Source organism: Sparus aurata, chromosome 6 (assembly GCF_900880675.1).
Source record: "Sparus aurata chromosome 6, fSpaAur1.1, whole genome shotgun sequence".
Taxonomy (NCBI): domain Eukaryota; kingdom Metazoa; phylum Chordata; class Actinopteri; order Spariformes; family Sparidae; genus Sparus; species Sparus aurata.
Window position 1 is genome coordinate 34,481,825 of NC_044192.1, and position 144,179 is coordinate 34,626,003.

Sequence of the window (144,179 nt, forward strand, 5' to 3'; positions counted from 1 at the left end):
TTACCTTGTATTATCATTTTCTATCAGTTCAACTTACTAGTGTGGGTCAACTTAAGATGTTTGATTTTAATTTGAGAGAGGTTTTCATGACTCTAGCCTGTTTTCCTTTTAAAATTTAACAGATTGTTGCATCTTTATGGATCACTCAAAAGGGTTAGGAATCTATCCATCGTAGTTTGACAAAATAGGGGCCCCCAAACAGCATCTTGCATAGGGCCCCCAAAAAGACAGAAACGGCCCTGACTACCATAACCGCCACAACTTCTGCTGGGCTTGTTGAGGGCCTGGACAATGTGAGAATGCCCAGTATGCCAGTCCAGCAATGGAGATCAACCTCTGTGTATTAACACTAATATTTTATTTATTTTATTTTCAATAAGAAATAGAATATGTTAAACTTCCTCACTTGCACAACTATAAACAAACATTGAACAGCTACGCCTCTGTTTTTTTGAGTTACAGTTGACTTAAATTATGCCAAATGTTTCCTACGATGGTCAAACCCAGAGAAATCTACAAGTTTTATCAAGGTAATGTTGTGCTGTGTTGGTCCTGTGTGTGACTTCCTGCCTGGCACAATCTGCTCTGTGCAACCTCACTGCGGCCGTTCAATCCTCGTGTTCCCACCAGCTGCGCCATAGAACAGCTCAGTAGCATCCCAGAAGGGGCACTCGGCTCTCCTCCGTAGAGAATATGGAGAATTCATGGTCCCTGTGGAATCTAGGGGTAAGAGCAAAACACAATTCCATGTGACTCCAAGGGCCAAACATATACACCAAGCGTACACATGACAAATGTACTTACACCACTTCCCAAGCATATTCCAAATGCATGTGTAGTATGTGCGGTTTGTTTTCACAAAGTTGTGCTAGGATGGAGGGGGGATTCCCTCTCCTCCTACAGTAGCCCTCCATAAACGGAAATCCCGGGGGGGGGACAGGGGGGACGTGTCCCTCCCTCCAGTAAATCTGTCCCCCCAGAATAATTTGAGACACAATTAATATTTTTGAACAATGCATTTAAGCAGTGCTCAATATAGTCGCGCAATGATGTGCTATTTACATCTTTAAAGATTTCGTCCCCCCCCCATTCTTAGAAATGGTTGAGTCCACCCCACACTCTTTCCAACGGCTGGAGCTAACAGCTGCAGCAGCATGTGGACGGAGGGTTAGGGTTGCTTATGCTGGAAATATTGTGCTACTGGTGGCCAGCTAAGTATGTGAACGTCATTAAGCTGTCCTAATTGTCTGTTGTATCATTAGCTTCATTAGGTTTTCACCAAACATCAGAACAAAACTCACATCTGTGTAATCCTGCTGAGACAACAAAGATGTCCATTTATAGATACAGGCAGATGCTCTGTGTTTTAGTGTCCCACAGCTAAGGACCTCCAATATGGCTGCCTGGGGTTGCATTGTGTCATCTAAAAGCCCTTTTTTTTATCATGACTGGATTTCCTAGAGGAAATACATCACATAAAGATGGTTTGAATTCTCATTTACCACTAATAGGCCTGTTTTGGTGCTGGTATCTAACAGCCACTTTGTCTAAGGCACTTACCTGGGATGACATGAGAAAGCTTTGCACATCATTAACCCAAACGCAGATCGGGGATGGCCTGTGGAACTGGCCAAGCAGAACGGATCTGTCTTATTGGGTTTCATTTTCATATTGTAAGATTATAAACTTTACACCATGTTTCCCAAAACAGTTTGACAAAAGGGACATGCAGAATATCAAGTGAAATGCTTTAGGGAGACTTTGGTGAAAAAAGGGAGGCAACATGGTCATCACATGCTGTTGTAATAATACAACTCTCAGTGAGAACAACGGCAGCTTTACTAGGATATTTGTTGTTTCTCACTCTAGTTCCTGCTGGATTGTCTTAGGATGACCACAGTGTCCAGGCTGACTCATGCTGATCTGCTGACCATATGTGTTTATTGTCTATTGGGTCTACTTTATGCACTATCACTACTTTTTCAAATGTCATTAAGGCCTGCTGAAAACAATGGGTTACTGTCAACACCAAGCCTGACTGTTGATCATAGTTCAAGGGCTACTCATTTGAGTTTTAGGAAATCATATCATTACTCAATACTATTGATGTTTATAATATGCATTATCTGTAAAGAATAGGTTACATTTTTGGATGAGGATCTTGAAAACTGTGGGGATGCATTTTCCAAAGCATACGGGATAATATCTGACATTTGCAGAGCTCCTCCAACAGCAATAGCTTGACTTGTCTTTTTGTTATTTCAAGGTTACGGTCAGACAAGGATTAAGAAATGAACTGTGGTTTTGTTTTATTGCAGCCAGCAACCTAGATGAAAGAAGGAACAGCTGACTCTACTTCAGGTGTTTTATTTTTTATGTCGGGCTGACTTTGTCCACTGGCTTAGAGTTAGCTTCCATCACCACAAAGGAAGATGACAGCGTAGGATGTGGATGTTCACTTACCTGAGGGTCCATTCATCAGCTTGCGACAGGAATGCATCTTCCTGTCAAAACGTGCAGTTCTAGATTCCAGAGTTCCACGGCCTGAAACTTTTCAGCTGTGTTCGTGACAGTTTTTTGCTGCACTGTAGAACACTGAAAACACAGGGAGCCAATTTGGAGCAATGCATAATTGGATGCCTCTAACGTCCCCTTGAAACCAAAGCTCCCTGCTGAGCACCTGCTGTTAGCCCATGAATATTTCATGAAATCAGAAGCTGATTAACTGAATGGGTGTGAAAAGTTGCATTAAAAAAAACAATGAGTTATATAAAGAAAAGTCCTTTTTTTAGTAAATAATAATAAATCCAGGTGGAACAAAGTTTTAGACAGCAAATGGCCACACACTCGATGACCTTTTGCTTTTGAGACATACAGGAAACCTTAAACTTGTTTTATAACATCCCACAGCAACAAAATAAATTCACTCGGACATGTCAGCTGCTTGAGAAATTGCTGTGTGCAATCTAGGGAAAATAAATGCGTCTTAAAAACAGTACAATACGGTTGCCCTAAGGGTCAAGTGAGAAACGTATGTTTTCTGGTGATCCAGTTTCTACGTCTGATCTAACTTGTTTACTCTCCTGTGTTTATGACTTGAGAACTGGTCGAAAAACAGGTTTTGCCAGGATAATCTTTCTAAATTCCTTGGAATTTTTCTTAGGATTACTTTTGCAGTCAGGGAGTATCCCGCAATACTTTTGCTCTCCTTGCAATACTTTTTTCCTTCTGTTCTTTCTGATATGCGTTACGAGGGCTGAAACACGTTAAACTCTTCTGCCTCTTCCCCAGTCTTCTGCTGCTGAAATCAATAAAAAGGGAAATAAATTAATGGGGGAGAATACTTTTTACTGTATATGAGCCTTATCATGTTACATCATAGTTTGTGCTCATAATGGTTACTGTCAGTTGCTGCAGTTAGAGTGCAGTTCTTTTGTGTTTTCTCATGTTTTATGTTCAAAATTCCATTACAACAGCAACAGTGGTAGTAAGCAGGGTGCTCCAGCAGGGGGAGCATTCAACTGCTGTGTGACAGCTTCATTTCAGAAAAACATGAATTTATCCTTTCAATCATTGATCCTGTCCATGTGAGTTCCTCATGTTTAGGGTTAATGCTCAATGCTCAAATATGCTGGGATGTTTCGGGTCTTATAACACCCCTTGTACACACAGCTGATTAGGTTAGAGTTTCTCCCCAACAGTGTGTCAACTCTGTGTAACAAGACAGCACCTTTAGGAGCCATAGCTGCTGTTGTTCAAGCTTTCTTTATGTTCTTGAACTTTAAATAACTGTGTAACGGATAAGGAGGGAAAGGAGGCACGAATTACAGACCAATAGACATTTGTCATCTTATTCTGCAGTTTCTTTCAGTTCCACAGGGCAGGACTAACCCACAGTGTGGTTCTGGCAAAACATTGTAATTAATCAAATTACCACAAAGTACTTGCGTAGTAACAGTAACAGTAATCTCCTGCACATCTTAAACTACAGTGGATAAACAGTTTACTGTGTTCTGGAGGAAATAAGAATTTGCAGTTGAACTGCTGCCAGACGTTAATTGAAACATGCTGCACATATCATAGTTGTTCAGAGGGACACAGTTATTTCCAAAACGTTTCATCTCCAAGTCAGTCAGTGACGGGATAATGTTCCCCTAATGTTCTATTTCTACTTTCAACACACAAAACCGTCTGAATATGTTAGTCTGGAAGTGATTTCATGCATTTATTCACCAAAAAGTTTCAGCCAGCAACATACTGACTGAATCAAAAACATTCCAGAAATCAAGTATTTCCATTGTGTTTCACTGTATTTTATTTCCCCTCATAATTATATAGTGCCATTCAAGGACAAACTTCAGTTCATAAGCAGAGCTACACTTTGCATTGGGACACATCAACTGAGCACTGCAATAGTCTGTGTCCTGTTTTTAAAAAGCACAGTTGTTGTACATACATGTAAAAGACAGGATTGGCAGATTATTTGCATGATGATCACTTGACTTGCAGCCTGACAGGATAATGGTGACCTGTGTGTGAACTGCTCAGCAGATGGAGATGGTATGTTATATGTGACTGGCCCTGTGCAATGAGGCGCCTGTATCATTAGGTGGTTAATGTGCCACATACTTCCTATTGTGTGGTGCTCTGGTAAAAAGTTCTGCATTTACTATAAAAAACTAAAAACAAAACGAGGATATAACATATCATGAGTAGCCAATTGCTAGTTAGTGCCCTAACCATAGCACACACACACAAACACATGACAACACAGGAAAGAGATGTTGTGTGTTGCAATTATAGCTTCAGTGTGCTTCAAACTAAGTGCTTGTTGGATGCTGTGTGACCCCTGCACCTTTCGTGCATGAATCACTGTATACGTAAAAAAACAAGAATTAACTTTCGCAAAAAGAAACACACAAACTGGAGGCACTTCATCAGATTACATGCAGTTTTCCTGGAACCACAAAAGGGTTTTCTACTACTTTTCTCACAAAAGCAGTAGAACTCTCCAAGACCTGTAAGCATACCTTTAAATTAGTCACCCTTTAAGAATCATTATGATGAGAAGGAGTTGAGTCTGACCTTAAAATCTATGTCCTGATGCCTTTAGTTCATCTAAACATTTCTCTGACAACCAAATCTTTTAAGGTGCAATGTGTAAGTACAACCTCCTGTCCAGTACTTACAACAAATAAGGGGCATCCTATCACTAGAGTAACTGCTAACTGTAGTTAATGTTATCTAGTCAGCTAGTGGTCCAGACTGGGACCTCAGAGCACCGGGTAACTGTTGGGGTTTACACTGCTAGCTCAGGAGCTTTGGAGCAGGATGGGCTGCATAGTAAGATAACTTCACCAACACCATACATAAACATTCTAATGTGAAAACGTTATTTCTTCACATTTTGTTGCCAATTTTAGTGGACTTTATTTTTTTAATTCTTGTTTCTGGGACGTATCGTTGAGTAAAACTTACACATGTATAAAATGATCTCACTTTCCTTGCCCCAGCTGTTCCAGGAGAAGAGTGATAGTCATCTAAATTTCAAGCCAAACGTGGAAGTTATCTGAAGACTGTTCCATTTCCTGGAGACTTCAATTTTCCTATGTACTAATGACCTAATCTGATACCTACCTGGTGACATCCATAGGTTCAGTATGTGTTGTTCATATGTTACACAGTATACAATATTGATTATTTATTATTATATATATATTATTATTTTGCAGCCAAATTCCAAATAGTACTCAAAGAAGGCCACAGACATGGTGTCAAAGCCATTTGTGAGGCCCTTGCTCAGCCTATCTTCAATAAACCATACCAGAAAGAGTGTTTAGCCACATGCTCCCCGCTGACCCTATACATGAAGCCATGACTCCCTGAGGCCTTCTCGGCTTTTTCAAAGCCTTGTCTGCGTCTGACGGCTTTCCCCAGAGATCACACTTGGATTTCACAAATCTCACCCATGTGTTGCTGAGTCCCACTCAGAGTTTTATAGCAGGGCTGAGCCTGATCCTGTTACGCGCATGCCAAATCGAAGTTTGTTCACTACACCACTGTAACCCCTCTCTGATCTTGTTATCCTACACTGTGGCATCTGTGTGACTGCACACAAAACTGCATTCAACTCCAGTGAGCCGTGCTGTCATAGCCAAGTCTATTTTTATATGTGAAAAATAAGGCGGCTGGCCCACAGTACAGTAGATTAAATAAAAACACATTGGCTTACAAGCAGGTTTTGGCATGTCCTTCAACCGACCCAGCGTTGAACACTCTGATTGTGAGCACTCTCTATTGTTTTACCCCATCTCTCATCTCTAGCTAAAAAGCCAACCCACTCCGTAGACAGTAGTCTTATCTGTGATCAGAGCTGATCCGTTTATCACAGCACTGACCATCCAAGGCACCAATAGATCCTCATTAGGGCCTTTTTATATGGGCTTCTGGGGGGTTGGCCAGACTGGTGATAAGGTCACCATGCTCCAACATGATGAGTGAGTCCATTCAAACGCCAAGCCAATCACATATTATTCCTAACAACATTCACACTCCCTACGCTCTTTGAACTCACTGACATCCGCTGTGAGGCCAAATTTACGATGCTCTCCCATGGGGCTGCTTCAAATAAAGGAAGGGATGTCGAGGAAGTGAGGAAGAAGACTGGTCTCAAGTTATAAAGTTATTTAGTCTTCTGCCATTTGCTGTTCTAGGGTCATGCTTCCTCCAGAAGGCCAAAGTATATGAAAATAACTGCAGATGAATTATTTCGGCAACACAAGTGAATTCAAAGACATGCTCACTTGACCGGCATACATCTTTATCCCTCCAGGGAGTCGGGCCCTGTGGGAGATCAGACAAGTCAGTATTTGAAGTAGATCTGCTCCTTTGTGACTAGTTCAGATACAAGCCCTTTTCACACAGAGATTCATCAATATTGCCCTAATGAAGGCTTGCTTTTACGCAAGCCACTCCAGTGTGTCAATTCATACAGCATGCCAGCGTTGCATAACCAAAAGAGGCCTGTGGGTACACATCATAATGTTGAGATCTCTGTGTTTTTTTTTAACATGATTACCCCAATTTCCACCTGTAAATCTAAAAATGTAACCGCGACTCTTTAGAATCATATGGATGCTATGTTGTGACTGAGATCCTGACCCACCATGCATCGTGGAAAGTGACAAAGATACATATTTTGCTCTAAGTTACATCACATAATCACCATCAATAAATAGCGGTCCCTGTCAGGCTCTCACCTCCAATTGATAGAAGTTGCCAGAGACAGTAGTTAAAACGTTTTGCCCTAAATGACATCGCATAATCACCTCCATTCAACTGCAGGAGCTGCCGGGCCCTGTTTATAGGGCTGACATTTTATTACTCACATAAGATGCTAAAGACACCGCCTGCTATCACATTACTGTTGTTTGGTCTTGTCTCATTGCTTTGTGGGATGAAGTGTGGGACATGTCTCTTCTATTTGATGAGTGAAAGCAGTGTTGCCAACTTAGCGACTTTGTCGCTATATTTAGCGAATTTTCAGACCCCACTAGCGACTCCTTTTCAATAAAGCAACTAGCAACAAATCTAGTGACTTTTTCTGGTGTTATTGGAGACTTTTGGAGACTCTAACGTGAAAGCGTGTATCGTTCTTGCACTTCTCAATACAGCCAATAGAGTCTTTCTTTACTGAGGAGATGGCAACAGTGAGGGAAGGATCTGTTTAGTCATCAGACTGTGAATGCCATCAGACCGACACACCCCTGCCTCACCCTGCTGGCTTACCCTTACACACAGATGTCGACATACTTTTGTTGCAGCTCTTTCACTACCTTCTCTTTTGGATCAGAGGTGGAATGAAACTGTACCCCCATTCCGCCTCTGTAACATTCACACAGATGGCAAGGCAGAATATTGGTGCAGAGTTGCCGCCTTGAAAAGACAGCGTGAATGGGGCTACAGTAGCCTATGGCTTGTGTGATTCATGGACTGCAACTGGCAGGGCACTGACAGACAGCTACATGAGTAATGATGTGAGCACAAGGGCCTTGTTTTAGCCAAGGTTACAGCCTTCGGTTTAAGAGGTACATGCAAGATCCTTGAACACAGCAGCAGACAGCAGCTTAAGTTTACCCTGGGGCCTAACAACACAGCTCTAACAGAAATATAAGAGTGCAACAGTAATCTGGTTAGATAGTGCAACGATACAATGAGATAAACAAGGGAGCCAAAGACAGGATTAATAACTTCAGTGCAGTTTTACTTATTTTATAGGCTCAAACAAACCTCATGCGAGTCCAAAGGAGTTCACCAGTGTTGTGTCTGTAGATTTTTAAGAAGCTTAAAATCTTGTTTGTTCAATCTATTAACAAACCGAAATACAAAGCACCTCTAATGACCAGATTCGTGAATGGTCAATTGTGTTCGGATAAAAAAAAAAAAGCAGAAAGTTCATCAACTTAAAAGTGAGCATGCTTGGGAAACGCATGTGTCAGTGTTTGAGACCCACTTGACAATTGTCTATTAAGTCTTGGAGCTCTCTTTTGGGTTAGCAGGCAAGATATTGCTGGGCAACCAGCCGTGGCACTGATGAGCTCCAACACATACATCTGCTTGTTAACCACTACTAGACAGCTGAGATGCAACAATCAATTAATGAGCTTTAATGCTGAAGGTAGGCATTGTTTTATAACTTTGGACTAAGCCAAGCTAGCTGTTTCCTTTTGCTTCCCATCTTGATGCAATGCTAAGATAATCTTCCTGGTGAGCACACAGCATGTGTAGGCTAATCTCTGCTATCAAGAGGTCCCTAAATTAAAAAAAAAAAAAAAAAAGACTTAGCGTGGGATCAATCTCTGTTTGAACATGGTTGGAAACATTTGGATAATTTAAGTAGGCCTACACAACTCAACAATTCAACCAAGGTCTAGTCGATTTCAGACATTTTAACTGAACTTTAATAGACAAGAATTGTGTCCATCTTTTTGTCTCAGTCTCAGAAAGAGAACTGATTATTCATCAAGCTACTTGTGTAGCATACATAAAAAAAATCAAGTGGGTAACAACAGCATTTTTAATAGAGATGCCCCAATCCATGCTGTTGCTAAATTGTTGTGAATGACACTGCATTGTTTTCTCATCATTTTATTAAGCCTACATACTTCTATCTTCATGGTTTGTGTGTTAGACTGTTTTGTGTTTTGTCAGCAAATTGTATTATTGTCTTGCAGTGACTTTACCAAAAGAGCTTATTTTCTTTACATTTGACGTGTAGTTTTTAGTACTGTACTTTTTTCTTTGTACTTGAATATTTCCATGTTCTGCTACTTCCACTCCACTACACTTTCTAGGCAATTATCATACTTTTTGCTCACTACATTAATTTGATATCTTTAGTTACTAGTTACTTTTCGAATTGTATACTGCATCTGAGTGAAATCTTTGATTGTATTGACAATTAGATAAACAATAATAATAATAACAATAATGATTTTTTTGTTTTTGTTTTTTTTTAAACCCACACTGCAACTTCTGTTCACGATCTAAGGCATCCGAGTCAAATAAAACTTTTTCAGCCTACCTGTTGCACTCTGTGGGCGCTGCCAACAGATGGGATGTCCTCCGCCGTCTCCAGCAGGGGAAAGTCTTCGTACCTTCCCGTCCCTCTGCCTGCAGCCTGCTGCTTGATGACTGGTCCCAGCAGAGCGGCGGTGGTGAAAGGTTGCGGTGCTCAGAGGACCGGCAGCCGGCGACTCACAGCGCATCAGTCGGTACCGGACTACGTAACACCAACTTGTGTCTACTAACTCGTTAACTAAAGTGTCTGCAGCGTTTTTATACTTTTCTTTTCTTTTCTTTTACGCTTTGCCCGGCCGCTTCAAATAGAGTGTTATCTACGGATGTTGGGGTAAGAACTTTTGAGTCGCTCAACACAGATTACTTTTGTAAAATAATGCCTTCGCTCGACTTTACGACCTTGACTGCAGCCCTCCACTCCGGGGTTCAGTGTAATAAGACTTTCTCCGGTTACCAGGTGGAAAGAGTGACAGGTTGCGATGCAGTTTGTGCGCAAGCCTGACCGAACAACACAGTCTGGTTAATGTTTGCGTCTAATCTGCTGTGAACTGTTCCATTCAGCCAGGCCTGCTAGAACAGTGTTTTCATGTTGATAACATGAACATAACAGCATGGACAAGTTTCTGCAACATTCGCGGTGTTACAGATTGTATACATTATGCAAGAAATGTTGAGTTTAAAGCGATTTTCATGTAGTAAGTTGTATGTCTAAGTCTCACTTCACTGTATAACGTTATCCCCGTATGTATTCCAGAGAACGTTACAGGATATATGGTATCTTGCTACGATGCAAAAGTGCTGAGAAACTTTTGAGTAGTTTGGTCACAGTTTTTTTTATTTTTTTTTTTATTTGAGTGTCCATGTTGGCAGAGCTGCATGACACCAGCGACTGGTTTGAGATCAGGGGTCTCATTTATAAAGCTTGCTTGAAATGTGCGTTCGTCACCTTCTAAGCATACGTTTTGATTTGCACAGAAATGGCCTGGAAGTGGAAACGTGTGTACATTTATAGAAACTTTGACCGATGCCTGTGTGCATTTCGGGGTCAGGGGGAATTTGCGACACCGATGGTGATGTGGTGAATAGAAGGCAGCTAGTACTGTACAGATGAAATGTGAGATGTTCTACACTTGATTTCACATGATATCAAATGTTAATGAAAGTGTCACTTCAATCATCAAACCAGCATTGTTGTTTGGACTTTTAGTGAAGGATAACTATTTCATGAAAAACAATACCTTTCAGTTGTAAGAGATACAAGCCAACTCACGTCGTCTTCTGTGCTCCAGCACGGCGCAGCAGACAGGACTGGATAGTATAGTAACATCAATATTTCAAACTATACTAGTCTATAATATCTCTGCTTTAATTTCAACTTCTCAAATTTTAGTGCAGATTCTCTGCAGTTTAATTAATGAGGCCCCAGGACCCTAATATATTTCATTGAAGTCGTCCTCCAGCAGTGGGAGGACAGTAAAATATTGTGCGTTCCCATCATGCAGCATTATGGACAAGTGGCACCACAGTATTTATATGTTTACAGCAATGACTGCTCCACTTACCAAAATGATTGTGGTGATCAGTATTCTCCCTGACCCTCAAAATATCAATTGAAAATGGAAATGTGATACTTGAACACTATTTGTGTATTTAAGGTCTGTTCCGGTGAACTCAGCCTGATTTATGATTAGGGCTCATTATGACGTGTAACAATTGTGTGGGAGCTGTTCATGGCTTTATTTCCAGGCTTTGATAATTAATACAATCAAACAACAGTGATGTTCTGGAGAAGACAGTGTCTTTAGTGCGCTCTGTGCACATTTGTGCTCATTGCACGGACTTTGCGCACAACACTTATTTGAAAATAAATTTGTACAATCTGGAATTAATTTGTCACCTCACCATCACCTTCACCTATTCCCCTTGCCATAAAAATGCACATTTGCATCCGTGAATTTACCCGTATTTCCATTTTTCCAATTTTTTTTTTCTATATCCAAATGAATGCTTAGAAAGTAGCATACACACATTTCATGCCCTTTCTTGTATGTAAGCAAGCTTAATAAATGAGGCTCCTGGTTTCATAATCCACTCAAGTTGCATTCTTTTGCAGCCTTGCCAACTTTTATTATGTCCAGTACAGTAACGGTGTATGTCATGTCAAGTGGCAGAACTGTGTGTACTTCTCAGGCTAGAAGTACTGTGAGTTCAGTTATGGGTGAGGGTCTCAGGGTGGGCTTGGGCTAGTTATCCCCCAGGGAGGCTGTCACAGAAACTTCAACTCTGAAAGTTTAGAACACGAAATGGCAATTATTCGGCTCCTCTTCTTTTTCTCTGCTTCATACAAGGACATTTTAATTTGCTGTTCAAACTGCTTGACTTGGAAAGCCTGCTTTTTTATTGAGAGTGGTCTGGCATGGTTCCAAACAAAAAACTTTATAATATTAGTGAATGAAGTAAACAAAAGGTTAATTACAGCAGATGATATGTGATATACTACAGCACATATGTGATAATGGGTCAGAGAGTGCTTAAGCTCTACAGGGAGATTTTGTGATCGAATCCCCCCCACGGAGTCGAGACACTGGTGGTAGTTGGATGACTCTTCTGAGACATAAAGGCTGGTGAAATGATGAAGCTTATGAATCTGTGAAGACTGGGTGATGATAAGGAAGTAGGAGGGCTTGTGCAAAACAGAAGCATGATTGAACTAAAGGCAGCAGACAGTCATATTTAAAAAGACAGCAGCAAGATGATAGGCCAACAGTGAGGGTGCGTTGCTGTGCTACTGGATAGATTTGCCCTGCTGATGTGAGCAGCTGGTATCAATTGATGGCCTCAGATAATGACAGGCAATTATAAGTTTGCATGTGAAATTGAAAGGATGGTGTGACAAATAAACTAAAAACTGGCCCTGTGAAAGAGTGGTCTCCCTGTCTGAACTTTAGTTATGGCTTGATTTACTTGGTTTCCAGTTGAAATGCTTTAAAATAGATGGCAAGCTATGATTCAATAAATCAAACAATTTAGCTACGCTTTCAGTGTCACAGTGTTCCTAAAGGGCAAGTTGTCAAGTTGCTGATGTGTTTGTGTGCCTTTCTGGACTCTATGTTTTTAACATTTGCAATGTAATGTATTGGTGTTCCTTAATTAAGGCTCTATAGTGCTGTTCTTTTTGAGTGTTGGGATACCTGTAACATTCAATCCAGGGTTACTGTTTGAAATTATATCTCACTGATATGAGCCTCCCTGTTCACGTTTCACTCTCTTATCAGAGCTGTATTTAGTATTTAGTGCTTATGCAAATCTAACAACTTCTGCTGCTGATTCACATTGGAAACATAGGTTGGCTTTAATTGTAAAGCAATCACAGGAAATGCCATATTTCTCTGTAATTTATTTGTCTGTAATGTAAAACCGTGATTTCCCAGCTTTGGATCAATAAAGTCTATCTATCTATCTATCTATCTATCTATCTATCTATCTATCTATCTATCTATCTATCTAAATACACTCTATAAATTATGGTTATGGCTGAGCTTTCATGCAAACCTACCTATCATTTAGCAGAAAGTATAGTGTTTTTTTGTGCTTTTGGATACATCCAAATACATTTCTGTGAGTTTGAGCCTGCTTTGGCTGGGGGGGTTCAATGTAAAGCTCACAACTGAGATTGCGAATGAATAACTATGTGACTTTTATAATCATTTTGTGTATTAATGATGAGCTGTGTAAAATCAGTTACTTTTGAGCCTGAAACTGCAACTCCAACCAAACACAGGTTAGAACAAAAATCAGTAGTCATAGAAGACTGTGCAGTTTAGTCTCTAGCTAAGTAATTACTTCAGAAAAAGTGCTTCCCATAAAGTGTAATCAATTGCTCTCAACTGCTAAAGCATAATGAATTCCATGTTCAGCATTTAGACTTTAGGGTTGATTGCAACACAGTACTGTTACAGCAGCTTTTCCCATGGAGAAAATCAGGGATGGTGCAAAAATTGAAGACTTGGGCAGGTTCCAAGTTCCATCATAACAGCCTGCATAATGACTCAAAACAGTGTTCTGCAGCTGGTGTTGATGAGGAGCACGTAGCCTTAAAGTTATGACACAGGGCTGTTTAAAATTGGAATTTGAGCATTTGCATTTTGAGAAATAAGCATCTTTCTTTTTCTTCTTCTCCTCTCTCTTGCAGAGTAGAGTTGGATAACATGTGAAGGATTTGCCAGAATCTTTGAAGACACACTGAGGGCTGAGGACGATAACTGATCTCCTTTGATGTTGTACATACACCTTGTGCCATGGCTGGTCTTGTGATGTCTGAAGTAACACTGCTCAGGTGTACATTTCTCTTCCTCTACTTGAGTGTGTGCATGTGCCAGCGTGACTGCACTGGTGTGGACTGTCCCCAGCTGGACAACTGTATCGAAGAAGTGCTGGAGAGTGGCGCCTGTTGCGCTTCGTGCCTACAAAAAGGGTGCACGTGTGAGGGCTACCAATATTACGATTGCATCAATGCTGGATTCAAGAATGGTAAAGTGCCTGAGGGAGACTCTTACTTTGTTGACTATGGCAGCACAGAGTGCTCCTGTCCTGCAGGAGGGGGCCGGATCAGCTGCAGCTTCATCAGCTGTCCTGATATGCCACCAAACTGTATCCAGGTTTTAGAGCCTGCGGACGGTTGCATGCAGTGCGAGCGTGTAGGATGTGTTCATGATGGGCAGACGTATGAGGCCGGACACTCCTTCCACATTGACTCTTGCCGAGTCTGCCACTGCCCCAAAGAAGGGGGGAAGCTGATGTGCTATCCTGTGCCAGACTGTGATTTGCAAAAGGTCCAGAAACCAATGTTAGTTGCACCAACGGGGGAGGACAGCAGGGGCAGCAGTTACCCCGACAGGTTTGTTCAACAAGGGCACAGGGATCAGTCCACACCATATGGCCATCTTCTAGATAACCCTAATGGGAACCTTCCTCTTTTCAAATTGGACGAGGAGGAACCAGAAGAATACGATTACAGCCCTACAGACTTTCCAGAGACCTACCCTCAATCTCCAGTCTTCCCCACCCAGTCCTCCTCCTCCAAGAAGATTATCTCTGTGTCCCAAGGCTCTGACAGACCTGACACAACCTCGGCTCTTTCAAGCTTTGGCGGACCAAACAAGCTGGAGCTGAGAGAGCGATATGGAGTTCACGACCATCCTATAGACGGAGAGGAAGTGACAGAAACTCCCCTGAAAGCAGAGCAGAGTACTGTCAGGACACATATACACAAAGGCGCTACTACTTCTTGGCAGCCCTCACAGGGGCTAACAAGCATCTCATTCAGTGATCTTACTGCACAAACAGATTTTGAGAATCCATTGTATGCAGTCAAAAGTTCAGATAGTGTCATATTTCCACTAAACCAAGAATTTGGGCCTGAACAACACCCAGAGTATTCACATATGATTTCAGAGAGTACAGTTTATCATCAAACAGACTTTAAATCTAAAACACATCACCAAAATGCAACAGATAGTGTCACACCCACAGGCTCAGTGAGTCAGATCGACATTAATCCTCCCAAGAGAGGTACAGACAGTCAGCAGAGACGATTGGATAGAATAAACTTTTCACTGAACATGTTGAGAAGCCCAGAGAGCCTAGTCCATCTGCAGGCAAGTTCAGATGATCAGAAAGAATTACAAGGGACAGTCACACCAGACCATGTGGAAGGGAGGGATGGAGAAGAAACTGAAGGGGATGAGAAGAAGGAGGAAATAGTATTTCATCACTTCACTGGGCCTGAAGGAGGGGACATGCCCTTCAAGGTAAAGACAGCACAACAAGAGAGAAGCCATGAGGAGTCAGAGAGCAGCAACTACAAAAAGACCACAGCTGAACCAAGCACCAGCTCTCCCAGGAAGCCTGAGTTCCTGACAACCCCCATGGTCCATTTCATTACCACCACTACCCAGCTGCCAGTAGGGTTCACACTGGACACTGAGCCCAGCAGAAAACCAGGCCAGATGCTGTTTAACCTTCACAGTGAGGACAAAGAAGAGGTGACAGAGAAAGAGGAGGACAGGAAAAATCCTCCTAATGTGTTTGTCAAAGCTGATGGAGGTAAGATCCATTCTACAATAGGTCCTTGCATTTTAAACTAGAAACATCATCATCAATTTTTTTACAGTTTTACACAGTAAAATGGTCAATATATATATGTTTCCTGGACACAATAATTTTTTATATCCACATTATTGTTCATTTAGAGCTTCTATATGATAATATATTAGCACAAATTATGAAGATTGGTCTTAAAAATCCAGTATTGCTCGGGCTTTACTTTTTTAAAAGTAGTATTTCATCTTAAAGCATCTACAAGGAACTTTAATTTCATTGTTGATTATGGCAGCCCATACGTCAGCAATAAAAGAAAGTAAACTTTGTTTTAGTGCCGTACCACCCGACTACAGAGCAGTTTCTTTCCTCTGGCTCTGAGATTCTTCAGTTCATCCTCAGAACTCCACCATAAAACACATTTTTAATTACATGATATTTCGTTTTCTTTGTTTCGTTTCGTTTTCTTTTCCGCTTTTTCCGTGAGGGTCGCGGGATGTTGCCGCTTTTTATCCCCCTGAGGGGTTGCGGGGCTTACTGGGGCCAAATCCAGTTTTACTCATGGGTGAAGGCCAGGGTACACCCTGAATGAGTTGCCAGCTCAATACAGGACCCTTACTGATGGCAGTGGCTGCCTAACAAGGTGCCAACTGCACATCAGGAGCAAATTCTGGGGTTGGGGCTGGACATGTAGATCAGTCCCGTCCCCTGGGGAGCCGGGGATTCGAACCAGCGACCATTCGATCACTGGCCGCTGTAGCTCAGTGGGTAGAGCTGGTGGACCAGTGTTTGGAAGGTTGCTAGTTCGAATCCCTGGCTCCCCTGGGGGTGGGACTGAGCTACATTACATGATGTTTCTGACCTTGATAAGTTAGAATCAGACTTTGTCAAAGACTTTATAATTAATACTATATGACTAAACAGAGGTAGCCAATCTTCTATGGAAGGTCATATAGAGGCATCAGAATTAAATCGAGACTGTTTCATAGCCAAGACTGGAGGCCCACCTCTCTATTACCACAGTGGCATCGTCATTATTGATGTCAACCAGCAGTAAAACATTATGATGTGACATGGTGTTTACTGGAGTTATTGCTACTTTATTAAGTCTATCATTTTTTCACTTCCTCTTGGATACACTCAGATAAGCCAAAACATTAAAACCACTGGTGGTTAAATGAATGATATTGATCACCTGGTTACTTTTCACTTCTTAAGTGGCAACAGAGTGGCAGCCCGACGCAGCAGCTCCCTTCTACCCTTTTCCTATAAGAAATTTTTTTGGTCTTTTAAAACATTTTTTTTTACTCTTTTTAACTCTGTAGCACTTTACGTTTAGTGCATTTAACTTTAGTGAATTAAGCTTTAGTAATTTTAGCTGCTTCCGAACCCAAGCCGGAGCGATGGCATGGAACAAGAGGTTGGAGAGGAGGTGGAGATACAATCCCAGTCTTCTCTCTGTGCTCATGGGAAATGTGTGCTCACTAATTGACCAGATGAATGAACTCTCTGACCTGGTCAGTGGACAGCAAAAGTACTGGATAAGAAGCTGGGTGGAGGGCTTGCTGACTTTGTTAACTCCAAATTGTATCATGAAGGCAACATTCTACACGCCTGATGTTGAGGTGTTAGCTGTTGAACACAGGCCATACCATCTGGAGTTCTCAGCCACCATTGTTGTCACTGTTAACACTCCACTGTCTGCAGTGGTGGCATGTGCTTATGACATCATTCACTCTAGCAGCGTGGACCAACAGACACTGCTCTCCTCATAATAAAGATATTTCAACAATGTGGATATCCAACTTCACCAAGCTTGTTACCTGCAACACCAGAGGGGATGAGACCTTGAACCTACTGTATGCCAACATTAAGAAAGCTAGATGCAGATCCACAGCCCCCCTTCGTAAAAATCAGCGCAGTGCCTGATAAAGTTCACTCCTACATACAGGCCTGCTGTTAGGAGACAGCCTTTTACAGGCAGGACTGTGCAGACTGTGTCTGTGGAGGCGGTGGAGTTGACGACATTTAGAGTTTCACTCAATGTGTCTCCGCAGCCGCCATTCTCACATGAGCGCACAAAACAAGCAACACAGTGCATGCATTCAGGGTCAAATAGTGAACTCATTTACCACAAAGTATAGAGTAGAGGGAAAATACATGTTAACAGTAGTAACAGAGCCGCAACAGAGCTGAGATAAGTCTATTTTGCTATTGACACTTAGCAACTGCAATGGTTTTGAAAATGTGACAAGCAATAAGTTGACATAAGTTGCCTACATTAATAAGTTAAAATAACTCGCCGTTGACTTTTGCTTTCACACTTGACATGAACACATTCATTTCACATTAATAAAAATAACTTAATCCATAATGAAAATTATATTTTCTTTGCAGCTCTATACATGTAGGATATTATATAATCTAAGACTGCACCTTATACTGTATCTCTAACACTTACAAGCCCTATACATTTAGGTTTTACTACAGGATTGCTGTATCTGAATAGATTGCACAAGTGTTGCTTTACTGTATGAAGCTCGCCACTAAAATAACAGAAGGATATTCTGTATACAACCAACACATTTCATCAAAGTCCTCTTTAAATAGAGCATGCAGAAGATAAAATGAAGTTCAAGCTCTTTATCTATTAGTAGGCTGGGCATAATCAATTAATCTTTTGATGATATAATGTAATTACATACACACTGCGTGCCACTTTTGATTTATTCTCAGGCCATTTGCACATTGATTCATGTTAATGTGGGCTGTGGAATGGCTCCTAGATCATGGTCTGATCACAGAGTTACTCCCTTAAAGTGACACATTGCTGTGTCCTCTGTAACATATGCAGGTGGATAAGCTTAGGAGGAGTAGTAGATCTGTTGGGGTGGCAGGGTGCTCTTATTGTAGATAAAATGCTTCCTCCTGATAGAAACGCCCCGGCCCAAAGAAATGTGTATGCTCAAATTGTTTGATTGGAAATACAGGGCAGGGCCAGGCATGGTCTCTCCCCAGGCTGCTGATAATGAAGTTCATCATCTCAGGTTGGCCCCAGCAAAGCAAACAGGATTTGGCACCTCTGTGACATCTGTCACAAGATGCCTGATATATTTATAAAATTGTCTTCATGGTTATCTTTTTGAAAATGAAAGGCAAAGTTTGTACTACATGTTATCAACTAGAAATAGACCTGGTTATGCATTTGAAGTTTTCTAAAAACGTTGCACTAAAATGAAAGAAGGCCTTTTTGCTTTTATACCTGTGCATAATATCCTACTTCTTTTTTTTCTTGACAATGAGTATGTTGTTATTTTAATATACTGAAAAATAGAAAAATCATTACTGGTGACAGATGCACCAGTAGTTGTAGTTCTCTTCCATTGCTTGAATAATGTACTACTTTGAATAATTTTTAGACAGTACAACTTATCTTTGTTGCAGTACATATAGTCTGTAGAATTAAAAAAAACACTGGACAAAAAGCCCAGTAACACCCACCAACATTTGGCGTTGTCTCTAATGTGATTGTCTACAATGTTGATGAAGCTTCTCAGTCATCCAGGTCATGGTAATTGTAAGTGCTGTATTATAGGCAACTGGACGTGTTTCAGTGTCTTGAAGACTTTTCACTAGAGATGTCCCAATCCGACCATGTGAACGGAAATCGGGGGCCGATCACGGGGTTTCAGACTTGATCGGAAACAGACGTTACATCCCGATAAGGGATTAGATATATATATATATATATATATATATATATATATATATATATATATATATATATATATATATATATATATATATATATATAAATAAATATAGAGAGAGAGAGAGAGAGAGAGAGAGATGAGAGAGGAGAGAGAGAGAGATAGAGATAGAGATAGAGATAGAGATAGAGATAGATAGATAGATAGAATTACTTTAATGATCCCAGACTGGGAAATTTTGTTACAGCAGTAGTGGGTCCGCAAATAAAACACTTAAAACACATAAATAGAATCCAATATATACATAGTGTATATATACAGTGCACAGTGTGCTATAAACAATAATAGTATATACAACAAAACAAAATATGCAAAATATACTATAACAATAATAATATATACAACAGAACATTAGAGAGACCAGAGTTCTCTGTCAGGCAGAGGTGAGAGAGTTATTGTATAAAGTAATGGCTTGTGGCAGGAAAGATTTCCTGTATCTATTGCTACGACAGCGAAGCTGAAGCAGCCTTCCGGAGAAGGTGCTCCGCTGTCTGACCAGTGTGAGTTGGAGAGGGTGGAGAGGATTATCCATGATGGATAACAGTTTTTTCAGTGTCCTCCTCTCCACCACAGCCTCCAGAGTGTCCTGTTTGCAGCCAATCACAGAGCCAGCCTTCCTGATCAGTTTGTTGAGTCTGTTGGTGTCGCTGGCTCCGATGCTGCTTCCCCAACAAACCACAGCGAAGAAAAGTACACTGGCCACCACAGACTGATAAAAGATCTCCAACATCTTGCTGCACACGTTGAAGGATCTCAGCTTCCTCAGGAAGTAAAGTCTGCTCATCCCCTTCTTGTACACAGCTTCAGTGTTAGATCTCCAGTCCAGTCTGTGGTTGATGGTAACACCAAGGTACTTATAATCCTCCACCGCCTCCACATCCTTTCCCAGAATGCACAGAGGTTGGAAAGCTGTCTTCCTCTTCTTCCTGAAATCTATCACCATCTCTCTGGTCTTGCTGATGTCCAGCCACAGGTGATTCTGTCCAGTCCACTCCACAAAGTTGTCTACCAGTGCCCTGTACTCCTCCTCCTGTCCCTCACTTATACACCCAACAACAGCCGGGTCGTCAGAAAACTTTTGCAGGTGACACGACCCGGTGTTGTACTGAAAGTCAGTGGTGTATAAGGTGAACAGGAAAGGAGACAGTACAGTCCCCCTGTGGAGCTCCTGTATCACTAACCACCGCATCAGACAGAACACTGCCCATACTGACAAACTGTGGCCTGCCTGTCAGGTAGTCAGTAATCCAGGAGATCATTGTGTGGTCTACACCCATCACCCGAAAGCTTCTCCCCCAGTAGCAGTGGCTGAATAGTGTTAAAAGCACTAGAGAAATCAAAGAATGTGATTCTCACAGTGCCTCCTCCACCATCCAGGTGCGAATGGGCTCGTTGCAGCAGGTAGATGACAGCGTCATCAACTCCCAAGTGGGGCTGGTAAGCAAATTGCAGAGGGTCTAGCAGGGCTCTCACCTGCGGCCTCAGGTTGGCCAAAACCAGTCTCTCCAGCACCTTCATGACGTAAGATGTGAGGACCACTGGTCGATAGTCATTGAGGTCTGATGGTGTTGACTTCTTTGGAATAGGAACCAGGCAGGAAGTCTTCCAAAGCACCGGTATTCTTTCCTGACCCAGGCTCAGGTTGTAGAGGTGTTTTAAGACAGGAGACAGCTGGCTGGCACATGTCTTCAGGATCCGGGGCTGATACCATCAGGGCCTGCAGCCTTCTGCTGGTGGAGTCTCTCCAGCTGTCTCCTAACCTGGCCTGCAGTCACAGTCATGCGGGGGAGGCAGCTGGTGTCTTCAGTGGAGGACGAGGAGGTGGAGGAGGAGGTGAAGGTGGAGGAGGAGGAGGCAGAGGAGGAGGAGGTGGAGGAGGAAGAGAGGTGCTGCACAGGAGAGCTCACAGCAGGGGAGTGAGGGAGGAGGGGAGGAAGCATTAGGGGCAGTGAGGGTGTGTGGGGGTCTGGAGGTGTCATGGAGACGACAGAAGGCTGTGAGCTGAACCTATTGAAGAATCTGTTCAGCTCGTTTGCCCTCTCCAGGCTGCCCGATGACTGTCTGCCGCTCACCTTACACCCAGTGATCTGCTTCATACCAGTCCACACATCCCTCACATTGTTCTGCTGGAGTTTGGCCTCCAGCTTCCTCCTGTAGGCGTCTTTACAGGCCCTCAGCATATCCCTGAGTTCATGCTGCACTCTCCTCAGTTCTTCCCTGTCTCCAGACCTGAACGCCCTCTTCTTCTTGTTAAGAAGGGCTTTCAGGTCATTGGTGATCCACGGCTTATTATTAGGGAAGCAGCATACAGTCCGGGTTGGCATGGTGGTGTGTTCACAGAACCTGATGTATTCTGTGATGCAGTTGGTCATGCTGTCCAGATCCTCTCCATGTGGCTCAACAAGTGCATCCCAGTCTGTCGACTCAAAGCAGTCCTGTAGTGCGTCAGCAGCCTCCTGAGTCCACCTCCTCACGCTCCTAGTGTGGACAGGCTGCCGCTGAACAAGGGGGATATACTTAGGGGTCAGCAGAACCAGGTTGTGGTCAGATCTTCCAAGAGGGGGGAGGGCTGTGGGACTGTATGCATCCTTAGCATTTGCATACAACAGATCCAGTGTGTTACAGTCTCTGGTGGGGCAGTCAACATACTGGTGAAATGTTGGGAGGGTTTTGTCTCTGAGCCTTTATCAGCGCGGCGAGCTCGTCCGTCTTGCTCCCCAGAGACCTCACGTTTCCCATGACGATCGCCGGTACAGCCGGTCTGTGTCTCCTCTTCTTCACCCTCCATTTCACTTACATATATACATATAAATATATATCTCCATCTATAGATCTATAACATTTTAAAACAAATGGGAAAAATGTGTGTGCGCAAGGCACGGGTCAGGTATTGGTAAACATAATGGCCGGCCACCGCTGTCAAGGCTTTTTGTGCCTCTGATTCATGTCTTCATGTCACTCCGCAAGTAGTCCATTAATTTGTCACGACGGAACTTCATTCAAAGCAGAACTTCTACACTGTTTAAGTTGAGTGACTGAAATCATCGTCATCCTATTCAAAGGCTGCAACAGGCGACTCATCGAACTGGGGTGAAGTTAGTTTTAGGTTTGATATTTGGTGGGTCCAGCCGCGACTTGAGGTTTGCCCAGTGTTAGCAGCAGGAGGACGGTTAGCTTACCTCCCAGAGCCTCGTGCTGAACCGCTCGAAACTGATTTAGGGACCATCATTAAATTGCTTAGCATAAATATATTAATATCAATATAATATCAAATCCAGCAGCAGATTGTATTAGTAAACTGGTGAAATGAGACACAGCTCTTTTATTGTATTTTAGTGCTTCCTCTATTTTATATGAATATTAATATGCAGAAATTGTCATTTTTTTTTCTCAATAGCTTCCATGTCATGTGGCCCACTGACTTCTGAAACAGATTCTGTTTCCTTTAAAAAAATCTATAATAATATAGAAAATATTGGTAAAAAAGTTCTCAAGAGGTTGAACATGTGGGGTAGACTATTGATTTCTTAGCTGAAGCCAACAACGGGATAAAATAAATGTAAAGAGAGACATAGTGGAGCCGTATATTTTTTCTGCTTTTTTGTCCTTTGCCAATCACACCTATGATATGTGTTAAATGATAAAATCAGGTGAATAAAATAAAAAATAAGCGACATACTGGATCTGTTTCTTCGCTTTTCTTCATTTTTATAATGTATTATAGAAGTATTGGATTGGGACTCGGTATCGGCAGATACTCAAAATCAAATGACTCAGAGGCAAAAAAAACCTTATCGTGACTACTTTTCACCTCTCATCCAAGAGGCTTCTTCAGTTTTAACTAACTGGAGGGGAGTTTGCAGGCTTTTACATTCTGTGTGGTAGTGTCCTTACAGAGTCGTTAAGGAAATGTTAAAGATCTTGAGTTTCAGAGTTTTTAGGGCCACTTCATGTGGGCTGCTAGGGCTAGGTGAGCCCAGGTGTGAATGGCTGGAGATAACTCAGTAAAGCATTGTAGGTGGGTGATAAGTAATGTCTTAGGCCACCTACTCTGTTCAAAGACGGTCGTTCCAGTTTGACATAGATTGATTCTTTTACTCCTTTCAAACCATCTGTCTTCTCTGGTCAAGATGTTCACATTATTGTCCTCAAAGGAATGATTGTTCTCCTTCAGATGTTAGTGGACAGCAGAGTCTTGACCTGAGGAGTTGGCCCTGCTGTGTTGGTCCATTCGTTTATGGAGAGGTTGTTTTGTCTCATCAATGTACAAATCTGTGCAGCCCTGCTGCATTGAACAGAATAAACTACATTGCTCTGTTTATGCCTGGGTGTTTTGTCCTTAGGATGCTCAAGTTTCTGCCTCAGTGTGATCATAGGTTTGAAGTGAACCGGGATATGATGTTTATTAAAGATCCTCCCGAGTTTCTCAGATGTTCCTATGACATAAGGAATGACAATGTTACATTTCCCCATCCCCTCCTCTCTGTTTGCTGTGGATCAATTAAAGGTTTTGACAAAGATCCAGTTTGGGTAGCCACAGGTTTTAAGTTCTCCCCTGATGTGCATCTGTCTCTCTCACAACTTGTGCTCCAGTGGGTGATGAGAGTCGAACAGTAAGTATCTGTGTGTGTAGCTGTTGAGGCAGCTGTCTTCTTCAATGTGACCTGCACAGTCTGAGAAGGGCAAAGTGTCTCCCCTGACATCTTTATGCATGAATTTGATGTTTTGTACACTGAATAAATGTGTTCTGTGAAGGCTTCCACTCCCTTTGTTTATGTTGACCCAGGTGTCGTCCACATATCAACCAATGGCATGGAGCAGGTCCTGTAAAAGTAAACAAGGCTCTGCTCTCAACTTCTTCCATAATGGTTGGCCACTATTGGGGACACCGGTGAGCCCAAGGCACAGAGTGTAGTCTGTAGTAACCTTCACTGTCTTGGAAGTAGATGGTTGTTAGACAGAGGTCAAGTATGGCACAAACGTGGTATGGGGTGAAGTTGGTTCTGCTGGACAGAGTGCTGTTTTATAGCAGGCATTTCTTCACCATGTTAATAGCTTCTAGAGAAGGAATTCATGTAAAAAGTGATGTGGCATCTTAAGAAACCAGCATTTTGTCTGAGTCCAGCGTTATTTCTCTGACTATGTCAGCGAAATCCTGTGAATTTTTGATATGGTGTTCAGTGTAACAGACCATAGATACATGTGATGGCTTTCCCATGTATAGTCAATATAATGGCCTGTCAAAGTTATGGTTGCCAAGCCTGACTGGACAAAAGGGGGAGGGATTAGGAAACAGTCACCCGCAGCTTAGATTTTAAAAGGTTGTGTTTATGTCAACATAATGAATAATGGAATAATACCATGGCTAGAAAAATTTCCTTTTTTCCATCCTTTCAGAAATGTTTTGCAGCATTGGTACTGCTGAGAGCATCTGACACGCTAATTGCTGGTGACTATTTGTTCCAGTACATAATACAGCCTGTGAAGTGTGTTAAAAAGCCTGAAATCTTAGCTTCTAATTAAGTAATTGCAGAGTCACTTCCATCGATAAACAACCCTACCCAGATTCATAGTGATTATTTAAACATTAGTTATAACATCATCAAAAACAAGACGTTGAAAAAAGTCTCCATAGCGGAAAACACTTTTTTTCCAGACAAGTCCCCACTGGAGCCTGTGTGCCTCTGCAGCCACTCTGTGTTATCCTGATTTAATCCTTAGACAGTCCCTTTAGAAAAACTGCAATTAAAATGCCAGTCACACTCCCGGGCCCTGACAGATAGGATGGTCATGGAATATGGCTCACACAATATGGACTGCTCATGGCTGCCCACGCGGCTACACTGCAGAGAGACAAAGAGTTTTTACACCATCATTTCCATAGAAACTTGTTAAACTCTTTGAGCAGAGCTTATTCAGCCGACTCTCTCAGACCTGCATCGAGGTAGTCTGCATGTGTTCAGTGAATACCAGACTAAAGTTTCCATCTGTTCACCTATACACTGCTTCCTCTGGGATAAACGATAGCAAATACTGAGCTTGTGGACTTAGGACAAATGTGACTTTGATCTAAAATCTTGATTGTGTTGATGCAGTGGAGTGTATACACAAAGCTTATACTTATGCTACTATGTATATGTCTGGATTAGTGACCGAAATGATTTACCTCTTCAAAGTAATTACCGTACAAACATTTCAAACTGAGCAATGTGTAACATATGATGAGAAAATCTATGAGACACTGTATTAAATGTGGCAGCTGAAATGACTGTGACGGGATTTCCTGGCTGCGTGGACATTTATCTGAAATCACATGTCATATTGGAGCACTTGTCTCATACATTAAGGGATTCAAGACATATGGAAAGTGTGGACTCACTGGGGTAGGCCCTAAAAGCAGCACTTACACTATTCGCAGAAATTCAAGGGCCTACTTGTGTGATGTATTACCAGAAAATGTCACTAAGTCTGTAAAACTTCTCGTTTAGTTTGTGGAGGACGGTTTTGCCAAGTTTCTTGCTTGATTTGGTGAATTTTATGACTGCTTGCTAGAAAAAGTAATTAGCGACCTTTTGGGCAGACCTTAACTCCTCTCCCTTTAAGAGAGTTAGCTGTAGTTCTCAAGGAATGTGCTCTCATTTGGCAGAACTGGTGTTCAGAGAGAGAGAGAACAGCAGCAAGTTCAGTTGACCAATCAGCAGCCAGACAGAAATGTATGTGTACCTGACAACAAATCAAAGATTCCTGTTATTTGCCCAAGTAACTCGTACTATTTTAACCTCAAATTTAAATTTGACTTGAGCTTTAAGTTAAGTATGTTAAAAGGTCCCATATTGTACTCAATTTCATGTTTATACTTTTCATACTCAGTGTATATAATATGTAATATGTAATTTGTGACGAAGTAATCTGTTAGAATACTATATTACTTTTTTGTTGTCGAGAGTAACAATGCGTTAGTTCTGCACTTGAGGTAATCCGTTATTTAATTTTTTTTATAAAAGTAATCCTTAAATGGAAAAAAATGTTGTTTTTTCCTTTTGTTGCCACAAAAATGTTGTAATATACTGGAAGCATTTGACTGTTTTTTTACTGTCCCACTTCTTACCAGGTCTCTGCGTGCCAGCAGAGAGTAATCCTACAGTTGTGTCAGTGTGAATGCGTAGCAGACAGCATTATCTTCATGGAAATATTCCCATTATTTAAAGGACGAGAACATCATAGTGAAATGGAAGTTGTGCAGATTTTTGGTAACTCTAAAGTACTCTAATGTGTTACTTTTCTCACTAGGTAACACAGTAACGTACCAAGTTACTTTTTAATGGCAGCACATTTTTTAATGTAATGAGTTGCCCAACAGTGACTATAAAATGCATATTGCAGCACCTGTATTGGTCCTCTGTCTGAAGGGTCTGTTTTAGGTTCCCCCCGAAAGGCTTTTTTCTACAGCACTTCCCTTTTGTAGATTAAACAAGAAAGTCAACTGGCTCTTGCTTCATCATAGTTGAAACCATATTAATAGCAGGGTAGTATTAATTCCTCTACTATTGTGAGTAAAGCAACAGTAAAGCAACAGTTGAGTAGATTGTTTCTGAAGAAATCCATGGGCTTCTCTTTGTGTTCGGGATGTAAAGTCTCCTAGTAGCATCCTAACTTGTTCGGCTTCACATTGTCAGAAGCTAATATTTTGAGACACAACACACTGTGGTTCCTCCTCATTACGCACCGCTGTACTGGTGAAGCTGAGGGTGAGATATGCTTCATCATACTTTCTTGGTTTTCTTTTGCTTAGTTGTAACATTTGGAATAGATTCATCCTTAGCTTCATGTTTACCTGGCAGCCCTTTCACAAACGTGTCCATCATTTGCTGGCTAGCAGTGCAGAAGACCAGATCAGAACTGGCTGTACTTTACATTGAAGGTGCAGGTTTTTCAAAGCACTCTGGGGGCACTCGGCACAAAGTTGCGCACATTGCAAATGTCATTGCTAGTTTCAGACTGGTGCAGTCGTCACTTTCAGATCCAGCGCCAACACTGTGCAAATGGCAAATGTTTAAACATTCCATGAAGGCAGTGATGTAAAAAACATGCAAAAGATTGTTTTTACATCATGGAGGTTTTGAATAAAGCCATTTGCGGTTTGTCTTTGGATATGCAGCCTGTAATTTAAGCCATGGCTGGTTTTATCACCCTAATATTTTCTCCGACACCAGTGTTGATTAGAGGCATTTGCATTGCATTATATTTATAATCACTACCTCAAAATGACAAATTAATCAGTGTTGGAGGTTTAGAGAGTGAAGGGTAATTTTGGGACAGGCACAATATTTGAATGGTTTTCATTCAAAGGCAATTAAAGTAGTAGACTGTGAAATGTTTCTACAACTGGGTGACAACTTTTTCTCACAATGTTTTCTGTTTTTCACACTGTGTCACTCTGTCCTTTGTTTCTCAGCAGGATAGCTTTTCAACTTTAAATTATACTTCTGCAGTGTATTTAGTTCATCATTCAAGGGTTGCTGAGGATTGCAGTTAGATTAAATATATAACATATATATTCTAATGCCTTAGAGCAACTAGTCCTTTGTTGTATATTTTGTTGAGTTGTGCACTTACATTATCCCAAATTTTTCCAACAAGGTTTAAATGCTGTAATCTGAATTCCCTAACCCATGATTTTGTCTAAGGTACTCATTGGGTCTCATTTGGTCATTTGGTGAGAGAATAAACATAAGTGAACTAAAGCTGGGGTTGAAAAAGACTGTACAAACCAGCAAAAGCAAGCAAAACCTTGAAAGTATCCAACAGAAAAAATAACTCTACCTCCTTCAACCCTCCCTTCAGACCCACTCCTCCAAAACACATGTGCACTGCCTACACAGTGCCCTGTAGCTCCACCTGGTAGATGTATTAGTGGCTAGTTCCCTATGTTCAACACTCTCTCAGCTTTTTAGACTAATACAAAAAAACTCAACTCTGTTAAATGCCGGATGCCACAATCATGTAAACACAAGCAAACTAGCTGTGGCAAGTGTATCTCAGTCAGATGAAGCTACCCTGTGCAACAGTAACTGCGATTGTGTCCTTTATGCCAACATTAGCCGCTGCAGCATCATTATGGTTCCCCCTACCTGCCCTACTATGAGTCTGATTGGTTGGCTGTGTTGGTTGCGCTCTCTATGTCGGAGACAAAATGCTAACTCACACAGTCAGCGGTGTTATTGGACTGAGCAAGGCACTATGTTTTGAATTAGTTTTGATGAGGAAGTATATGACCTATGTGTCATAGGTAAAAAATATATCTTGATTATTGGACTACAATCTCTGATAGCTTCTTAAGATAGGGTGTATTTGAATGTCAGGCTTCATGAACTTATGGATGGAAACTAAGTCATTGTAATGAGGAATTTTAAAAACCCAGGTTTGTCAAGCATCAATTTGACTTATTTCTATTGGTTAATTGTTGTGGAGACAGCACTATTTTAGAGATAATCAGATGTACAGGAAATGTCCTGGAAGTTTGATGAAATGCTGGCAATACAACTGAAATGTGAAGTGTGAAAGATGTATACAGTAGTATATGCAATTTACAGTGGTAGGGATATTAATTTATAATTCTGGTCGATGACATGCCTTGTCGTTCCACCTCTCAAATCATATAAGAGTGTGATTCCAAAGACATTTCAACCTGGGCTAAAGCAACACTGTCTGACACAACTGCAATCCTACAATTGCTGCTCTTTTTTTGTAAACGACGGTTAAATTGATGAACATCTCATATAATTATATCTTTTATTAATTTTAGATTCCTTTATTCCACTGAACTCCTAGACTTCTTGTATTGTATTTTATTTCTATTTTATTTCTTACATATTTTGTGTCTACTTGTTTTAATATGTGTGTAAGGCAAGCTTGACTATGGTGCGATTAATAAAGTTGTTTTAATCAGAATCTGGATCAATATGAAAAAGCAGGCCTATTGTCATTGTCAAGTGAATTAAATTGTCCGTCTTGTGAACACAAAAATCAGACCAATTTTGCCCATCTTCTTTATCTATCTATAAATGCACGGAATCTCTGTCTGTCTGTGTGTGTGTGTGTGTGTGTGTGTGTGTGTGTGTGTGTGTGTGTGTGTGTGTGTGTGTGTGTTGGTCAAATATCTCTGCGGATAAGGATCACACTGACTCGAGACTTTCAATATGGCTGCTGCGTGGTTCAGTGGTGTGCATCTAAGCATTTGTTTGGACTGCAATGATACCGTGAATAAATTATTTCATAAATGCTTCACAAATTCCGCCGAGCATAGTCCACCAGAGCCACCACCACACCACTGAGGAGATCCGGAGACGCGCGGACAACAAAGTGGAATCGGAATCTGTGGATGTTCATGTGTAGCTAGCCGCTAGCTAGCTGCTAGCGGCTAGCTACACGGCCCACCACCCGAGGTGACGGACCGGCCGCATCGGCATGTCCAAAACCGGACCTAGGGTAAATAATGTCCGCCACGCTTTTTCGCAGACATTGCCGTCACGTTTGCTTTGTGTCTGGTGCAGGAAGAAATGGTAAAAACGGGCTTTTGTCACGAAAGTGTCCAAGCAGCAAGTTTGGTTGTTGAGGAACAGGAAGTTGTGGGAGGGACCTAGGCGGATGATTGACAGGCAACGACGGTCGGACAGCGATATTGAGAGTTGAGAGATTTGTTACATTTAGCGTGTTTGGAGTGTGTAGTTAGTGTGTTGTGTAGTGTTTGGTGTAGTGTGTTTAGTGTGCAGTGGAGTCGGTTTTTCGTTTAATGAGTCAGAACAATGAGAAGATGCTGAATGTGGAGCAGGCAGTGCAGCTTTCAAGGAGCACAGGCAGACCTGAGCATTGCCTGCATTTAAATGTAAATAGTTACATATAACTTTGTAAAGTTTTTAAATGTATGCACAAATTTAGCAAACAATTTATATTTGCATTATAAGTAAAACAAAAAAATGGTTTGTTGTAAATATGTTTATTTGTGGTTTTCACAGTAAAAAAATCTAACTTTTTCTACTCGGATTTTATGGGTTTTTTGTGATTTTAGGTCCATTGTGTTAATACAGTTTGTCAAAATAAAAAAAATAACTGTACAGTCACACATGTGAGGTTGTGCTAAAAATAATGACACCAAGTAAATAGTTTTTAAGGTGAAATATAATGGCAAAATCAAAAATAGTCAAAAACAGCCAATTATACCCTGGAATATCAGATTTCACAACAAACCTAAATATCCCTGACGTCCCACCTTCAAACACAGCCTCATTTGGCCATCCATGAATAGGAATACACTTTTGTTACGGGCACTGCACTAGTTTATAAAAAGAAAAAAAAAACTTTGTAATTTGATCGTTAATTTTTTTTTTACTTAAAATGTAATTCAGATAACCAACCATCAAATAAAAAACTAAATAACAGACAAGTAACAAATGATAATTTTTATTTCTTAATATCTATTTCTGAAAGAGAAAATCGAATGACCAAAAGATAGACCAGGCCATACATTTTTTACCTGTTATCTACATTGCTGGAGGTTCCAAATCCATTCTCACAAGTGTTCCTGCTCAGGAATTTCAAGCCATTTTCCTTGCAATGGTCTTGGGTTTATGAGACACGGTGTCTGTTAAAGGCTGCTAAAAACAGAAATATAATGTTTGTTTTTTTGACATTGAACAGTTATTTGTGATCAAGTTTTTTCAAGGAATTTGCATTTTTGAAAATATAAATGAAATATTATGACATTTATGATTTTTGGAATGACACCAGGAAGTTTTGGTGGGTTTTGCCTCATGCCGCATGACAGCTGTAGAAAGAGGCATTAGGTTAAATGGATGTCTGTCCATCTGTACGCCCAGATCGATTTGTTCCATCTTTGTGAAGGCGATATGATCAGAATCGTCATGAAAAATTGATGAGATCTTGGTTGTTAAAAGTCACTGTGACCCCTCAACGCATGTTTTTTCGGCCTTAACTGAAGAATTTATAAAAAAATTCACACACATGTCTAACTGTTAAATTGATAAAGTGATGACATTTTAGATGCAAAAGGTGAACTTTCAAAGTTCAACTTCACTGTGACATCATAATGTTCTGGCCATCATTCAATACCATAATTCAGGAACAGAAAGTGGGATGTTGGATGACCATGTTTTACAGTTGGGTGTCCACCTTGAAACTCTGTGCTGCTGGGTTGAACATGCGTGTGAAGTTTCCATGTTTTAGATATTTTAGCTTCTTTGCAGCAGGAAAAAGACTGTCCATTTCACTTTCAATTTACACCCATATTTGAAGCACTGACATCACATTGCTCATTGTTTTTGCTGATATTGATCCTCCCTCTCCTGATATATGTTGCAGCATGTGATGAAGCTCTCCATTAGTCCTCTGTAACAATATTCTCTTAGTGAAGACAGCATGTTTGTCACTGGATATTTTTCACTGGAATCATGTATCAAAGTAAAGTGAGAACTTTAATTTCTGTTATTAATGTTGTGAAAACAGTTGCGGTTTGATTAGGTTTAGGCACCAGAACTACTTGGTTAGGTTTAGGAAAGATTATGCTTTGGGTTAAAATAACTATTTCACACATCGCTTAGTAACTTGTGTTACATAATTTACTTATGTTAACTGACTTACATAGAATAACTTAAACATGTACTTGGACTGTTCTTGATCTTGATTGCAAATAACTGTTCAATGTCGAAATTAAGTTACAAAAAACAACAAAAAAACATTATATTTCTTTGGCAGCCTTTAACAGACACCATGTCTCACAAACCCAATACTACTCTTTTCTTTGTGCTATACAACTGCACTTCAGAAGTAATGCTACAGGAGTAAGTGTAGTGGCTGTGGCTTAGGGGGTAGAGTGGGTCATCTGGTTCGAATTCTGGCTCCCTCCAGCTGCATGTTGAAGTGTCCTTGAGTAAGATACTGAGCCCGGAATTGCTCCAGATGAGCAGTTGGCGCCTTGCATGCCCCCGCCATCAGTGTCTGTCGGTATGTATGAATGTGTGTGAGAATGGATGAATGTTGCAAGTATTGTAAAGCACCATTTAACTAAAGTTAAAAGTTACAAATAGGTCTACTGACAAGCATTGGTCAATAATCAAATTCCTTTACATGCTTCTCAAGAAATATTTTAAGTCTGGACAGGCATGGGTGTAAACTGCAAGACATGTTTGAGGCATACATACAAGACAAGAAGGTAAATCGAGCTTCTGGTTTATTTTTGTAGTTGCCACTTATAAGTTGCAGTAAGCTATTTTCCTTTAGATAAGCAGAGTCTACTATTGATAATTCGACCTTTGCCAGATAAATCTATTACGATCAAAATGTCAAGAAGAAACCTTGATTTGAAGTTAGGCAGGCTCACCAGCAGGCACAAATTATCAGACATTCAAATAGTGTCGTCGACAGTATTGACTTGGCAGAGGCAGGATGTCAGTTACTCGAAGGCAAATAAAGGTCAATGTCAGTGGAAGCTTTGACTAGATAGGAAGTCCTCAAATGTCCTCTATCTGTGATTTGTCCAATCCCCACAATATCATCCTGATTTAATATTGTTGGTGAAGTCTGGGTGTGAAAGCAGTGACAGTGTTACATGTGATAGATGGTACAGTTCTGTCTTTGCCTTGGTCCCAAAGGTAAGTCAGTACAACCCCCTGGAGCCTCAGAAGTCCCTGCCGTTCCTTGTATAATACCATTGTTATGAAGGTCTGCTCCTCTTCACACTCATGCCTGCTGTTGGCTGACCTGCTGCATGACCCCAATCACCAAAACAATACTCCATTCACTGCAGCCAGCACATAGACTGCACAGATGACTACCTTGACATACCCACACATTTCACATTGCCAGGTCCTGTTATTGATTTGCACAGTGCACAAACCAGAAGCCTGTGTTTATATAGTTGCCCAAAAGTCGGACTGATCCCATTTGTGTAACTGTGTCGTACCGTCTAAACAGAATGTGAAACTCACAAAAGAATACGTACCGCCTTTACTTCCCCTCCCTGTAGTGTTTTTCTTCAGCTCTGAATGGAATAAAACTCAGTTCTTTGTCGACTGTATGGGTAAAAAATCACAGACAGCTTATTCTTTGTTATTCCCAACAATGGAGAGAGCGTCTCTTAAGATGTCCGCATGAAAAGCAACTGGTACAGATATGGTGAATAATGGATGATATTGATTCTCATCTCCTGTTTTATTTTTTTGCATATAACTCCGTTTGATGGCTTTCTTTTACATATCTTAAGTGGATCTGTGAAAGCTTTCGACTCTCAGCCTGCTATCTCCAGCTTTGTTCTCAGTTGATGTCAGACCCATTTTGCTGCTGGGGCTCGGTGGCAGAAAGAAAAATGTCCAAATAAAGAGGGATGATGATGTAGAGTGGGTCCCTCATCTGTCACTGAGGTCTTCTTATCTCTGAATGTGAAGCTATAGCTGAGTCATGCACATTGGATGACTACTTTTGATATAACCCCAGACATGCCGACCAACAGTAAAGTGCAGCATCAAGCAGGCAGTTTAGCAAAAACTGCATTAGGTTCTGTGTTTTTAGAACAAAGTCAACAACCACTTGGGTCTGCTGTTGAGTTCAAAGAAAATCTTTCTGTCTTATTCAGGGTGAATGGAAGTAAATTGGGAAACAGAAAATTGTTATTTTTGCAACAAATCAAGGCAACAAGCTTGTAATAAGATAGTTTTGATGCTTAAGAACTAGAGCATTGCATTTTGCCGCCAAAACAGTCAGACCTAAAAAGGGCAAGCAAAAAATTTAGACATCTTGTTGTTGACAACTCTAAAGGGTTCTATTTACCTGAAATCCCTCTGTAGATTTTCCCGTGCTACAGTGGGTTATCTGGGCGTTTGTTCCACACACACAGTTCTGGATTGAATCCTCTTTTATTAAGCTCAAACCACTAGGACAAAGTAATGCAGGGAACGATCACAGCTCGTGCGTTTTGTCTGTAGCTTTCACCGTCTGCTCTCCCATGCATTTCTCCTGGTGCAAATTTTCTTAATCTAGTTCCTCTGTTGTACAGGCGCTGTTGACACTCCTGTTCCTTGAGCAAATTCTCCTGTGATAGCTGCCCCATTGTGTGGAGTTTTGCTCTAAAGTCCAGGATGGACCTTTGGATATTCGCTCGGGCTCGGCCCTTCCCCCAAGCTTTCCTTAACCTAGAATCAGAGACCCTTGCGGTGTCCTGCCGAAAAACAGTTAAAAGGGAGAAAATCCCGTGGAGGACTGGGGTACCTCCCACACTGCAAACAACAGAGGATCTAGTCACCTATTCCAATTGCGGCCGTCCTCGAGTACAAACTTACGGATCATAGACTTCAAAGTTTAATTCAGACACTCAACAATGTCTGTTAGTCTGCGGGTGATACACGCTTGACTGAATTGACTCGATGCTCAATAACACATAAAGTTCCCGTAGTGTACGTGACATAAATGAGGTGCCCTGGTCATTTAGGATCTCTTTCGGGATCCCGGTTGGAAACAGTTTCCCGGTAGAAAACAGTTTATTGGTGGCTTTTTGGTACCAGCAACTGGATAAATTCCGTTCCTGTCTGAGTGTCGCGACTCACTCTATACAATCTATCCCCAATCAACGAGAAGTGCCGGCACAGCATCAGGGCGCACCAAATGACCATCAATTTTGGTCCTAGGCAAAGTGTAGAGCAGGGGTCACCAACCTTTTTGAAACTAAGAGCTATTTCATGGGTACTGAGACATACGAAGGGCTACCAGTTTGATACACTCCTCTGAAATAACAAATTTGCTCAGTTTGCCTTTAGTTATATATGATTAATGATACTCATCTATGTGAAGACACTGATCACATTAATGATTTGTCACAATAATTATAAACAATGACTTAACAAGGTGGGAAACAGATAATATCAATATTCAATTTTCTTTTTTAGAACAGGCCTGAGGGATACTCATGTGTTCCTTGGGGGCTACCTGGTGCCCGCGGGCACCGTGTTGGTGACCCCTGGCGTAGAGTATCACCACAAGATTGCTTGAGTGGATAATCTTCCATGGAGTGTAACATGGGAATCTACGGCGCCTCCTGCAAAGGCCCAGCCAGATCCCCCTCCCCGTCTGCAGCGAGCACCACTGAGCACAGCACACATATCCCATGTCACTAACAGTCGTGAATGCATCCCCACAAATTGCCCCACTAACATATTTAACCCAGGCCAATCCATGCCCAAAATTAGGTGGTGCACCAGGTGGGAGCTAACCGCAGCTTTAACGCTATGCTTTTTCCCTTATGTATAATTTACACTGGCACTACAGGGTAGCTGTGAATATCCCCATGCACACACCTAATATCCACCGAGGATGCCACCATCAAAGCCCCGGGTTGAACCAGGTTCCGGTAGATGATTGACTGAGTACAGCCTGAATCCAGCATCGCCTGATGTATACTCCCTTGAATCCTTACCTGAACACTGTATGTCCCCTCTGGACTGGGGGAGGGTGTAGGAGGGCCAGCAACCCATATCATGTTGTTGACCTCCATGAGTGGGCACTCCTGGCAGAAGTGTCTGAGTCACCCACCCCTCCAGCACTCCTGCCCCAGCTCTTGGACTCCAACTGCTGTAACAGCTGAAGGGACGTCCAGCAGACCCCAGCTGGATGGTCCGGAACCAACAATCGTGATCCCCAGGGGAGCAGCCCATCCGGTTGAGGACAGCTTTCTTGACGACCTGGAAGCTCCCCCAGGTGGGGCTGCAGTCAACAGCTGAAGCTGCTGCAGCTCTGTTACAATGTGCATTGACCCGCTGAGTTCAGTTGGGCGCCAATGTAGCCTTTCCCGTGCTACCCTGGGTTATCTCGGCAATCACCAAGCACACAGTTCTGGATTTATGCCTCTTTTAGTAATCTCAAACCACTAGGACAAAGTAATGCACTCATGCGTTTCGTCTGCAGCTTTAACCATCTGCTCTCCCCTGCATCTCTCATCTGAGGTCCAGCCCACTACTGGATTTAAAAGAAGATCTTGATTAGCAAACAGGTGCCAGTTTTGCAGTGACTCACCTGGAGCTGCTCTCCTGAGCCCTCTCCACATCTCTCTCTCACTTCGACACCCTCCAAAAATATTTTCACTTACATAGTAGTTAGTATAGCAGATATAAATTTAGTTGAAGCATGAGTTGTTATATGTCTGCCTCCATCCAATGCAATGGAGGGAAATTTGGTAGTGATGTTCACAGCAAAAACCCCAATAGCAACATGTGAAACTGTGTTCTTATCTCATAGAAGACATGAACAGTCATAGTGTGACTATATATTCAGTGTAGAGATTTTCAAAAGGCCCTTCAGTCACCTCCATTATATTGAAGTGGTGTCAGAAATCATGGTGGCTTCTATAGCCATTACCTTGTGCAGTCCCAGTCCTGGGATTGAAATGGCTAAATTGCTCACATGGCAAGAAACATATTATAAATGCACCCCTTCAACACACGATTTATATGATGATTGATATGATCTTTATTAATCTCTGTCTCGCAAGGAAGTGCATATGTGTCTTGAACCCATGGTTACCTTCTTTTACTGCTAACCTCTATAAAGGTCCTTTGACAAACAGTAGGCACTCTTACCTGTTACATAATATAAAATTTGGAGCTTGAAATCTGTATTTTTTCCAGGTGTATTACCATCGATTGCTGGATCTTTTCTTTTTCTCTTGGAAAATGGATTGATTTTACATATTTAACATGGGATCAAAACAGATGTCTGGCAGATCTGAGAGGTCGATTTGACTGGATTTCTATGGGAATGACCTTGCCCAATATTGGCAGCATTGAGCATAGGAAGAGTCTGGCTTGAGAGGGTCCGAGAATATATCCTGTTCATGTTGCATGCTATGCATGTTGGCAAGGTAGCATTTTATGTTTTTTTGTTGTGTTTTTATAGCTAAAGATGTAGACCTTATTAGCATTGCATGCCAAATTTGGAACATAGGCTGGGATTTTGTGCCTGACCCTTATATTTAGACAACAGCAGCATATTTTTACACAGGGCAGCTGGGGCTGGACCCAGTGTGCTGCTGCTGTTGATGGGTGTCTAGGGCTGATAGATTACCAGACATGAAAAGGGCTGACTGATGGTGGGAGGCCGGTAGGGCACGCTGGGCACTGAGGGAGATTAGCATTTCTAAGCAAAGAGGAATGATTGTTGAGAGCAACTACAGGCCAGCAGCTCTGTTGTTTCATAAACAAGGGGCACAGGGTGAGTGGAAAATACTGTATCTGACTTTGCTCCTGGGGAAGGCAGAGTTTGAGACAAAGAAAGTACTGTACTGTACATGCCACCCTTTCTTCTATTTCAGTGAAACCATACATTTCGGGGGCAGGACTGACTATGTGTAAGGACAAGCCTACAGTCCATTATATTCCCATCTGCTTTGCAGATGACAACCTGGTGGGATGAGTTAGAAGAAAGGCAGTGGAGAAATGGAGATGATAGATGTTTATAGCTGTGGTCAGGTTAAACGGCATATGGATTTGGGGAATTCAACAATCCTTGGTCTGACCTAAAACAACATTTGACCAAAACAGGGCTGTTGCTCTACAAATGAGATTATAGAGATAAAGAAATTCTACCTAGGAATTGAGTGCAGATGTTGGGTATTTTTTAAAGCAACATTAGAGGATTTTTTTATGTTGAAATAAGCCTGTCCTATCATCCCAATTTAAAAAGTGTCTGCCAGATGTGAATTATTGCAACGGGTGTGATCCTTTGCTAGAAATTTTTCACTCACGCAGGAAACAGCAAATTAAAACATTGAATGATTGTGAGCATATAGAGACAGTTCAACTCAACAGCTTTTTTTCTTCTTATAGTCCTTGGAATGATGACACACAAGCATACAAGCATGATTTGTACAGTTTATAGATACTGCTTGGAGTGGTAACACTTAACCATCGATAATAAAAGGAACATTTCTATAATATATGTGACACTTACAAAAACGAACGAAAAAAGGAAGAACTGATCCGGGGTTTCATTTAGAAACATTGTGTACATACAAAATTGGGCCTTACCATGCAATAGTTGTGATCTATAAAAACGAACTTAACGGAATAGTGTCCGCGCCTGTAAGCAAACTCTCACCCATGTGGGACAAATGGAATTGTCGACACAAACGGTGATGTGGTGAATTGAAGATTATAGAAAGTAAACATAAGGCATTATTCTGTGCATAATGATACATCTCAAATTGATTTCACTTCATATCAAATGTTTTTATACACTGAACAAAAATATAAACGCAACACTTTTGTTTTTGCTCCCAGTTTTAAGGAGCTGAACTCAAAGATCTAAAACATTTTCTATAGACACAAAATAACCATTTCTCTCAAATATTGTTCACAAATCTGTCTAAATCTGTGTTAGTGAGCACTTCTCCTTTGCCAAGATAATTCATCCCACGTCACAGGTGTGGCATATCAAGATGCTGATTAGACGGCTTGTTATTTCACAGGTGTGCCTTAGGCTGGCCACAACAAAAGGCCACTCTGAAATGTGCAGTTTTGCGTTATCGGGGGGTCTGGGGGGGTCAGAAAACCAGTCAGGATCTGGTGTGACCACCATTTGCCTCACGCAGTGCAACACATCTCCTTTGCATAGAGTTGATCAGGTTGTTGATTGTGGCCTGTGGAATGTTGGTCCACTCCTCTTCAATGGCTGTGCGAAGTTGCTGGATATTGGCGGGAACTGGAACACGCTGTCGTATACACCGATTCAGAGTATACCTAACATGCTCAATGGGTGACATGTCCAGTGAGTATGTTGGCCATGCAGGAACTGGGAGGTTTTCAGCTTCCAGGAATTGTGTACAGATCCTTGCAACATGGGGCTGTGCATTATCATGCTGCAAAATGAGGTGATGGTCGTGGATGAATGGCACAACAATAGGCCTCAGGATCTCGTCACGGTATCTCTGTGCATTCAAAATGCCATCAATTAAATGAACATTTCAGAGTGGCCTTTTATTGTGGCCAGCCTAAGGCACACCTGTGCAATAATCATGCCGTCTAATCAGGATCTTGATATGCCACACCTGTGAGGTGGGATTGATTATCTCGGAAAAGGAGAAGTGCTCACTAACACAGATTTAGACAGATTTGTGATCAATATTTGAAAGACATGGTTCTTTTGTGTATATAGAAAATGTTTTAGATCTTTCAGTTCAGCCCATGAAAAATGGGAGCAAAAAAAAGTGTTAGTTTATATTTTTGTTCAGTGTAGATCAACATCTATCTATAATACACGGAATCTCTGTCTGTCTGTCTGTGTGTGCGTGTCTGTGTGTGTGTGTCAAATATCTCTGCGGATCAGGATCAGACTGACCTGAGACTTTCAACATGGCTGCTGTGTGGTTCAGTGGCGTGCAATTTAGCATTTGCTTGGACTGCAATGATACCGTTAATACATTATTTCATAAATGCTTTACAAATTCCATGAGCATTGTCCACCGGAGCCACTACAGTCACGTGCGCACCAGAGCCAATCACTGCACACAGTGGCCACGCGCGCACCAGAGCCAATCACTGCAGAGCTCAAGCCCAAGATATACCTGAAGAAACAAGCGGATTTATACCTGCAGCGGTGCGAGCTCAACCAGGATTTTGCCGGCGGTTCGGTTCCGTTTTGTGCATCTAAACTGACTGTTGTGGATTAATGAGATGAAACAAGTCCAAGTCTGTTCGGGTCTGAGGAGATCCGGAGACGCGCTGTGGATGTTCGGCCCACCGCCCGAGTCGACGGAGCGGACGCACTGGCACGTCCAAAACTGGATTTAGGGTAAATAATGTCCAACACGCTTTTTCGCGAACATTGCCGTTACGTTTGCTTTGTGTCTGGTGCAGGAAGAAACAGTAAAAATTTGCTTTTGTCACAAGTGGATTTATACCTGCAGCGGCGCGAGCTGGACCGGGATTTTGCAGGCGGTTCGGTCCCATTCATCTAAACTGATTGTTGTGGATTGTAATGAGATTAAACAAGTCCAGACCGAGTCTGCTCGGGTCTGAGGAGATCCGGAGACGCGCGGTCAACAAAGTGGGATCGGAATCTGTGAATGTTCGTGTTTAGCTAGCTGCTAGCCGCTAACCGACCCGCACGGCCTACCTACCGAGTTGATGGAGCAGATGCACTGGCACGTCCAAAACTGGATTTGGGGAAAATAATGTCCAACATGCTTTTTCGCTAACATTGCCGTTACGTTTGCTTTATGTCTGGTGCAAGAAGAAACAGTAAAAATGTGCTTTTGTAACTAAAGTGTTCAAGCAGCAAGTTTGGTTATTGAGGAACAGGAAGATGTGGGAGGGACATCGGCGGATGATTGACAGCAGCAGTGATGTGTTGGAGACGGCGACAGATATAGCGAGTTTTGAGAGTTGAGAGATTTGTGACATATAGCGTGTTTGGAGTGTATAGTTAGTGTGTTATGTAATATTTGGTGTGGTGTGTTCAGTGTGTAGTGGAGTCGTGTTGTGAGGCAAACCAAGGAGGAGACGGCTGAATGTGGAACAGGCAGGAATGAGCTGAGGAGCCTGAGGCATTGCCTGCATTTAAATGTAAATAGTTACACATAACTTTGTAAATTTCAAGAACTTATGCACCAATTTAGTAAACAACAATTTATATTTGCATTATAACTAATGCAATTGGTTCATTAAACATATTTGTGGTTTTCACAGTAAAAAAACTAACTTTTTCTACTCTGATTTTATGTTATTTTGTGATTTTAGGTCCATAGTGTTAATATAGTACCTTAAAATAAAAAAATAACTGTACAGTCACACATGTGAGGTTGTGCTAAAAATAATTACACCAAGTAAGGCAAGGTAAATAGTTTTTAAGGTGAAATATAATGGTATAATCAAAAGTAGTCAAAAACAGCCAATTATATCCCTGACGTCCCACCTTCAAACACAGCGTCATTTGGCCATCCATGAAAAAGCTACTTAACCGCCCACTTTTCTTTAGGAAAACATGCTTCCTACGGGCAATGCACTAGTTATCATAAACATTCAAACCAGTGGTGTCATTTATACTTGTGCATGGAGTGAAGTAAAATTATCCAATAAAGACAAGATCAGTTCCAGAGATGAGTGCTTCACACTTAACAATAGCCAACTTTAAAGAGAGCACAATTCATCCAGCAAGTACTTTATAAATTTCTGTGTCTAGCTGGTTTACCGGATGATGTCACAAAGCCCACATGCTCCAAAGTTCAGAAAGATCATTGTAAGTGCAAGTTTCACCAGCTTAGTTACAGTCTTCATCCAACCAAGTTTTCATAGGCTTCTCTGAGGGCCACTGCCCACCATCAATCACGACAGGAAATGTGAAAGAATCTTTAAGGCAGGAACACACTGGCCCAACCGTTGGACGTCTGAAGCGTTTGGAGAGGCTCGGACGAGGTCGGGAACAAATATGTTTGGTGTGTTCAGCTGCGTATGAAGCTTTCAGAGCCGCGCGGACGTTGTCGGATCCGACTGAGCATGCGAAGTCTGAGGAGGAGGGCCGTCGGACGTCTGAGCCATTGGATCCTCTTATTGGTTGTGTGCCAGCTGAATGGCCGTTCTGATTGGCGTTGTGCTAGCGAATCAGCACGGTGGGTGGGAGGGACGGAATACTGTGTGCGCTTTGTTTTTCTATGCACTACGTTCCGTCATTCCCTGTTTTCATGTTTTGCAGTACTGGCACGAGACTAGTTGTTAGTCCGTTCAGGATGAATTAATTCTTGTTCGTCTGGTAATGCCTCGCTGCATGTTTAGTATGCAGCTGTTTTTATCGGAAATAGTTAAGTTTCGTTTTGATCGAAAGTAAAGAGAGTTGCGTGCACAAGCCTCTCGTTTACAACTCACAACACAAGCGCCACCCACTTATTGCATCTTGCGCAAGCGCAGAACGTACACGCTACTGTGGCATAGGCAGCACGTCGAAGCGCTGTGTTCAATGCAACCTTTCTGCCGAACGGGTCAGACAAGAGGCAACAGAGTGGTCGGAGAGTGGTCGGATAAGGCAGTTGGACATCTGGGCGGTGTGTGGGGGCCTTTATGTGTATCTTAGCAGCTGTCGTACATCAGGAATAAGACAGGTGTAGCAATAAAGTATGCAATCTATCCAAATCAAATACGCACTTGTTAGGGGCCCCTCTTATGATATTGCTGATCTGAACTAAAGTCCACGGTTTACACAGTGACATTTCCCCCTACCATGATTTTCGGAGCATTAACAACAATCATTGTTACATAGTTACATTCAGTTAACATTGTGTATACCCACTGCTAATTCTCCTCTGATGTGCATCTTCGTTACATTGTTCGAGGGACCTATAGGTAATTGCATACCCGTGGAAGCAACCGTCACTAATGCTAATGTAGCTCCTTGAGGATTTAAGCTGTAACGTTTCTAATTTTGAAAGACTAACCTGTGACAACACATTCATGTTTTAAGAGCTAATGCTTCTGGTAGCTGTTGTTGATTTTGTTCAAATATACTAAATTGTGATTTTATGAGTTATTGTTGTTCAGATGAAGGGGCTAAACTAGCTAACGGTAACGGTAACGGTAGCAAAACTAAAAAAATAACTTTTTATATATTTGAATTAAGCCTTAAGCCTATTAGAAATCAGCCTCTCTAATACATCTTGCTGTATGAAAACTGAACTTATATAGCAGGCAATACACTGCACTATTAACATTTACATCAAAGGCCAATTGACATTTCTGCTGCCCTGAGGTACACCTGATTTCACCTCATTTTAAGACTGTTGGTCTAAAACTGGCAACGACACTTGCACTGCGCTTTGCACCACTTCAGCTAGGAAAAAAATATGGGCCCTGATGCTGGGGGATGGCTGCAGGTTATGTTAATAACATGTTACTCATCAAACATTAATTATGTCATCAAACCACACCCCATCCCCTATTAATCAGAATGATAGTAATTTTGACCTGTCCTGTCTGATCAGTTGACTGAGATCCGCGCACATAGATTACGCACACAGAGACGCACCGCAGGGCTTCTCCTTTATCATATACAGTCAAACAGAGTTGATCACTATCACTATTTCAATAGCATTATCACTGTGCTGATCACTCTGTTGAGAAGAGGGCAAAGTTTGTGCGCACAGATTGTGAATCCGAGAGCATGGTGTTCATATCTGCTCACGGATTTCCACATCCAGTTTACCATGTGATACTAGAGGGGCTCTGTAGATACAGACTGAGTCAATGAGGAAATAAAACAGTGTGTCTGGTTCAGAGGGAGGAGGAAGAAGCTCAGCACCCTCATGTGTTCACTGTAGTCTAGACTGCTCATATGTGCCACCTTGTGGTTTTTGGTGCGCATCGTAGATAATGCAAATTCAGCTGGAGATGTAAGTTAGTCAGTTGTGATGAACAGTAAAGAATCTGCTGTTGTCTGTAAGCTCAGCCCAGTCAAAACACAACATGTGAGAGATATATTACAGTGGGACAAGTATTAAAGACAGAAGTTGAAGGATGTATTGGATGGACGAAATTCATTGGGTTTTTTTGTTTTGTTTTTCACATTGGAGTTAAATGATCAGTCTATCGACATCAAATTCATTTAATTCTTTTTTTCAACATTTGCTGGTTCCAGCTCCTTAACAAACAACCTACTTTTCACATTACAGCCTCTATCAGCCCAAACAATTTTAAAGCATCAGCAAGTCAACATTTCAAGGTGTTTAATTATGTGGCCATTAGGCTATATGCACAAGCTAATCATATCATCATCATCAGAAAAAGCAACATTAGATGTTTTTTCCAGATATTTTTTGTTGAAACAAAAGAAAATTAAATAGCTTATAGTAATAGTTGCCTGCCTGACATGTTCTGTTCATCTTGCTTGGCTGATTATGTGACCCACGACAGTTAATCATAGATCATAATCCCGCAGGCAGTAATAATACAGATGTTTGACATAGTTTCTAATCCTGCAGCATTGTGAGGGTACAGATGTTTAAAGGTACCATTTGTAAATCTGTAAAATCTGTAAAAGGTGATTTTTTTTATCTCATCCCCAACTGATCATATACTGAGGCTTTGGGATGGCGGTCGGCCCATTCTACAACCTCAATGCGTATTTGAACAGTTGGGATGAAGACTCAAAAATCATTTTTTCTTATAGCACCCTTAATTTGGCGACGAGGATATAACACAAATTAATCAGTTTTAAGCTATTTATGAAAGTGTGGTTTCAACTAATAAATATACTGTATGTGTTTGTTTGTATTGTTTCCTTAGCAATTAGTAGGCTACTTCTGAGTGCTTCTGACCCTCCAGTTGAACCTCATGTTTGGCACTCTTGGAACATACTTCACATAACAGTGGGCCATTAAACTGCTTCCAACTTGTCATTTGCATTTGTGACTTTAGTTTATTAAGCCTCTGTACAAAATCAGACTAGAATGATGTTTTGTTTCATGAAAGATCTGGAAAGATCTGGGAAAAGCAAACCTGAGTAGGCTTTTTTTTCTGATGTATAGCCATCTGTCCTTAGAGCTGATGTAATGTCCTTACTTTGGTACTTGGTTTGAGATTTATGGCTTTGTGAAGAAGGCTCTCAGCAATGACACACATTCTACAATAATAATTGTGTATTTAATCATGGAATTACACATGTTTTGGGAGCAAAATGAGAAATTGCTTTAATTTTCCAGTGTCTTCGATATCTCAACTTGACAATATTTTCTGAAGACAGTGGTCATTGGTTATGCACTGTAAGCTGCAGACAGTCTTTGCTTTAAATGATTGTTTACTGAGCTTTACAGGAGCTGGGAGTGGCAAGAAACTGAATGCAGTTAAAGAAATAAAAAGATTTTCAAAGCAAAGCTCAGCAGAACTTTTTAAGGCATTCCTTGCAGTTTTTTCTATCTGAAGGTACATTGTGCACTATAGGATTAGCTCAGTTTAGCCGTATTATACGTCAAGTGAATACAACAGATGTTACAACAAAAAAAACAAAAAGCATGCAGAGAAGTGCTAACTCTGATCACAGTGCTTTATTTTACAACCCGTGGAGTAAACTTTCTCATGTAGCTGTTTTTAATCAGAAGGAATAAGCTTCATGTTTCAACTGGAGTTTAAACAGTTAAGGGTAATAAAATTGTGTGTAGCACTAGTGTATTCATGACTGAAAGCTTTTATGCATTACAATATTTTTTGTATTTACTGTTGTTGTGTTAACATAAATTAGGTTCATATCCTCAGTTATAAAACAAAGCTTCATTTCACGGCAGGGTGAATATGAAGAATATGCTAATGTTCTATAATGTGTATAAGCCAACCAAGGTTTATTGAGTTGAAAAACAAAAGCTCTTTGTCACTGGATTTTCTTCAAAGGGCACTGAGAAAAGTTTGGTGTGTGTGTAGGTGTGTGTTCTCGAGCATTGGTGCTAATGCGGGATAAAAGCAGCTGGGTGAGACGAGGTAGATGCAGTGGGAAGGCTGAAGAGCTTTTGGCGCTTTACAATGCAAGGCAGCAGAAGCAGCCTGTCTGTTAGAGTGTGTATCCACCAACTGAGCTCCATGTAGAGCCGCTGGGCTTGCTGTTACTGGATATCCTCAGCATTATGGGGGTTACTGAGGGACCTACAGTGGGGTGAAGAATGTCAGTTATCACTGTGATGACCTACACATCAGCCACCTTATGACGCAAGCAAGGTGCAAATCAGCTAAGTGGGAGTAAAACAGTGGAGCAGATATTTTTGCATCACCAGAAATGTGGGGTTTAGAAATATGACATGCATTCATTCAAGTATGTGGATTTAATAAGTTCCTGGGTCAACGCATGTTTTATGCTCATTCCTTCAGATGATATTGAAATTGTGCCATTTTTCCTCTGACTAAGTGCACAGCGAAATGGAGATGGTCTTGAAGAGGAGCCATTACAGGGATTTTATTATTTCACCGAATGATTAAAAAGGTGTAATGAAAATTGATTCAATTTCCACAGCTATTAACAAAGCTAGCTAACGTGAGTTCATCAACCACCATTACATTCATAGTGATGTGCTATGATTACATTTGTACTAGTGAATGAAATAATGTTTGTACAATCTGATACCACTGTGTTTGTGTTGTACGTGGAATATCATAATCAAATTGCTCAAGAACCATCACTGAAACTGACCAACCATGTGGTGTCATAGCTTAGCAACTCGAGGAAAAAGAGTGGAAAAATGCGCACATGGACAAGTTATAATTTTAAGCATGTGTTTAACATTGTGAAATGATCTATGTTGACCCAAACCATCTTTTTGTTGCCTAAACCTAACCAAGTATTATTGTTGCCTAAACCCAACCAAGTATTATTGTTGCCTAAACCTACCAAGTATTATTGTTGCCTAAACCTAACCAAGTATGCTTGTTGCCTAAACCTAACCAAGTATTTTTGTTGCCTAGACCTAACCAAACTGCGACAGAAAAATATTAAGACAGACAATTAACTGAAGTTTAAAGATAAGAAGTGAACGGCATAATAACATGTTCCAAACTGGATTCAAACCCATCCAATACTTGACCCACACAGACACAACAACAGCAGTGTATGCAGATGTGGCAGCCAGCAGCTCCTTCAATCCTTGCTAGAATATGCCATTTTTTTTCTGAAGCAAAATTTACAGACGATAGAGATGGACTTATCAACATTAGAAAAGGTTATGTGGGGTTTTGAATTACGTGCAGGAGGATCTCCAGCAGCGGCATCTGCTGAGCGGCCAGCCAGACCAGTGGGACAAAACTTTGCAGAAAGCGCTGCAACTGCTCCAGGAAGAGGGGGAGGCGAGACAACATAAGAGTTAAGAGGACCAGACTGTTCATCTACCAAGCCTTTGTCTGGCTAATGTCCGGTCGCAAGAGAATGAAGTAGATGAGGTGCGACTGAGGCTAACTCAGTAACGGGAAATCAGAGACTGCAGTGTGCACATATTCACAGAGACATGGTCAACCCCGAACATCCCGGATCAAGCTGTTGTACTGGATGGGTGAACCTGGTTCAGCCCACAGGACACAGGACTATTGTCGGAGGAGAGGAAGAGGACTCTGTCTACCTAAATAATTCTTGGTACTCAAAAACTGCACTGCAAGAATTGTATGATGTCATCAGCCGCAACATGGCTAAACAACCAGATGGGAATGTCATAGTTGCTGGTTAATGTAATCAAACAAATCTCAGAACCTAAACCCCACAAGCACCTCCAGATCCCCACCAGAGGAAGAAATATGTGTACTCAAATAGTTCTGGAGGCTTCAAAGCCCTCCCATGTCATCATTTTGGTATGACGGATCATATTTCTCTGCTACTTAAAAACCTTTAAATTGTGGACGGATGAAGCTACAGCAGCCCCTCAGGACTGTTTTGAGGGTACCGAACACTCAGGATAATAACTTCAGTTTTTAGGAGTATCCATCTTCAGTGACATCATATATCAGCAAATGTGTTGATAATGTGATGACCACAAAGACAGTTGCTCATTCCCCAACAGCAAGGCCTGGATGAATGGAGAGTCAATAAGGGCCAAACAAGCTGACTTTTGGTCAGGTGACAAGGAAGTATATATCACTGCCAGAGCAAGACTGAAAGTTGGCATCAACAAGGCAAAGAGAAGGCTTCAGCAGACACTGGAGAGGGACCCCAACACCAACAGCACTAAAGGCAATTCAAAATATCACAGGCTACAAAAGCAGAAACACCCCCATCATGTGTGAGGCCATGCTGCTGGATGAGCTGAAAAATTTTTTATGATCTCTTTGATCGCCTTAACAAAGACTCAGCTGTGAAGTCTACTCCACACCTGAGTGTGACTCAGCCCCATCCTGATGAAGCGCTACGAGAAGCTGGCTCTCCAGCACATCAAAGATAACATCCGTGCCAGCCTGAACCTTCACCAGTATGCTTTCAGAACCAACAAATCCACAGAGTGGTTGTGTTAGTATTACTAAGGAATGTTACATTCAGGTCAATATGCCCATCTGTTGTTGCTTGTTGGGTTTGAGTTTGCCATGTTTTGCTTTCAGCATGTTTTTTGAGCATGCAGTATAAACAGAGTAATGCAGTTTATGCTGTTCAGTGTAGCAGAAATGCATAGATTTGTACAACGATATGACAAAACAACCTCTCTATAAACGAATGGACCAATGCAGCAGGGCCAACGCCTCAGGTCAAGACTCTGCTGTCCTCTTACATCTGAGAACAGTCATTCCTTTGAGGACAACAATGTGAACATCTTGACCAGAGAAGACAGACGGTTTGAAAGAGGATTTAAAGAATCCATCTCTGTCAAATCGGACCGACCGTATTTGAACAGAGGAGGTGGCCGAAGACATTACTTATCACCCACCTACAATGCCTACTGAGTTCTCTCCCCAGACAGCTTAACAACCATTCACACCTGGGCTCACCTACCCCCCCCCCCCATTCCTAAACTAACATTAGCTGTTGTTGAGAGAGGCACTGAGAAACTGCATTTGAGAACATGTATGAGTCAAATCTTTTGGACTGTTGCAAAAAATGTGACTCAAGTCCTTCATAAAGACATCCACAGTTCAGCAGCGTTAAACAACTTATGCAAATTGTTCACAGGCTTTTAATCGCTGCTCGCACAATGCTGTGTGACTTATAACCACTTTACAAACTGCACGTCCTTTGGTCAAGTGTACAGAATATATCTGTCTCTGTATTATCTCTGTGCTTTTTCATGCCTAACCCGCAGAACAAACTGCCTGCCTGCCTGTGCAATGGCTGCGTTGCTGGACCAATATGGCTCACTTGCCTGTGTGTGTTGCTTCCGCTGAAAGCTGCATATGTTGCAAAAAAAATTGGCCAGTCACCGTATCTCTAGATGAAATGCTGCTGCAGCCTCGCTAATGAGCACCACTCCCACCAACAGTGTGTCTGCTCTAACCTGTAACATGGACACCAAAATCAAGCCAATGTTCGTTTTATTTCACCCTTAGTTCACCCTTCTCTCTGATTGTAAGTGCTGTATCGTAGGCAACTGACTTGTTTCAGTTCCTTGAAAACGTTTCACCTCTCATCCAAGAGGCTTCTTCAGTTCTAACTAACTGGAGGGGAGTTGCAGGCTTTTAATCTCTGTGTGGAAGTGTCCTTACAGAGGCGTTGAGGACACATGTGAGCTCTGAGTTGCCCTGTGTTAGGGCCATTTGATGGTCATGGACCCAACAGGCCTTCATGTGGGTTGCTTCTCTGATATTTGTGATATAAATTCCTTATGAAAAAATTGAGGTTGGAGCTTTACTGCTCACTTTAACTTCGTTTTTTTTTTCCAAGCTCCAAATGTAAAAAATGAGCCATAGTGACCAGAGCGTGTCGCTAGCTGATGTCAGTAACAGTTCTGTCTATCTACAGGTTATGTTTGGTTATCTCAGTGCTTTTTCATCCATACCTTAGTTGAAATGCTCAGTGCTCAAGCACAGTTTGCTTGGTATACATCGTTAGCAGTGTACAGTTTAGCATTCTTTAGATGGATAGATAACCATGTTAGCTAGATTATCTTGTCCTGGGATGGAGGAAGACTTGGCAGCCCTGTAGAGCCCCTTTAGGCCTACTAAACATCAACATGTTAAGACAGAACTTCAGGAAGCAAAAGGTTTATTAGCAATGGTGCGTTCAGGTGGTAATGTGGGTGAGATGACCAGACTGGATATTGGCAGGTAGGCAGGCCGGGAGGTGGGCAGGCAGGGTTTCCAGGCACCAGCGTGGAGGAACACAGAAGGGCTGGCAACGAACAGGTAACAGAGTGGAGAAGCGCTGGAGGTTTCTACAGGGCGAGCCAACAAAACGAGCATTAGCAGAGGAGTAAAACACAGGAACATAGAATACTTTGAGTCTCAAGATAATTATATATCCGTGGTACAGTGTAGTCACTGTAAGGGATGGATTAATGTGGCACTGAAGTTGTGGAGAGACCAGGGTAATATAGCTGGAGGGTGATGAGTTGATGAGAAGCAGGTGCGCCACTCTGCTGCTACTGCTGCCACCATGCCCACACACATAAACACAAACACAACACACACACACACACACACACACACACACACACAGAGGGATGCAGCAGGTGAGGGGGGAAGGCAGACAGGAGGAAAACACAAGCAGAACAAAAACAATCAGAGTGCCACAGCAGAACTGTGACAGTTGGTCCCCCACTTGGATCCGCTATTGATCAGAATAATACTTTTTGATCCATTGACTGAGATCCATGCATACACAGAGGGACACTCCTCCTCCTCAGTTAAATATCGGTGTATTTTCTCATATGCCGAGGGAGTTATTGATGGGAGAGGGGGCTTAAGACCAAGCACTGCAGATTGTTATAGGGCCCTTAGTCTTGAACCAAATACTTTATAATTGAGTTGGTGATTCAGCCAGGAGAGTTGTGTGCTTGTAGAAGACTGAAGACTTTGTGTGTCTACCTTTCACCTTGCTGCTCCATTGTGACTTGTGACCACCATAAATGCTGACTCTTTTGCCCTCTGTCATACACTTTACACACTGATCTGTGTTCTGCCATTGTACTTCTGAAAACTGTTTATACTATATTCTGGTAATGTGACTGCACCTCTTCAGTCAGCTGTTGAAATTTTACAGGTGCCTTTGAAATCCAGTTCAGTCTACCACATGTTTCTGTCTGACTGTATTCACCGCACTCTTTAGACTTCTGTCTGTTCCATACAGTATTCCTTTGCAGACACAGATCATTTGTTACAGGATTGTTTATATTATATCAGTCTTGTGTGTGCTGATGTATGCATACCTATATGTGTGTGCTGTAGGTCCAGGGACCTCTGCTGAAGACCTTCTGCAAAGCTGCTGTGCTGCTGGCCAGAAATGGGCCACAGAAAATCATCACTGCAACCACATGTCACTGTTCAATTCTGACAAGCACTCCATATGCAGGTGAGTTGGCCCCAAGTGTCATATTGTTATTATAGTTTAACAAACATTTTGAAAGCTGTTTTGGACGAAGAAAAATAATGAGATTAGTCTGGTGGGAGCCAAACAACCACAATTCAAGTATTTATGTATGTTTACTTAAAATTCCAATCAAGAGCATATTACAATTTCAATACACTATTGCATTGCCCGTAGGAAGCATGTATTCCTGTAGAAAAGTGGGAGGTTAAGTAGCTTTTTCATGGATGGCCAAATGAGGCTGTGTTTGAAGGTGGGACGTCAGGGATATAATTGGCTGTTTTTGACTACTTTTGATTATACCATTATATTTCACCTTAAAAACTATTTACCTTGCCTTACTTGGTGTAATTATTTTTAGCACAACCTCACATGTGTGACTGTACAGTTATTTTTTCATTTTAAGGTACTATATTAACACTATGGACCGAAAATCACAAAATAACATAAAATCAAAGTAGAAAACGTTAGTTTTTTTACTGTGAAAACCACAAATATGTTTAATGAACCAATTGCATTAGTTATAATGCAAATATAAATTGTTGTTTACTAAATTGGTGCATAAGTTTTTGAAATTTACAAAGTTATGTGTAACTATTTACATTTAAATGCAGGCAATGCCTCAGGCTCCTCAGCTCATTCCTGCCTGTTCCACATTCAGCCGTCTCCCCCTTGGTTTGCCTCACAACACGACTCCACTACTCACTAAACACACCACACCAAATACTACATAACACACTAACTATACACTCCAAACACGCTATATGTCACAAATCTCTCAACTCTCAAAACTCTATCTATCTCTGGCACCGTCTCCAACACATCACTGCTGCTGTCAATCATCCGCCGATGTCCTTCCCACATCTTCCTGTTCCTCAACAACCAAACTTGCTGCTTGAACACTTTAGTGACAAAAGCACATTTTTACTGTTTCTTCTTGCACCAGACATAAAGTAAATGTAACAACAATGTTCGCAAAAAAGCGTGTTGGACATTATTTACCCTAAATCTAGTTTTGGACGTGCCAGTGCATCCGCTCTGTCAACTCGGGAGGTGGGCCGTGTGGGTCGGTTAACGGCTAGCAGCTAGCTAAACACGAACATCCACAGATTCCGATCCCACTCTGTTGACCACGTGTCTCCGGATCTCCTCAGACCCGAACAGACTCGGTCTGGACTTGTTTAATCTCATTACAATCCACAACAGTCAGTTTAGATGAACAGAACAGAATGGGACCGAACCGCCGGCAAAATCCCGGTCCAGCTCGTGCCGCTGCAGGTATAAATCCGCTTATGACAAAAGCACATTTTTACTGTTTCTTCCTGCACCAGACACAAAGCAAACGTAACGGCAATGTTCGCGAAAAAGCGTGTTGGACATTATTTACCCTAAATCCGGTTTTGGACGTGCCAGTGCGTCCGCTCCGTCGACTCGGGCGGTGGGCTGTGTAGCTAGCGGCTAGCGCTAGCTACACACGAACATCCACAGATTCCGATCCCACTTTGTTGTCCGCGCGTCTCCGGATCTCCTCAGACCCGAACAGACTTGGACTTGTTTAATCTCATTAATCCACAACAGTCAGTTTAGATGCACAGAACGGGACTGAACCGCCGGCAAAATCCTGGTCCAGCTTGCGCCGCTGCAGGTATAAATCTGCTTGTTTTGTAAGGTATGTCGTGGGCTTGAGCTCTGCAGTGATTGGCTCTGGTGCGCACGCGGCCACGGTGTGCAGTGGTTGGCTCTGGTGCGCATGTGACTGTGATGGCTCCGGTGGACAATGCTTGCAGAATTTGTAAAGCATTTATGAAATAATATATTCACGCTATCATTGCAGTCCAAGCAAATGCTTAGTTGCACACCACTGAACCACGCAGCAGCCATGTTGAAAGTCTCAGGTCAGTCTGATCCTGATAGAGATATTTGAGGAACACACACACACACACACACACACACACACACACACACACAGACAGACAGACAGACAGAGATTTCTTGCTTTTATAGAGAGATGAAGATTGAGAACAGTTGTAGTCATCAGTGGCTTTGGGAAGGAGTTGGGAAGGTCTGTGTTTATTGAGCAGCAAAGGTCTAATGAAAGATGCTCAGATATATTTGTGAAAAACTAATGGAGGCGTAGAATCCAGGTTTCAGGGGCAGCATTTATGCTAGTTGCTAAAAGTAAAGATATCTCCATGTCTTTCCTATTTTTAATCTACTTCTTACAAGGCCCATGCAGGTACAATGTTAAATTGCCGTATCATTATTAGTTATAGTTATTATCAGTTCACATACTATTGGTTTCATACCAAGGATTTGGACATACTAATAAACATTGTTTGAGTGAATTAAACAGTGTGCTTGTAAAGAATTTGAGTTTGGGAAACAACTCTATGCTGGACGCTGCCAATCTACAAAGGCTAGCCTCGACATGACAATAAAGAGTGGACAACAAGAAGCATGACCAGAATGCATTATACGGCTGCTTAAATGGACAATATATAGGAAATGTGCAAATGACTTACAAGTACCATTAGTCAGCAAAATATTCTAGTAGCTATCGACAACAAAATGTAATCAGGTGTTACTGGACTGAACGCTATCTGTTCATCTGTTGGTCATTTTAAACACGAGACCAGAAAATATTTCAGATTGCGCTGGTGTGATGTTCATTAAACTTTTAGAAGGTGTGTTAGAACATTAAAAGCCTTCTAAGTCGGACTGACATTACATTGCTAACATCAGATCAGCCATACCCTGACAAATTACATCCATTAAACTGGTGGAAATAAATCAAAATGTTAAATTACTGCTGGTTAATGGCTGTGACATAAAATGTTAAACCAATTATCCTAATAAAAAGCAAGACAGATGAATGAAATTAAATGTCACTACTGAAATTTAATTACAGAGATTAGATTTGAGTTTGATTATACTTTGTGAGTGTACAATGCTCAACTTCACTTACCTCTACTCTTACAGCTCTTTCTCTTCACTTCAGTCGCCACCAAACAGAGTTTCTCCTCTGCCAATTCATGTTTTCTTGTTGTCTATCTTTCTCTCAGAAAACACTGGTTGTTTGGCTCCCCCTTTTACATATAAATCTACCAGTGAGGTCTGTTCACAGGACTAACTGTTCTGTGTGCATTATTTTGTGTCAACATGATTTTCATTCAGTGTAGCGTATAGATGTTCATGTATGTACATGTGTCTATGTCAGTGTGGCAGCAAGACAGTGCTGCCTCAGTTCTGTGAAGGACAGCCAGTGTGAGTCAGGTATGATCTCAGCCAGAGGAGGGGACAGCTGTGAAGTCGGCGAGGAGCAGCAGTGCACGGATAACTCCTACCAGGTACTTTGCTGCCTCACCTCAATGAGAACTCTTGCAAAAATGTTGTTGTCAAAGGTGACGGCATCCACCACGGATGATTTTTATTAGATTGCATGCCGTGGAGAGGACAAGAAACAAGAGGGGGATGGTTGAGTCATGACTGAAAGACATGATGTCACGGATGGATGGTGCACACATTTTCTAGCCAACACTTCCTCTATAAAACAAACACTGAATTGATTCCACCTTCATCTAGAATAGATACCAGACTGTTTGTGTGAGTCATGTAGGGTATGACTCACCATTTCTAATGTTTCAAAGTGAAAAAACTGAAGAGTTTATACAGTTTTAACCATAGGTAGTAGGTGAGTACTGTGAATCCTTTGTTACTGCCACAATAACAAAGGGAAAACTTAGTTTGCCAGTATATTTTAGTCTTGAAACTGTTTAAACATCCCCTGGAATGCATTGTTGTTTTGGCCCAAGTGAGATTTCAGTTTCAGATTTCGTGGACAGTTTATTTGTGTTTATTGGCAAACAGCTTGAAATCTGTTAGTGAAGAGCTGCCAGAGTCTCCCGTTTCTGGGCCGACCCTTCAGACATGTGATTACTTCCGTATGGAAACGGGACTCATGCCACGGCTCAGAGTCAGCTTAAATAGCATTGCCTTATTCTCCAAGAGGAAACCCGGTGGTTTGGCCCTTGAGCCAACTGCTCACGTGCTGAGGCAGCTGAGCCAAACTATTATGCCAGGTCACTGTTTAAGAGGAAAGTATTGAAAAAAGGTGAAAGTCTGGTTTTCTTCGCATGACATGTGGTTCAACTTGAGGCAGCAGCTGAAATCCTTTGCGTTGTGTTCACAGGTATGAACTGGCCTGCTTGCCTTTTTCTCCCCCTCATCTGCCGTGGAGGGCCATAAAGAGGGGTGGTGATTAGACATGTGGAGGGCACCCCAGTGACACACTGCTAATTGGCTCTGCTGTTTTGTCTGGATGAGCAGGTGTGCTGCAGCTGCTGTGCCCTTGGCTTATGGGTGCGCAGTGAAATACGTCGTTGCGATGCCCACCAGTACCTTGGCTACCCGTGTGGTCACATCTTCCTGACCTGTTGTGAGGAAGAGGACAGTCCAAGCCAGATCCCTCTGAGGAGGATGCAAATACCCAGACCAACCTCTTTGCCCAGAAGAGGTAAATGTTACCCACTGCACAGCATCTTTCACTGCCATGGAGCTTTCAACATGGAGAGCACATTCATCATGCATATACAGTCAGGGTTAACTGAATGTGATAAAATTCAAACTTTCAAACACCCCTTTGAGTAAAAGCTGCTTTGGAAAAAAAAGAAATGCCTAGCATGTTTGCTAACAAACAATAAATAGAATTGATGGTTAATTTAGCGGACATATGGCTCTCTCGACAAGAACAAAGTTATCTTTCAGCAAATTTTGAGCATGCTGTACCTTTGAGGTTATTCTGTAGAATATTCCGGACAGTATTTGTCATTGGATTGTTACAATAATAATAAACATACGTTTGCATAAAGCAAGCATATTTGTTCTCTCCCATTTTGATAAGAGTGTTGTGTTAAAATTTTGAGAAATATCCATTTAAGGTGTATTTAGAACAAATGCATTTAATTTGCGATTAATTGCAAGTTAACTTCGGACAACCATGCAATTAATTGTGATTTAATATTCTAATCTACATTTCACAGCCTTAATGTGTGTGTGTGTGTGTGTGTGTGTGTGTGTGTGTGTGTATATTAGGGCTGTCAAAGTTAACGCATTGATAACTCGTTAACGCAACATCCTCTTAAAGCCGTTAATTTTTTTAACGCGTGATTAACGCTGGGTATTGAAAAAAAAGAAACGCGCATTGTTTGATTTATGGTTGTCGATGGCACCTGTAGTCTTGATCCAGAGGGTGGCAGAAGAATAAGAAAGGGAATCAGAAGAAGAAGAAGCAGGGTTGGCGTTCAGGAAAAACACAGTGGACTCAAAAGTGAAAGTGAAAGTAAATGGAGAAAGGACTTATGAACTGCAAATTTACTTTCAAAACACTGCCAGATGGTTCGGTCAATCGGACAAAAGTTATCTGCACGTACTGTTGACATGAAAAGAGTTACCACTGAAGTACGTCGAGTCTCAAATATAATTTACAAGCCAAACACATGGCAAATGCAGAGAGCCCACCGCCCCCCCTCGCCAAAAGCAGACATCACCATAATTTGATCCCATTTACGGTGAGGGGATATTTTTGAGCCTTTTATTTTCCTGCATAATTTGAAGTGTTGAATAAACATGTTCATAAAGCATGCATATATTCCCTTTCTTATGTTGTTAAAAGTATTAATAACATGAAAAAAATACATTAAGGTACATTTAGAACAGAAAAAAAATAAAAAATGCCAAAAAAATTGCCAAAAAAATTGCGATTCATTTGCGAATAATAGCGACTTAACTATGGACAAAATGCGATTAATTGCAATTAAAAAAATTAATCCTTTGACAGCCCTAATATGTGTGTGTATGTATATATATATATATATATATATATATATATATATATATATATATATATATATATATATATATATATATATATATATATATATATATATATATATATATATATAAAGAACACAATTATCAACAATTGTGGTACAGAATTAGTGCATTACCTGTGTACTCACTATATACAGATACCAGATCCAGCATTTTAGGCATTATCAGAGGCAACCCTATTCAAAATCATATGGAGTTTGCCCAGTTGTCATATAGAAAAAATGTGATCTTGTGATGCTATCATTGTTGATGTCAACATTTTTGTCATGCAGAACTCTGACTGGTGTGTATTGTGCTGTTATTGCTAGTGATCACTCATGTACAGTCATCTCAAACAAGCCCAGTTAAACAGCGACTCTGACATTTCAATGTCTATCAAAGAGAAACAGAAAGCAAAAATCCTAAACCAAGATAAATGTGGCAGATTCAGTATTCTGCTTTTCAAGATTCTTCTCAAGCTGATAAATTACAGCTGGCAATTGTTATAAAGGCATGAAACTTGTTAAACTTGTTCAGTTTGGGGCCTGTAACATTTTCACAAACTGAGCCATGTCAAAGACACCGCGTGGCCCTTTTACTTTCCACAATGACTGAATTATGATAACACTTTTTCTGTGTTATCATGTTTTGGCAAGAAGATGATGATGAGACATACATAATGCAGTTATGGCGGAAAGTGAAATGGCTGTCATGTCTGCCACACGACATTTTGGCAATTGCTCCATCTCTGAAAATGCCCAGGGCCCCAAACTTTACAAGTGTCAAAAGTTTCATGTTTTTATGAAAAAGTTACCAGTTCACCACAAATTTGTCGCAAGAGGAACAATAGACATTCTGAGTGTGTAATTTTGTCAGTTTTGTGTGTGAATGTACCGCAAGCCCGGATCCTGCGAAGAGTTAGTGTGTAGTCAGATTTCGGAACACGAACGTGTTTATACTGTTGGCTGTGTACTATGATGCTGCTGACTTTTTTGATCAAAAAGCAAGTCGAGGCATTATGAAAATACTGTGCAATTACCAAAACGCTAAATCAACAGAGACAACACACAGCCAATATTCAGACAAACTGTCAGGACTTCTGTTAGTTTGTGATGTGACAACCACACTGTTGTAACCCAAGCTTGGGAGACTTAGTATAGGAGTCTTAAAGGAAAAGTTCACGCAAAATGTTTATTTCAGTCATGTTGAAGTTGTCCACAAAAAATGTCTGGACATTCAATGAAAAACAGTGTGCACCATTCTCATAAACAATTGAAGTAGATGGTGACTTAACACCAAGCCTAACCCCTAACCCTCCATATAGCTCATTTGCACACATGCTTTTAGCTTAGCAGCTAACAGTGAATAGCTTGCAAAAGGATGCAAATAATGTCATTCCAAATCAGGTTGGATCTTGAGCAATTTTATGGATTTGGTTTGGTTGTTGTTGGTTTTTTTTTAGGTCTAAACAAGTCCCCATCAATTTCAGTTGTTGGAGAATGCTACATCACTGTTTTGCTGTTAAGCTCCAGAAATGTTTTGTTAACTACAAAACTTTATCTGGTTTTCCATCAGCATTGTGGTGATTAGATAATGGCTTTATATTTCAACTTTTCCTGTAAGGAAAAGAGAACATGTTTTTCACACACACAGCTAGTTAGCCTAAATACAACATTTGGTGAATTCTGCTTCCTCAGCAGCTCTGTCTCAAAAAAGTATTTACTGTAACCTTTATAAATCTTTGCACTGTGCTGGAATATGGAATTGTTCCAGGTTGGACCATCGCTCTTTTGTCATCATTGAAGTTTATGTCAGTGGTTAGGTATGGGGTCAGTGTGATGTTCTAAAAGACAGATGCTCACTGCTGGTTGGTCAGGAGTTCCAGAAATCTTAATGAGGAAAGATGTATGCAAGCTGTGATGAATAAGGACCAGATGGAAGCTTAGGCTGTTGTCTCTTTACTTGTGCCAGCAACATTTTCCTCTCTCTCTGATCCATCAAGTACCTCATGTCAGTGACATTTTCATCAATGAGTTCTCAAGCATATGAGGTTCAGGATAAACATGCGTAAATGCAAAAACTTTCCAATGCACATTTGTATCTACTTATCACTACAAAAACATAGTTGAACCGGCTGATTTGCTTCTGTTTAGTTTGCTGGCCTCGGAATACGACCTATATATCTTGTTTGCAGCTGTAAGCTCCATGAGAAAGGATATGTGTGGCTTTCATCAATGGGATCAGAAATGTAATGGTCAAATAAGACTTGAGATTACAGTATGGCACTGCACTTGATAGTATGGTATTTTTTTGTAATGTCCTCTGCAATTAGAGCATTAAATTCCTCGTATAAACACACACAAAAAAAATCCTTTCCTCAAAATCTTTGATTAGGAGGACCTTGGTTCAGCTTTTTAGTTCATATTGGAACCAGACACAGCGCACGGAATAGCATTTTTCGTTATTAGTCAGCTTTTGTGGTTTTCCTTAAATAGCACTAGTTGTGTCCAAGCATGATGGTGAGGTAAGGTCAGTCTCCTCTCTCCATCACTCAGCCTATTTTTTTCATTCACAACATCAGAGGAGTTCCTCTTAATTCCACCCTTTAATAGGATCTGTTCTAACCATTCCACTGCAGCTCATTTCCTTAAGTTTTAAAGGGGAAATTTGAATGATGTCATTCTGAAGTGGGAATCAGTTAACCTGCTGAAAGCAGTGAAAGGTTTAGGAGCTGCAAAAACTGTTCCAGCTTTCAGTTAGTGTGTGTGTGTGTGTGTGTGTGTGTGTGTGTGTGTGTGTGTGCGTGTGTGTGCGTGTGTGTGTGTGTGTGTATGCGTGTAACTTGCTTAGGCACATACTGGATCCATGAAAGATACCTTTACTTTGTGAGTGTTTTATGGATGAGATACACTGTAATTATTTCCATAGGGAATATGTTTTCAGTCTTTGACTCTCTGCCTTTTAATTAAAACAGGATATTTAATCGCCTTGCATTTAAACCCCAGGTAATGACTGTGCGAATCATTAACGGAAAGCCTCAACCCATTGCCTCGTGATGCATGTGTGTCTATAATGAACTGACATGTTCATTCACAGTGCTGTGTGGTTTTGCTGCAGTATAGAACAGTCTGAATAACAGCAAACCCACTTGAAAATTGTTTGGTTATTGCATTGTGGTTCTTTCTAATTCTGGATAGATATTATACATGTTAAAGAATCACTCCACCATTTGACACATGAAGATTAGTTTAGTAGTCATGGTTGTATAATGTCCTGCGGCTCTGCAGGGAGTCTGTAGAAATGACCTGAGTAGCACTACTTGAGCTATTACATCGTGTCCTCAGAGACTACAGGTTTATTAGAGAAACACTGTCCTGCAAATTATGGTCATCAAGTTTAAAAGATATTTGTGTATAACCAGTCAGAAAAGGTCTGATGACGACTGCAAATGAGTTAAAACGCATTTTTTTTTTTTAGCTCGACCTAGACCAGAAAATACATGTCAGGATATCTCAGATTTTGCTGTATCAGTTATGACCATTATAATTTCAATCTGTCTCCTTTAAATACCCTCCCAACTAATTTCATTGCCAAGCTGAAATTCCACATTCAGTTTGAGGGGAGCTGTGATGCCTGATCTGGCCATTAAAGAATCATTTGGATGACTGGAATGTCAGCAGACAGCACCATATTTTGTTCATTTTCTTCTTAATTTCAGTGCAAAGTGCAATTGATCATTCACCAATTACTGTGTACAATTCAAAATTATTTATTTATTTATTTACTTTAAATTCATAATTAATGGATCAGAAAGCTTGATTTTCACAAAGAAAAGCATAGCCAGCTTCTTAACAGAAGCTGTTTTTATACTGGGCAGTAAGCCGCCAATTGGCCGTCCTTTTTGCGGCTAGGTCCACGGATTTAGACAGACGGCGGTAAAGTGGGGCTCAGTTTTGGTCTGCCAATACACTTATTTCCGACTCCATTGCTATCTAAATCCGAGACGACGATGTGCCGGCAATTGCGTGGGATGGGCGGAGGTGTCGATGATGTGCACTGTTGTGCGACCTACAGCCAGGGGTTTGTCACCTGAAATGGCAACTGACGCTGGCAGATCGCAGCTAGCTAACTTGTGCTAATGCTAACACTAAAACTCGATGGGTAAGAACTCCATGTACAACTGCCTTTTTACTAGCAGATTAGTTTTCAGCTAAAAAAGCTATAATAGGGTATTGCAAACATGGTGATGACATACTTGATAATGTGCTAAAGGAATGAGGATAAAGCTACAGTGCCTTGCAAAGGTATTCACCCCCCTTGAACCTTTCCACATTTTGTCACGTTTTAACCACAAATGTAAATGTATTTTATCAGGATTTTATGTGATAGTCCAACATAAAGTGGTGTGTAATTGTGAAGTGGAAGGAAATTGATAAAATGATTGTATTTTTTTTTTACAAATAAAAAACAGAAAAGTGTGGTGTGCAAAAGTATTCACTCCCCTGAGTCAATACTTTGTAGAACCACCTTTGTTGTAATGACAGCTGCAGGTCTTTTGGGTTAAGTCTCTACCAGCGATGCACATAGAGACTGAAGTATTTGCAAAATAGTTTAAGCTTAGTCTGACTGGATGGCGTGTCTGTGAACGGCAATTTTCAAGTCTTGCCAGAGATTCTCAATTGTATGTAGGTCTGGACTTTGACATGGCCATTTTAACACGTGAATATTCTTTGATCTAAACAATTCCATTGTAGCTCTGGCTGTATGTTCAGGCTCGTTGTCCTGCTGGAAGGTAAAACTCAGACCCCAGTCTCAAGTCTTTTGCAGTCTCTAACAGGTTTTTTTCCTAAGATTGTCCTGTATTTGGCTCCATCCATCATCCCATCAACTCAGACCAGCTTCCCTGTCCCTGCTGAAGAAAAGCATCCTCATAGCATGATGCTGCCACCACTATGTTTCACGGTGGGGATGGTGTGTTCAGGGTGATATGCAGTGTTAGTTTTCTGCCACACATAGCGTTTTGCATCTAGGCCAAAAACATCAATTTTGGTCTCATCTGACCAGAGCACCTTCCTCCACATGTTTTTTGTGCCCCCCACATGGCTTGTGGCAAACTGCATGGCTTTGTTTCAACATTGGCTATCTTCTTTCCACTCTTCCATAAAGGCCTGATTTGTGGAGTGCATGACTAATAGATGTCCTGTGCACGGATTCTCCTGCCTCAGCTGTGGATCTCTGCAGCTCCTCCAGAGTTACCATGGGCCTCTTGGCTGCTTCTCTGATCAATGCTGTCCTTGCCCAGCCTGTCAGTTAAGGTGGATGGCCATGTCTTGGTAGGTTTGCAGTTGTGCCGTACTCTTTCATTTTCCAGGTGATGGATTGAACAGTGCTCCGTGAGATGTTCAAAGCTTGGGATATTTTTTTATATCCTTATCATGCTTTAAACCTCTCTTTAAACTTTACAACTTTATCCCTGACCTGTCTGGTGTGTTCCTTGGGCTTCATGATGCTGTTTGTGCACTAATGTCCCCTAGCAAACCTCTGAGGCTTTCACAGAACAGCTGTATTTACACTAAGATTAGATTACACACAGGTGGACTCCATTTACTAACTAGGGGACTTCTGAAGGTTGCACTGGATTTTATTTAAGGATATCAAAGTAAAGGGGGATGAATAGTTTTGCACACCACACTTTTCTGTTTTTTATTTGTAAAAATAAAACCATGTATCATTTTCCTTCTACTTCACAATTATGCACCAGTTTGTGTTGGTCTATCAGATAAAATCCAATAAAATATATTTACATTTGTGATGAAAAAAGTGACAAAATGTGAAAAAGTTCAAGGGGGGTGAATACTTTTGCAAGGCACTGTAGGTGAAATAGTCAGTCAGCCTCTCTCTGATACACTCCCACAAATGGATCTATTAAGGGAAAATCTGGATATTGCGTTGGAGGTGGACCCCGCTCATTTGAAAGAAAGTTGCTCAGTGGCACAGGAAGCCACAATAAGCTAGACTTCTGCTGTTGGAACTTTGCTTTTGAAAAGGTTACTAATAAAACTGGCATGGCAAACAGTTATGAACGGGGGCCAAGCCCCTCCGCGCGGCTCGGACCTCGTGAACCGCAGAGCCCATGGAAGTTGGCCCCAAAGGATGACGTGCTCGGGGCAAAACTTAGGACACAGGCCAGCGTCTGAGCCGTGGTATTCGCTGTAATTGGAAGTGCACTGGAAGTGCAAAAGGCTGAATGTGTGCCGATTTGGATTTGTTGTAATAAGCCATGCCCACATTGACCAGTCATGACCACCTTCAAAATATGGCCTCAGGATAGGCCCTACATCATACCAACCAAGAGATATAAACTTCTCATATTTTTAGCACCCCCTAGTGGCCAAAAATTCGCCAAATTCAGCTCATCCCTTCCCAGTCTCATGGTAACCAAGGATCTCAAATTTTGTGTTAATAGCATTTAGTTTGACCGAGATATAAAACAGTTTACATTTTTAGAGCTAGCTGCAGAAATTTGTTTGTTAATAATTTGCAAATTTTTGGACCGAGCAAAATTCTTTTGATAACTTTAGATTAGGTCCAGCTGAAGAGTGTATGTGCCAAGTTTCACGCAGATCGGACAAAATCCCAAGGAGGAGTTCGAAAAAGTAGGTTTTGCATATGTGGCGATTTAGCTAACAGAACTTGCTGCAGAAGTGGGCGTGTCCCATGTCAGAAAACCCAGCTCTATTCAGGGAACATATCGATTTAAGGTTTGCGAATGTGTTATTTCAAATCTGGAAATTACAGGCAAAAACGCGATAGCATCCATAAAACATCTTTATGTCACACAAAACGTTGGATACTGTCACAGCAAACTTGTAGACATTTGTGAGTGTGTGTGTTTGTGTGTGTGTGTGTCTGTGTGTCTGTGTGTGTGTGTGTTTGATGGGGGGCATATTTATTTATCAAAGTTGGCGGGAGGGGGGTGAATTGTTTTAATGATGTGGGAATGTGTGTATTCGTAACTTTTTAATTGAAATTCATTAATTGAAAACTGTGAAATTAGTAACTGTATTTAATGTATTGTATGTTCCATCTACCTCCCCAGGGACTATGGGTGAAAAATAGCAACTTGCTAAAGCCTGGTGCAATGCATCTCTTCTTGTTATATACAGGGTTAATGTTTTATTGTGCACCGTCCCTGTCCACATAAAATAAATAATAATAATAACTAGACAATGTGCTGTGTGCTTTGCCCCGTGACAAAAAAACTATGAAAGCTACAGAAAAAGTTGAATCACACGTTGATAATTTGGACTTGTATCTACAATTTAAAGTTTGAATGGTTTGTCTAGTTCAAAGTATGCCAGAGATATCCACTTTTGAAATCTTTTTTTTTTTTCGATCTTTTCACCTGGTCTCATTCATGTCTATGAAGAAGAGTAGAAGCACATCACGCGCATGCGTGTGACCGAGACACACGTTTCAATGTATAATTTGTTTGGATTCGCTCAAAGGTGAAGTGGAAATTAAGTGCCAAAAGATGTATTATCGAAAAATAGAGAGAGGGAGAGAGAGAGAGAGAGAGAGAGAGAGAGAGAGATTAAATTTGTGTTGAAAAGTTGAAAAGTATATTGATGATTGGAAACATTTCAATATTTGAATGGAGTTCCTGGCCTGAATGAATGAAAAGATGATCGTTAAATATAGTTTAAATGTTGGGAAAAATGCTGTGCGTGTGTTTGTGTGTGTGTGTGTGTGTGTGTGTGTGATTCAGACAGCTGCCCCCCACGACCCAGCCCCGGATAAAGCCGAAGAAGATGGATGGATGGATGTTCGTAAATATACTGTGTGTGTGTGTTTGTGCACATGTGAGTGCACCCTTAAGCATGGCTGTATGTGTGTGTGTGTACATGTGTGATCATGTGTGCATGCTTACACGTGCATATTTGACTGCATTTGTGTGTGTGTGTGTGTGTGTGTGTGCGTGTGTGTCTGTGAGTGTGCGTCTGTGTGTTTGTGTGTCTGTGCCCGTCACTCTCTCTGTTGGCCCAGCTGATCTCGGTTGCCATGGGAATGGTTGTCGCTTGGCCGTAGCAACAGTGACTGAGACAGCTGGTTTCAGAGTGATTTCATCCTCACATCTAGGACGTCAAACTAGTGCTATTTAGTCAAACTTATATATGACATTGGCAAAATTCTTTCACGATCAAGCCAGAAAGGCCTTAAGGGGCGTTCTTACCGAACGTGATAGACGCGAATTGAGTGGCAACTCTACATTGAAAATCAATGTAAATGGCGCGATGACACGCGATTCAGGCGGCGGCGGCGCGAATGGAGCATCTAGCGTGGCGCGAATGAAGTGTCTGAAGCATCTGGAGCGTCTGGAGTGTCTGAAGCAGCATGTCTGAAGTGACGCGAATAAAGTTGAAAATATCAAACTTTTCAGGCGGCATCGTGCCGCGACATCCAATCAGCAACGAGTTCAAGCCGACGACGTCACTCACCTACAGTTGTTTACACTCAGACCAACATGGAGGAGAAGCTAAATGTAGCTGTGTGTGTGCAGCAAGGGTGGTGATATCAGCCAAGATCGATGTGAAAAGAGAGAGCGGGTTGAGAAATACCGGTTCAAAAATGAGCAGACAAGCTTGTCGTCTTTTTTTCCCCCTGAGCGTCAAACGCAACAAGTGCGAATGACGGGAATGACGTGAATAGTCCAAAATGATCAAGCAGCGCGATATAAGCGTCTCAAGCGATTGTATTCGCGTCTATAGCGTTTGGTCTGAAGGCCCCTTTAAAGAACACACTCATAAAGTTTTGTGGTCCTCGTTTCAGAAATGTGGAAAGAGGAATGAGTTAAAAAAGGGTGCAGTTTTGAAAATCCTCTTCCTGATTTACATTGGAGTGAATGGAGCAGTTGAGAGCTACTCTTGTCGGTTAGAGGCAGATACTGATAAAGTAGACACATTGGGAGAAAGAAGCAGGTGTGGCTATAACTCTTGAAAATATCACTGTTTTTGAGTGTAATTTGTGGCTGGGGTCGTTATGTAAGGAGAACATTTCTGAGTTTTTTTGAGTCTCCCCCACTCTGCTGCACAAACATTCCGCTATACACAATCATTGAAAACCCTGAATTTTTTCAAAATCACTTACCGTCATTCAAGAGTCACAGTTCAAAAACAGTTCATTGTAGGGAAAAAAGTTCAAATACAACTCAAATAGCCACGACTTGTGCATTTTAAAGTTTAAATGGTGTTTCTAGGTGAATGTATGCCAGAGCAGGAGATGTTTGAAAAACGTTGCAGATTTGCGACTTTTTTTACCTCGTCCCATTCATTCCTTCCGTCTTAAGCTGGCTTTATACCTGCGGATCTGGACGAAATTTGTCCATCCGTACCAAATATTCTCTCCGCTACTGGCCTACATTCCTCCATCCGGTTTCAGCGTTTTTATGGACGTAACGCAACTTATCCTTTAGAGGGCTGTGTTGTATCATAAATGACTGAGCTTCATCGTATAAATGTATGTAGCCTACCTTCTCACAAACTCACATATCTTTTTGCGCCATTTTTAAATTGTCCAATGTTGTACTCTTTTCTTATTCTTCTTTGAGTTGCCAGCAACTTCTCTCGTCTTCGACGATTTTCGCAATGGAGTGACTTCTGACTCTATACTGCCCCCCCAGTTACCAGTATTGCTCCATTTCGTCTGGAGCACTCCGGATTCGTTAGCTCAGAGGCAACGGATCCATTGACGGATGAAACGACCAATGGATACGGACGAAAGGGTCCATATCCGTTTTTACCGTAGGGTATAAATGGGCCTTTACGACGTGAAAAATTATTATTCTGGTGAGAAAAATAATGGCAAGTCCGATCGGGCCGCACATTTTGATATATTATTTGTTTGTGTGCGCTCAACGGAGCGGGGCAGAAAAAAGGACGTAGGATGAATAATAAGAAGAAGAGGTGCGAGCAATAATAATGGATGCCTATAGCTTGGCTAAAGAGGTGTCTGTGGTGGGCTGGCAAGTACAGTCCACTAATAATAAAGAGTAATGGGACCATCACAAAATGGCAATATTTAGTGTACAAATATGATAATTATCATACATCTGGCAATGCTGAAGCAAAGCTTGCTTTAATTTTCTGGTTTCTTGTAAGATTGATTAAAACATGTTTTGTGAGGCAATGTAATACATAGGTTACATAAAGTGTACAATAGCTTTGATAGAGAGAGTTAGTTAGATAGTGTGATATGTGCAGTTATAGAAACAGCAGGTTAAAAACAAATGTTCCTAAAGTGCTTCATGTCTTTCTCTTTCTGCTTAGTAATGTCTCCCTGTGTACTCGACCTAACTGCACTATAAAAATGTTGAATATTTTGTGCAATTCTGTTTCCAGCACTTCACTCTCACATTAGTGTCCTGTGGTCCGAAGAGTCAAGGCCTTGACATTTGCACTTGTTACTGGTGGTTTCTAGTAATGCTAGTAATTAGGGAATCTGGATAAAAACATCACTTCAGCACTCACTGTAACTGTAACCAAGGAGCAGATGGTGCTTCGTGTCTTCAAGTCAGTAGGATAAATTATACAGGCAATCTGGTGCTATATCTAAGCCCCCCAACACACACACACACACACACACACACACACACCCACTCCTCTTTTTTTCATTCCTTCCAGTATCAGACACCAAGTACCCCAAGGAGGCCTTCTCCATCAGTGCCACAAATGAAGCTGTCAATGCAGTGGAAGAGCAGGAAGATGTGGATGAGTGTCAGCTCCATGTGGGCCAGCTGTGCCAGCACACATGCACTAACATCCAGGGCTCCTATCGCTGTGGCTGCCACCAGGGCTACATCTTGCAGCAGGACGGACAATCCTGTGCACCAGGTACTCAAACTCACCATGGATGGTTGCTTCACACATCAACTCTCTGACTTAAATCATATAGTTTTTGTTGTACACTTTTGACCAAAAATTAAACTGGGTAAGCTCCATGATTGAAGAGCCCCAGGAAGAGGCCAAGCTCACTGAAAGCAAAACTCTCGCCAAAATGCAACCTAGACTTTTCTTTGTGAATGTATATGAGTCAAACCTTCGGGTAAAAGCATAATTACGACGAAAGAGGCACTTTTAAGATATGCCATAGTTCAGTTTTTGGGCAAGCTATTTTTTAAAACACTAAGAAAGGAAACATGAAACTTTATTTTAGTATTGTTTCTCATATGAGGCTCCTTTTTCAACTTCAAAGTCAATATTGTTTTTAGCTAATGACAAAACAATTAATTATCCGTGCATTAGGTCAAGGTCAAGGTCAAGGTAAACTTTAGTTTTAGTGGGAACTTTAGTGGGAAACTCATGTGGTCACTATGTGGTCCATTAATATGGAACTAAGCTTTAGGAGCGCTCCACCTTAACTATGCTCCAGGTTACATTACATTCGGAGATCGTCACTTCTCACTGGCAGGTCAGCAGCGAGCTGAGGAAACATCTGCTAACTTGAGTTGTCCAGAAACCTTCTTTTTAGTAAACTCTGTGTACACAAACAATGTTCTCAATGCTCGTGTTCATATGTAGAGACCCTGGTGACACACCAAAGTTTCATGTTGTGTCGAGCCTTCTTAATGTTTTAAAAATAGTGATTTTGATGCTAGCATTGAGTGCCCCTGCACACTATTGAAAATGAGCGTGCCCGCAAAAACGAAAGTTACGGTAAATCTAAAAAGTGCCTCTTTCGTCATCATTATGCTTTTACATGAAGGTTTGACTTATGTTTTATGTGGATATCCCAACAGTGTTGATGGTAAATAAAGTTAATTGAGGCAATAAATTCCTCAGTGTGTGGTGTCTTGAAAGATAAAGTTAGGGTTAACTCTTAATTTTCCTGCTTGTACAGCCTACATGTACCCAGTGTTGGGGAGACGTAAAACTACTTGTAGATAGCTTACTACTATTTGCTGTAACTTGCTGGGAGTTAACCTACATTCATATTTTGTGTCAAGTAATTCAACTTTTTACTTTTTGGGTCATTTTTTGTGTTTAACTACTCAATTTACAAACTACAATTTTGACCAGTAACATGAAATATTCTTTATTTGAAAAAGAACTGTATAACATGCATTTAAATTTATTTTTCTTTGAAAAAAGGCATGAAACATGTCATAAAATGCTAAGCCAACACTGCCTCTAATTGGCTTGCCCTGGCAGCACTCAAATGCTTCACAGAGTGGGTGGATCTTTGTGTCAAGGAAGGCAGTGCTCATATGGCACAAGCACGTCATGGACAACCCTCCTGCTACCACCGATGCGCCCCTGAATGCGCCAGCCCAACTACTGCCATATTTGAGCATGTACTTGTTGGATATAGATGCATCTACAGACACGACCTATGAGCCCTGCAAGCCGAAAACAACAATAATTTTGACTTTTTCGACTTTTTCCTCTCTAGTTGAGAGGCATATTTCTTCTAGCGTGTGAATATTTTGTAGACTATTATATTTGTTTCACATACAACATGTTGATTTATTTAACACTGAGTTAAATGAGTATAGTGAGTATAAGTAGTTGCTAAAGCTACTTTTTTAGCAGTAGTTTTACAAACTACATTTCTCCAGGGGTAGAAATGTAGTTTGTTCAAACTACTGCCAGGCAGAACTACATGTAGTTTTACAAGTTACGCTTGCAAAGTAGTTTCCCCAACATTGCATGTACCCAGATGCATTGCCTGCAATCATACACTTCAATCCCTAACCTGCCCAGTACTTGGAGTCATGGTCAAAAGTTTAAATACGCTGGGAAAGAACATGTACAGTTGTGGTCAAAAGTTTACATAACTTTGACAACATGCAGTCAACATACAGGACAACATGGCAGTCTTGAGTTCCAGTGATTTCTACAACTCTATTTTTTTCTGTGATAGAATGAGTAACACACGTACTATTGTGAAAAAAAGTATCTATCTAGTATCTAAATGATCTATCTATCTATCTATCTATACACTGCTCAAAAAAATTAAAGGAACACTTTGAAAACACATCAGATCTCAATGTGAAAAAAATGTATGTTGGATATCTATACAGATATGGACAGGGCAATGTCCTAAGAACAAAAGGATGCCACATCTTTCAATGCGAATAAAAGTTTTCAGCCTAAAGAGGGCTTAATTGTATAGACACCCTGAAAATCAAAGTGAAATAACGATGTGGCAGGCCAGTCCATTTTGCCAAAATGTAATTTCTGCAACTCAAAATGTTTCTCAATATCTTGTGTGGCCCCCACGTGCTTGTATGCATGCTTGACAACATCATGGCATGTTCCTAATGAGACGACGGATGGTGTCTTGTGGGATGTCCTCCCAGATCTGTGTAAGGGCATCCCTGGGCTCCTGTAAAGTCTGAGGAGCAACCTGGCGGCGCCTGATGGACCGAAACATAATGTCCCAGAGGTGTTCTGTCGGGTTCAAGTCAGGTGATTGTGAGGGCCATTCAATTGTATCAATTCCTTCATCCTCCAGGTAGGGGAGACTGGGGTAAGATGAGCCATTTTTCATATTAAGAAGCTACATCAAAGCAATCATAGTTCTGTCGCTAACTAATATATCTGCATATATTTCAGGATGTTGTGCATCCCTTTAAACAAACAGAATGAGTGTAAACACAACTGTTTCAATAATGTAGCATTTCCAAAATAAGTGGTCTTGTGGCACAACTTACCCCGTGTATGGGGTACGCTTAGCATAGGAGCGGGATAAGTTGAGACACATTAAATCTCCTTGCTACGGCATGTGTGGATGCGCATTCCTGGAGGAGTTGGACAACCTATTCAACTTTTGTAGGGTTAAGGAATCGCCTAACACTGCCAGTAGTGATAATGACTGTGGCCAAAACCAGCACTAGTGGAAAACCAGCCAAAAAAGATCAAGAGGGAGAAACTTGAAATGACCTCCACATGCAAAACCAGTTCTGTTTTGGGGTTTTTCTCATTGTTGCCACTCTAGTGCCCCTGTTGTTAATTCCATCAACACCAATATAGCTGAAACTGATTAACAACGCCCTCTGCTACTTAACCAACCTGATCATTATCAGACAGATTCAATTGACCTCATGCCATACCCAATAAATAAGGCGTTCCTTTAATTTTTTTGAGCAGTATATATATATATTAGGGCTTTCAACCGATATTTTTTTTAAAATCGCGATTAATCGCATTTTGTCCATAGTTAACTCGCGATTAATCGCAAATTAATCGCAATTTTTTTGGCACATTTCTTTCTGTTCTAAATGTACCTTAATGTATTTTTTCCATGTTCTTAATACTATTAACATTATAAGAAAGGGCAAATATGCTTGCTTTATGAAAATGTTTATTCAACACTTCAATTCATGCAGGAAAATAAAAGGATAAAAAAATATCCCCTCACACTAAATGGGATCAAAACATGGTGATGTCTGCTTTTGGCGAGGGGGGGCGGTGGCTTCTGCATCTGCCATGTGTTTGGCTTGCAGATGATATTCGAGACTTGACGAACTTCAATAGTAACTAATTTCATGTCGACAGTACGTGCAGATAACTTTTGTCCTATCGACCAAACCATCTGGCAGTGAGTTGAAAGTGAATTTGCCATCCATAAGTCCTTTCTCCATTTACTTTCACTTTCGCTTTTCAGTCCACCGTGTTTTTCCCGAATGCCAACCCTGCTTCTTCTTCTTCTGATTCCCTTTTTAATATATATATATATATATATATATATATATATATATATATATATATATATATATATATATATATATATATATATATATAAGCCTAGACCCTACAACAGGAAACAGGAGTCTCTCTTCACCTCTACCCCTATTTAATTGGGCCCAGAAAAGCCACCACTGCAAGCAGTCCCTGCTACTGAGTCATTAAACCTTCGCCTACCTAAAAGACTTAATACTTGACTTCCATGAAGTTGAGGGTCTCCATTTAGAGACCATATAAAGATGGTGAAAGCTCAAGCAGAGATGTATTATTGTTGTGTATTTGTGGTGTACAGTATTTGCCATGTATTCAGCAGAGACTCTCTTAAATTGTCAATCTAAAGGAAACACACTAAAAAGGTGTGCCATGATTGTGTTGCTATATAACTGACCTCCCAGCTAAGTCGTCTCCTGACTGACCTTGTGTTTGTTTGGTTGAACTAGGATACACATGGCTGAGCGGAATTTACTGACTGGGAGATGACGGAATTGCTGAGCAATAAAACTTAATAATGTAACTTCCATTGAAGTGTTACATACAGGAAGCACAGTTTATGTGTATTTATGGTCATTTTACTATGGTTATGCACTGGTTAGAGCAACAACAGATTTACCATCATACTTAAGGCACTTGAGTGTGAGCCATTTAAACAGGCTCATTAAAATTAACCAAAACATCAAATGGGAGATGATTCATTCACAGAACTCTCGCTGCTCTATAAGAGATGATAACAAAAACATCCAGCTTGGGTCAAATTGTGTCTTTACGAGATAATTATACCATTATTATGTGGAATATTACTCTGAATCAGTTTCATATTTCAGGAACATGTGAGTCAACCTCCTGATTTTGTGAATGAAGTGTTGTTCTTTTTGTAGTTTAAGCCTTCAGTTAGGTAGTGCTTCATGAATTGCCATGGTTTCTGTTGTGTGTCCAATGTGCAGTGGGTCCTGATGAGGACAGCAGAGTCAAAGAAGACAGTCGTGCTTTGGTCCCAACACAAACTACTGCTACCACCACAACAACCATTACAACCACCACCAGCCATGCACGCCTCAAGCCTTGTACAGGTAATGCCAGTATTACTCCACAAATGATATAACATTACTGTCACTAGGAGTCAGGACAGTCATTCTCCCCTGAATGATATAGACTCACATTTGCAGCATCTGTGCATTCATATTAACAATACAAATTTGATTATATTTGATTTTTCAGGCATAGGTTTATACATGATAAAAGTGATGATTAAGACCACTTTGTGTGAAATAAACCGTACTGTAGTTGCAAATTGGATATGTTTTTGCTCAAAATATTCAGAGTTAACTGTTTTAATATTATTAATCATCTTCTATTATAAAATAATTACTGCCAAGTTTGAATAAAACAAGAGTCCTTTGTTATGTAGAACATCCACTAAAGTGCTTCTAAAAATTAACATCCAACTTCTAACTGAATCTGAATCTGCAATTTAACTCTGGCACTTATTCAGCTTTAACATGATCGTGTCACAGAAAGATTCTGATATATACAGTCTTTAATGGCTGACAGTATGGCAGCTGAGACTGTGATGTCTTCAGCCACAAAAAAAAATGGGAGAGTGATTTTACACACTTTACACACAGAAGCAGATTGACACACAGACTGATTTATTGTTATGGATCCTAAAGATCTTCTCACAAGACTTGCCCTACTCCACCTCTGATTGGTGCTTTGTTGGTTGCATTTTCTATGCTCTATGACTCTAACTGTTAACTCACATATTGTAGATCTGGTAATGTCTGTTTTCGGTGGCTGTAGTTTTGCAGGCCTCACTTCTGGTCTTCTGCACATTCTCTCCGGTCACTCATTCTCCAGAGCAGCTCTTCACTGAGTAGTGTCTCTGTAGAGCAGACAGGCGGGCTACCAGCGGGCTGCCCTGCCACCGCTCCACTACTCACAAGCCTGTTGGCTATAAAGAAGGAGCCGAGGGACACTGCAGCTGCATCAGCTAGTTGCAGCGACGTGTTTGCCAGGGTAACTGTGGCTCACAAAACACAAACATGCTGCTCTGACATGAGACAGCTACTGAACGTACAGTTAGGTAATGTTAACGTGTCAGTTACTCTGACAGAGATTTTTGTGGGCCTGGTAGTCCACTGGACAAAAAGGAGGGAGATCAGTGGGACCCAAGTGCCTGCGTGGGTGACGGCCTGTGTCCACATCCTATATTCATATTAGTTGATATATTGCAGTCATGACTTCACATTGAATAGCTTAGAGCTTTTATTTTATTAGCTCGCTGTTCAATTTGCCACCATTTTTTATTTGTTATTCAAGCAATTCTAAATTTGTAAATTAATTAATTTGCATACTACTACTAATTTAGCTTTTGTCATACAACTCTGGTGCACTCAATTAAATTGTACAATTTAGGCCTACCAATAATTTTTCTCATGCTATTATAGCCAGATCGGAGAAGCTGTTAATATGACAAATACACTTTATCCAAACAAACAAAAATTTAAGGAGATATCCCCAAAACCTTCAATAAAATTGGCCCACCCACATTTAAAGCGCCTTCTTAGGTGCTGCTTCCAGGGGACACATTTTGGGCACCCCTGGTTTAAAGGTAGTTTGGAGCAGGGATCTGGGTTTTCCTTTATACATGATTGTAGGAATATGAAACATGATTTGTAGATTTTGAGGTAACACTACCTGCTGTGAGACTCACCGTTGTTGATTCCTCCCTTTGCTAAGGTTGTTTTGTTGTTTGGATGTGTAATGGGTGACAGGTTTTATGGTGAAGTCTACCAGCAGTGGCTGATGTCTCCAGCTGAGAGCCCAGTAGGCGGGATACAGCTGTTGAGCACATCACTTCTGCTTTTATTGAAACAAAGCTGGAAGGTCGAGCTTAGAGGGGCTGACATTTAGTGTCTATGTCCCGTCTGGCTGAGCCATGGCAAATAACTCCCTTAGTAGTAAACACTGGGACAATGCCCGTTCACTGATAAACTGTTCAGTCATAATTGATCTGCTGTGTTTATGTTGCTGCAGCCTCATGCGCTGAATCCATCAAGTCAGGAGGAGATCAGCAGTGCAAACCTCAAGCTGCTCCAGTCTGTACTCCAGGCTCCAATAAAAGCCCTGCTCCATCAAAAGTGTCTCTGATTGTTGGTTATAAGACTCTCATGATCAATGTATGGAGTTGCCTTCCGACACTTGACGACCACAGAGTTTTAACAGTGAATGTGTTGGTGGTTGTGAGAAAACAGTTCCAGGCCCATGCCTTTTTGTGACAGGGCTATTGACTTGTTAAATAGAGAGAATTGATTCTGTTGTATTTAATGTGATTGCTCATGAGAGGCTCACTCCTGCAGGGAGGGATGATCAGTACGAGGCTGTGACAACAGGGCAATGAATTAACAGGACAGCAGAGAAACGACGCAATGATGAGGAATTTAAGATATTATGAGTAACTGACTATTCCGTATGTGGAGCTGTGGAGTCCTGAGATGATTGTGATAATGCTGCTCATATTTTTGTATCTTGCAGGAAATGGTCTTTGCAGTCAGCAGTGTACAACAGTGGCAGGCAGCGCCCGCTGTTCCTGCTTCCCAGGGTTCTCACTGATGACAGATGGACGCATGTGTGAAGGTAAAAGCTGCCACTCCTTCTTGATGTGGTACTGTTGGCAGTAATTGGAGCAAATCACAATGCTTGTTTGTATCCCTTAAGCTTTCTCCCTCAAGCAGGATTTGCACAAGGTTACAAACAACCCAACACAATCAACAATAGCACTCACTGCTATATAAATGAACAACAACAAACACATACAGCCTTGACAACGGAACACAAGTGCAATGGAGCAGTTTGTCCAGAGAATAGGACATTTTTTAATTGAATGCAGTCACTCATGAAGGAGGAAAATGCAGGCCTTGTGATACTAAACAACACATTGACTGATTGGGCTCCCATTTCATGGTGGGGAAGGCCGTTGCCTAGAGCATTAGTCAACCATAGCCAATTACTCTGTGGCAGCTGTAGCTGAAAAAACAAATACTACACATATTATCTGTGTCCTTAACTACCTTCTTTTATAAAGCTCTGTGCGGTAGCTTAACACAGCATTGAAACCTATTACAGGTGAATCACAACTGCAGTTTGTTGCAGGTAAAATGACAATAAATTGTGTGCTGCCTGTATGTAGAAACACATTGTAACACAACTGATTGTACCATATCTATTTATTATAAACCAAAAACATATTTCCTATACAGATATATTTAAGTACTTTACTTAGACCATATAAACTTTTGATTGTTTCCACCTTTCCTCCTACATCTGTAGCTCTCAAGCCAGTTTGTTCCCACTAAAGACATAAATCACGGGTCATACTGTATGTTACTTTATTTGAAAAAAAGAATTAAAAGACTACATATTGTATTTTTCTTAAACAGCTGGGAGCTGTAGTTTTTTCACAAATTTTACTAAAACAGGAACAAATTATGAATTTATTGGGGACTATTTTCTACTGCAGATTATACATACATTACATTATATGAATTGGGTTTAATGGTATTCCTGGAAATAGGACAGTTTATGCGGGATCAGAATAAACTGCAGTCCCGTCCTGCTTATGCTCTTAATACAACTTTGCTTTACTTCCTCCTTTGCTGCCGTAATAATTACTATGGCCACTAGAGGTCTCTGCTTAACACAAAATGTTAATGTAGTATGCAAAAGGCTGCTTTCACTGTTGACCTATATTGTTGTTTTTCTGATGAGGATTGGCTGGGTGAACATAGTGGAGCAAAAGAAACAGATATTTATGTCTATGTGGGGTCCACAAGCGGACACAAGGCTTGTACAAGCATGTTAGAAACTTTGTAATAACTATATTGATAGTAATAATAGCCACTTACGTGCGCCTCAGAGGATTTTGTAGTCCAAGCAAAAATACCACAAATGGCCAGTGGGTGGCAATGATACACCATATATGGATGGAGTTTTCCTAATTGAATGAGTGCGGTTTGATTTCATCTAACATAATTTCTTTGAGAAATGAAATAGTATGAGTATAAATCTAAATGCTAATGTGTTGCTGCAGAAAAGTTGAGAATGCAACAACACTTGCCTGAAACTTGCTTACACAGTGTTTGATAAAGTGATTCATATATACATATAGGGATTTATTTACATATATATAAATCGCTTAATTCATTTTATCTCTCAGCAGATGGGATAATACTTCTAAATGCATTAGCAGTACAGTTAGTGTTTTCCCTCCTATCATTCCATTCAGTTAGGGGAATTCTCTCCAAAACTGTTTCCACATGTAAAGCTGTGGTTGGGCAACTGTCTGTTTGGCATGGAATGAACCAAGGCCAATAGCATGACAAGGTGATGGTTGGGGATTTGATGGAGATGTCAGCAGACTTTGAAGTACACTTGAGGACAGGTTGTTATGGATCTGTCAACCTGACCGTGAAACCAAAGTAAAGCTATGATGACTGCATAGAGTAATCTGATATTTGTTTAGCAAATCTAAGCACTTCTATCGAATCCGGATGTAATTAATCCAAGATCATGACTGTGTAATTCACAGGTTTGCAGGCTAAATAATGCTGCTCCTCTCTCTGTGAGATTTCAACTGCATTTAAATGTGAATGAAAGTAAGATTTAAACAAACAGTTGTTCCCATTTTATTTAGTGTATGAGTAAGCAAGGATCCAGCACAGTATGGCTTCATACACAACCTGAATAGTAAATGTGTTGGGCAGACAGTTAATCAGTGCTCCAGCATTATTTCTGCTTACAGTCAGGCTGTGAATTCATATTCCAAGTTTCCAAGACAAACGCACACACACACACACACGCGCATACAAAATCCACATTTATACCGTACATCATATGGGTTTATAGCTTTAGTTAAAGGACCAAACTGTTTGTTTTGCATTCGTCTAAATTGTGCATTCCAAACTCTGTAATATATTGTGATAGATAAAGATATAGGGAGAGTAATGCATTTATTTTGCCCGGATATCTTTTAAGAAGTCAATACAGGTGGATATGTTAATATCCTCCTCACAAACACAACAACACACAGGAGCTCCTTGTTTCCTCTAATTTGCGTACCTCAAAGATGCAGTGCAGGGCAACATCTGACCTGCATCAGCCATGAACAGTTCTGGCTGATCCACCTCCAATGAAAGTGGTGGTTCTCTGACGAGAGACAATGGTAGTTGCCTAGCTACCAAATGCATCTCCCTGCGTGCAAACACATATCAATTACACTGCAGCAAAATCTGCGTAGTCAATATGATCACCTATGGCCAAAATAGGCAAAAATTATAACATTTTCTTTGTCTTTTGTGCAATTTATGTAAAAACTATTTTTAAATGAAAATATGGACACTTTTAGGAAAGTCCAGGACCAGCAGCACAGTCATTTTTAATTCAACAAAGTTATAGCACATATACGTTTGAAAAAGGTTAAAATGCCCACCCTGGCTGTTATATTGTTAATAAAAGTACAGGCAGACAAATTCAATACATTTGGTGCAAACCTTGACTCCAGAGGAAACCTGATTCCAGTGGTGGCTACAAGTCACTACACCATGTTTGGTTTTAACTGTGGGTACAATAAGCTGACCAGTCCCTGCAGGTCTCAGAGACCTGCCTAGGTTGTAGAGTAAACATATCTGCAATAGAATGTATTTTGGCCCAGAATATTGAACAACTTACAAAATGAACTTGTAAGTGCTATATCACAGGCAACTGGATGTGTTTTAGTTTCTTGAAGACGTTCAACCAGCCAACCCTCCTGTCTCAAACAAAATATGCAATTAAGCCAAGGCTGACTTCTTCCTCAGCTTAAACTTTTCAAAAGACCTCATTGCGGGGTCCAGTGTAAAAGAACAAGAGGGTGTGTGTTTGCATCTATGCCTATTGGTATTTCATCTCAGACGTCTCCCGGTGCACAGCCTCCTCTGGGGCCCGAAAAAGTGCTTGAAATGTGTGTACGCCACTTTCTAAGCATAAATTAGAATTTATTAAAAAATACTTGACAGGGAAATGGGTGTAGATTTACAGAAACATTGACCCATGCGATTGTACTTTTTAAAGGCAAGGGGAATTGGCAACAGTGATGGTGAGGTGGTGAATAGAAGCCAGATTGTCCACATTAAATGTTAAAGACATTATTCTACACATAATAATGCATCTCACACTTGATTTCACTTAAAATTAAAGGTTATAACTAATCCATGTTATCTAAACATTTAAAAAACTGTTTTCACACTGCCACAAACACTGCCTTCTTCGGGAATGTCACCTGGTACATCTGAATCTCCTAATTAATTATGAACGTTACCCTCCATATCCTCATTATGAGCCCTAATCATCATGCAGGCCCAGTTCACCATAACATAAATTATTTAACAAATAGTGTTCTCTTATCAAACTTCCATTTTCAGATGAAATCACAGGTTGTGGGAGACCCCTGATCGTTTTGGTAAGTGGTACAATCGCAGTTACAGTCAAGGACAAGGACAACTTGAAATAAATAATTAATTTCATGTGTTTTATAACTTTCACCTTATTCCCCACAAACACATTGTTTTTTTTGTGTCAAAAAAAATATCTTAGTCTTCCTCTCAGTTGTAACGATAGTTTACTGTATTGATCAGTGGTTCATTTGCATGCATTAGGGTTAGGATAACGTTCACAAGGCACTTTGCATTAGCCATTTATGGTTGAATGTAGATGTGGAGTAAGGCATTCAAAGTCCTTGTAGATGTGGAATGAGAATAAGGGGCTGAAAAATGTGTGCACATTTCCTAGTTGATGTGGGATTTTTAAAAGGAAATTGCGCACTGTTGGGCACCAAGTTTGTAAATCATAATAATTTTTGGTGTGGATTATTTTCCTCTTGTGTACATACACAAAGATTTGTTGATTCTCTGCAGAGTTTTATAAATGAGGCCTCTGGTATCTAGAAGAAATTCTTCTGAAACTGCTATCTTTTCTCTGTTCGACTGAGCATTTATATTTGTCAAAAAAGATAATCTTTGTTTCCACCCTATATTGGATCATTTCACTCCTCACAAGTGTGTAATGTGCCTACTCATAGGGGGCCATTCATGGAATGTAGGGACCTTGAGGCAATAGGCATTCTTTCTATTTTTTTCTTTTTTCTCCTTTTTGAATGACGCACTGGAAATAATGCTGTCCACCAGAGTGGATGGAGAAGGCGACTTTCCCCACCACTGGCAATATGAAAATTTGGAAACAATCCCGTCCATTACTAGGCTTGACAGAAAGCAGGGCCCAAAGGACCAGGCAGATTCAGCCCTTAGTGTGGTTTGCCCCTGGAAATATCCTCCCTACAACGGAGACACCAGATGTCTCTCGCTTGGGGAATAAACCGGGAAAGGGCCCCAAAAACACTGAGTATGTCACCACTGTGTGTTGAGCATGAATCCTACAGACTCTCCAGAGTGTTACACAATGTCAAAAGTAGAAACTGTTCATTTTAGTAAGTAAGAAGAATGTGTTTGCTGCAGATCCACAGTGGCTTCATATAATACAATGAACCATGTTGTGTTCTGTAAGAGGTAATGCTTGTTTAGTTTTCAGAGGTAAAAACCTTACAGGAAAAGAGCTGTAGGACGTTCCTCACACACAAAGTAAAAACTCAGATCAGTGCTTTCCTCCCCCTGCTCTCTGTTGGAAGTTGTTGTAAGGCATTCAAATTCCCTGTAGTAAAAGCTTTGAAAGTCAAGAAAGGCATTTCAGCAAGGGACCGCAGACAGATACATAGGCAACACATGATAATATATTCCCCCTGTTTCTGCCCTTTGTTTTTGTTTTTTCAGCCCGGGCTCCGTCATGCAGATTTATAAAAGCCCCTTTGTCAGGTTCCCTGCGGAATGCAACATATTTTGTAGGTGATCTTCACATCTGGATGACTGTCACACCCCTGCACACAAAAACACAGACATACACAATAATTCTAGTGCTATCAGCGCATCCAGCTTATCAGTCATTTACTGTGATGACATAAGGGAATGCAGCAGTTTGATAAAGATGAGCCGCAACAGAGCAACGATCCACTGTCACACCATGAGCCCATGAGTGTCATAAATCAACAGTGCCTGTTTACTGGCTGCCGTGCTGTCTGACTGATAAAGATTCCAGGGTTTGCAACTGTGTTTTTTGTTTCATACAAACATGCATAGCAAGCAAAATATTATATAGCTTCTGCCAAGACCTGATATTTTACATTTTACTTGTGTTACCTGTATTTACAAAGCAGTCACTGACCAAAGTTGGTATAATGGCCTGCTAAAGCCTGGTTTATTGATTGCACCACCTGTTGGTGGAAACACCAGTGAGAAAGCCATTCTTTCTTCACCTATTGCCTATCAAATCATGTCATTTTGAACATGTTTTCATAAAGTGGTGATCATCAGCATTGGTATTATTGGTTGCCTGTAACTAACTAACTAACTAACTATGTATATATATATATATATATATATATATATATATATATATATACATATATATATAAACGATATATATATATATATATATATATATATATATATATATATATATATACATATATATATATATATATATATATATAGTTAGTTAGTTAGTTAGTTAGTTAGTTAGTATAGGCAACACAGTACAATCAGAATCAAAATCAGAATTTCTTTTATTTGTCTTTTATTTAAAATTTCTTCATCACAGCAGCCAAAGGACAGTTGTATTGTAATAAACAATAATAATAGTAAAAGAATAAACAATACAATTAAAAAGTAAGAAATAGAAATAGACTCATATACATTGTATATAATTAATGTTTTACAATGTTAACAGTGTAATTGTAAGAAGTATGGCAGTTTTTTGTTGCTGCAGCAGGAAGGAAGGACCTGTGATACCTCTCCTTCACACACTTGGACCACCTTGGTTCACAGAACTGGGCAGCTCCTTCAGCGATAGGCTAATACAACCCAAGTGTACTAGCCTATCGCTGAAGGAGGTACCCAGTGCTGTGATAGTGACCCGCAGGGGGTGGGACTCCTTCACCAGCAGCGATGACAGCTTGTCCATCATCCTGCTCTCTCTCACCACTTGCACTGGGTCTAGAAGGCATCCCAGGATGTACCGGCCTTCTTAATAAGTTTATCCAGTCTCTTCCAACCCGCTGCCCAGATGCTGCTGCTCCAGCAGACTACTCCATAGAAAATGGCTGATGCTACCATAGAGTCATAGAAAGAAGTCAGGAGTTCCCCCTGCACTCCAAAGGACCTGAGCTTCCTCAGCAGATGGAGTCTGCTCTGACCTTTCTTATATGTTGCTGCAGTGTTATCAGTCTAGTCCAGATTATTGTTCAGGTGAACTCCCAGGCACTTGAAAGATGTCACCATCTCAATGTCTGTTCTCTGGATGTTTACCTGTGTGCAGGGTTGTCTGTGCCTGCCTGCAGTCTACGAAGTCCTGAATAAGTTCTCCTTAGGCTCTTTTGTCTCCGTCCCTGATGAGGCTGACGATAGCAGAGTCGTCAGAGAACTTTTGTAGATGGCTGTGGGGTGATTACTAGGAGAAGTCTGCAGTGTACAGGGTGAACTGTGCCACCCTCTGGTCAGCCAATTCCGCTTTGAGGCTGAAAGAGTTTTTATGATTACATCCAAAGACACTTGTTTCCTCCTTTATAGTAACAGAAAAAATGACCACAATGAATGAATTCAAAAACCACTTTCACATAATTTTCACTTTCAGTCTGAGACTATCATGACTGCTTCCCACCTAGTCATTTTCATGCAGATGCAAAACATATAATTTCCTGACATGCCTCAAACTCCTCAATGTAAAAATGACTTCATTTGTTAGTTTCTTTGGTATTTTTTTACTGATGTCCACTCACTGAGCTCCATCAGGGTGAAAATCAGAGAACAATTACATAGAGGTCCTGTCCATCATCGACCTCTGAGAGGCTGCCTCTCCCCCTGTCATTTCACACACAGTCACCCTTGTTCTTCTCCCACAGATGTGGACGAGTGTGCCACCAACACCCACAGTTGTCAGCCCAGAGAGCACTGTGTGAACACAGTGGGTTCATTTGTATGTGAGCACCATGTCACTTGTCCTGCAGGCTACCACCTGAGGAACAGTATTTGCAAGGGTGAGTTCATTGTTCCTGAAGCATTTCATTAAGCGAATTTACTCAGCAGCCATTTCCAGAGCACATAAAGTAGTCACAGGAAATGCTGATGATGTAGCACTATGCAGTACGGAAAGTAAGACTACAGCCTTATTGCTAGACAATAACTTCAATTTTGGACAATTCTGCAAATTAAATAGCATTTATTTACAACCGACTTGCAGCACAAATAAACAAATATGCAATTTACACTCCTGTCCATCGCTCCTGAGATTCAGTTAATTTAAGAACATTTGTCCAACTTCTTCCAAGTGCAGAGTTGAAGAAAATTATATTTTTATGGGAAAAGAATTCTTCCTCAGGTTAAACACTGACACAGTAAATGCTTGAAGTTTTGGGGCGCTGCATGTTTTTTTTCCTTTGCTTGAGCAACAGTGCCACCTACTGTGTTTTTAACGTACTGACTGCTCAGATTGAAGCTCAGAGCATTTACCGCACACAACTCTTTACAATATAAAGTGTGGATTATTTTGTCAAGATGCCTCATTGAATCTTTTATCTCGTTTATCTGTTCTTTCTTCCAGACATTGATGAATGTGTCCTGCAATCCCATAACTGTGAACTGGGCTTTGTGTGTGAGAACACAGTGGGCTCTTTCCTGTGTAATCCCAAGAATAAATGTATCAGCGGCTTCACACAGGACTCCCATGGCAACTGTATCGGTGAGAAACTGTCAGTGCTGCTCTCTGCTGGCTAATGAAAACTTAAAACACATGACCATTAAATAACTAATAGAGAGTCAGGCCAAATCAAACAGCTTCAGAGCTCCTTGTCCTGTTACACGTGACACTAAGAGACAGTAAGGGTCGAGCAAAGCAAAAAAGTTTTGTGTTGGACAACTGAACAATGGACTAAAAGTCACTGTAAGCTTTGTAAAGCCAAAGGGATCAATAGATAATTCTGCGCTCAGTTTTCTGTAGGTTTTTCACACCAGATACACTTTCACATGTGATAGATAACTATTAAATAGCTGTCCAACTTAAAACCTATTTACTTATTGTACAAAATATTGATTAATATTTTTCATATATTTTGTCAGGATAATCTTATTCAGTTGTTTAATTATTTTTTCCATATGTGAAAAAAATATATTTCAGAGGTAAAACTTTTTTTTTTAATTTCTGAAACCTATGGATCCCCTTTTGGTAACAGTGAGACTTTTTTAACACTACTTTTGCATTCCCTCACAATGTGTTTTGTGTTAACTTGCAATACCTTTGTGGTTCATAGCAATACCTTTTTCCTTCCATTCTTGTAAGGCTCATTATATGTTTGTTTTTGAAATACTTATTTGACCACATTATTTTGAAGTGCACCTTTACCCCATGTTCTAAGTAGGACCTTCATGTTATCGCCCAGGGGAGTTTTAATTTCTCTATGCTCACTACACAAGATACATCTACTTTGTGTTAGCAGGTTATATAACAACACTGTTCTGTCTTTCTTGTGGCTAGGGATGTGTTATAATTGGTGCAAAACTGTCAACAGTGTGACAGTGGAATATTGTGTATTATTAGAGTCAGATCAAGCACTAAAATTTAATGGCCTCATTCTGATACATGAGCCTTTGCATGTTACATCATAGTTTATCGTCTTCTCATGTTTTATGTTCAAAACTCCTTTACAACAGCAACAGTGGTAATAAGCAGGGGGGAGTATTCAACTACTGTGTGACAGCTTCATTGCAGAAAAACATGAAATTATCCTTTCGGTCATTATACACTTGATCTGAGGAAAGTTTGTTCCTGGCATCTCTTGTTCAGACACTGTCCTGTCAATGTGAGTTCCTCATATTAAGGGCTAATGCTCAGTGCGCAAATATGCTGGGATGTTTCGGGTCTTACTTTATAACACCCCATGTACACACAGCTGATCACGTTAGAGTTTCTCCCCAACAGTGTGAACTCTGTGAAACAAGACAGCACCTTTAAGAGACAGCTGTTGTTGTTTAAGCTTTCTTTATATTCTTGAACTTTAAATAACTGTGAAATGGGTAAGGAGGGAAAGGCGGCACGAATTACAAACCAATAGACATGTGTTGTTTTATTCTGCAGTCTCTTTCAGTTCTACAGGGCAGGACTAACCCACAGTGTGGTTCTGGCAAAACATTGTCAAATCAAATCAAATTACCACAAAGTTATTGTGTAGTAATAGTAATAGTAATGGCCCACAGGGTGCATTAAGGCCTCCTCAGGGTTTATGGTAATCTAGCATTAGCACTAGGAAACATTTTTGCATATTTTCACCAATTTCTTTGGTTTATATCTTCCCTTGATCTCTTAATACAGTTATTTCCTGCTTTGAAGTGGCACTGATTTGTATGGCCCATGTTTTAGTAAATAGTCGCAGCTTCATTGGCATTAACATGTTTCAGTCTCCAGACTACTGCAAGTCCAATATTTGACTCTCTTTTTAGCTCTGTTTTTATCACCATGGGCTCCTAATGATGCATTCAGACCAAATGTGAGGCCATTCATAAACACGGACAGATTACATACTAAGTCAGTGTAATTATGCAAGTAAATGCAAAATCGTGTTTGTGCAATAGGTTCATTGCCAGCAACTCCCAAAACTGTACATATCAGTGTTCACAAAACAACTTGTCAGTTGTAATGTGCTAGTGACAGGCTTCGTTTTACAGTCGCAGTTTGGTTGGGTTAAGACAAAAAAAGCTTCTATAAAGGAATCTTATCTAAATAAGAATTGGAAATATTGGTTGTAGTAAGCTGCTTTCATTTCCAACCTACATAGGACGAGCTGGAAAATCACAAGTAAGATGTTTTTTTGTAAGTTGGCAGTCATTGGAAATTAATCAATCACAATGGTTTACGGCATGAGTAGTTCACTGTGAATCAGAACCAATCATGCATTCTATATAAATGTGATGACTACAGTCCAAATAAACCACAATTCCTTTAGTTTTTTTTCAAATGTATAATTTTTTGTATTTCAATTTTTTTATTTGATTGCTCAAAATCTGTGACTTAGAGGGCTGTGGCTATTCCAGCGCTTTGTGGCATTTTTGTGACTTGGTTGCTTCAAGGTGCTTACTAGAGCATCAACTGCATATTAGGAAGACATTAATACTGCTAACAAGTACATTTGCGACTCCATAATTGTTGTGTTAAAATGACTGGGCAGAAGGAGCCATACAGTAGGTAGGTCTGTCAATCAGGATTAAACCCCCTCACAATCATTCTCCTGTGGAATTGTCATTGTCTCAGCTGTGTTGAGGCTTAATTGTTCCTGTGTGTGTGTGTGTGTGTGTGTGCGTGTGTGTGTGTGTGTGCTTCTGCAGACATAAATGAATGCAGCGGCCCAAATGAGCCGTGCAGCTTAGGCTTCAACTGTATCAACACAGTGGGCTCCTACACGTGCCAGAAGAAAGTTGTAATGTGTAGCCACGGCTACCACTCCAGCCCTGATGGAGCCAAGTGTGTTGGTGAGATCAACCTCTTTAACACAACAGCAGGAGGCGGAAATCTATGAAAAACATAGTGCTCAAATTCATGATTACAAAATGCCATTATAGGGAACAGTCAGCTAGTTAAGGTCAGTTATAACGAGACCAAATCACACTGAAATGAAATACATAAATGAGCTTGCTAAAATGACTTTTGATTGGGGAAGTGCTGGGCAAAGGCCAACAGGAGGGAGACAGTTTTGTAATCAGTTGTCACTTTGGTCCGAATGTGCAAACAGGCAATCACAGGAATTAAGACACAAGACAGTAAAAATAATTAAATGGAGGCAAAGTTATTTTAAGAAGTAAACGTTAACACTGAAAAAAAATGTGGTTTTGGTTTCCAATTCATTGAACAACGCCTTAAGAAGTCATATTACGCTAATTTCCAGGTGCATACTTTTATTTTGGGGTCCTAGTAGAATAGGTTTAATACTTTCATTTTCAAAAAAACATTTTTTTCCCATATGGTGCTTTGCTGCAGCACCCCTTTACACACTGCAGGCCCTATTTAGACAGACTATAGCACATAGTCTAAAGCGCTAGTTCATTAAAGGTGTGTCCAACTCCATTTTGCTCATTAAACCGTGGAAAATTTGGGCATAAAATGCTGCCGCACTTGACCAACCACACTTGATTACTGTTGGAATGTAGAGCTATTTAACACTAATCTTAATAGAATATATCACTTACAGCCACTCCAATTAAACTTTAATTTAATGCTTATTTCACTGTCAACAAACCTTTCAAAACCTTTCACAATAGCTTTATAAACCCTTCATTAAGCTACATCGTAAAGTTGCAACTTTTAAACTTTATTAAACTTTAAATACTGTTTAGTTCCTCTATAAACATTATTTGCATAGCCATTATGAAGTGGTGCTTATAAACCTTTAAAATTGCTTACTGAATAGTTTGTAAATCAGTAAATTGTAAAGTTTAATTAACAAGCTACATTAGCATTTATTAATTGAAATTGATCTAGCCTAGTTTCAAGAGTAGTACCACACCTCAACAGCAAAACTTCCGATATTCCTATAAATAACCACCTGACCCTCTCCTCTTCTTTGCTCTCATATTCTGCGGCTCTCGTATTCTGCCAGAAACGAGATCATGCGACATCGCCTCAAGCACATCCAAACTTTTGTACAAGCAACATCAGCCTCTACTCACCTCATCATGGACTCCGTAACACTATCCCCGTCGGACGATGATCTTTTCAGACGAGATCAGGATCACCATTCATCAGAAGCCGACAACTTTCCCGTCACCTCCATACCCGAGACCCTGATTCCAGTGGCTCAAAAGCCGTCTAGAAATCGAGCGAGTTCGAAGAGCAACTCTATTTCATCCATGGTTCTCCATCTCATCCATGGTTCGAATCCCACCTGGTTCATCTCTCCTCAACATCCAAGATTACCATAGTTCGCCCGACGATTCCTCCGTGTCTCCCAGCCCACCTCCTCCCGCAGCAAAGAGAGGACGAGGAAACTCCGGAACAGAAAGTCGCCATCGCTACAGCTGCCAACTCCTTCGCCCCCGAGAGGTGAAGCCTCCCGCCTTCGTTCCGACAACCGCAGAACAACTCGAGGGTCGCAGCATCACCACGCACCGGTGAGATCCCCTGACCGGCCTTCATCTTAAAAAATCACTGATTGGAAAGTAGCCACTCTCCAGAAAACTTTAAAAGACAAAGGATTTCTGTTTCACCGAACGGACATAAAGCCAGACTTTTCTCCACACTCATGTTGGCTTGTTCCTTCATCACCAGCTCTCTTCCGGGTAAAGTCATCAAGCGCACCCAAACACGCCATGACGTCAACGCTCCTGTTAAAGGGACAGTACAATTAAATACTACAGCCCAAAGACAACAGAAAGCGCAAAGACAACAGAAAGAGCCAATCTTTGCGGGGCTTGTGGCACCGGGATGCCAGCGCACTTTACTTCCTGTTTCCAGCAACCACAGCAGCTCACTTCAACCGGAACTCTTGGCACCGGGGTGCCAGTGCCCTCTGACACCTATTTCCAGCAACCACAGCAGCTCACTTCAACCGGGGCTCCCAGCACCGGGATGCCAGCGCCCTCTGCTGTCCGTTTCCAGCAACCACAGCAGCTTGCTTCAAACGGGGCTCCTGGCTCCAGTTTGCGAGTGCCCTACGCCGAGATGCAGGGATCTTCCATCTCCCAGCTCCATCAGTCCCAGCAGCCATGTCGGCTGGGGTGGTAGGCACCGGGATGCCAGCACCCATTCTTCCCCCTCAGCAGGCAACCACTAATTTCACTTTATCCACAGCTAACCACACTGAGCCGCACCAAAACCGAACAAGAGCTTCAGCCTTCTCTCGCCTGTCATCGGCAGCTCCACCAGCACCCACACCTCCAAAACAGTTGTCATCTGCCCCCTCTGTCATCTTTCCTGTGACCAACGGCGTAGATAAGAAAGGCAGGCCCATCATGCAAGTTGTTCGATTTGCAACAACTTCAACAGTACCGGATGCACCATGTCCCAGTGCCACTTCCTCCACATCTGCTCCTTCTACGGTGGGGGCCATGCCCGCCCTGCATGCCTGCACAACCTACCTCGCTGAAGCTAGTTTCTTATAAAGGACTTGAAGAGGGTTTTCACCCCGGAACACAACCCTCCATCTCTTTCGAAATCAAAAAATCTTCAGTCGGCCATAACCGAGCTGGAGTCAGTCGACCACCCGCTCGCTAAGAAAGTTAAGGAAGGTTTCGTGATCCGACCGTTCTCTGTTTCCTAACAGCACAATCTCATCTCAAGTGATTGGAGGTTTTGGGGGGTCCGTCGCTGCCCGGGTGCGGCGGTGGATTCTCTACAGAGCTTCCCCACAACGAAGCAATCGAAGAACTCGAAGAACCGGCAATTTGTTTTCTTTTTCTTTCATAATAAATCCTTTAAACGCATCTTGTTGATGGTGTGGTCCTTGCTAGTGAATTGAAGATTATCTGGCAAGGTTTCAGGAGTCGGACCACACCTCAACAGCACCAACTTCCGATATTCCTATAAATAACCACCTGACCCTCTCCTCTTCTTGACTCTCGTATTCTGCGCCCAGATCCCCCACCTCATTTCTCTCTCCCTGTTCCTTCTTTTCTTTCCTCTCACGCAATCAAAGAACTCGAAGAACTGGTGTTTTGTTTTCTTTTTCTTTCATAATCAATCGTTTAAATGCATCTTGTTGACAGTGTGGTCCTTGCTAGTGAATGATGTGAGCAAACTCCTGTTGGCTTAGGAAACAGACAACAACAAAGTTTGTGTAGGCCCGTCATGCAAGTTGTTCGATTTGCAACAACTTCAACAGTACCGGATGCACCATGTCCCAGTGCCACTCCACATCTGCTCCTTCTACAGTGGGGGCCATGCCCGCCCTGCATGCCTGCACAACCTACCTCGCTGAAGCTAGTTTCTTATAAAGGACTTGAAGAGGGTTTTCACCCCGGAACACAACCCTCCATCTCTTTCGTAATCAAAAAACCTTCAGTCGGCCATAACCGAGCTGGAGTCAGTCGACCACCCGCTCGCTAAGAAAGTTAAGGAAGATTTCGTGATCCGACCGTTCTCTGTTTCCTAACCTCCACATCAGCCCCCTCGGTATCGCAACCACGAAATACTCCGGAAAGAAGCGGATCATCATCGATCTTTCAGCACCCCACTTCAGTATCATCCCCAGCATCAATAGCTTGATCCCGAGTGAGGCCTTCTCCCTTCACTACGCCACCATCAACCATGCCATCGCCCTTATCAAATTCGCCGGGAAAGGGTTGTGGCTCTCAAAGACAGACATCAACTGTGCTTTCAAAGTCCTCCCTATTCACCCAGACTTCTGGCATTTCTTCAGAGTCCGCTGGTGTGGTGCATATTACTTCGCTGTGAGGCGCCTGGTTGCAAAGCAGCCTAAACTCTTCGACACCCTATCTGAAGCCCTCTGCTGGATCCTGTCTAACAACCATGGGGTTCCATTCCTCGTCCATCTCTTGGACAATTTCTCATCATTTCCCCCCCTCATCGCCACCCGCTTCCGGCCTGGTTACCCTGACTTCAGTCTTCTCCGACCTCGGGGTTCCATTGTCTGCAGAGAAAACAGAGGGCCCCTCCACATCCCTCGAGTTTCTCTGAATCACTCTTGACACAAACAAGTTTCAGGCTTCACTCCCGTTCGGAAAGCTCAACCGAATCAGCCTCCTGATATCCAATTTCCTCTGCACCCCGTTTTGCACCAAAGTCAACTTCTGTCCCTTCTGGGCCACCTCAACTTCGGGGCCTTTATCTCTAACCTATTATCCATCGCTTCTTCCATCCCATCACTCTTGACTTCCATCTCCCTGGATAGCTCGAGCCATGCCGAAATCCGTTTATGACTCAACCTTCTCACCAATTGGAACGGAATCACTTTCTTTTACGAGACCAACCGACTCACCCACACGACATCAATGCTGCTCCTTCTGCCGGTTTTGGGGGTTTCTACAATGGAAGATGGTTTGCAGCAGAATGGCCTCTGGAGCTCGCAAATGAATGCCAGAAGTTCAGAAGCTTGGCACCTCACGCAGATACCTTCCCAACGCCCGTTCCTCCATATTCAGCACTGACATTCAACTCCTAAATCCTGCGCTAATACCCCTGGGCGACTCCCAGAGCTCCATCATCAGCCTATCACCCTCAACCCTCTCTTCCTACTGGACAGCTTGGAAAAGCTTCCATTACTTCACAACCTATATTACATAATCATTCCGTCATTCGATCTCATCACCTTGACTTCTTTCATTACTTACGCCCATTCCATCATGGCAATTAAAACACACACCATCAAAGCTTACCTTAGCGGTATCAGCTTCTTTTCCAAGCCAATAACCGGCAGTTCGATAACTTCCCTTTTTAAAGGACTACTGCGTCAAGAGCCAGCTAAAAGCCCTCACCATCTTCCTCTTACTGCTGACTTGCTGTTAGTCTGCCTCCACACCATCCATTCTGTTTACGGCACTCCTCAAGTTGCCCGAACCCTGGAAGCCATGTTCTTGCTTGCTTTTTTCGGTTTCCTCAGATGCTCCAAATTCAACACCCAACCATTCGTTCGACTCAAGCCGCCATGCATGCATTTCAGACTTGTCTCACTTTTCAGATGAAACCATGGTATTCTATTTAAAGCAAACTAAAACCAATCGATCTGGTCCGCCTACACCCGTCTTTTACTCCAAGGTCCAACCACCACTGAATCCTTTCGAAACCCTTGCTAACTTCTTGCAATTCCACAAAATCTCGGAGCATAAAAATGACGGATCCTCTCTTCATCTCGTGTTGTCTGGTATTTTTCAGATCCCAAAGATCTCAGATCTGCACAATCTCATCTCAAGTGATTGGAGGTTTTTGGGGGTCTGTCGCTGCCCGGGTGCGGCGGTGGATTCTCTACAGAGCTTCCCAACAACGCAATCGAAGAAATCGAAGAACCGGCATTTTGTTTTCTTTTTCTTTCATAATAAATCGTTTAAACGCATCTTGTTGATGGTGTGGTCCTTGCTAGTGAATTGAGGATTATCTGGCGAGGTTTCAGGAGTAGGACCACACCTCAACAGCACCAACTTCCGATATTCCTATAAATAACCACCTGACCCTCTCCTCTTCTTGACTCTCGTATTCTGCGCCCAGATCCTCCACCTCATTTCTCTCTCCCTGTTCCTTCTTTTCTTTCCTCTCACGCAATCGAAGAACTCGAAGAACTGGCGTTTTGTTTTCTTTTTCTTTCATAATCAATCGTTTAAACGCATCTTGTTGACAGTGTGGTCCTTGCTAGTGAATGATGTGAGCAAACTCCTGTTGGCTTAGGAAACAGACAACAACAAAGTTTGTGTAGCTGTTCTGGAGCTTACTAATAATTATTAATCAGATGATCATTAGCAGAAGATTAAAGTTCAGAGAAAAATGTAAATTGTGACAGATGGTTCAACTCCATCTGCTGATGAAAAAAGAAAATATCAAAAGCTCCAGAACAGTGAAAAAATGGACTTCATGGGTGCCACACTAGCAGCACGGCCTTTTAATTTCCTTTTTATGGATGAAGTGACAAAACATTTCAGAGGTAATTTGAATGTAGCACAATTTATTTATTACAGTCTTCCAGATTTAAAGATTGTGTTTATGTTCGTGGTGCATCTGGCAGTGTGAGTAGGAATTGCTGTGTTTAAGCTGGAAGCAGTCAGATGCAGACTGGGTCAATGCTGAGCTGATTTATCTTTCTCTCTGCCTGTCTAGACATTGATGAGTGTCAGATGGGGACGCACCGCTGTGGAGCCGGCCAGATCTGTCACAACCTCCCTGGCAGCTACCGCTGTGACTGTCAGACAGGCTACCAGTATGACGCCCTCCACAAAGTCTGCACTGGTACGTATCACTGTGTCAGGTCTGTGAAATGATGACAAACAGATTGGAGGTTTAGTTGTCCAAACAGTCTCTGAAACCAGGGCTGCTCTGGAGGCTTAAACTAATCTCACTCGCTCAGTGTGCTAATGGTATGTCAGATTTGAATAAAAAGGACAGGGGGACACTCCTGAAAATGATTGCAAATTAGATGGGGTTAACAATGAATTATTAGAAGACTGGTAGAAACACTTAACTGTTATATAAGGGACTCCTCCTGGATGCATAATCTATTCTTTACATCCCTGTTGACACTGATTGGATGTTAGAGATGAAAATAATGACTCCAAGGTTTGATGCCGTAGTCTGGATGTATTTCACTTTTTATAGTGATCAGGAAGGAATTATTTTTCATTGAGAAGAAATTCAAAGAAAAAAACAAATACTTACAAAGTGATTTCCTTTTTGCTGGAAGACTTTTATGGAAATTAATATAAATCATTGTCATACAAATTAAATTCACATCATCTGTTGACATTTCTTCTAGCAATAATTGGGCAGGTGAAACTAAGGTAAGAAAAGGTTATGTGTGGGCCAAAAAAGAAAACACTGTCTGTCCATTCAGACAGAATCAGATGCTGTGGTGCAAACTAGAGGTGCACCTGCATATATATGTCTATGTGTGACGTGCGTGTCATGGGCGGGGCTTGACTGGCTTGACGGTCAAGCCCCGCCTCCCGCCGCAGACGTTAGTATTGCATCCGGCCGCTAGTGATGGGAATTCCGGCTCTTTTAAGAGAGCCAGTTCTTATGGCTCGGCTCACTAAAAAGAGCGGCTCTTTCAGCTCCCAACTGGCTCCTCAGATTTTTTTGTTGCTTTAAATTAATGTATTACCAAAAATAATGAAACATGGTGCGTAAAATGAATACCTAATGTACAAAACATACATTATATCAAATGTTTATTAATTATATGGCTTATTATACTCAACACGGAAACAGAGCTACAAAAAATACATCTTAAAGTACATAGCATAGTATATATGTCTATGACGTCACACGCCAAGCTCTGCCTAGAGTGCACTACGTCATCGTGGTTAGTTCAGGGACAGTCGGGATTTCGGAAACTCGGTAGAAACAGCGCCTGGATGGAGGATTTTTCCTACATAAATTATCATGTAGGCATCATCAATCAGCAGACTGTACAACAATCAAAGAAAGCATTATATAATTTTCCTATCTTCCAATGATGTAGGTCTGCGTCAGTCTAAAAAACATACCTTGGAAAACTTTTTTTAACCACTTCTCACCTATACAGCGTCATGTCCTATATTGATGTGTCATAGCCTTTGTTACTGTATGTGCCCGTTTGTGTGGAGTGTATTTTGGGACTTGTCCAGGTAATCAAGGGCAGTGGTTCTCAGTTGACTGGTTAAGTAAGTAAAAAAGTTGAACCCTTTTCATGGAATATCATAATGATAGATGATTGAAAAAAGCCAGCGATAGCAAATAATGCAAATCATTACCAAAAGAAATGTTTCTATTATTTCGCAACAATGACACTTAAGATCAAACTATGAAATCTGTTAGCAGTAGGTCAGGCAAAAAAAAAAAAAAGTACAATTATTATCTATCCTGCAGTGAAGAAAGGGGAGATGTCCACCACTGCCTTTTTTTCTTGATCCATAAAGATGTTATGAAGTGGATGATCCTGGTGGTTGTTCTGAATGGCCTCTCACATCTTCAGTGTACATCTCTCCACCACCAAGTAGTTTACCCAGCTGCCTTGCATCCTTGTGTCTGATGCCACCTCGCCAGCAGAATGGAAAAAAAAGACAATCTTGCCACCACAGACTGATAAATCATCTGCAGCATCTTACTACAGATAAAAATGAGTCAAGGACTCAAGAAAATTGTTTTCATTTATTAAATAGCAATGAAATTATTTCTCCTTATGATGGTTGTGTCACAGGTGAGGCAGTGGAAATGGTGAGCGTCTCAGCATTTGAAGCTGCATTTGCAGATACGGTATTCTGCAAGACAAAATATTTATTACATTAGAGTTATTGACAGCCTCACACAAGTACAGTATGTGCTTCTGTAGACCACATAAAGAGTGACCATACCTCCATGGCGGACTGCCGCATCTAAATGGTTTCTGAGATGGTAAACTGTAGTGTGATGTTGTCTTGTCCGAAAGGGACAACAAGGACAGTCATACGCCTCTGCTGAGGGAAAAACTGGCTCCTCGCTGACCGGGAAATAGGTGGGATGCTGAACAAAAACAGAAGAACAATTGACCATTAGATTCAAGATACACAAGGCCTATTAGAATTGATATTATTTTACATTCATGTTAATTAATTCAACATTTCAACGTTAGATAACTTTCTATTATTTTTGCTATCTCATAAGACTTTGTCACGTTCGATGTAACGCCGAGAAATCAGCAGTTTGTCGTAAAGCGCCAACGGAAGAATGTATTTTGTGTGAAGACGGCTCTACGGACTACAAATCTGGTGTCCCACAAAAAATACCTCACCAACTGACACGGGAAAGGGCGGCAATTGGTGTGTGACGTCACCTACGCGACTTGTAGTCTTTCTGGTTACAGATTCTTCTGAATTTTATTAGACAATAGTTTTACAACAAACTGCTGATTTCTCGGCGTGAAACATGATGTTTTAAACAGGTAGAGGTCATATTTTTTTTCTCATGGCACAATTCAATCGGATCACGAAATAAAACTTTGACTCCCGTTCACTTACATGGAGACTTTTTCCGAGTTAAGGTGCCATAGTGACCGTTACTTCCTGCTTCCGCTTAGGCTAAAATGCTAACGCTACCGTCGCGTAGGATATCTCACACACACACACACACACACACACACAGAGCTATATAAATTACAACAACGCTAATGCTAACGCTACCGCCGCGTAGGATATCACATGCGCTGAATGCTGACCATTAAAATGCCAAAATACCCAAACGTTAAACAACAATATACACCCACAAAAGCGCCGTGAGATGTGAATAAAGTTTTTCATTTATTGCATTTATTGTAGCAACGTAATTCACTCACCGACATCACTTTCCAACAGAATTTCTCCTTTCTCCAGTTTCGCGGGGGTGGTTCCGTGAGGGCGTGGCTTGACCATCCAGCCAGTCTAGCCCCACCCCCCGCCTACCCACTCGCTAGCTCCGCCCGTTGGAAAGAGTGTGGGGTGGACTCAACCATTTCTAAGAATGGGGGGGGGGACAAAATCTTTAAAGATGTAAATAACACATTATTGCGCGACTATAATGAGCACTGCTTACATTGTGCTTTCAATAAATGCTACTGCATTGTTCAAAAAATAATAATTGTGTCTCAAATTATTCTGGGGGGGACAGCTTTACTGGCGGGATTTCCGCCTATGAGTCCGCCCCATTAATTTCAGTGAGAGTGGTGTGTTCAGGATGTATATATGTATGTATATATGCTGACCCTAAACTGCTCCCACCATTCATTGGCATCTTGTATCTTGAGGATGCAAAGCAAAGCATTCATTTCTGAGGACGTGCACAACCGATGCTCCAAGCAGACGCAGGACACGAGAGCTAGCCACCATGCAAGTATATCTTTAGCCTCATTGCCAAAAAGGTTTGGAAATGCAAATACAAGTGCCCCAAACAAAACAAAACTCAGCCTTTGTTACCTTTCCACAACTTGAATGAATGAAATGAATGAATGAATGAATGAATGAATGCTTTATTTCAAACATGTGAATAATATATTACACTTGAAGCACTAGTCGTTAAAACCCTTTGTATGTTTGAAAAGGAGTAGGAAGAAGCATAGCTTATTAATTCCTACCCCTTCTCCACTTAGTACCTATGTCTTACTTCCTGTGTATCCTGTTTTTTTTTTTGTTTTTTTTTAATACTCTCAACAAAAACAATCACCAACAAACAACAACACAATAACTGCTTGTGTAAAAATGAAATAAATGACAAGTATGGCAAAATGTGAGAACCCTAGTGTTTGTCATACCCCTCTTCTTCCTTGTACCTTGTAAATACCATCTGTTTGTACCGCTGTTTGAATTTGCTCATGGTTGGACATTGTCCGAGCTCCTAGTCTGTTCCACAGTTTCACTCCACATATTGAAATGCAAAAGGTTTTTAAAGTTGAGCGTGCATACAGATGTTTTAGATTCAGTTCGCCCCTCAGATTATATCCCCCTTCTCTCGGAAAAAAACATGCTTGAATATTTACTGGTAGGATGTTGTTTGTTGCTCTATACATGATTTGTGCTGTTTGGAAGTGTACCAGATCAGTGAGTTTCAGTATTTTTGATTTTGAGAATAAGGGGTTAGTGTGTTCTCTGTAACCACTGTTATGAATTATCCTGATTGCTCTTTTTTGCAGCATCGACAGTAGCCTCTTTCACACTGCCGTTTGCATGCGGGGATCCTGCGCCAATTCTCCGCACCCGCCTCTGTGTGAAAGTTTTAGATGCGGAGAGGGGGGAAATTTCGCTCCGGCGCTGATCCGCCTCTGGAGGGAGTATCAGGGCCGCATTATTGGTGAGCCGTCCCAGTGTGAACAAATAAGCCGGAGGCGCGGAGCGAGGGCGTGTCGGTCTGACAGTCTGATAACTGCACAGGTCCTTCACTCAACTAAACACAGAGAAATGTCCCACAAAGCAACGTTACAGGACCGAACAAAAGTTACGTAGTAACTGTAACTGTCTTTAGCAACTTATATAAGGAAAACAAATACCACAGCTGTATGTAGAGAAGCGTCCGTCCTCCTGTCTGTCCTACCGACTCTTCGTCACATTTCTGCCAGAAAAACAGCGTCTGGGCGCGCAGATGGTCGAGTGGTTAGAGCGCATACCATAAACGCAGCCAACTCTGGTTCGATTCCGGCCGGAGGTCCTTTGCTGCATGTCACATCCCCCTCTCTCTCCCGTGTTTCCTCTCTGTCTACTGCTAATAAAGGTGTCTATACCAGGAAAAAATACCCAGTTAAAAAAAAGAAAAACAGCGTCTGTCACCAACTAAAAACTCACCGAGTGTTTGTGATGAAAATCACCGCGACCATCAGCCCCCCGTACCGAGACTTAACCGAATTTTCCAGTCAATTTATCAATTATTTCTTTCTCTTCTACTGCTGTGAGGAACATTGAGTTAGTGTTTTTTATCTATGAGATTATCATTCCAATCCTGTGATGATGGGGGATCAGGAATTTTTTCAGCCAGGTTTGGTCCAACACTCACAAAGAACTGGTTAAAGCTATTCACTATATCATCAATGTTTTCCTTTCTGATATCATTATCTATGAAATACTGAGGGTAGCATTGTCTAGAGCCATTTTTGATAATGCTGTTTAGTATATCCCATATTCCTTTAATATTTCTTTTATTTTTATTTAGTATCTCTTTGTATTTATTTTCAGCCTCTTTAGTTCTTTCTTTTATAAATTCTCTATAGAGTGTATTTTTCTTTTTACAGGCATTCTGTAACCCCTTAGTGATCCATGGTCGATCTGAGTATTTATGTTTCCTACTATATTGTTTAATAGGACAGTTTTTATTATATAATGATGTAAATATGCTTAAAAATGTGTTGTATGCCTTATCAATATCACTTTCCTTATATACAGCATCCCACTTTTGTGCACATAGGTCATTTCTCAGTGCCTCCATAGTTTCATCTGTCCTCAGCCGTCTATATGTTGTCTTTTTATCTGTCTGATTTCCTTTAAATTCACCATCGTAAACTGTGAAGACTGGCAAGTGGTCACTGATGTCAATGATCAGTCATCGCTGACAGTGTTGTCTTCAATATCATTGGTGAAGATGTTGTCAATTAATGTGGAACAGTGAGGTGTGATTCTGCTAGGTCTGGTGATTTTTGGATAAAGGCTCATGCTGTACATTGTATTAATGAATTTGTCTGTTACCTTGTGCTTGTTTGGATTCAAAAGATCAATATTGAGGTCGCCACAGATGAAAATGACTTTTTGATTAACCTTTGAAAAGGATGCCTCGATCCAGTTATTAAATGATTCTATGCTAGAACCTGGTGCCCTATATATACAGCTGATTATTACATTTTTGTTTTTTTCTCTACAGATTTCAATTGTTATACATTCAAACAGATTGTCCACAGCAGTTGACATATTTCCCACTATCCTATAGTTCAAGTCTTTGTCCACATATACAGCCACACCTCCTCTGCTTTTGTTCTTTCTGTTGATGTGGTTGAGTTCATATCCATCCAGCTCGAAATCCATTCCTTTATCAGCTTTAATCCATGTTTCTGATATGGCAATAATCTTGAATGGTTTTGTAAATTTACTCAAGTAATCCTTAATGTTACTAATCTTGTTTGGTCAAAATAAATCCTAATTTCACAGTGTAAAATGAAAATATTACAGTTGTGCACACAGTATTCACTAGCTGTTGATGTGTCATAGCCCATTCAGAGCTGCTGTGACCACTTCACCATATTCCACCACTGGCCTCTGTTGCTCTCATAGGCTGGGTTCAGTCTGGTGTCCAGCTGTGTTCATTGGGAGGAGGGCTGAGCTCAGGTTGTGGTGTGGGCTAACTCCTATCAGCTGAAAGGGCCACTACGCTCTGTGGCTAACTAGGCTACTGGCTAGTCCCCCCTAACCCCCCAATTAGTGAACGTGAAAAACTCACACTGCACATCATTGGGTGTGTGTCTGGATGAGACCTTAGCGGCCCGAAGGTATCTGTGTGCTGTCTCATGGCTCCTTTTCTCACACTGACAGATGTAAATGAGTGCTGGCGCTATCCTGGCAGGCTATGTGCCCAGACCTGTGAAAACACCCCAGGCTCCTATCGCTGCTCATGCACAGCCGGCTTCTCCCTAGCACTTGATGGCAAGAACTGTGAAGGTAAGCCAGAATGTTATATATGTCTGTTATATATATTAAAAAGGAAAAAAAAACATATACATATATATAGCAAATGCATATATATATAGCCATGCACAGTCCCTGGAGTTATACACTGATAGAAAGGTGATCATGAGACTTTTCTAAGTCTTTGTCATCATTGAAACCTGCTTTCTTTGGGGATTTAATTTAGTCCCCATCTCTTGAATGCAGAGGCATCCACCATGTATACATAATGGTTTCCAGGTCCAGGTGCAGCAAGTCACGACGTGGCAGTGCTTTAAAGAGCAAAGCTGACCAGGAGCCTGATTCGCATTACACTCAGCAGTCACAGTCATTATTCAGGAGACTGAGTGAAGTTGTAAAGGTTTGTGTTGATGATCCATGTGTTTGAGTATCAGTGTCTTTAACTGAACTGATAAGCAAAATAATACTGTAGCCTGTAGCATATCCTGTAATACACAAATTGATGGATTCAAATTCACGCCGAAGCAATGATAAATGGCTGCCTCTTACGAATAATAACTCTGTCGTTAGCCAAGTCACTCAGTTTGCCCTCTGTCATATTTATAACAGTGTTGTTACTGATGCTGTTCTTACTACTGATTCTAAGAAAGCAGTTGGTGAGAACCATTTGGAGCATATCTTTATAGAATTTGCTCAGAGCATATAACACGCACACTTTTAATTGAACTATTTTAACTTGTAAAATTTGAAAATCAACACTACTCCTACATTTGCACAAGGGTGGAGAAAAAGGTGACCAAAGTTACTACCACTATGTTTCAATACTGTCCTTTCCATCTAAAATCCTTGAATCATTTATTAACAATCAATTCAAGTCACTTTAAGTAAGATAATTAAATCAACTACTAACAATAACTCTGTCAACATCTAAGCATTTGTTTCATTACATGTGTAATTATGAACCCCATGTTCTATATTAAACCTATATTGGCACAAAATGTCTGAGCTATGCTGAGAAAAAATGAGGATTAATGAATCTGTAACTCCACAACTAAATCGCATGTACCTTCCAGCTCCCCCAAGCACTCACCAGTGCCAAGTGTGTGTCAATCCTTTATTAGTAAATAGTACCCAGCAAAATTACCAATTCTATCTGTTAACTAACTTTAGGATTTACTACTTCAATTTTAAAGACTTACATCCTCTGTAGTAACCAGTGGGTTTGGGGCTGAGTGCCATGTCAGACAGATTGGAGTAATCAGCTAACGCATTTCCTAATTTAGTAGACAATAGGAAAATGCCCAGTTTGGCCAGTATTCTTCTTTGAAAATGTGAAAAACAGAAAGAATTCTAACCATATATTTTTCTGTTCTTTGTTTAGATATAAATGAATGTGACAAAAACCCCTGTAGCCAAGAGTGTGCTGACATCTATGGCTCATATCAGTGCTACTGTCGCCAAGGCTACTTCCTGAAAGAGGACGGACACACCTGTGAAGGTATCTTCTACCAAGATCACTAGGTAGAGACTGGTTGGTGGAGACCAAATCAGATCCAAAAGGAGAGTGAATACTGGACTGGACTTTAACCAGTTAGACACACAAGCTACTTCAAATGAATTATACTATATGTACAGTACAGTGCAATATCTTTCTTATGTTTTCATGTTTATATACGTAAGTGATTACCACAGGTTAGTGTCAAGAACTAACTATCAAGGCAATTACATGTCAGAGGTACATTCATTGTTCAAGTTCACCTGTGAAATCTAGTAAGCCAGTTCAACTCAGCCATCAGATCTTACCTTTACAAAGATACAAATGTTGAGCTTAGATTGACATTGTTAGAGAGTTGTTAATTTAACTAAATGTGTTTATTACTGAGGTAGGTAAGTGCTTTGTTTAAACCTGTCTTTGAGCCCTACACTGGGCTCCAATCTGACCGATGAAATGTGTGTGTCTTTTTGAACAGACATTGATGAATGCTCCCAGAGCATCGGGAACCTTTGTACCTTCAAGTGCCTTAATGTTGCCGGCAGCTACCAGTGTTCCTGTCCTCCTCATGGATATGTTATGTCTGCCAACGGACGTACTTGTAGAGGTTAGCCGTTAATGAAAAAAACATTATGTTGTAGTATGTCAACTCTGGATACATTTGCATCTGCATTTAAAAGTGTTGGTGAAAAACTGTCTTTAAGCAGATTTGATTCCCATCTTTACATGTATTTTTCCACAAATTGGAAACTGCATGTAGACAAAAAAGATCTTTCACCTAGTTTAAAAATTAGGCACAAGCTAACTTTTAACTGCAGTTGAATTAGTTGCTGCATCCATCACTGATATCAGTGACTTTGCTCTGTGATGAAGTTTATCTCAATTTCTGGTTGAAATTCAGTTATACACATCGTACATAACTCATTCATCTTGAGAAAGTTTGATACAGTCTGAGATTGCTAAGGTGTCATGGAGATGGAAATCTAAGTTGGTCTGCAATGACACTTGGACTGAGAATTCCAGGTCGTAACACATTCCCTTCACTCCGCCCCTGTGTTCTTCTCATATTTCAAACTTTCATTTAACTTATAGGTATAGTCACTGATTCTGGGGAAAGACTGTTGATATTTGAATGTGCAGCAAAAAATACACACCCATCCCATCAGTGCCCATTCAGAAACTCCGCCCCCCCAGAATTCATGGAAAATTCTGTAAAACATAGCAACACAAGTCAAGCAGAAACACAGCAAACTCTCCATCCGTCTTCAGCCCTTTCAACTCCTTGGAGGTCCCCCCCCCTACCTTTGAAAGTCATGGGTCTTCACACTTACTTTATCATAGTCCTTCTTTTCAATTTTTTTTTTTTTCAGCCATCTCTCTGACTTCATTACATGCAGCAGAGATACCTCACAGCCACTCTGATTGCTCACTTTATAACATTCCCACAGCTCCCCACTTTTTTGTGCACAAACTTAAACCCCAAGTGCATAACCTTACTGCTGGACTTCGTCAAAATGTGAGACTTTCATACACAAACAGAGGAACATCCTCCAACCATCTCTAAATAGCAGTCTAGCCTGGCTCTATCCAGTGTTTAAAAATGTAATTTATACACAAGCAAATATGTAAATACAACTATTTGTGATTTTATAGGGAGAAATATGTTGTACTGTAATGATATGTATGTATTAATACTGAATTGGCCTTTACTATTGACTGTATAGAAAGATGGATGGCATGACAGCTCCCCACAAGTGAGGCCAAAAAATGTGAAATGCCCCCCGATGGGTTAGGGTTAACCCCTCCCTTGTAAGCAGATGGGACTAAAAACTCATGCCAATTTGTACGCATTTTGCGTAGCAAGTACGCAATTTGACATCTAAACACGCTGGTACGACTCGCCCCTCTAAACTACGCAAAAAGCTGCGGACATGTGAGTTCTGTGGCAAATATGCACGTGCGGTACTCATGTCTGACAACACGATGCAGCAGCGTGGTAAAGCAGTTTCAGCCAATCATTGTAGAAAAGCGGAGAATAACGAGTCTAAAGAATTTATAGCGTAACATCCCCGCCCCCCTCCTCCCTGCCTCCTCCTGCCCTCTGCCTCCCTTTCCGTCCTCCGTTCCCCACTCGCTGCAGTTGGCGCTTAAAAAGGTAAAGTGTGTGTGTGTGTGTGTGTGTGTGTCTGCGGACCTGACAGCTTTTGGTAAATGTGAATCGTTACGCGTAACGTTACTTTAACTGTGGAAACATTCGAGTCGAAGTCTAAGTGAAAAAAAGAAAAAGAAAAAAAGATTTGCGAGGTGTTTTTTCTTAGCAAATCTATCGATCATGTTCCCCTAATGACCAGGCATGGACTGGCCATCTGGCATACCGGGCAATGCCCGGTGGGCCGACGCACATTTATGGGCCGGGCTTTCATAATTTAATCCAAATGTTTTATTATAAATCATTTTTATCGACCGCGATGTCCCATTGGTTGATTTTCTTGAAGGACATTGGGCTAGTCCAATCTCACTCAGCCCTCCTTTTTTTTTTTCTAAGTGCACAATTTAGAGGGAGTGGCCCATTGGTCCGTCTTCAATATAGACAGTGAACTGAGCCAATTAGGATATAGTACGAAGGCGGCCCCACCCCTCCCTGCGCTGTCTCCTGTAACTTCTGATAGTTTCAAAGTGTAGAGCGCGTGGACTGACAACATGGAGCAACCAAAGAGAAAGAAATTGGGTGCAGAGAAGTTGCGTGCTAAGAGAAGAATCTCACTGTAGATGCTGCAAAATGTACTAAAATCACAGACATGTTCGCTGGAGGGGCTGCTGTAGCCTCCACGTCCTCTGAGACAGCAATGATCCAGTAACAGCAGGTTGAAGGTGAAGACAGCAGCAGCGGGCAGGAGAGGAGCAGCCAGAGATGATGCTGACTGACAGGGACAGTGTAGTATAGCCGGTAAGCAGGTAGTAACGTGGGACGGGGACTGTGAGGTGATGGAGGGAACGTTAGCTCTATAACTTGTTGACTTGTTGCTCTCTTACATGAAGAGCTCTCAACGGGTCGGTCCGGCCCGACAAACCCGACCGGACCCGCGGGCTCTGGCCGAGTTAACGGGGGGCGGCAGACAATTCATGCGGGTTGTAGCGCTGTGTCGGGTTCGGACTGTAATTTTCAGGCCCGTTGAGAACTGTAATTACATGATAATGATGAGCAATGGCGATTGATTAGTATCGATATTAATTGGTATTGCATAGGCTACTTCTCAAAATCTGGCAGCCACAGCACCTTATTCTGATAAAACAGCAAACGGTCAAGGCTGAGAAGTGTCGAATGAGCATTAAAGCGAAACTCTCGCCAAAAAGCAACCGAGGCTTTATTTGGGATTGAATATGAGTCAAACCTTCGTGTGAAAGCATAATTACGACGAAAGAGGCACTTTTAAGATTTACCGTAGTTTCGGTTTTGGGCACGTTAATTTTGAACGGGAGTGCATGGGGCAAGACATGCTAGCATCAAAATCGCTATTTTTATAACACTAAGAAGGCTCGACACATCATCAAACTTTGAAGGTTTTTGAACTACTCACATTAGCTGCTGCGCTCCTGCGCGTCGCCGTCATGCCAGACAAAAAGTGTTGATCCCCGAGTGCGACCTGACAGGCAGGAGTAATGGTGAACCGCTCCTCAAGCGTGCCTGTCAGGCAGTGTTGCCAGATCAGATTGACAGTTTCCAGCCCAATCAGATCTTAGAACCCGCCCAATCCACTAAAAACCAGCCCAAATCACGAAGTTGTCAGACACCCTTGTGTGTGTGGGGGGGGGGAAGCCGCTTCTCGCTGTTAGCGGGGGAGGAGAGAGAGAGAGAGAGTTATGCTCCTCCCCGTTAGCCGGGGGGCGGGGGTTGGTGCTTTTCTGTTCTATTTAACTTGCTCCTCCGCTGCTCCTAATGGGCTCCTGCAGTTCAGAGTGCTGTTTTCACAATATTAAAAACTCGCCAAATGTGGACAAAAGCAGCCCAGATTTTATTCACCCGCCCAATGTATTTTTTTCCCGCCTGGCGTCAACAAAAGTAGCCCAATTGGGCGGAAAACCGCCCAATCTGGCAACACTGCTGTCAGGTCGCACTCGGGGATCGACACTTTTTGTCTGGCATGACAGCAACGCGCAGGAGCGCAGCAGCTAACGTGAGTAGTTCAAAAACCTTCTTTTTCATAAACTCTGTGTACACAAACAATGTTCTCAATGCTCTTGTTCATGAGTAGAGACCCTAGTGATGCTACGAGCAAAGTTTCATGTTGTGTCGAGCCTTCTTAGTGTTATAAAAATAGCGATTTTGATGCTAGCATGTCTTGCCCCATGCACTCCCGTTCAAAATTAACATGTCCAAAACCGAAACTACGGTAAATCTTAAAAGTGCCTCTTTCGTCGTAATTATGCTTTCACACGAAGGTTTGACTCATATTCAATCCCAAATAAAGCCTCGGTTGCTTTTTGGCGAGACATTCGCTTTAAGTGTCTCAAGTTGCTTTGCATGAGTTCATAAAGCAGCCCTGTTTTTAGCCTGATATAACAATTTGATAGATTTTTAAAGGGAGCACCTTTTAACCTGAAGAATTAGAATTGAGCTACTATATCAGGGAAATTCAGAAAATACATATTAGAGATGATTTCAATAAAAAGGATAAAAAATCAATTGAACTACACAGAGCAGACAAAAGTGGTGGAGTTAACAATAGATGCTAAACTTCTGAGATCTAGGATGCCGATGATACATTATGCTTGAAATAGAATATACCTTTACTCAACTATGTGTTGAGTAAATGTACTTATTTGCTTTCCACAATGGTTATTTGATAGACTTCTAAAGTAATAATAAACTGTAGATTTCTAATAAGCCTAAAGGCAAAAAGTTATGGGGTTATTTTCCGGTTGTGCTCCGCTAATTATGAGGGGCTGGTCTAAGCCAAAAATGCCAGGGCCGATTTTTTGTCCCAGTCCAGCCCTGCTAATGACCCCAATGCATCGTCAAAGAAAAAAGAGAAAGAAGAGGCAGCGGTGCATCTGTGTGTGTGTGTGTGTGTGTGTGTGTGTGTGTGTGTGTGTGTGTGTGTGTGTGCATTTTAGCCTTTATGTATATCCATTGCAGATAGAGAAGGCCTGTATATAAGGAGGAATGTGATTATTTATACAGTTTAAACATGTAGCCAACAAATCTTTTGCAGCAAGTTTTGCAACCAGATGAGGGAGATGAAGACAGGGAGGGACAGGGCAGCAGACCTGCCAAAAAGAAGAGGGTCCATGTCCCCCAGAAGTTTTTGAATAAATATCAAGAACAGTGGCCATGCTTGCGACCCTCTAAAGTTCCTCATCATGCATTTTGCACAGTGTGCAATTATGATGTGGACATAAGCCACCAGGGAGCTGCAGGTAATATATAAATTAGCCCGGTGATGTGTGCATATGTGCTGTAAGCCAATTTAATTATTACATTCTTGAAAACAAAAACACCTATTGCAATATACAAAATAAATTATTACCATTTTAATTAAATATATATTAAAATAATTTTTAATTCATTTTGATTAAATAAGTATTGAAATAATCAATGCAGTTAACCTGTGGCTATCAGCTTGTATAAGCACACATATCGTATAATGAAAGCTAGTGCAACTTTTTAGTTTTACTGTTCAATATTAAAATGTCCAGTGCAGTGCACATGATATTTTGGAGTCAGGTCAAATTGTAAAAAATGTCTATCACTTAACTTGTCAAAATAAGAACTATGAACAAGTGTGTGTGTGTGTGTGTGTGTGTGTGTGTGTGTGTTTTGCAGACTGTGGACGCCATGTGGAGGGCAAAAAACATTTAAAATATAGGTTTTATTGTTTTTTTATAACCGATTTCCAGGCAGTGAATGGGGAAATTACTGCGTGCAAAGCAATGAAGTTGTAAAAGTCTGCGAAAAAAAGCCGCACAACACAAGTGGTACTCAAAATATTTTGACGAGGGTTGGCAGGTCTATACACATCAGATTTTTATTTTTATTTTCCCCTCAAAGATATTTTCTGTAATTTTAGGTAATTTTAGTCATGGTAAAGTGTGCTGAAGAGTTAATTTCTCTGATAATTTTACGATTGACAGCTTTCTTTGATCCCAGCCACTTACCCATGGAGGCCAGCAATTATTATGTTCATCCTAATATAAGCAGAGATAACTACATTTTATTTTGGACCAAAAAAATACATTTTTTATTTATTGTTGCTTTACTAAAATGTAGCTAGTCTCATGATGAACACCCCATCCTAAGAATGGTATAAGCAATCTTCTTTGTATACAGAATCAAAAGATGAACCCGGCCGGCACATGACATGAGAAAAGTACTCATCTAAACTAACTGCTGGTTGATGACAGACTGAATTTCTTGCTATGCCGGTCTAAAACAGGATGCCAAAATAGAAAAGAGCAGGAAATAATCTTTGTACTAATTTAAGCTAAACTAAAGACATAAGGGTGCATGTCTTATCTAACTCTTAGCATTCAAAGGGTTCATCTCTTTAATTTATTGTGTTTTTCAGATATTGATGAATGTAAAACTGCCACCCACAACTGTTCATATGGACAGATGTGCTATAACCTTCAGGGGGGTTTCAGATGTATCTCCTTTGACTGCCCTCACAACTACAAGAAAGTGTCGGACATGTGAGTCATGTTTTTCTTTGTTCAAATGTTTTTGTTACAATTCTGTCTTTTGTTGTTTTTTGATGTAGAGCCTTAATTTCCAAGTTTCATTGTTAAGCATGACCAGTTTACTGTGTTGTGGTTATTTTGCAGCATCCTGAGCATTTATAACCTTACATACTGGCCCTTTATGCATTTACCTCATCTGTGAGATTGTTCAATGGGTTCTGCCGTTTTGTCTCTCTCTGCCTGTTCTCTAATGAAAAGTACTGTACTTTCATGCCCTTGCAGTGCAACGTGTCGTACAGAAGGGCCTTGTTAGCTGTGAACCTGTGGCCTCTATAAAGGCTTGATTCTAACTGAACATGACTCTCATCGAGTGCTCCGATGAAGTCAGATGTCTTTGATCGGCTTGGTGCTTCCCGGCGCCGTCTCTGTGGCACTCCCCACTCTGTGCTCTGCATGGACATAACACAGCCTATCCCCTCCACTTATCCCACAGGAGGCGTCTTATCAATGTTATCAAGAGACACCTTATTAACCTCAGCCTGATGTGGCCTGGCTCAGTATGGAGAGACATCTTTCATTCTTGAGTGGACTTGGCAGCTAAGGAAGCATGGACGAGATAAAAAAAAGTCCCCTGGTCTGGCTTTAGTGCCACCCTATGATTCACTAGAGACAGTTCCAAAAATCACTTATTTTTGCATGAGCTGTGCAAATTTCCCGATGCACTACATTAGGTTTTACTTTGGCCTGTAAATCCTCACGAGTCATGGCAAAGCAGTCATGGAGCATCTCAATAGAGACTGAGAATTAGCTTCAGTGTTTGAAGATACTTTCTTTTTGTAGCTTATAACTTAACTTGCAACTTTCAGTATAGAATAGCTTTACTAGCTACAGTTAGCTTAATCAACACTGGTTTTCCCATACTGTAGCATCTGTTTTAGAGACTGCCGAATCTCACTGGTCTCAATATGAAGGAGTTACTTATTGTATAGACACATTCAGACACACAACTTATTGGTTCATCCTTCATCTTCATCTTAGTACTACTAGTACTAGCGTTCAGCTGTTGGCTGTGGAGCTCGGATTTTGGGTTTGAATGGGAATCCACTGATTCTTTTTCAAGTTATTTTTTTAATAGCTCTTTTTCAAACTTTATTTCAAACATGTCTCACAAAACATGATGACATGACAACCAAAACCAGACATCCATTTCAGTGTTGTTTGAGCAGGTATAGTTATGCATTCAGTAAAGAAAAAAAGACAAACATTTTATCTCATAAGTATGTGTAAAATGGGTCAGTACCCATACTGTTAACAGAAAATCCTCTTTGGTTGGCTGACTGGAGTTTATTAATTCTAGTTGATTGAAACAATACACCTAAATCAATTCAAGGCTTAATCTAACAACATCTGTTAGTTCAACACACTTCTGTACCAATCACAGATGCGGATAAGATAATGGTGTACTCGCTTTCCCTAATCATAAAATTATTTACCAATAATACACACTCACAAGCATTGTCAACCAATACACCTCAAGTACCGAGCCTCCAAATCTGTCTTGCACATCCATCCTCTTCTGACTCTCTCTCTACTTCTTGTTCTCTTCAGACGCTGTGAGCGGACCAGCTGTCCAAGCAACTCCTTAGACTGTCAAAACTCCCCTGCACGCATCACACATTACCAGCTCAGCTTCCAGACCAACATCATCATTCCTGCCCAGATCTTCCGAATTGGACCATCGCCAGCCTATTCTGGCGATCACATCACCATCAGTATCATCAAGGGCAATGAGGAGGGCTACTTCAGCACCCGGAAGCTTAACAGTTTCACAGGCGCTGTCTACGTCCAGAGACAGGTCCGCAAGCCCAAAGACTTTCTGATAGATTTGGAGATGAAGCTGCTGCGGCAGGGGATGTTCACCACGTTCCTTGCCAGGATTCATGTCTTTGTCACATCTAGCAACATGTGATACCAGAGAGAAAAAGACAGAGAAATGGACTGGAAATTTCATATGGTGCCAAACTTTTATATGCACAGACTGTTTTTGGAATGCTTCTACACAGCCAAGCATTATTCAAGAATCTTGTAAACTGTTGCCAAAGACTTGACTGTTTGCTTTTTGATTGTTGGCAGGTTATCTGCATTTGTATTTACCACATTTTTTTCCAGTTTCTCTCTTGACTCCAGCATAATTTAGTGTTAGCTTGTCTGCTCAAGCTGTTGGTATGTGCAGACAGTGGCAAGGTGATGCACTGGTCACTACGCATGTCTGGGTGTGTGGTTTGCCCTCTGCTCCACTCTCAGTAAGAATTACCTCCCTCTGTAAATGTTATTTTTTACATAGTCATGACAGTCTGAGGAAAACTAATAAACCTTTGCAGCACTAGAATTTAAGAGCACTTGTTGCTATGGAGGATCAACACTGATAAAATGTAAAGTCTATCTGACAGGTCAGAAACACTACTAAATACTATATCAGTTAAACAGGACTGTCCAAAGTGGTTCCAAAGTGTTTCTAGCAAAAAATAAATACATACATTATTTTTAAAATTATAACAGTGTTTGAGTTTTTTTGTGTGTGCTAAGCCTTTTTTTTAAATATGAAGGATCCCTAACTGTTGATGTATTTTTCATAATTTGAACATGGCGAGTAGAGTGAGTCTCGGCTCAGGAAGTCAGTCAATTAAGGAAACTTAGAAACACAGTACCATTTTGAATCCTAACACTACAATAGGTATTTGTTTTTGGCTGATGGCCAATCATGAGTTTCAGTATTGGCCTTCCATGGGAAAATTTTTGGGCTCATCTCAGTTACAGCTAAAATAGAGTCTGAAGATAATTATTGATATATATTACGTTTTTCCTTGTATGATCCCTTTCCAATCAGTTGGTTGAAAACAAGTAATAAGTGATATAAGAAAACAAACAAAAAATCATCATGAATAATCAGTTTTCATTTGGTTTTAGGTTTTAATTTATTTTACCAACTGTTCAGAGATTAAAAGAAAAATGTGTCATTTTAGACTTCATGTAAAATCTATTTAACAACCACTATGATTTATGATCACTGTATTAATGATATACATTTGTCATCTTTGTCATAAAATGTGATCCGATGAAATGTCACTAGTCAAATTCAGTGCAAATCACAGTAGAAAACATGAATTAATTAGACTGGCACTCAGTAAAGCATATACCTCCGCCAAAGCCCGACCGCCCTCTTTAATTCAGCAATGCCTAATCCGATATCAGATTCAACCCTATCCTGTCCTATTTTGCAATGTTGTAAGTGAGAGAAAATTCCTTGATCCAGTCCCTCTTCCAGACCCCCACCAAAAGTTAATGGGGTCTATTCTGGGCTGATACCCATCCTCCATCCAAATTCAGTGGAAATGTGTTCAGGAGTTTTTGTGTAATCCTAATGTAGTTAACCAAATTTAAGTAGCCAAAGAACTAACAAGCAAACAGTGCTGTAATTTACCATACATGTATGAAATCATATATGATAAATTACATCAGTGATATTATATATTACAAGCGTTGATTTTATTTTAAATGTCACATATCTTTCTATGTTACTGTGTGTTAATGATCTCAGGGTAATATTCATGTACTTTTCGTATACACTCAACAAATTCCTGTGTAGTTTTCAGGAATGATCCCGTCCGCTGCTGTAACTCCAGACTGGCCTCACCCAGCCTGTAAAGTTTCAGCTGCCATGTGACATATATAAACCAATAAATAGATGATCAAACTGTCAGTTGATCAATAAAAGTACAGGTCAAATTGTAAAGTGTCAGGATCAGTTCTTCCACATCAGTGGTGGACAGTGGTGCAAAGGAATCAGTCCCATTGTGAGTGAACAGTGAGCCAACATCGCCATCAACTGGTGAAAACATGAACAGACCAGGGCCTCACCACCAAATACCAGTACCACTCTAATAATCACTTTTTAAATACACGTCACACAAGACTGGACTAAGAATATAAAAATTACAGTCAGTGAATACTCATTTATTTTACTCTGAGTGTTTGCAACTTCTCTAATATTTGTTATTCACAATAATACTGCACATTCCTGATCTTATCTGTTCTATCACCTATTCCAGTCCTCCACAAGGAAAATTTAGTGTGCGTCACACCCTTTAAAACTCCCGTCAGGAAAGTGTGAAGGCTATCAGCCTATTAATACAACTCAGCTCAAATGGAAAGTAGGGAGGGTCATTCTATCACAGGTTACCGTATAAATAAACACCACTGTCTGACAGATACAGGGTTTTCGATGATTATAGAATGCTGTTATTTTTCGAGTTGAAATTATTGGATGAAAATTTAATGGACAAACAATTGTCAAGTCTAATTTGATTTGTATCACTGAAAATCACAATTTACAATTAGGGGCTTGAAGGATGGACACCATACAGACCACCATAAAGACATTCTGACATCATTTTAATACTCATCAAACCATACACTGAGACATCATGCCCTCTAATTATGCTATTAATTATATGTTTTAGTGTTCAGTAGAATTTTTACCCATATGTCAGTGTTCAGTAGTATTTACACCTTATCTGTACTTTTGTCCGGATAGAAAATTTTGCAAAACCAAAACAGGAAAAACATTTTTCCCCCAGGTCATTATTCTTAGATAATGGTGGACGATTGGAATAACTGTGGAAACTCTACACTGCAAAATAGAGCCTGTTAGTGTGGTCACTCTTCTTTGATAACAAGAATAAAAAAATAGATACAACTTTCAATAAAATGTTTTATTTGGTATTGGATTTCTTTTCAATAGGTTAAGTAATTCTAAAGTTTCCCATAAATTTGAATGGGTGTGGTGGGTTATCCTTAACTGAGCTGTCAGCTCTTCAAAACAGTTTAATAAGCCTGATTCCACTGGAAGCTTTTACTTTAATATCTCATGCTGATCATAAATGTTGATGTTGATGTTAATTTATAGGATTTGACAGCTGGGGAGAATAAATTCAGACTCAGAAAGACAGACTCCTTTTGGAACTGTGGCAGGTCCATTGCAGAACTATGGATAGAGCCTTCAGAGAGCTGCTTTGTAGCACTTATAAAAGCAAATCGCAAGTGTGGCAATGAAATGAAAGCAACCCCAACGCTGAGCACTGAGGCCCATCAACTTTGATGGATCCTAAATTGAAATGTGTAGAGAGTGCAGCTCACCTCTCCCAGGTAGATAGTGAAGATGCTGAGAACTTAAGCGCTTTGCGGTGAACAGATCAAACATGTTTAACTTCAGACAGCTTCAGGTGCTTAGGCAGTTCACCAAATTAACTCATGTTCCATAATTCATTGCTGCACACTGCATGCTTACCTTACTGCATGCAATACCTTCTGGAATATAACCAATACACCCTCTACATGTGTCACTGATATGTAGGTATAAAGGTACAGTAGGCAAGCACTGTACTAAACATGTTATTATCATGTTTGTTCACAGACTGGTGCTTCCATGGCTAAGTGCAGAGGTACAGCTTAGACCACACAGCTGCAGGTAAATTATAAAGCGAGTATCTGTTTAAAGAGTTCAACATGCATATATTTGCATCCTAAACTGTGAGTAAGAACATGATGAATTGTCCCCTTTTCCCACTAAGAAACATTAATTACAATATCAAATTTATATCTTGAATCAGCAGACTCAAGATGGTTATGTGTTCTTTTATTTATAAACTGCATTATAGAGCTGATATTATATATCAAACCTGGAATGTGTAGTGTTCCCTCACTACTTTTCCTTAGGTAACTTTAAGATTGGAACATTTTTAAATCTTTCTGTAAGTAACATATCTCAGCACCCTTTTTTTCAAATATCAACATTTTAGCTTTATCGTCCATGTTAAGCACATTTTACCACCAGATTTTAAGAGATGGAATGTAAACTAACTACATTTACTCAACTACTGTACCAAAGTGTAATTTGGGATTCCTCATTTGAGTATTTTTTTGAACTTTTTCTGCTTCTTTACAAAAACTTTTACCCAACTAATTGTATTTGATAACTTGAGTTACTAGTTACTTTGCTGATTGCATGCTGCATCAAAGCCAAAGTCATGTATTTTCAAATTAATGTATTTCATAGGGCAATGGGATTAAAAACAAGATTTCATTATCTGTTAAGCCGATATTCAGTCAACCACTCATATACAATATGTACTTTCATGTATATATGTATAATTGACTTTAACTTGTACTTTTCATGTAATTACAAAAATTACTTTTGATACTTGCATTTCATATCAGATACTAGACTTTTACTCAAGTACTATTCATAGGGGTGACTTTCACCATCACCAAAGTAATATTTAAACATGTTAGCTTTACTTTTACCAAAGTATGACTGTTGAGTACTGTTTGGTACCTTAGGAACCAAAGCTCAGTTAACTGCAGGTTGACAAAAGAGGGCAGCAGACAGTACCAATTAGACAGCTATAGCATGTTGTTGAAAGAATGTTAACTTGCACAATACACTTGCGTAACCTGTTTGAGTGTCAGCACAGAGTGAATTCATCTGAGCATGCCTACATTTTCCATTCCAGCACATGTGAGCGCAAACACACTGCCATTCTCCTCACAGGGGCCTCCTCACAAACACAACACTGATTTCCATCTAACTGTTGTGTTAAGTCACACTGTAATAATGTGTTGGCCCATTCTATTAGTGGATGGTTATCATGCAGACTGTGTGTGAAATCATGAGTCAGCTTTTCCATGGATAGATGTGATATTTTATTTTTTCCAAAGCAGAATCCTCCCTCTGTGACAATACCACCAGGTCTTGTCCACCAGGTCTTGTCCGGGGCTGCAGTTAAATGATCCTTTGATTTTCTGATTATACACTATTCATCTTTTACTCTTGTTAATCACAAAGATATGAAAGGTCTCTTTTATCATGCCGTACTAATCTGTGAGGCCTGAGTATGTAGAGCAAAACCTGCAGGGAAATCAAAGACTGTCTATTTGTGTAAGATCCTCGTTTTGTTTACCAAGCCGCACAATTGCTGGCACTCTCATGATTAGTCATACTCATCTGACGCCTCTCAGGTTTAATGTGTTGTCCCTTCATTTGACAGGTATTGTGATTCATTTTTTATCGGAGCTGTAATCAAGATGAAATGCTATTTCAGATGAGTTTCTTGGATACACTCGTTAAAGGAAAATTCCCCCTCAATTAAATTGTAATTGCTTCCAAGGCTTCTCTTTATTATACAGTAAATGTGGAAAGGTACACAAAATGCAAAAGTAATATTTGCATTTTTGGTGAAATACTGTGGAAATTTCACTGGTGGAAAATCATGATCAGTTCATCAGGTTAAACAGGAACAATAATGACAGAACATGAAGAGTGATAAAGAATTGAAACCAAAGAGCAATGAAGCATCTCCAATGCTGATTAATGTATTTCTTCTATAGGCAATGTGCTTTTCATTGGAACAAGTCTCCCTTAGTGAAAACTAAAAAAGCTCTTGGTTGCTGCATCTGCAAGCGCTGCCATGGCCATATACCGAATAAAAAAGATAAAAGATGAGATAACAAGACAAAGCACAATTATAATACTGCTGGATGGTTTTAAAACAGTTGCAATTTTGTGGTATGCTAATGCTATAGTGGAACAACAACAAATCATCAGCTTTTTGTGCAACAGGTCTCCTATTAAACAACAATTAACCATTTCCCTATAAAATGACCTAACCTTCGTAAAAAGATTCAAACTGCATGGTAAAAAGTAAAAGCCAGGTAAGAGCTAGGTAGGTTTTCAGGAGTTTGTAGAGACCAAAAAAAGAACTTAAAGATAGTGAGCATTGGCCTTTCATTCATTAGTTAATGTTGCTTTTGAACTGCTTAAACCTGTATGTCTTATTCACAGAGTTACATAGCAACAACAACTGTTCGTAACGAGTTTGCCTTATTGACTTATCTGATGATATGCCATTGCTGTTTTCAAGTCTTGTTCCTGGGTGCCTGGGAGACTGGAGCATTCCCAGTTGAAAGAATGCTCATATTAAATTGAATTGAAATTAGCCAAACAGAGGAATGAGAAAAATCAACAATATATGAAAAATCCTGCAGCCTCACAGTCATTTGCTACCAAGAGCCAATAAAATATAACTGACTGCACTTTGAACATTAAGTAATCATGTAACTTATTGTTTGGATAAAGTTTCATGTGTTTTTATGTCTGCAAGATTGTTGAAAGGAAGTGACTAGAACAAGGCTTTCCATAGACATTGATACATTAACCAAAGAGTTACAAATACAACTGAGACAAAATAAAAGATGTATCTTTATTCTAAGGTTATTTCCGTCGTGGTTAAATTTTATATCTAGAGGGATAATCATCAGACAGCAGCTGTCAGAAAGCCAATGAAAGTCTGACCCAAACAGCTGATCTGCAGCATAATACAGTGGCAGGCACTTATTTGTAGTAATATGGATGTTGTACAGTTGAGGGAGTGGTCGTGCCAAAGGAAAGGGCTGTCTGATTGTAAAGTAAAGCGCCAAAAATGTTCAAAATATAGCATACACTTAAATAGATATACAGTACCAGTCAAAAGTTTGGACACGCCTTCTCATTCAATGGTTTTTCTTCATTTTTATTATTTTCTACATTGTAGATCAATACTGAAGACATCCAGACTATGAAGGAACACATATGGAATTATGCAGTAAACAAAAAAGTGTTAAACAAACCAGAATATGTTTTATCTTCTATATTCTTCAAAGTAGCCATCTTTTGCTTTGATGACAGCTTTGTTCACTCTTGGCATTCTCTCAATCAGATTCATGAGGCATGGTTTTACAACAGTCTTGAAGGAGTTCCCAGAGGTGCTGAGCACTTGTTGGCTGCTTTGCCTTCACTCTTCAGATTTGATTGGTAGAAAATAATAAAAATGAAGAAAAACCATGAATGAGAAAATGTGTACAAACTTTTGACTGGCACTGTACATACATTTTTATTTGGGCATTCTTTTAGGTGGTGTACTGTTTACATAAGTACAATGCTCTGATTCCCTGTCGGTTCTATGCACTGCTTCTCAACACAGAGGGAAGCTGACGGTCATCTATTGCAGGTAATACACTGACTAAGGATAAGTACCTCATACAACCCACATCAGAAGACATGAACTATCATTTAAAGGCATATTTAAAGAAGTCTTCAATTTAAGGTGTTGCACATGAAAATATGCCTCCTAAATTATACACACTGGAGTTTAAAAATGAAATCATTACACAATGCATAGTGATGACGTGGTCTCTCATTGAGATATACCATACAACTCTGTAGTTCAGCACTAAACAGCAATTGAGGATCTTTTGGCTCATGATTTTGGTTTTCCACAGTTTTGTTTGGTTCACACTCATTGCTTTCATAAACCTTATTTTTAGTTGCAGACTGCAGGGTTGGTGTTGTTGAATGTTTGTTTTTTTGTTTCTAAGTGCTGTATCATAGGTAACTGGATGTGTTTCTTGGAGACGTTCCACATCTCATGAAGAGCCTTCTTCTGTTCTAACTAACTGGAGGGGAGTTGCAGGCTTTAAAACTCTATGTAAGGACACTCTCACACAGGGTTTAAGCCTGCAACTCCCCTGCAGTTAGTTAGAACTGAAGAAGACTCTTGGATGAGATGTGGAATGTCTTCAAGAAAATGAAACATGTCCAGTTGCCTATGATATAGCGATTAGAATATCCATGACCTGGATGACTGAGAACCATCATCAACCTTTTTTTATTTTCTAGCAAAAGAAGGTTACAACTAAGTTAGCAACTACTGTTTAACTTAGTCGAGTATATATCATCCAAAGATCTGGATACTTCTCATAATGCTAATGTTGGTTTTTGTCTGCTGAATGTGTAAACGGGCAACTGTTAGTTAACACTTAAAGCACCAATCATTGATTTTTCTTTTTTTCGCTTAAAACTTTCAATTAAACCAGTGAAATGCCCCAAAATTTTAACAGGAAGCTTGTGGTTTTTACAGGCAGCTGACGAGTTAAGTTCACAGATCATCATATTATAAATTGGCTTGTATTGTAACCACACAAAAAGAAAGGATCCTCTGCCATTTACCACAAGGTAGTCATTTAATTGTTGTTTTTCTCTGTACAGCCACGTGCTGTAGCGAAAGTACAGGGAAAAGTGCATTCCACTGACAGATAGTAGTGGCTTGACAGGTCATTTTCGACCCCCATTCTGATTCACTGCTCGGCTGCTTCGCTGCTTCCCTTGGCTTAGTGAGAAAAATGACCTTCCCCCAACTCTAAAATGTTTTGCTTCCCAGGTTCACTGAAGAGTAACTGCATCATACAAGCTGCTACATCAGAAACATCCTCCATTCAAATCTACAGTGGTGTGTGATGAGGACATTACCTTTGTAAAATTACTTTGTAAGTGCTTCGTCATCACAGGAGCCAAAGGCATCTCTGTGGCAGGAAAAAAGCTCATTTTTACAAAGATCTAGCTGGAATTGAGTCTCACTGTACAGGCATTGTACTTATGTAAAGTTAGAGACGAGCCTATCCAGACCTGCACTGTGCCCATGTAGGGCACTGCATTGCATCAAACAAGTCGTCTGGCTGAAATGAAAGTTAAATCTTTGTCTTTCATGTGAGGTAATTAAGTTCAGAGCTGGACTCTGTGTTTGATGTTGTCCAGCAGTCTGTTTGTTGAGGCTGGGTAGGTTCACGTCTGAATCGACTTGGGTATTGCAGGTCAGCTACACACAGAGGGTTGGCCTGACAGCACAGGCCTTTGTACATAACAAGAGGTGCTCGCAGAAGTACTCCATACTGCTTTGATCCTTGGTTCAGCTGAAATACTCACAGGTCACCCCAGAGATGTGATTAAGAAGCTCAAAGCTGCAATCAGGAAGATATGATTCAGTCTCTCAGAACAAAGCAACTACAAAGTAGATGTCATTTTGAGTTACCTTGTTTACTTTATCAAGACTTCATCATTTTAGCTCAAGAAAATTGGGATTATTAAATACACAAATTTAAAAATAAAATAAAGAACAGTTAAAATAAAAATATTATTTTATGGGGCAATTTGTAAGAAATGGCCAGAATTTTTGTTTGGAACAGAGTGTGAAGAAACAATAGTGCTGACAAAGGACAAAAATAAACACACAAATTATTACTTTAAAATCCTCTCTACATGCAAATTACCCCTACTGCTACCTAATTGCCCTGTCCCCGCCTGACATGACTTCTCTTCCATATAGTTAAAGCCCTGGTCAGAGCCCCTTAATCACCTCTGTACTCTATGGCCTGTCCTCAAACTGAACTACGTAGCTCATGGAGGCTGTGTTCCGTCCCAGTTCAGTGACCAGCTGTGTATATTCTCAAGCTTTCAGACCCAGTTTAACTGAGCCCCACTGCCCCTTATGACTCAGAATACTTTATTAATCCCCGGGGGGAAATTGTATGTCCCCAGATGATCCAGCATCCCGGTCAGTTCTGTACTGATAATTTCCAACAATGTTCAAACCTAGTGAAATCCACAAGTTTGCCAAAGCTAACGTTGCATGAAACTTCACAATATTACCTCATCTGTGAAAATTTGAGCTTGAGTCACATCAGATAGATTTTCATCAGCAGTGGTTATTGTTAAACTGTGCATACATCAACACTGAAGCGAGTTTGACAGTTGAAACATTTGTGTTTATTTGCATGACTCAGTGTTTACCTGCAGCCATTTTATTTTACTGTACACTAGACATCAGCTAACATTAGTGAGCAGCGGCAGAAAACGCGCATGTGCTTGTCTGTTTGGTTAAATCAGAGATGGGAACTTGAGTGAGTGACTTGGACTTGGACTCACTGACACTCGTGAACATTCTTTGTTTTAAGTCTGGCGAGCTGACGTATCGCGTGTTTCCCAAATGGTGTACAATGAGTTATCTCCAGGCATACCATGTGATTTTGTTCCAACCGTGCATCAGCATATTACCTCAAAATAGGCCTTCATACATAAATAAACAGGCACACATGCACTATTTAATTTTCTGACCTCCTGCCCTTTTTTCAGTTCACTTCACTATTCATTTTGTGACCTGTCTGGTTTAATTGTGTGTGCTCGGTCATTTCGTTATTAGCGCCCACCATGCCTCTCTGTCGCATTAAAACTGAGCACAGTAAACTTGCTATCAATTAATTGAGGGGACCCACAAATATTTTCTTGATATTGCTTCATTGTGAACAAAACCATGTTAAAATATAAGTAGAAACCTCACCATCACACAAGAAAAAAAATAAGATGCTTACCATGTCCTGCCATCTGTTCACATAGTCTCATTCAACATGACTAGTGATGTTCTGCTTTAACAAGATTAATCATTGTCACATAGATTTCCATTCAATAATTAAAGCTACAGACTTGGTAGTATTAAGTTATGAGGCCACATTCAATGATGATCAGCTCAGTATTTACTAATGTTGAAACCAGAAAAACTAGATGGCATACAGCAAATGACAGAAAGCTCATTACAACCATGACAATCCTTCACTTTTTCATAAAGTATGAAACTTGTTAGATAGGTATGTTTGGGGGCCTGAACATGTTTTTCAGAAATAGAGCCATCGCAAAAATGTTAAGTGGCAGCCATTTTACTTTGCGCCATAACTGATTCATGTATTTTGCATCTCCTGAACCGAACATGATAACACAGAAAATGTGATATCTATTCCTATGTTTTGTTGGTCAAGGATTGCAATTATACCATATATGTATATAAGCTGAAAGCTGCCACTACAATTAACTTCCAACCCTCCCACAGTAGAGGAGAATCTGCACCACACCTGACAGCAAACTAATATAATGAACACAAAATACATCAGAATACGCCTAGATTATACTAATATAAATTATTTGGCCTGGCCTTATTTTATCTTACACCATAACAGCAGGGGTGAAAATCTCATTTCATAGTTGGAGGGGACAATAAACAGTAAAATTTTAGAGAATAATTCCAGGGGGGGAACAAGGAATAAAAGTTGTAACCTGTCTTTTATACAGCATCTTTTACCGCAATTTGAGGCTTTAGTCTCTATCTCTCCAACAGGCAGGCAGAAGACCTTTCTTAGCACTGGCTGAGTCCACCCGCACATGTCTAGATTTAAAACAAAATGACTGAAATCAAATTAACATGTACACATGCAATCAATAAACTAATTAGAAGGCAAACATCTAAGTTTGTTTATCAGATTTCTCAGATTTTAAAAAAAAAATGTTATCAAAAGTAATGATAATTACAATAATTGCATTATACTGTATTAGTCCTTACCCTACCTGTATACAAGTTCTTGTTTATTCACCCAGCAATACAAAACAACGGTATTAGGTGGAAGGTGGCAATCATACACTTTATGTGAACACATCTGACATAATACCTTTGTTCACTGTTCTAACTTCCACCACAGTCCATTAAATATCTTTACAAGAGGTAAAAGCTCCAAACAATCCCAAAACTAAAGGAAATACCTTCAAGAATAATCCAACATAAAATAATTTCTCAAAAATATATATTTATTGTGTTTTCAACAAACATCTGACAACTATGCCACAAAACTGTATGTATTCTAACTCTGTAAAACAGTTTACAGATAAGACAATTAACTCTGGATAACAGGATAAAACCTTCCTGTAAATAAATCTAAAATGTCAGTAATATCTGATTCTGACATTTATATCCAGACAGTCTTTTAGAATGACAAAAATAATTATTACTGCTCTTGTCCTGTCCTGTCCTCTCCCTCTCCTCTCTGTCTGTGATTATCACTATCTGTAGCTTTTAATTTAGCTTAACAGCACTCGTAATTGAGTAGGCTTTTGAACAATGCAGGATAAATGTTGCAGACAGCCTGGACCTGGCGCTTTTAGTAAATGGGATGTGTGTTGTTGTAACTTATGTAACTATGTCTGTGTGGTATAGACATCTTACCCCGAGAAGCACGTGTGAGTAGCAGGCTCCGTCCACACGCTGCTGCAGCTGCTAGCTCCGCCCATTGGAAAAAGTGTGGGGTGGACTCAACCATTTGGGAATGGGAGGGGGGACTAAATCTTTACAGATGTAAATAGCACATTATTGCACGATTACAATGAGCACCGCTTACATTGTGCTTTCAATAAATGCTACTGCATTGTTCAAAAATTATTAATTGTGTCTCAGATTATTCTGGGACATGTCCCCCCTGTCCCCCCCGGGATTTCCGCCTATGCATAACAGTCAATCCTAGCAAACAAACTAAAGTCCCATACACTCCTACACCAATCAACAGGCAGTATCTCCTGGAACCTTTACATTTGTGCTTCACTGCTCTGGGGATTCTTTTGCCTAGATCACCCTGAACAGGTGAGTGAACTTGCATTCAAATATTACACACAGTCAGCCACAAATCAGTAAACCAACATGTTGTATGTAGTGCATTATACCATTATTCTATTGTGTTTAACTAACTAAGACAAACTGAATGTGTTTGTCTTACAGGAAACCTTTCACCACTGAGGAAGCTTCTACTTAAACAGCATCAGCAAAATGTAACAATTTCAATAAAACAATTCAATCTTCTGGTTTGGTGTCTAATTCTATTATTAACTGTTCACATATTGTGCCACACAAAATGGTAATGAAAGGATCTTCATTACAAGCGGTTAAGTCGGAAAAGTGAGGGAAAAGATCTAGTTCAGTGTCTGCCATGGAAGAACTGAGGCTCAAGGTAGCAAAAGGGGAGCTTAATTAAAGTTCCAAAACAGAATGGGGATGTTAGTCTGTGGGAGTACTTTGACTTGATTATCGAGAGTGAGACCTGAGCGTACATGGGGAATGTTCACTGTCGCCACTGCAAAAGATTTAAAAATGATAACAAGAAGACAGGGACATACTCCCTCCTTTGGCAGGGCTGTTTTGGTGATGCTAGCCAGTCAAGACAGTTGCCAAAGACAGCCTTCACTGTGCCAGAAAGCGAAGTGCCAGCAAAGGTGAAATCTGGAGTTTTGGGTAGGGGTGTCCACTAATGTCAGGATATCTGACCCTTCAAATCAGTTGCTGGAGTGGGTTTTGAATCTCCAGAGCTTATCAGTGTCTATGCTAGCTATAGCTGGAAGTATTGCCAGATCATGCCACCATCCCTCGAAAATGTGCAAATAACGCAGCCACAGAAAGAAGATGCCATCAGGAAACTCACAGGTCATGTCTAAAACGTAATGAGGAATGACCACCAATATGTGGGCTGATGCTTAGTGCAAGTTCAGTTACATTCCATTATATTATGACCAGTGTTGGGTGTAATTGACGGGGGCCGCCAATAATGGAACAGTGATTGGTTGGGGTTTGGCACAAGGTATTTTTCACCATCACCGATTGGTAAGTCGCCATTGGGATAACAATGGCAGCGTCAACAACACGAGCAGAACATGCTGCTGCATGTGACTTGCCTGAAGAGCCCCCGCTGCGTAAAGCCAATTACTTTGAATTTGTTGAACAAAAGGAAAATAACTTGACTGTAAGGTGCACACTTTGCCCGTGTTGGAAACTTCTCTCCAGCGCTGCTGCCACTACCTCAAGCTTAACGAAGCACCGACAGAGACAGCACACACACACAAAGCTTGTTGCTAAGGAACCGTGAAGCAACATGAAAGTAATGTAACTAGTAATGTAACTAATTACTTTCTTCAGGGAGTAATCATGTAATGTAAGGCATTACTATTTTTGAGAGTAATGTGTAATGTATTACTTTTTTGAGTACCAAGCCCCAACACTGTGACTAAAGTCCAGCTGAAGAGCAGCGTACTGACGATTGCAATGTTTACCCCAATGTGGTGAGGGCAACTGTAAGCCCCTGACAGCAAATGCGACAACGGCACTCTGGGAATTTCACCCAGAGAATGCCCACTTAGCACACAAGTTCTAATACAGAGAAAAGGAGCAGAGATGGGAGTTCCAGTTTCAAACACTTTTCTACTTTTATTTAGACAGCAGATGAATTTGTGGCTCAAATGAATAAGGTTTAGAAGATGAGATCAGGTTTACATACATACACACACACACACACACACACACACACACACACACACACACACATACATACATACATACATACATACATACATACATATTTTTGATCTTCCCCAGATCGTCCAGCGGCGCTACAGAGTACACGGCTCCCCCATCTGGGGGCGCCTTAACAACTGTGTACTTCCTGGCGCCCCAAGCATCCTGGATCTTCACTCTACCTCGCACACTATTGTCTCGCAGGTAGACCACTTCACCCTCTATCAGGCTGCCACCGGACAACCGTTGGTCATGCCGCTCCTTCCTGAGGCGAGCTGCTGCTTGAATTCGCTCTTTGGCACCATCAAAGGCAGTCTGGAGGCGTATTTGATGTTCCTGCAACCAGTCGTTGACTGCACCCCTGACTGGTTCCTGAATCCCGCCAAGGAGAAAATCCACAGGGAGTTGGGGTTCTTGACCAAACATTAAAAGATACGGTGACTCACCATTGGGTTGATGTATGGTGGTGTTATAGGAGAAGGCTACATGCGGGAGATAGTTTGGCCAATCCAACTTCTTGGCAGGTGGGAGGGCCTGCAACAGGCCATGTAGGGTCCTATTGAACTGTTCGCACTGCCCATTCCCCTGGGGATGATATGGGGTGGTGTGCAGCTGGTAAATTACTTCCCCACCATCAGGACGGAGGACACAGCGATAAACACTGCATGAAAAGTGGGATTTTCGGCCCCGTAAACGCCTGGAAATCTCCCTAATTTTCGGCAGTTAACGTCAATTTACAGTCTGTGCCGAAAATTGTCGGAAACGAACCATGACGTCAGTGGAGCTCCCGGAGGTGCGAACGGCTCTAATTTGCATATGAATAGCAGCGAAACCACGCCTGGCCAGAGAATGTGTGGGCTGGCCTGAATATCCTCTCTCAGTATTGGATGAAACCACTACTCATAAACAAGCAAAATCACTCGTGATTGGTCACCCTGGGTCATTATAAATGTAAACCCCGGTGGGAAAAATATATATATATATATATATATACATATATATATATATATATACATATACATATATATATATATATATATAGATATATATATATATACATATATATATATATATATATATATATATATATATATATATATATATATATACACATATATGTATATAAATATATATATGTACCATATATGTATATATATATGTATATATATATATATATATATATATATATATATATATATATATATATACATACATATATACATACATATATATATATATATATATATATATATACATACATATATATATATATATATATATACATACATACATACATATATATACATACATATATATATACATACATACATATATATATATATATATATATATATATATATACACATACATATATATATATATATATATATATATATATATATACATACATATATATACACATATATACACATACATATATACATACATATACATACATATACATATATACATATATATACATATACACACATATATATGTACAGTGTTGGGAAGATTACTTTGGAAATGTAGTTGGTTACAATTACAAGTTACCCTGTTGAAAATGTAATAGTAGTGTAACTATTTCAATTACTTTCTCAAAGTAATGTAACTAATTACATTTAATTACATTATGATTACTTTTCTTAATTTTGAATGAAATCTCTCAACTGCTAACCATTTTCACATTTTAAGACCTATAGTGTGCAAACCTTTCAGTTCAAAGGTTTAACCATATATTATGAGTCTGACCTTTGGCCTGTACTGTGAAGGAGGCTCACTTCCTCACTAAATGGAACGACAGCGGGCTGATTTCAGCCAAGAGGAGCAGGTTGTTTAATGGAGAGAGTATGAGCGATACAAAAAAGCCTGATCACAGCCTGAAGCAACAGTGTTGCTGCAAATATGACAAGAGGAGGCTGATTTAATTTCTGACAGCTCTACATTGAGCTGCTTTTAAATATGAAGCTTTAGAGCAACAACAACTGTTGTTTTAAACAGTTTTAGATTGTTTTCATATATTTCACTGATCGCAATTATAAAATGCCAGTGTGTGTTTTATTGAAAGCGAGGCTGGTGTGCGTATGAAAAGAGGTTACGGTGGGTTTTTTAGGTGCTGTAGCTACAAGCAAATCTCATGTTGTCTCTGTACAAAGACCTTTTTAAATGTGAGAAAACACAGTAGACCTACTCAAGATTTGCGTTTGGGCAACACATAACAGGCGAAACTATTCATTTATTCATGGCCACATTAAGTTAAATTATCTGTCCTGCTGCGAGCGCACAACTTCTTTCAGTGGTGACTGACTGTATATAAAAGTAAATAGGCTATAGCCTAATAAATGACCTCCTGAGGCGAGTCGGATCAACAGCTGAGCAGCGTATCCCCTCAGCTGAACATCTGTAGGCGGAGACGCTCAGAGAGACAGTAAACAGCAGCGGATCAGCGCGATCTCTCCCTCCGTACAAATGCTCCGTTCTGATCCAGCTCCACTGGACTTTCAAAGGAAAGGTCACGTCAGCTGTAAATGAGTTAAATAGTGAAACAGCGGCGCTTTTCTAGCCGATTTTATGATTAAACTCTGAACAGAACCTGGTCGGGACCAGGTTATGAGCTAAGCATAAGTTACCATGGTGATCTAGCCGGGTTAAAAGAGAGCCACCTTTGTAATACAGGGAAGCCTGGCTTCTGTCTGTATGAAGTGTTTTTTGTATTTCCAGCCCAGGAACATCTTGTGCGCCGCCGACACTGTTGCTGCTGAGTCTGACTGCCGCCGTGCGGTTTGTCGGTTGAGTTGAATGGCACATGACCAGAGAGAGCCAATCACAAGTGATAGTTTTGGAAGGAGGATGTTGATATGAAAAAAACTAAAAACAAACATGAATCCATGGGGGCGAAAAACTATTTGATAAATCCGAGCTTTTGCGCCGATTTTTCAAATGTAACTTAAGTTGTAATCATTGATATTTCCAAAAGCAACTGTAATTTAATTACATATTTTCTCCCAGTAATGTAACGGATTACAATTACGTAAATTTTGTAATTAAATTACGTAACGTCGTTACATGTAATTCGTTACTCCCCAACACTGTGTGTGTGTGTGTATATATATATATATATATATATATATATATATATATATATATATATATATATATATATATATATATATATATATATATATATATATATATATTTATATATTTATATGATTTATTAATTCATTTATATTTATGATATCATCAATGACATGAATGAATTTACTTAGGAAAGGAACATTTGCCAGAAAGGAGTTGTTTATTCAAAGAGTTTTATTAGCACAAATACAAACACACCACAACTATGTACAAAGCATAATCTGCCCACACCACAAACGGGAAGCTCACAAGAGGCCCAAATCCTACAGCACCGAAGTGTCTGTTTTTGCAGACGTCTGTGGTGCGCTGCGCTGTACTCCGGAATCGCCTCTCATGTGACTGCAGTGTGGCACAGAGCTCGGTGAGCTCCCGGCTGCCAAAGGTCGTACAATTCATCCAGACACCCGCCATCTTGTGCCGTCTTCCTCCTCAGACATCAGGTCCATGGCGGCGCACTTCCAAAGGTCCACGTCATCCTCAGCTAGCACTCTGGCTCGCTTCCAGCAGCTGTAAAAACAATCAATAAAGACGATCAGTACTGCGCGATGCACTGCGTATGGACACAACACATCTATTATTTATTAGAATAATAGTAACATTGACCAAAAACGGATACAATCTAATAAATCTTACCCTCTTTGTCCTCTATCGACTCTGAGCTGAACTCCTCACAGCGTCAGCCTGCGATGCAAGATCTGGTTGTTTGTTGTCCTGCGTACTGTCTCGTAATGTCTTACAGGCAGCTGGAAAACAATAAAAAAAACTGGTATGAATAAAGAAACGTAAGTCACAGTAAAATTAAACGAGTGAGAAAACAGTAACAGTTACTTACACACAATGGCGTCATTATCGGCATCGTGTAAATCTGGACTTGCAGACGTGGCTCCGAGCTAACAGGAGGTCGCGGCCTTGTTATGAGGCGAGTTTAGTCTGTGAAAACATAATGCTCGCAGCGATAAACCTCCATGTCCCTCTGCGGCAGCGAAGCTCCGTCCGTAGGCGACATTCTTCGTGGCAACCCGGCAAAGCTTCTCCCGTCCGCGCAGAGGTCCTCTCGACAATGGCCGGGCCGCTAGCCTAGCTCCTCCTAGCTAGCTTAGCCGAACTTGCCTCGTGTCCATTAAAACACAAACACTAAGACTGCGATGGAGAGTCCAACTCACACACTCACAGCACGTCGTCCGACAACAGCTCACAGTCCCTTAATGATAAAACACGACAATGACGACACACACAGTCCCCTGTCAGCGGCTCGACGCCATTAACTCTCCGCTCCTTCTTCCTCGTCACTCACGCTCCGGTCAACCCGGAGGTGTAAAAACTCTTACAGGTCATGAACTCTCACACGTAATAAGAATTACTTTTCAACTGCTTTTAAAACATTCAGAACCCATGAAATTATAGAAATACTTTTTTTTTTTTTTTACATTTTAATATCTTGGTTTTCTCAAAACATTTCATGCAAATTTTAACTTCTTAACAACTGGCGTTTTATCTTTAACTTGTTCCCAGGAGAGAGAGAGAGAAAAGAATAAATAATCTTTTTTACATAACATTGGCCATTGCTAATGACATACACAGTAATTAATCTAGCATACTTTCATTAAATAAATCCATTCAAGCTCAAATATAAGGGTCTATAATTAGGCAATACTGAGCCTCATCTATTTATATCAGAGATTTTCTTAAAATGAAGTTAACACCTTTTAGAAAAAGGTCACCTGGGGTAAAACTCCCCCTGCTACCCTGATTTGCATTTGTATAGCTCACAGCATTTTCATTTACATGTTAAAGCCTCCCCTAGAATCGGGGGGAGGGGGGTCATGGGGGGACAACTGCCAAGCAAGGCCCACGTCAATTTCCGACAATTTACGTCAGTTTTCAGTGTTGCCTGCAAATTGCCGCAAACCTGAAATTCCACGTCAATCTACAGTGCTGCATACTGACGAAAATCCCACTTTTCATGCAGTGAAAGGAGCCCCTCTTTCTCCACCACTTGATTCCACTGACATACCAGTTCCCATACTGGTTTGGAGAGGGTCTGACGCTCCTCCTTGTAAGGGATGCAGTTACGACGCCAAAACTGGAGAAAAGCTCCCAACACAGGGTCTGCATGCTGAAGGGTGAGAAGATGGTCTGGAGAATGAGAGGGGAGGACAGACATTGCCATTTGGATTACCTGCAATGATTGTACAGTCTTCTGAGTCCTCAGGGTCTCCGGAAGGGCGGTTCCAGGGAGGACTGTAGGACTGTATCTTGGGGTGTGTAAGCACTTTGGCGCTGTCTGGAGAGGGAATCAGCATTAACATTAGAGCGACCTGAGCGATACCGGATAGAAAAGTCAAAGGCTGCCAGCTGAGCAGCCCACCGCTGTTCTGTTGCCCCCAGCTTTGCAGTGTTGAGGTGACTGAGTGGGTTGTTATCAGTCCATACAACGCACTTTTGGCCTAACAAATAATCTCTAAACTTTTCAGTCATGGCCCATTTCAGGGCCAGAAACTCGAGCCTCATGGAGCTGTGATTGGGCATATTTCTCTTTGACTGGGTCAAGGCTCTGCTGGCATATGCTACTGGACTCAGTCTACCGTTCTGCTCCTGAGACAGTACTGCCCCCAATCCACTCAGACTGGCATCCACTTCTAGAATGAAAGGCAGAGAAAAGTCAGCATAGGCCAGCACAGGGGCACTAACTAATCTGGACTTGAGGTTCTGAAAGCTCTCCTCGCATTGCTTGGTCCAAAGTTCACCAATCACCTTCTGAGAGGCTCTTTTTGTGTGAGAGTTTGTCATTTCCGCAACCAGGCGATGAAGCGGGGCTGCAATCTTGGCAAAGCCCTCCACAAATCTTTGATAATAACTTCAAAATCCCAAAAATGATCTCAACTCTGTTACACTAGTTGGCCTGGACCAATCTACTACTGCTGAGGTCTTTCCTGGATCAGTGGCCACGCCCTCCCTGGAAATCATATGACCAAGACAGTTTACCTTGGTGTGGAAGAAACAGCATTTTTCCAACTTTACTTTCAGTTTCTCCCGTTGAAGACGGGAGAGTACTGCATCCAGACGCTCAAAATGCTCATCTACTGTGGAGGAGAACACGATTATGTCATCCAGGTATAGTAACAATGTCTGAAAATGCTGGGCACCAAAGATCCGCTCCATCAGCCTCTGAAATGTACCTGGTGCATTACAAAGCCCGAAGGGCATACGATTGAATTCGAACAGGCCAAAAGGTGTACAGAAAGCCGTTTTTGCCTTGTCTTTCTCGGCTACGGGTACCTGATTATAGCCACTTGACAGATCCATTGTCAAGAACCACTGTGCCCCATGCAGAGCGTCGAGGGAGTCCTCTATCCGAGGTAGCGGAAAAGCATCCCTGCGTGTCTTGCCATTGAGCTGATGATAATCCACGCACATCCGCAGGCTTCCATCCTTTTTCTTGACAAGGACTATGGGGGAAGCGTATGGGCTGCAACTTTCTCGGATCACCTAAACCTCTGTCGCACAGGCACATCATCTAGCAGTGGGATTTCATGTGCAATAAGGTTAGTACAACCCAGATCCCCTTCAAAAGCTGAAAAGACAGACTGATGTTTCATTAGCATGGACCTTATCTCGGCCTGCTCTGCCTCTGGAACATTGTTTAGATCAAGGGACTCTATAGTGTCAAGGATGTTGCTCACCTGCCCTGCCTGAGAACTCATAGTTGCCACGATACACAATCCTTCTGGCTCCTTAGGGACCTCGCAGATGCCCGCAGGTAAGCTCACTATCTGGGCCTGGTTAAGCATCCCTAGAATACAACGGGGGTAAAGTTTAGCATCAGTATTACCAACGTTCACCACTGGGATATATGCAGTACCACCATGTACTGTGACCATGGCAGGAGATACTAGCAAACCTGAGGGGAGGGCATCATGGTTAGCCAAGAGCATGAGAAGAGGAAACACATTTTTGTGAACAGGTTGCTGCCACCAACTTAACTCTCCCCCTCACCCTAGCAACTCCACTGGCATGGGCTGATGTTCTGACCCGGACCTCATGGCACTTCTGGAGCGCCTTCTTCCATGCCTCAGGAGCCTCCTTCACACGTGGGCTATCAAAAAGGGATGAGGCATATTGCCCAAACAACTCTGCATAGCATTCACGTATTACATTCATGCCTAGCACACCAGGAATGTCGGTTTCAGGGGAGGACCCAGAAGGATCCTTTACAACTAAAATTCCCCTCTTGGAAATGACTGTACCCAATACAGAAACATCAAGCTTTACATACCCCACGTATGGAATACTAAGCCCATTAGCTGCTGTGAGTTGTAACCACTGGCATGTATGAAGGGCGTTACTAAAATGTTGGTGAAAAAAGGACTCCCTGATAGTGGAAACCATGGACCCGGTGTCAAGTAGGCATTTTACCTTGACACCACCCATATGTACAGTGACATGCGGGCAGGGACTAACAATTTGAGAGAGAGACTGTTCCTCTACTGGATGACCTGAGCCTGAAATGCCCCCTTCTGAATTGTGGCTCTGAAAAAACAGAGGGCGTTAGTTTTCCGACGGTGGGTTCTGCACAGCTGACCTTTGCATGGGACGGGACTGGGGTCGCTGTTGCTGAAAAGCGACCCTTTCATTTTCACAATTACGGGCAAAATGCCCTGGCTGCTGACAGCGTCTACTGATAACAGGACCATTATTAGGAGGCTGGGACCATCTGGGAGAGTTCTGTAGCTGTAAGAGGTGTGTAGAGAGTTGATTAATTTGTTCTTGTTGTTTCTTTAGCATCTCTTTTATCTCAGCCATCTCGCTTTGAGATGGCACAATGTCCTGATCGGATACTCTTGAAATGTGGGTAGCACAAATAGAGGGAACCGAAAAACTGCGTGGCCTGCATCCTGGTTGGCTACCTTCCCTCTCCCATCTGATTGCCTCACTTCGCACATCCAGGAGGGTAGCTGCTGGCTTGGCACGTACAGCCTGATTTAAAGCCCTTCGGAGGTCTGAATCATTAACATGTTAAACAAACTGATCTCTTAATAGGATAGCAGAGTTAGGTAGGGCCTGAGGAGCATTTCTCATGATTTTTTCCATAAGCTCAAATAACGCATGGGAGTATTCTTGTAATGACTCATCCTCTAGCTGTTTTCTGGAAAAGAAATCCTTCTGCAAAGCAACATACGATAGTGAACATCCATATACTTCCTGCAATATAGACAAAACTTTCTCTGGATCCTCCCTATCTTGCTTAGGCCTATACTTTACCTCATCTTTGGCAGACCCTGCCAAATGATCATAAATAAAGTATGTCTGATCTATGGGGGCTAGATGTCTGACCCGCATGCTGGCCCGAACCTCTTCAACCCATTCTACTATATCCCATACCCACATTCCCACTAAACATGGGACACTTTCTCTCTCTGGGCACATAGAGGAGGTGTTCCGGGGCTGCAATGGGGCGACCAGCAGACCCAGAAGGGACAGGAGACCCAGAAATGGAGCTTGGAGGGGGAGGTCGTGCCACAGAAAGCTCCTGTGCCAATTGTTCATTTAGTAGAGTCAGTGCGCTGGATTAACAGCAAAAGTTCACAGCAGGAGTGAAGACTCTTCCCCAAAAGAGGTGCCTCTTCCGAGTAGAATCCAAGGCCAACTGCTGTTTTTGCCCAAACAAACAACAAAAAAACGAACACTAAAAGGTTATCACTCTTAAAAAAAGAACAAACAAATCATATAAAAATATGTACAATTTAGGAGAAAAAAATTTAACAAGTTAGAAACCAGCTGTGAAAGAAGGTACATAGGAGCACACGTCTCTGCTTTAAAGTAATCCTGCCGACAACGCCAATTGTGGCGAGGGCAACTGTAAGCCCCTGACAGCAAATGCGACAACGCCACTCTGAGAATTTCACCCAGAGAATGCCCACTTAGCACACAAGTTCTAATACAGAGAAAAGGAGCAGAGATGGAAGTTCCAGTTTCAAACACTTTTCTACTTTTATTTAGACAGCAGATCAATTTGTGGCTCAAATGAATAAGGATTAGAAGATGAGATCAGGTTAAAAGTAAATTGCTTTCTTACAAAATATACTTAAAGAACCCTAAATGCTAAAAAGGGTTACTAGTGCAGGAGAGGGGGTGTCAGAGAAGTCCACAGGAGGGAGTGAGTGAAGGGAAAGAGGGGGGTCACCACCACCAGGCACGGGAAGGAACAAACCACTCACACTGCAAAGCAGAAGACACACAGGTTACTCATGCACTTATAGTAGGTTTTTAAAACTTACTTCCATGTATAAAAAGGGTCATAGTAAAGTTAGCATGAAATAGACCCAGAGGGGGGAACCCTCCACCCAGTGACCCCCACCTGTATGCCTATGACAACCCGCCTGCACTGGCACTAAAACACCGCACAAATATCACTGGTTCACACACATTTGGTCACAACAAGCCATCTTCCCAATCACAGTTCTTAAACTAAATTCTGGTGAATAAACCCAACAATAGAACAATGAGAACAAAACTAAATAAACAAAGAAAACAAGTCAAAATATCAAGAATTAATCATCAAAAGATAGACAAAACCAAGCAACCAATCCTATAAATACCAAAATAATCTGTATAAACAAAGGGTAGGCAAAAACAGCAGTAGCCAGAGGTCCTCCTTTGCCAGAACCACAATTAGGTCATGTGGTGTTCTCCGTCATATTCCTGCTCCTAGCATGAAAGGCATATATATTAATCCTGTTCAAGGGGGCATATAACATGCAACGTCTCCACAGCTACAGTCCATTACCCCAAATCGAACATTTAAATAAAATAAAGAAACTGCATACCTGGGAGTTGCAATTTACACCAAACAACTTATGTGCATGGTCTGGCACTAAATGCACCACACTCCTCTCCTAGTGCTGCACTGCATGGAAAGGAGGGGGGAGACGCCACCACTACCTTGGTTTAACTCTCAAGTTACTGCAAACACACCTGCAGACACCAGGGAGATACCTCATAAAGACAAAAAAAGCCAACGATATGTATGTGACAGACAGGACAAAACTACATACCTTAGTTAACCATTAGCATCCCTAAAGCAATGTGGTGTCAGGACGGAGCGAGGCAAGCCTGCTGCTGGCTGCTTGCAGCTATGTTTGAACAAGGGACTGAATGATTAGGTGTCACCTGGCACTAATCACTGATTGCAAGGTGTGGCTGAAACAGGAAGGGGAAGGGGGGAACTCTACCTGTCACACCAATAAAGCCAAAAATTCTATGCAACTGTCAACAAACTGGTTTGGGTCACTGATCAGGGGGCAAACGTCAAGTCTGTGCTCAGGCTCTATAGCCATCTCAACTACCAAGATCATGTTTATAATACCGTTATACGACTTTCTTCAATGATGTCTTGTGAAAGGAGCTGCTGGAACTGCCACTGTCAATCTCTGCTCTGATGTTGCAGGACATTCTGTATGCTCAATGCATAATAGGTGGAGCGTCTGCTATGTCCCGATACTGTGTCTAACTATGTCGGTGTACCCATATGTGTGGTCGTGAGCACTAAACACGTCACTGTAAGTCAGCTGTAAAGCTTCAAGTTTTTGTTGGTTTTTTTGTCAGTACATGCTCAGTGATCAAGGTAAATATCTGCTAATGTCTGCTGAGAGAAGGCTTCTGCTACCGTAGCAATTGTGACATCATCACTTTCCTCAATAAAGTAATTGTCTTCACTACTGCCACCTAGTGGGTGAATGTCAACTAGCCAAGTGTCACATGTAATTTGAAGACATGGCAAGGCAGGCAAGGCAAGTTTATTTGTATAGCACAATTCAGACACAAGGCAACTCAAAGTGCTTTACAGGAGCATACAAATAACATTAAAATGAATTCAAAGTTGCTTTTAAAATACATTAAAAACAAGTAAGAAGATGTTAAGAAACAAAACATTAAAACAAGTTAAGGAATAGGGAAGTGGGCTAAAATAGAAAAGGTTTAAAACAAACAAGACTAGAAAATAAAAGTCATAGTGCAGTTCAAAGCTTTAAAATTGTTTCAGTGAAAAGCAGTGGCAAACAGAAAGGTCTTCAGTCTTGATTTAAAAGAGGTGAGAGTTGGAGCAGATCTGAAGTTTTCAGTGAGTTTGTTCCAGATATGTGGCACATAATAACTGAACGCTGCTTCTCCATGTTTAGTTCTGATTGTAGGGACTTAAAGCAGACCTGTACCTGAAGATGCAGAAGTTGGACTTTTTAGAGAGTCCTGTAAAGACACCGTTAGAGTTGTCAAGTTTGCTGAACATAAATGCATGGAAAAGTTTTTCCAAACCCTAAGTCCTTTTTTCCTGGATATATTCTCATGATGATAGTAGGCTGACTTTGTAATTGTCTTAGCGTGGCTGCTGAAATTCAGGTCTGAGTCCATGATTACACCAAGGTTTCTGGCTTGGTTTGTAGTTTGCAACATCATAGGTTGAAGCTGAGCAGAGACTGTTAGACATTCATCTTTGGCTCGAAAAACAATTATTTCAGTTTCATCTTTCTTTAAAGTTGTAGTCCGTTACTATTTTTTTTGTTATATTTGCTCAAATTGTCATCTTGATCTGACAGTAGAATAAGATACAGGTCAGCTGTGTAAAAATCCTCTGTCTGTGGCTCCACCCAGTGGCTGTTATTTGATTTGCAAGAATCCACTGCTCCTGAATCAACGCAACCAATCAGAGCCAAGGAGAGTGTCTGAGAATTGTCAATCACTCTTGTGCATACTGCTGGCAGCTCCCCTCCCTCGCGCAGTGTGTACTGGGCAGTGACCCTCCCCTGCACAGGCACAATGCCTGTTGTTACCTGGTCAGATACATTCAAGCTTAAACTGTAAACAATGGCGGAAAACAGAGCTGAAAAATACCCCAGCATTGCCCACGTAAAAGAGAAGTAATAAGAAGACTATTGAAGAAAAGCAGTGTAAAAAGAAAGAATTGGACCAAGCTGGAGAGAAGGGACTTTTTTTAGTAGGAGAGAGCTGCGGGATTTATAAGGACTAAAGAGCGACGCAGATTTTACTGATTTTCTACTGGACAAGTAACGACCCTTGCTTGATATATGTTTCATTCTATGTTTTAACCTCAAGGCTATGGTGGCGATGGTTACAGTAATACCTGCAATAGCGCATATGGCTATACAATGTTGCCGTCTAGCTACGTAGCTTGTTGCTGTGGGAAGGGGCTTTGAAGGCAAAGCTGCAGCGCAGCAGAGAGAGGAAGACGGAGGGACTTGGGAGCTGTTCTCATTCAAGTTTTTTGACTAAGTCCACTTTTTTCTCAAAATTCCAGACTGCAGCTTTGACTGAAGAAAACTCTGACACATCCAATCATTGATTTGTTCAATTCATCTACTCAGCGTTTATATGGGATTATAGTCCCCTGGTGACAGAGCCGTTTCTTGCTATAAGAAGACTATGCAGGTGCATAGGGCCCCCGCGCCACTATAGGGGCCCCCTCAAGTTGCAAGGTCAGCTGCAATACCTGAGGAATGACCCGAAGGAAAAGATGTGAAAAGGACCTGACACCTGGCCCGCTGATTGGTCAGATCTGGTGTCTACCGCGCCGCGTTGCTATGACGACCAGTACTACTAAACTAGGAGGGGGCGGGGAATTGCGCCGAGCCGTAAGTTCAGGTCATTCACGGCATGGCGACCAAACTAGCGTATTCATCTGGCGCAGAAAAAAGAATAAACAAGATGAAGAAAAACGCTCACTGGATAAAGGTAAGGGTAAGGGTTTTTTTTTTTGTTATGTGGGTTGGAGGGGCTAGCTAAAATGCCAAATTTTTTTAGCTAGCTTAAGTGTTTGCTTTAGGATACATTTTAAAAGAAAATGTATCTCACATGTGAATGCCATAACACTGATTGACTGAAGTGACACCCGTTTTGGTGAATCACAGCAGGTCCAGTTTGTTGGCATTATATTTGTGAGGGAGGGTGTGTGTGTTAGGCAGATATCTGTCATGTCTGCTGGATCCTCATCCAGTGGAGCTGCTGGTCCGTCATAGACCTCCTCTGCTCTTCAATATTTGTCACATAACATTACTTTAGGAAAGTTTTTATGATTAATTTATCAATTTTAGTGTTTCCTCAGTTTGTAGGTCTCTAATGTGAAGTGTGCTAAACAACCCTCATGCATATTAGGCCTACTGTGGATTATTATAGACTATTGTGGCAGTAGATTATTGCTCTGAGTGGATTATTGTTAACTCTACTGAGCTAGTTGTGTCTTTCTTTTCCACATTTATTGTGACAATATAATTTGAACACATTTGCCTACATCCCTACAGTTTAGTTATGTTTTCGATGTATTACTTTGTTTTATTCAAAAGAATCATAATAACACAAATTAAAGTCAATTTAAAGTGAACTATACTATATAGGACTGTTAGTTCTGCCCACAGAATATATGTTAAGACCAAATCATCAGTTAAGCAAGTAGTTCACTTTGTAATACTCTGTGAAATATAAACTGGAAGATATTCCCTCAATATCACATAGCCTAAAGCTCATCAGTCATTTATCTTTGTTTGATAATTCTTTGAAACTGCTTAAAATTGACAACTTTGAAATTGGGTGCATGCTTTAAAGGGACACTGTGCTGTATATTGCACGGTTTCAAATAAAAACAGATTATGAATTTCTCCATTAGTGTAACATAACTCAATTATATAGTATGCTTAGGATCTGTTTTGCTTTGTAACCTGAGGAGTTTTGTGTTTGCAGGAGCAATTCTGAAGTATTTTGGAGCCGCAGAACAGGAAGCAGCACTGCCGCCTTCAGCACCAGAGATTGGCAAGCAGCTCTCATATGCTGGCAAGGTAGCAGACATTTTGAGGAGGGGCTTAGGGTAGATCTGCTTAAAACACAAGACTCAGATGATACTGATAATCATCACAAAGTGGTGTGATTGTGTTATATAGTTCTGTATGGTTACTTTAAAGTATTGTTTTTATTGTTGGTTTGTTTTCATTGTTGTATTTTTATTGTATGCTGGTTCATTGTGTTGGTCCTGAAGGGCTTGTGTTACATTTGAAAGGTTCCTTACTACCTACTACTAACAGTGTTATTCTCGTTAGTTCTTTTGTTTTTATTGTTTGCATATTGATATGGATGCTGGCTCATTGTGTTTTTCTCTTCTAAGTAATAGCCTATTTTATTTTCTCTACAACTTTAACTTTAGTTTTGGGTGTATGTATGTTATATGTTTAATGTCAACTTAAAATAAAATAAAATTGAGGACACTCCATCAGTTTCATTTATTGACCTCAAGGATAAAGGATCCCTATTGTTTACCTTGTATTATCATTTTCTATCAGTTCAACTTACTAGTGTGAGTCAACTTAAGATGTTTGATTTTAATTTGAGAGAGGTTTTCACGACTCTAGCCTGTTTTCCTCTTAAAATGTAATAGATTGTTGCATCTTTATGGATCACCCAAAAGGGTTAGGAATCTATCCATCGTAGTTTGACAAAATAGGGGCCCCCAAACAGCATCTTGCATAGGGCCCCCAAAAAGACAGAAACGACCCTGCCTGGTGATATGGTTATATATATATATATATATATATATATATATATATATATACATATATATATATATATTGTGTGTCATCTGCATAACTAGGGTAACATATTTTGTTTAAAGTAATTTAAACCAATTTTGCACTCTACCAGTCCCACCCTGTTTTCGTTCAGTCCAGTAGTATTTTGTGGTCGACTGTGTCAAACGCAGCACTCAGGTCCAGTAATATTAAGACTAAAATTTTGCCCCAGTTTGTGTTTAAATGAACGTCATTGAGGACCTTGACAAGAGCGTTCTCAGTGCTGTGGCCGAAATCCTGATTGGAAAACAGTCATTTATTATTAAGTATTTGTTCAGCTGTTGAAAAACAGCTTTTTCAATGATTTTACCTACAATTGGGAGGTTTGATATGGGCCTATAATTATTCATTACTGATGTGTCTAGATTTTTCTTCTTCAGGAGTGGTTTAATGACTTATATTTTCATGGCTTGGGGGAAGACACCTGAGAGAAGAGACATGTTGACAATTTGTAGCATATCTGAAGTCATGCAGTCTAAAACTTTTTTGAAGAACCCCTGCTGGTAAAATATCAAGGCAGCAGGAGGAAGATTTCAAATGCCGTATTGTGTCTTGCAGGTTTTTGGCATTGATTGGATCACATTGAAAGTTGGTTTTAGATGGACACAATGACAACACACCTCCTGTACCCGGCAGTGACCGCTTGTCTGATTTTCTGAATTTTGGCAGTGAAGAAGGATGCAAATTCATTAGGCCCTGGAAGAAAGATTTTCAGAGGCTACTGTCGATAGTAGCAAACAAGGCACAAGCATTATTATTGTTTTTGGTGATAATGTCTGAGAAAAAGGACTGCCTTGACTTTTCAATTCCAAATTAAAAATGTAAAGTCTCTCTTTATAAATGTTACAATGAACCTGGAGATTTGTTTTTCGCCACCTGCACTGGCGGTCAAAGGTCATTGATAGTTGGGTTCATCGCTCTGACATAAGTCAGTACTGTGGGTACAGGAGCAACTGTACATGCTGCTAACAGACCTTTAGAAATTAGGGGGACCTAGCTCTAGGACACCTGTGTAGTCTTCCTTAAAAGTGGGTCGAACCTTAGCCAAATGAGTCATCCCGGACATTGCAGCGACTAGAACAGATAATAAGGTGACAGCGTTGCAAATTAGCGGAGCTGTCTCAGTAGCACACAAGAGAGGGACAGTAGTTCGATCTATCTTAAAAATACCTTTCCTCAAGTCCAAAACTGCATGGTGTGCGAGTAGAAAGCCCAGCCTAACCCAAGAGTGTGGGTTAAAACCTAATTTCCTAGCCTGATGGTCATAAGAAGTGTGCCTAGGTTGTCGAGATAGGTACCATTCACTGCGGAAGGGAAAAGTTCAGGATGTGGCATGAGTTTTGTTCTCAAAGAGGGGATATACATTCTTCTTCACTAATTAGTGATATGTCTGAACATGAGTCTTACAAGACTTTGGTCGCAGCTTCCTCAATGACAGCCATTACATAGCATGTAGGTTTTTGTGTGAGGGTGGCGGCACCTGTTATGGGGCCTCATCACCAGAAGCAGCAGACACTTATTTATATTTATTTCCCTGCTGAGATGGGTATCTTTCAAAGCTCACACAATGACTCATCTCTATGTATGGTTGGTATGACTCCCAAGCAGAGTGGGCTTTGTGTGAGTCATACAAAAAAGTAGAAAATTAAAGTAAAAGTAGGAGGTGTGTCTGTAGGAGTAAGCTTGGTGTGTATATTTTAAGTTGAAACAGTCTGGAAAGTGACACCTGTCTGGGCTGAGGCACCTGTGGCAATCCTGACTGGCGGTTGCATTGATAACGTAGAGAAAGAGGGTGAGAGGGTGAGAAGTGCCTGTCATGATGACCATGAGAGCATCTGTGCGGACGATGATCACTATGTGACCTGGTGGATCTCTGATGGTTGATTGCAGAAAAGTAGGCACCACAGTCAGGGGACAAAGATCGAGACTGGTAGTATTTTTTCTCTACGACACTCACCTCTCAGTTCACCTGGAGACTTATTTTTGTTTTTGGGGAAGTCAGCATTGAGGGCATCGTGGCTGGCAAGGTAGTTATAATTTTGTGCCAGCTGAGTCACTTCCAGTCTCAGTGCATGGGCATTTTTTGGAAGCTGCCTGGCAGCATCAACAAGTCCAGCTGATGGGTCTGAATGAAGAATTTCATGTTAGGTTGAAATCAAAGCTGAGAGTGGCTCACCTTGTGGTCCAGAAGGAGCAGCAAACTGTGTGGTTGCAACAGACTTCCCATAGAGACATGACAAAAGCCGGTAAATTTCCGCTCGCATGGCGTTTAGATCACCAGTCAACTGTGGAAAAGGAACGATCTGGACATAAACTGCAAGTGTTGGGCACTTGCAATCGATATACAGCACCGGCTGCTGTGCTTCAGCCGTTAAAAACTGTCAGGTCCCTGCCAGAGCTCGACTTCAGTGACATTTATGTGTACCTCGTGGAGAATCCCTCACATTATACCGCTGCCAGGATAAAAGCTTATAAAAGTACAGACAATTATATGTATTTTCAATCTGGAAAGGTAAATAATGCCACCGTTTGGGGAGGTGAAGAGAGAAAAATACTGTGGGAATCCAATGTAACTTTGTAATGTTTTTTTTTCAATACATGTTAATTCATCATTGTTTACATTTGTCGCATGTTACAAACTTGCTTAGTCAACCTTGTGACATTGTAGGGTCATGTAATAGAAAGGGAGACAAGACTTCTGTCAATATATGAGCTGCCTGCCACTCGAATCCTGAAGAACCAGCTGTCTCCCTGCTGAAGTGAAGAAGCTGTGCTACCCTGTGGCCTACAAGGCCCCAACCAACAATACACCACACGCTCTCAGGTATTCACATCCATTTTACAATGGATGAGAGTAACACGTAAAAATATTGAAATAAGAATTACCAGATAGGACTAAAGCTACTATAAAAAAGACGGGAAGGAAAACATGGCGATGTGCAAGAAAGTTTTTGATCTTTAAAAGCATTTTAGGTTTATACAAAAGCACTGCTTAAATCTATACACCAACCACTTGCAAAGTAACATGTTTCAAAGCAAAATGTGATGCAACTGGTCTGCATGTTGATTTAAGGCATTGTTTTTTTTATCTAGATTTTGTCAAAGGTTAGTATTTTAAGGATGTATGAAAAAGCTTTCTGCACATCACCATCTTTCCCCGCCCCATCACTTCTGTGATTTACATCCACTTACCTCCTTTTCTGGTAAAATACAAATGATCTGGATAGGGCTGCAGCTAATGATTATTTTCACAGACAATCTGTTGATTGTTTTTCCGGAGTAATTTATTAGTTGTAGAAATTCAGTTTTCCATCAGCAGAGTTAAGAAACCAGGGAATATTCACAATTGAAAATCTGGAATTAAAGTAAAATTTTTCACTGAAAGAAGATTATCAGAATACTGTATTCATTTATTCAATAGTTGACAGCCAATTGATTAATCAACGAATCATTGCAATTTAGATCAAGATAAATAACACGATGGCTGATTAAAAAAGTTACTTGGAGTGATGCCTGATGGTATTAATATCACTGTGATATTAGTAATATTGACTGTTGTAGTTATCATTTATTATCATCATTTGATACTTAATGTGTATAACATTTTTTCGGTGTTGAGATGGGGCACTGAACATGAGAGTAGGGTAGTTGAGGAGTATGCCATGATGATGGAGAGCCACCACACACATTGTCCCTCCTCACCAGTCCCCGTTTGCCGGCACTTACATTGCTCCAGCCCCAAGTGGGCCTGAGCATGGTTACCTCTTGTACATATGTGTTCACGTTGTATAGCTCTGCACATTGTGTAGCCCAGCTTAAATTAAATTATCAGTCAACAGTAACACAGATAAAAATATTAGTTGGCACTGCTTTAAAAGCATCTAATCTCCTAATCTGTTTGCAACCCAGATAACAGTTCATGATTTTGACGGTCAATGTAAAACAAACAGTCCCTCACCTTGACCTTCAGAGCTCATCACCTTTTGTAAGGCAGCAAGAAACTGCAGGTAGCGTTTTAATTACTCACTGTATGCCATGATCAGCACAGTGCAGCTATTATCAACTCTGTCTCAGCCCCTGAGGCAGTAATTCCCTCTTCTTCCAAAAGCCCTTAGCTTACAGATACCTCTGATGAGTTTGCTGTGATGATAACAGCAGAGATTTCTTTTGTCTGAAAATCTTGCTTAATCGTCAGGGTTTCAAAATGTAGTGAACATATCTATATCTGCAGAGTTAATTTGGTGAAAATCTAGTCACTAGTAACAGTCTTTCCAACTGCTATTATGAATGATATCCTATTTTGTCCATTACCTTATCATTTGTGAATATCAATCAGTGTCCATCAATGAGAGAGCAGCTGTATGCAAAAACAATATATGGTCAATGCATTAGGCTTTCACAGTGGCCCACTTCAATCAGATTTACCATTAACACACTGCTCAGTGTAGTGACAATTTTCCATTGGTCATGTAAAATAGGCCTTTTACGCACTTCCGCATTTTTCGAAACAGAAATACGTCATTGTAGCGTAGTAGAACTTCCTGTTATCGTAGCGGGCTAGCGGCAGATACGGAAAATGGCAGAGTCGAAGAGTCGCAATTTCTGTTGTGTTCCAGGCTTGTGTTCTTTTCCTGTGGATCCAAACCTGAAACCCAAATGGACACAGGCAATCTGAACAGAGGAAAGGAACAAGTTTACTATAAAAAGAGGTAGCACTTATGTTTGCAGCCGGCACTTCGCTACGGATGATTACATTGGTGGCTGCATTGTTCGTCGCCTGAAGAGTGATGTTGTCCCAAGCCTATTCCCTTGGAACAATTTTACCGCTCCTTTGAGAAGGGAGTCCGTATATGACAGAACCTTCAAACGTCAGTCTATCCAACTATGCTGTGACGATAGTGACATGGTGGCTAAGGCTAAGGTAACATAGCCTGTTGACGAATTTCAAATGTAATGTGGTGTAACACCAGATATGTATATTGTTTTATTTTGAAATGTAAGCTTTTATTTTGGTAACGGAGAAGGAACAGATGTTATGTATAGACTGGACCTGAGTTTGCCAGTTTTTTCTGTGTAGCATAGTAAGAAGAAAGCAGTCCCACTACATCCAGTTTCACTTCTCTTCGCGTAGCATTGGCAGTGAGTTTTATATTGTTATATGAATAC

At 40.9% G+C, this 144,179-nt stretch overlaps 1 protein-coding gene across 3 annotated transcripts; it reads left to right on the forward strand.

Moving 5' to 3' along the window:
- The first annotated feature begins 9,642 nt into the window (after window positions 1–9,642).
- On the forward strand, window positions 9,643–110,722 carry fbln2 (fibulin 2). Of its 3 annotated transcripts, none has more exons than XM_030421012.1 (17): window positions 9,645–9,910; window positions 13,772–15,684; window positions 51,323–51,446; window positions 54,679–54,808; window positions 55,788–55,974; window positions 68,009–68,218; window positions 73,015–73,140; window positions 75,605–75,706; window positions 83,112–83,246; window positions 83,810–83,947; window positions 86,584–86,727; window positions 93,014–93,142; window positions 99,907–100,032; window positions 101,381–101,497; window positions 101,970–102,098; window positions 108,058–108,181; window positions 109,778–110,722. In XM_030421012.1, the coding sequence occupies exons 2-17, from the start codon at window positions 13,878–13,880 to the stop codon at window positions 110,136–110,138; spliced, it is 4,089 nt and encodes a 1,362-aa protein (XP_030276872.1). In that variant the 5' UTR covers window positions 9,645–9,910; window positions 13,772–13,877; the 3' UTR covers window positions 110,139–110,722. The 3 variants fall into 3 exon arrangements, with proteins under 3 accessions (XP_030276874.1, XP_030276872.1, XP_030276873.1); XM_030421013.1 differs by having other exon boundaries at window positions 9,647–9,773; XM_030421014.1 differs by lacking the exon at window positions 101,970–102,098 and having other exon boundaries at window positions 9,643–9,910.
- Window positions 110,723–144,179: the final 33,457 nt, after the last annotated feature.

Excerpts from the sequence above, each read along its gene's own strand:
- fbln2 (XM_030421012.1), top strand. The coding sequence starts at position 13,878 with ATGGCTGGTCTTGTGATGTCTGAAGTAACACTGCTCAGGTGTACATTT. Across the intron at positions 55,975-68,008 it reads AACCTCTTTGCCCAGAAGAG|TATCAGACACCAAGTACCCC; the intron begins GTAAATGTTACC and ends CATTCCTTCCAG. Across the intron at positions 73,141-75,604 it reads ACGCCTCAAGCCTTGTACAG|GAAATGGTCTTTGCAGTCAG; the intron begins GTAATGCCAGTA and ends TGTATCTTGCAG.